Source organism: Plecotus auritus (genome assembly GCF_963455305.1).
Source record: "Plecotus auritus genome assembly, chromosome: 1".
Taxonomy (NCBI): Eukaryota; Metazoa; Chordata; class Mammalia; order Chiroptera; family Vespertilionidae; genus Plecotus; species Plecotus auritus.
Genome location: NC_137770.1, coordinates 203,170,930 through 203,315,108, shown reverse-complemented (window position 1 = coordinate 203,315,108; position 144,179 = coordinate 203,170,930). Strand labels below are relative to the sequence as shown.

The following is a 144,179-nucleotide window of genomic DNA, read 5'->3' as shown; positions in this document are numbered from 1 at the left end:
TTATGTTAGGCATGTGCAGTTCCTCCCTATCAAGAACTTTAGATCCTGGAAAAAATAAATAAGTGACCAATGTAGTGAGATAAGTGTTGAAATAAGAAAAGGCACATGGGGTTGAGAATCCAGAGGTGAGTCACCTAACAAGCATTAGGGATCATGGAAGGTTTATGTGTTTAGGCAGGAAGGAGACATTTTTATATTTAAGCTTTAGAAACATCATTGAAACTGCAGTATGAAAAAGTAAAGTCCAATAGGAGGTTATACCAACAGATGGAGAGAGATAAAGTTGGTGTGAAGTTTATTGAAGGGAATGGAGAAGAGGTTGATTTGCAAATGACTAAAAAGGTAGATTTGATGGAACTTGTATTTAATTGAACATAGGGATTACTGAAAAGTGACAAATCAAAGATGACGCCTTGGCCTAGACCCCTGGTTACTGGTGACATTTATTCTTAAGAATAGTATTATAAAGGCTACAGTTTTGCTAACCCAGCTGATTAAAAAACAAAAACAAAAACACAAAAAGCCCTGCCTTATTTTCTTCCTTAAATTCCCATTTATTTAACAGGCCATATCATGTTATATTGAGATGTAATTCCTCTTATTTAAAATAAGTAACTTAATGTTTGATAGGCTAGGTCCCAGGGCACCTCAAACTCTGTTGTATGTTTTTCAGCAGTTACCTGGGAATTCAGAGGAAGGGGGAGGGGTGCTTTTCATTTATAAGAAGAAGACTCTAGAGAAATTAACAAACCAAATGATTAAAGTATGCTTTTGACCAGTGCAGTTGTGATGGTTCTGAGAAAAAAGAAAAGTTGCTATTGCAAATACAGTCATTATTTGTCATAGCAGTGTTAGCACTGAGGCTGACTATCTGGGTCAAATCCTAGCTCTGCAACTTTCTTTCCTACCATGGACAAATAGTTTAACCTCTCTTATACTCAGGCTTCACGTCTGTGAACTAGAGATAATTTTATAGGATGTTTGTAGAGATTAAAAGGCATAATTTATAAAAAGTGTTTGGAATTTCATTCAATAAACATTCATGATTATTATACCAAACCATTTAATGCTTTTGGGGGGGGGGTGCATGGAAGACAGTGTGAAATAATTATAAAATCTTAGAGATTTTCTTAATAAAATTTCTGATGGAATTTATATATATATGCAAAAGGACAGCCCTCTCCAATCTGGGACCCCTCAAAGGAAGTCCGGCTCCCGGTGGGATCGGGCCTAAATGGGCAGTCGCACATCCCTCTCACAATCCAGGACTGCTTGCTCCAAACCACTCACCTGACTGCCTGCCTGATTGCCCCTAACCACTCCGCTGCCAGCCCAATTGACCCTAACTGCCCTATCCTGCCGGCCTGGTCCCTCCCAACGGCCCTCCCCTGCTGGCCATCTTGTGACGGCCATCTTGTGTCCACATGGGGGCAGCCATCTTTGACCACATGGGGGCAGCCATCTTGTGTGTTGTAGTGATAGTCAATTTGCATATTACCTCTTTATTATATAGGATATGTAAATATATATATATAGGTATAAATAAGTCTAAATTACTTGAATCTAATGCCTAATACTGACAGTATTATAGAGAGATAAGATTTACCTCCTCAACATAACTCCATAAATATATATCTACCTACCTGTGTAGGTAGATATACCGACCAAGTTTCTGTTCTTAATTATACTCTGTTCATCATGCTTTCTTGGTATTCTAACTGGAAATGTATTTCCTATCTCCTATATAGTGGCAATATCTCTTGGAATGTTAATCTTTTTCTACTCTTATTATAGGTAATATTGTGCTTATTTATGTCCATTTCTATACTGTAGTCTAAAGATAAGGCCTATATTTTAAAGTGTCTTTTCATAATCTGTATCATCTAGTATAATATTTTGCACATTCTAGATCAGTGGTTCTCAACCTTTTTAATGCTGCGACCCTTTAATACAGTTCCTCATGTTGTGGTGACCCCCCAACCATAAAATTATTTTTGTTGCTACTTCATAACTGTAATTTTGCTACTGTTATGAATCATAATGTAAATATCTGTGTTTTCCAATGGTGTTAGGCGACCCTGCTAGCGGTTCTCAACCTGTGGGTCACGAACCGCTGCTGCAGAGCCTAAGACCATTGGAAAACACAGATATTTACAGTAGCAAAATTACAGTTATGAAGTTATGAGAACCGCTGCTGTAGAGCCTAAGACCATCGGAAAACACAGATATTTACATTATGATTCATAACAGTAGCAAAATTACAGTTATAAAGTAGCAACGAAAATAATTTTATGGTTGGGGGTCACCACAACATGAGGAACTGTATTAAAGGGTCGCAGCATTAAAAAGGTTGAGAACCACTGTTCTAGATTATTAATACATATTTTTGAATGGATGAGTAAATGACACTTTATTGGTTGGGTTTAGTGCAGCCTCACCTAGGGCCAGGTAGTTAACAGCAAAGGAAATGGAGTAGGTTGAGTGTACATTAAAAGGATCTGGTGGTGTGTGAAATGAAGGTGCAAACCTTGTCTAAAGCACATACTCACAGCTCAGCTCTGCCAATATAGCCTACAGGAGTGTAAGCCCAGTCTTAAGTTATCTGATTTATCAAGAGAAGCTAGAATCCCTGAATTATATAAGAAAATTTTTAAATGTTGGCAACATTTGAATGTCTTGGGTCAAATAAAATATTCAGCTTTGGAATACCAGTTGGCCATCTCAGATACTATAAAGTACACTGAGTAAGCCAGACACTCTAACGTTTAACTTCCCTATTTTTCTTTCTTCTCTTTCTTCTCTAAGACTCTTACTTCTGGTGATTTTTTTCTTATTTATTTAATTTAATTATCTCACTTATTTAATTCCATTCTACTCATATTTTGGGGTTTGGGCCCAAAGCACAAGCAAGCCTATTTAGGAATGTCATCACCATTTATCTATTCATAAAACCAAATACCTGGTATACTAACAGGTGGCCATGGAAGGGGAACTTGACAGTGAATGCTCAGGGATCAAGGAAGATTTTGGATCATTGATTAAAGTGGGAGATAAAACATAGTACAAATTTCATCTGGTTAGTAAAGGGGTAGGGTAGATTTCAATTCCATAAGCCCCATGATGAGATCAGGACAAAAAAATACATTTTTAGATAGAATAACTAAGTTCCAAAGCAAAAACTTGGTGAAACTGATTTCTGATTGAGATTGACAGAAACCTCAATAACTGCTGTTTTTCTGTCAGGCATTTACTGGTTAAGGATGATCTATGGTTGCTAATTACAAATTTCCACCATATTTACCAATTGTATTTGTTTTATGAATATTACAGTTAGATTTTACTTTTAGAATTACACTTTTGAAATGGAAGTGATTGTTTTTCTCATTATCTTAATTCATGTCCAAGTATATATATAAAAGCTTAAGTGACCGTCCGACCGTTTGACCGTCCAGCCGGTAGCTATGATGAGCAATGATCACCAGGGAGCAGACGATCAACACAGAAGCTGCCGAGCTGCGGTGACTTGGCAGCTACGGTTCTTGGGTGACGCACCCGGAACCAGAGAGGCGGGAGCCCAATTCCGGGTTGAGTCATCCAAGAACTGCCCTCTTGCAATCTGGGATCCCTCAGGGGATGTCAGAGAACCAGTTTCATCCCAATTCCCGCAGGCCAGACCGAGGGACTCCATTGGTGCACAAATCTGTGCATAGGGCCTCTAGTATTTATATAAAAGGACATAACATTATTATTAATTTTCTATTATGATAACTCTTTTCATGTGCCTCTATTTCTTTGGCATATGTTAAATCATTAAATATAGTTTCTTTCTTAGCTTAGTTTGGCCTCAAGTCCTGAGAAAGATAAGTATTAATAAAACTTACCAAATTATATTCTTTAATGTAAGAGCTTGTTTAACAATATTAGTGGATTAGTAATAGAATTGAATTCTATTAAGATATGTGATTTGAATAGATAATTTATAGTTCTTTTCTCTCCAATATTTTGAGATTCGAAATGTAAAGAGCACATGTGAAGTATTTACAGTTTTCATTTAGATGAAAATATAGTTAACTTATATTTTAGGTCCAAAGAATAGTTTGTTCTTTTTCATGTAAACATTTAATTTTGGCTGAAGAAAGATACTGACACTAGAGGCTTTGTGTCCCTGAAATATGGCTAGCAAAGAATTTCCTGGTTCCAAGTCTACCTTTAAATAATTGCCAGGGAGTTCAGAACATTTCTAGGAAGTTCATTGTCTTTCTCTTCTAAGTACCTTATCTGTGACATCTTAATTTCCTAATGCATCATTTTAGTTGTTTTTATTATTTCAAATTTATGATGGATTATGTCAAGAACATAAATCATTTCATCATCATTTATTTTTGTTTTAATATTTTTTTTAAAACTCACATAATTTTATAAAAAACTATCCATATACTTAACATGTTTAGAGATCATTAAACAATTAATGTACCCCTGAATTGTGCACATTAAAAAACTAATTTTAATCAATGTAGGTAGCAGAAGTCAGAAAGACTTCTTAAAATAAGATAGCCCCATAAAGTACAGCATATCAGTGTAATGCGTAACCTTTATAGAAAAATCTATTTATTGGTTAAATACTATGAGTCAGGCACTTTTTCTATTTGTTTTGTTCTGTTTTTAAATTTTTATTGTTGAAAGTGTTATATATGTTCCCTTCCCCCTTCCCCCCATGAACCCCTCTTACCTCCTCCCCCTCGTATCAATCTTGGTGATTGCATCACAACTTCATGTTGAATTCTTTTTACTGTATTATTTCCTTCCAAGCACAAACACATGCTTCCTCTGCTCCCCAGCATTTACACAAGGCTGCTGAATTTGTCCAAATTTCCTTGCACTAATGATGTCAGAAGGGGAGCACTGAATAAAAATAAAAAGCACTGAAACCAAATGATTATAAGTGTCCCTAATGTTTATTAGCTAAAACCCAACAGTCAGAAGATCACCTTCTGTCATGTGCTGTAGTTGGTCTCTTTTGAAATCAGATTACTCATACCCCACTGTGCCTAGCAAGATGTAAGGTCTTAGCATCTTTGTCTCAAAGTTCCTAATAGAAACCAAAAATCAACTAGCAAGTTAATATTTTTCTCACCTTTAACAGATATTCTTTCACATCATTTTGAAGCACAGTTCAACACTTCTTTAATCTGAACTTTACTAGTCAAGATTTTGCTAAGATTTTGCAAAACTAAACACATTTTTAGCAGTGATGAAGGAAAGAAGAAATGTTCATATTATATTTTATATTAAGAGTAACTTTACTATCTTGCCTAAATATGAAGCATGATGTAAACTGAGGTTTATTTTATTCCAGATCTCTTTTTTTAAAAATGTTACTTCTCTCACATAAAGGTAAGTATATTCAATAGTTTGGGAAAGAGAACCACAAAGGCAGAGAGGGGAGAAAACTAAGGTAAGTTTGAGAAATAACAGTAGGTGAGTAGAATGAAGTAAAGGTTATGTTAAGGAGAATATTGTGAGAATTAATTGGAAAGATGATTTTGGTCTTATTTCTTATGTGAATAATTAATACTAAGATGTTTGGACGCAATTAACCAGGTGTCATGTAACCAACAAAGTGGAAACTTGGGAAGATAAAAGAACCAAAATGTAAAAGTTTCAGTGCCCAACGTAGAAAATGAATCTGCTTCAATTGTGCCCAGATCACCAACCTAGATCAATTATCTGTTAATCCACAACATCCCATATAACTGTGCATTCAGTCTGTTCCCTCGGTTCCAACTTTTAAATATTCTGTATATTGTCTAGACACTATTGCAATATTCTCTCTTTCAATTAATACCTGTTCTATCTTAGCCCTAGTAGATTGGAGGATTTGGTCTGTCGTTTGCTCTCCAAGATTGCAAGCTACCGTAATTAATTGCCTTGGATAGGAAATTGAATAACAAATACAACAGTATGCTTTAACTTTATTTAAACCAGTGTGCTTACATGTTTACTTATTTTTTTTAAATCTCTGACCACATGCTTTTTTCCCTCCGCCACAGATTTGCAGGAAGGCAGCAAAGATGAGAGCATTTTTGGTTTTTCTGTTACTGCTTTTCAGCAGGGCTTCTAGTTTTCCTCAGAATGGTTCTGTGTGCCCTACTGACTCATTATATAACTTATCCAGTTGCTTTACCTACTTTAACCATAGACTGAACTGGTCTCAGGCACAGGTATGTATTCATGTTTTCACTTATAATTTTAAGTCCTTCACCTCATTGCTTTGGTTCTTTCAGACCACTTACCTTTAACAGCAAATTTTGGAGGTGGAATTGTGCACAATACAAAACATCAGAATTACTTTTTTTTCTTTTCCTTTCCCAGGATATATGCCAACAACATGGGCTTCATCTTATCACCATCCAAAACTTTAATGAGGCCTCTGCCATTGCTGCTTTGGTAAAAAACTACCAACAGAAGGAAAATATCTGGATTAAATTAGAAAAACATAGTCAGGTATTGCTAAATTATTTTTCTAAAAAAGGGACTATATATATATATATATATATATATATATATTGTAAATTAGTTAGTAGGGCCTGCTAGTCAGCATAGACACATATTCTCTTGGTCTCTTCGTTTTCACATTTCCCAATTTCAAGAGATTGAAAAATTATTAACTTCTGTATTAAATTTCCACATTAAAAAAGAATTAATAAACTCACAATTTGTGGAGAGTCTGAATTTCCTAATCATATAAAACTTGGCATCTTAGCAACCCAGGTGCATCTGTTAGGTTATAGAGTTTTTTCTAAGAAAAGTACAATCAATGTACAATGTTTTGTATTGTGTGAGTTTATGGATACTACTTCTGTAAGGAGAATTAGCATCATCTCTATAAAATTTGCCAGAAAACTTGCTTTGTTTTAAAAGTTAAAGAATATTCTATAAAGTGTATTAATAATCTCTATTTCTTTTGCTTATGCAACATAATTTATTGCTATATTATAAAAATATATAATGTAGAATAATACTATTTTAATGATAATATTATATAAAATTGTTGCTATTGTAATACTATAGCCAGAATATTCTTCAGAATACTCAACTTAAGGGATCTAAATATGAGTACTGGGACATTAAATCTTTATAAACAGTCAATTTTATTATAAATATATTTTTGACGTTCTTTTCTGAGGGACTATGATTTCAATGTTTTAACTTTTTTTTAGTCATATGTTCATTCATTAAAAAATAATATAGTAGTTGAATCTATTCACATAGTAATTGACATCTATTAGCAAGTTACTATTTTTTTATTAGCAGAATTATAATTTCTCTCAACTATGAGATAATATAACCTATAGATCACACCATATCCATACCATGACTTACAAATTCTAAAAGCCCTTGCTCTGTGGTCTATACCACATTTGTATTATAACATAGCCAAACAATACTCTATGTTTTGGTAACTCTCAACTTGTTAACTAATACCTTTTTATTTATTTATTTTTTACTGGGGATTCATCATTTTATTTCAGAATAGCCAGTGGAAAGTTATTCACCAATCCGGAAATGGACAACATAATCTACTGAAGGACCAGGAAGTCATTTTAAAACAAAATGTCTGTGTAGAACTTATAGCAACAGAAGGTGAGAGCATGTGATAACCTGAAATTAAAAAAAAAATTCTTCCTAATTATTTGCACAGGTTTTTCTCAAAATTTCCACGGAGATATAATTGATAAGTCAAAAAAAGAAAGGTTCCTTTATCAAATGTGTTTTGGAAATACTATATTTTATAAACTTTCTCTTGGAAATTTGTAAGACAGATTAGTGAATTAAAAGCTCTGAAAGCTATTGTATTAAAATAAAAAGCTTTGAACAACAACAACTGTATTTGGTCTTCAAACAACACCAAATATATTTAATCATAGATTATTTTCACCCTTACTTGGTAACATTTTGCAAAGTAGTATTTGGTTTGCAAAATGCAGATTCAGATTTACCAATTGAGTATTGCAGAGAAAAATATAAATAACTTTCTCAAGATTTTTGGAAAACCACCAATTGTCACACAGTTTTAATCTATTTTATGCAGAATTCTTAAAGTGGAATAACACTGACTGCCAAGAAAGAAAGCCCTTCTTATGTCAAACCTTGTAAGTATCTCATTCAACCTTCTTGGAATTGGGAGAAAACCTCACCTTAAACTATTATTCTCATAGTTATAAGAATAAGAATGCCTTTCTTGGTGAAGGCAGTATATAAATACTCTTTTAGTGATTTGTTTTTATAGATTTGAGAAGTCACATTTTTTTTTCAAATCAAAGCACTTCTGAGCAATGTTTCTTATGAGATTAAAAGCCAGAAAGTCAGAAAAACAAGCATACCTCCAGGCCACTTCAAGTTTCAAGTTAAATAAGCTAAATAGAGTAAAAGTATTCTTATGTAATACAAGAAGTACTCAAAAAACTAAATTCAGAGAACTTACTATTATATTTCTACATATGTAAGGAGATATATTAACTTCTGTATCTGGAACATACAGTTCTAAATATGGTTCTAGGCATTAAGATTAAGACAAAAATTATTCCTGCTCATGTTCTAATGGAGAATCTAGAAAATAAACAAGCAAATAAATATATACTATGATAACCAGATTATAAATAACATGTAAATATGTGTTATCTACCTTAAAACTAGTTACCCCCTTTACCAATAAATCCAATTCCAGTCATAATCTATGGATCCTTGTTTGCTACAATGAATCACATATAAACAAAATATCAGGTTATCAAGCTACTGATTGATTCATCAGCACAGTTAATTGAGAGAATTTGAATCTGTGCTTGAGCAGCGTTTACATTATGTAAGTCCTCAAACTTCCACTTTTAAATAGCTTTCTGAATTCCTTTTGGAAATCTTCCTTTCCTCCATTGTGTGCAGTGTTAGTGTGACAGTATGTGCATATACCTGGTTTTCCACATTGGAAGCTCAAAGAATCAGATCCTTATTCTCAAACCCACTTGACCCAAGTTTAACAATCGAATGCTCACTCCTAGAATCATGAATCATAATAATAAAAGGCCAAGAGGTGTCATGACCAATAAGACCAAACGACTGGTCACCATGAGGTGGCATTGACCACTTCTCGGTCCCTCCCTCTTCCCACCTGTGAGCAGGGGCGGGGCAGGACTGGGAACTGGCAACTGGGGAGTGGGCTGAACTGCTGACCTCTTGGTCCCTGCTCCCCCTCCTCCACGCAGCCTGCAGGCTCCGATGGATCAGCGATGGTGAATGGTGCGAGGACTGGGCTGGCTGTCAGGCCATTGGGATCACCAGCTCATCCCCAGCTGCTTGGGGGTTCAGGCCTGTGGGAAAGCAGGCGCTGGCAACTTCACCTCTATGTGTGTGCACCAGACTGGCCGCTGATGGAATGCACTGCCGGCTCGGGGCTGCTCATGCCGGGAGGGGTAGGTCGCAGGCGTGCCTCGCAGCCTCAAGCCCCAGCAGCAGTGGCAGGGGCAGCGGCAGCTGCGGAGGTGGCGCCCACGTGAGCGGCCCTGAGCAGGCGGCGTGTTCCATCAGCAGCCTGCCCAGCACATGTGCATGGAGGTGAAGTCTCCAGCGCCCACTTTCCCACAGGCCTGAGCTCTGGAGCAGTCGGGGATGAGCTGGTGATCCCAACAGCCTGACAGCCTGGCAGCAGAGGTGGCGTTCGGCCTGGGAACTGGCAAACAGGCGGAAGATGGCCCTGATCGCAGGAGGCTAGGCTTAGGGACCCTACCTGCACGATTTAATCATGCTCTGGGCCACTAGTCTTAACATAAAAGAGAAGACAAATTTTGGTGTTTTTTTTTGGTCCAGCTTCTGTATAGGGTTCAGATTATATCAGTTCAATGTCCTTGCTGTTCTATCTTCTACCCATCAAACCTACCTTGATCACTTAATATTAAATACTACTTTACTTCTGAATGTTCCTCTCCAGTAACCTTTTGCTCAATAGCCAGGGTTGGTTTCAGGGGTATGAAACCGAAAACTCCTTGTGTTTGAAAAGTCTCTGACTCCCTAGTTCTATAACAAAGATAGGGAAATTTATATGGAAAGAGAGAAATGATGACTATGGATCTATAATGAAATAAAATGGTGAAATTTCAAATTAGGCACTAATCTAGTCTTTCTCTGATTGCATTGGTGGTGTTAATTCACCAAGTAATAAACAACCTTATGTTACCCAGGACCTCCCATAAATCCATACAATTCACAAACCCACACAATCCAGCCACTTTCCTCTGATACTAACCTTTTGAAATCTCTTGTTCACCAAATTCTAGGTATTGTATATCTATCTCCAGCATAATCCTAGACTCATCTAGGTAACCTAATCTGAAAAACAAAAGTAAAACATTTATTGAGTTCAGAAAATTAATTTATATTTTGGTAGGAGATTTAAAATTTCCTAGCAAAATTCAAGATTTAAAACAGCTCTGGCTGGTGTGGCTCAGTTGGTTAAGCATCATCCCATACACCAAAAATTCATAGGTTCAATTTCCCATCAGGCCACATGCTTGGGTATGGGCTGGATCTCCAGTAGGGGCTGTGCAGGAGACAGCTGATCAATCTCTCTCTCTCTCTCTCTCTCTCTCCCTCTCTTAAATCAATTAAAAATGTATTTTAAAAAAATTCTTAAAAAAAAAATTTAAAGACTGTGATTTTTGATAAGTCCGTTGTTATATACCACATAAATATAGCTAAATAAGGCTTGTTTATTTATTATATCTCTTTATTTGTATAATAAATTTGAGAGTATTAAATATTTTTAGTAGTACAAATATTTCAATATTTACAGGCCCTATCATTCAGAATTTTTGCTGAACCCGAGTAAAGTCACAAAATTAAGCAAAGTAACTGAAAGTAATGAAAAAAATAAAGACAATAGGTTAACCAGGTATGATGGCGGGGAGAAAGAAAAATACACAAGTAAGGAAGATAAAAAAACAAAGGAAACCCTTTCCACAAATGTAAGTTCATGGTACATTTTATTCATTCCTTTTATTCTCCTTTGTATATTTCTTTCTATCTTTTCTCTAATTGCTCTTTCTAGACTTCATTTTTGGAATTATTCTTTCTTATTTCTCTTAATATTGGTATACAAGATAATCAAACCCAAACAGTTCGTGGTCCCCATAAACTTAACTTGCAACTGATTAAAATGTGGTAAAAATATGAATAAAATTAAAAATCTTGAACCAGTACTCTTTGATAATGTTTTTGAGTAAAGTACTTTCATATTTTAAAATCTCATTACATTGTCATATTCACCATATTAGTTTCTAGATGCCAAGAAATTGACAATTTCTTCAGTCATATTTATTTTTAAAACTCCTTTATGCAAATACATAATTTGATGCTGTGATACCAATAATACTAAAAAACACTTAAGGAATTTATTTCTATGATAATTATCATTCTCCAAGGTAAATTTACTTTAGTCAATAAAAAAGAACTTTGGTATTCTATTCAAATGGTGCCTTCAGCCTAGGGTTTTACTATTTCTCTCATAATTTTCCTTTTGTTTATTTAATTTTTTTCCAGAATCATTCATCACAGAAAAGCTTGACACCATTTCTGATGGGTTTCCTCGTATTCACCTCGTTCCTTATTTCCTTGTTTCCCAAAATCAAGAGCCCAAAACAAGATCTGCAAACTTAGCTTGCTTAAATAAATTCTAAAACCCAGCTTGCTTAGAAAGAATGCCCGAAGCACTCTAAAATGTCTCAGGACCTTAGTTTCAGAAACTTTAAAGAATCTTTGATTTTATCCTACTAGTGAGATAATGAGATAGCCTCCCACAGTCTCATGGATACCAACAGAAGACAGGAGGCTCCTGAACACAAGACAAAGGACTGTTTTACCCACAGCAATCACAGCCCAGTATCAGCGTTTGCACTGGTTCCCCATTCCCAACTTTTACAGGGCTAAGTGAAGAAGGCCGGGGGCCATCTGCATATGCTGGAGGTTGTTTTATAGTGGAGGAACTCCAAATTTAGGGAACTCGATATTTTTATAATGAGCAGTAAGCATACCTGATCTTTACCCTAGAGAAAGCCATAATCTTTATTATAACTGGGCAGTAAACAAGCCTGTCTTTATTCAGAAGGGAGACAGTACTTCTATCTTCCTAGGATATTTGCTATAAAAACACCTTTGAAAATGTAGTACAGAACCAAGACAGCCAGTGCCTCTCTACTCGCAGGACATGCAGAAAAGCAAGAGACCCATAGAAGGACTGTCTCTCAATGGGTGTTCAAATGCTTTTGGAACCATTTCTAAACCAAATATTCTGATTTTTCATTATTTTTAATTAGTCCTTATTTTTAACTTTATATATTTTCTCTGCCAGAATGAAATATGGATTTTAATAGTGGTTAATAAAGATTTTCAGAGATAGTGGTTTGTAAGGCATATAGCACAGTTTCTCGACCTTCTTCTATAGCATGAAGTTTAAAAAGAAGAAAGGCAATATAAAGGAATAGAGATACTTTTGTTTGTTTACTTTTATTTTTTTTAAGAGAAGAGAAATAGGTGCATGAAAAAAATTATTCTTTATAATTGTATTATAGGATTATATTCTACATTACCTTCTCCCCAAATTGTGAACATAACATTAAAATAAACTTTTGTAAGCAAGTACTGTGCTGAAAAGAAATTACTGTTTAGTAAGTTTAAGTAACATATACAGTCACAATTTCAACATAAAATTTCATACATATCTTAAGTTGTATGTAATTGATAATTTAGATAAAAAGTACTCCAAATTACTTGGTTTTTATCAGATTAAATACTGTAATATAGAAATTTTATATTTGTTATTCATTTTCTGAGTTAAAAAACACTATTCTAATTTGTAGCATAAAATAGAAACTATTCAGCTTTTAAATATTAATTATCTCAAAGAACTCTGGGAAACTGTATAATCTTTCTGATTGAGACAAGGGCATTTTTAGGACTGGTATTGAATACACTACAGAAGAGGAATTGTATTACAGATGATGGATGCTTCACTCATCTTGAGTGACTTATCTTAATACTATTCAAGATGATACAACAGCTTTAGGACAAATGAAATGTCCTTGACCCCTGTCTTTATGTTGCCTCAAATAGAGATAATGCTGATTACTTTGACTTCCAGTCTTGTCTTAAAAATTAGTAACTCAGAATTAAATATTAAGAATAAAAAAAAGCAAAATAAATATATATTACAAGCAGAAATTTAAAAAATAAGGAAGCTAGTTGTGAGAACTGGGTGTGAGGCCAAAAGACACTCTATAAAGTTTCTGAGGTTTGGATGCTTAGGATATTTCCCCTGGGATTTTGGAAAAAATAATTTTGCTATAGAAATATGAGTCTTTAAAGCCCATTACAGTAGTCTTCTGTATTACTTTGTATTCACTCAGTTAATAATAAAACATAAAATTATAATAAACATTTATTTTTAAATTTCAGAGACAATAAATCCTGAAAAAAAGAAACACCATACTAAGAAATTTTATGAAGTTTGGTGATCTAAATGTTGAAACCTTCTCAATGGCAGAAGGCAAATGGCATTTTTGAAAACATGCCTATAAAATTAATGAATGACAAAAGAAATATATTTGTGGTAGGCAGACAGATATGAACAGAGTAAGGAGGACCATGGGCCAAGTAGAAAAGGTCACCAGGATGGAAAACCCTCTGTGCCTAGCAATGGGCAATTGTAGGTGGCACATGCCCTTAGGGTAATCTTTCTTTTCCTAGCATATCACTGGCCATGCAGTTTAGACCCCTGACTTTTCCTCCCTAGAGATAATATCTAGGCCTCAGTTGTACGTCAGCTCTAGGTCCAGAAAACCAGCAGAACCAGACAAGACTGCGATGACTGCCTCAGGACCAACTGCACTGAATAATGACCACCTACCCTGGCACCGACCAATCAGTGAAACCATGACCCTAAAAAGACACACCTGGAAAGCTGCTGAATATTCTGTCGAGATCTTCCCCTGGGACTTCCCCTAAAGTCTTTATCCTTAAAACCCTTAGGACAGAGGACCCAGCACACTCTTCCTCCCAGGAGCACACCCTTGCCTTTCCCCTGCCCCTCTCCTTCCCCATTCCCCCAGGTGCATCTCCTTTACCTTCCTAATTTCAAAACTTCACAGGCCCTACCTTTGCCTCTATAACCTGTTCCTAAGCCCATTTTTTCTACGAATTACTTATTTTACCTCTTTGGTTTTCTTTCTCTTTTTTAAAATGTATTTTTATTGATTTCAGAGAGGAAAGGAGAGGAAGAAAGATAGAAATATCAATGAGAGAGAAATAATTGATTGGCTGCCTCCTGCACACCCTTCACTGGGGATTGAGCCTGCAACCCAGGCATATGCCCCTGACCAGAATCGAATCCGTGACCCCCCTAGTCCTCAGGCCAAAGCTCCATCCATTGAGCCAAACCAGCTACGGCATCTCTGTGGTTTTCGAAATAAATGTTCTCTTATAGTTTGAGTTTTGGCTCTGAATTCTTTCCTAACCAGACTCAGGTACCAAAGTTGCTGAACCCAGTCCGGTTTGACCCCACCAGTTTAACACTTGCTGTTGTTCCTGCTGCTACCAACATATTTATGATTAAATAAAAATCTACAAAAATATCAAAGCATTTTCCAAGAAGAAAACAAAGAAATAACTCAAAAGAATAGATATAGCTAATATGTATTTGAAAAATGGCTAACTTTGTTTATAATTGGTGAAATGCAACTCAATGTTAATGAGATACAACTTTTTGCACATCAAATTATGAAATTAACAAAGACATAAAATCAAAAATTAGATGAAAAATATTTGATATAAAACTGCTGGCCAAACAGGAACTATCAAACATTAATTCTGCTGTTATAGATTGGAGAGTTTTTTTGAATGGTATTTGGAAATATGAATCAAAGATCAGAAATGTTTATCCTATTTGCTTCAAGAATTTCCAAGTCCTCTTCTAGGAATGTACACAAAGGACATTGCTAGAGAGTACACAGTAAAATTTATGTACACATGCACATGTTACAGCCATATGTACACTATAATAGCAGAAAACAAATGAATAACAAACAGGAAATAATATGAATGTCCCTTTAAGGGTGTCTAAATAAATTGAAACCTATTAATAAGTGAAAACATTGTGGAGACATTATATGAAACTATATAAAACTGGGTTTTATTTGTTTGTTTGCTTGCTTTTTATTCATGGCCCATAGAGCCTTAACAGAGAGCCAGGGAGTGAAAAAGGGCAATATTCCATAAGGAGGGGAACTATTCCGATCAAAGAAGTAGACATTTATCTATGTTACATTTTGAGCACTGCAGACCAGAGTCAATTCCTTAAAATGTGTTATATATTACTAATTTTTAAAAATGATAGTGAGAAATGATGACATAACAAAAAGTTAAAAAAACGCTGCCTACAAAGTAAATGAAATGTATTATACACAGACACTCATATATATACAAACGTATAAGAGCTAAAGACACATTTTTACTAATGGTTGGTTATCTTTGGGTGATTGATAAATAATTTGTTTTCCTCGTTTATTTTAAAAACTTTGTAAAAATTTAAATAATAACTAAACCCAATCTACAACTGTTCTACAATAGGTGAAAGCGTGTGGCTCAAGCCCGATACCTCACTTTATAAGTTAAATGTAAAAAACTTATAAAACTGATTTCAATGCTTCAATAATGTACTTGATTATAAAAATTTAATAATAAAACACAGAAATATAATAAAGCTATGTTTTGTGCTATTACCTAGGCACAGAAAATCTTTTTGGGTATATTACAAAGAAATAAATCATAGTGCTTAAGTATAGGGTCTGTGGAATAAAATGGTCTGGTCAAATTCCAACTTAGCTTATATGTGTCCTAACCTGGGAAAATTGTTTAATTCTTGTAAGTCTTCGTTTCTTCATTCTTAACCTTGAAATAAAAGTTCATCCTTAACCTTGAAAAAAACAAAAACCTATTTACTTCCTTGGGTTGTCATGTGAAAAATCCTTATAATGAGAAGATCCTTAGAAACTGCTACCATCCTGTCTGAATGCCTGGCATATTAAAAGTGCCCAACAAATGTCAGCTCTCACTACTATTGGAAAAATCTGATTGTCTTAGAGGATTGGCACAACAATAAAGGGTGCATTGAAGTGAAAACCCTTTCCATCTCTTCAGAAGAGTGTATAGAAACAAGGGAACCTAGACGCCAAAAATATAGCAAGTAAATTGTTGGACCAGAAAAGGACCTAACTCCTGTATTCTTCTTAGAGAGCTTCTGGGCACAGGAAGAGGAAGGTCCTGGAGGTATCTGGGCTGAAATAATCCATGACCATCCTGATTTGAAATAAGAGGAAGTCAGGACATTTAGAAAAGAGCTGGGGTGGAGAGCTGGCGCAGGGTGAACAGCTTCGCCTCAAGGCTCAAGGTGAGCATGTCAGCCTTTTAGGCTTCTGCCTTCCTCAAGAATTTCAATTCAGAAGATCAAGTCCAAATTCATTTTTGTACCCCATGGCCTTCTGTGCTCTGCTTGCTACCTTCCTTTCCAACTACATCACTCACCATTCCCGTATTAACACAACGCAGTCACTTCAAACCACTGACATAAGTCACCTCCAAGTCTATTTCCCCTCTCCTCTTCTCACACTTCTTCAGCTCACACTCTTCTACTTAACTTGCAAAATTCCTTTTCTAATCTTTCCATGTTGATAATAACACATCCTCTTCTGTGCCTTCAAAATTCTTGTATTATTCAACAATTATAGCACTTTCAAAATATAAAATTAATGTGTTGACTCATTGCCCAAACAGAATTATTTTGGAGTTTTAATTTTATGCCTCCACATACTTGCCATTAGCCCTTCTCTCAACTGTAAAACTCCTCTCTTTTCTCAAGTTTCTAAATCTTACCCAAATATTAATAGTCACTTCTAATTACTGGAGACCTCTACTCATCATATTGGGTCTTTTGTATTTCTTTTGTTCTTCAGTTATATCAATCACTTAGAAATTAAATCCTGAAATGACTTCTACTTCTTAATTTTTGATGACTTTTCATGTTCCTCTGTGAAATCTTTTCTACTATACTACATCCTTCATTGCTTTCATTTTTTAATTTTTTAAATATTTTTATTGATTTTAGAGAGGAAGGGAGAGGGAGAGAGAAAGAAACATCAATGATAAGAGAGAATCATTGAGCGGCTGCCTCCTGCACACCCCATATTGGGGATCGAGCTAACAACCCGGTCATGTGCCCTGACCAGGAATGGAACCGTGACCTCCTGGTTCATAGATCGATACTCAAGCACTGAGCCACGCTGGCTGGGCAGTCCTTCATTGCTTTAATTCACCAGCCATGTTAAAAAAATTTCCATCCTGCTACATCATCTTCATCATTTAGTTCAGTGATGTCTCTCTACTGAGACACTCCAGCTCCACAGCCTCCTCAGAGTCCCTTTTGCTGTCTATAAACATTCAATGATTCTGGTTGTTTTACTGAGCAGGGTGATTTCTTTCGTGGGTTCTTGCCCAGATGGGTTCAAAGAATGAAGCCACAGACAATAGGTGGTAGCTGAAAAATACAGAAACTTTATTGCAAGCAAACACTACCTCTAAAACCTTAATTCTATATTCTAATCCTAAGACTCTGTCCCTCCTGGACTGACAGAGGGACCCCTAAGAAGGGTGACCATTACTTTCTTTGTCTTCAGACATTAAATAGGCTGGAGACCCTCCTTTTCTACTGTGGGACCTTAGCGCTGAAATCAGCTCCCAGGACCCCCATGTCTGCACTGTTCATCGTTTGGTCATCTTATCTATTTAGGTTGGAGTCCCTTTTGATTTATCTTGTGGTTTTCTCCCAGTTGTGCTGGCAGAGAAAGCCTTATCTTATAGCTCTCCCAGCTTCTCAGGTCAGGGCTACTTTTGGTCTAACTTATGGTCACTTTAATTGCTCTGGCCCCAGATACCCCTGTCTGTCCTTGGTTTATGGCTGTTGTAATTGCTCAGGCCAGAAATGTTTCCATCTGCCTGTGGCATTTCTCCATCCTCTGTACAAATAAGATAAGCACCCTGGTGTCTTCCAGTCTCCATCTTTGTATTCCTCCCCCATGGACCCTCCTCATTCCTAAAACTCCCTAAACCTGCCTATTTTATCCCTAAAACTCCTTTCCCCGGGAACCCCTTTCATCTATCTCCTTACTTCTAAGAGAGTCAGAAATTTAAACCTAATCTCCCATAAAACTAGCCTGGTTTTAACTCTCAGGAATGGGAGGGAGGTGCCCGTTCTCTGTTGCTACCTGGAGGTGAGAAGAAGAAATTGTCATTCTACTTCTAGTTCCACTTCTACTTTCACTCAGGTGCCTCCTTACCTTGAAGGTATTCTAGAATTTGGCCTTCTTCCTTGTCTCACTGATCTCATCTTCTGTCCGTCAGGGTCTCTAATGCAATCATGGCTCAGAGGTTTGTTCTGCATTCTGTTTCCAAACCTGTCCTGATCTGGAGCTATATCAGTGCCCATGCAAATAGTCCAATCAAACTCCTCACTTCTTTTACTTTTAAACCCTCCCCGCCACTGCCACTTGACTAGTTAGCCTCTAATTGCCATTATCAAGAAATTCTTTATCTTAAAAAATGTTAACTCTAAAATTTTTCTCTCTACTTTAATATTTATTTTTAGGCACTTCAATACTTCCATAGGAGTGTCAAGCATTCTTATTAGCTATTAAATATTAATTAATCAAAGAAGAAGCATTTTATTCATCATATTGTTGTAATTATTAAAAGGAAAAAAGATCAGAAGACTGTGGTTGGGTAATGCCAGATTTGTAAAATTGCATATCTGAAAGTCTGCAGACTTTGGCAGAAATATTGTGATGTTGGTCTTTAGCAATGCTGTGATATTTCTTACCCTACTAGTTCCTTTTACTCTCATACTATCCTTTGGTGGCTTAATTCAGTTCATGCTAGACATTCTCCACTTTCTGGGATTTTACTTCCTCCATCATTTTTCAAAAGATACAATACCTTGCATACATTTAGTGCTCTTGTTCAGTGAAATAGTGAGTACATAGTATATTAAAAGAAGCACAGGTTCTGATGGAACATCCCACTCACCATTTATTTGCTAGCTCATACATGACTTTGTATGGAAATTAATTCACTTAACTTATGAAAGGTTTTTTTTTTTCTCCTTATTTGTGTAATAGGAAATAATGTCTGCTTTTCCTACATTATTAGTGGAAACTTTATTAGTGGAAAGATGAAATTTTTTTTGAGGTAACAGGAGAGTAGTGGTATTGGTATTAAATAGACAGATGAACTGTTACTAGTGGGGAATCTTTCCTATGAAGAATTTAGGATTGGATAAGGAAATGCTTTACTTTAGACATTGTTCTGAAGGTAAGGAATTTCATGGATATAGGATTCAGCATTTTTAATATCTCTGTGTTTGCGAAGTATGTTACATGTTTTTACAAATTTTGTGCTTTTAAGTATTCTTAATGGTTTTTTAATATACAGACTTTCATTATTGGCTATGTTTAAAGGGTAAGACTATTTATATTATAAAAGGCCAGTGGCCGTAACACCATAACGATCAAACGACCAGTCACCAGGAGGTGCATTGATGGGTCTTGCTGCACAGGTGGTTCTTGGTTTCGTAGCACGGCGGGCCTGGGTTTCCGCTGGTGCGGTGGGGCTGGGGTCCTGCTGACACGTTGTGTTGGTGTCTCGTGCGATTTCGTGTGCTGGGCCTCTAGTCTATATATATAAAAGTCTACACGACCGTTACGACTAGTTGACCAGTCAACCGGTCACTATGACAAGCACTGACCACCAGGGGGCAGACGCTCAATGCAGGAGCCGCCTCCTGGTGGTCAGTGCACTCCCACAGTGAGAGCGCTGCTCAGCCAGAAGCTGGGATCATGGCTGGCAACCATAGCTGCAGAGGTGGGAGCCTCTCCCACTTCTGCTGTAGCGCTACCAAGTGGCAGTGGCAGGCACAGTGGGGCTCGGATGAATGGGAGCAGTCCAGCACCTGGCCCCAGCTTGGGCTCTTCCCTGGCCACCTGCCATTTCACGCACTGCTACATGCCTCGGGTGATGTCGGACTGCTGGTTTTGGCCCAATCTCAGGATTGGGTGGGGATTGGGCCAAAACTGGCAGTCTAACATCCCCCGAGGGGTCCCAGATTGCAAGAGGGAACAGGCCAGGCTGAGGGACCCCACCAGTGCATGAATCTGTGCACCGGGCCCCTAGTATATTATATTCTCAAATCTCCTAGTTCCTTGCTACTCAAAGTGTGTCCCAGAGATCATCAGCAATGGCATCACCTGGGAACTTGTTAAAAATGCAGGATCTAAGGGCACACCTCAGACCTACTGAATCTAAATCTGAATTTTAACAAGATTCCCTAGTGATTCAAAGTCACATTAAAGTTTGAGAAGCACTGTCTTAGTTCATTATTCTGTGAAAATATCAAATAGCTCAACATCGTACTAATAAAAATTCAATTCGTACTTCAGTTTCATTTCCCACCCCAAACTTTCTTTAATTGTAGTCAATATTAGAAATTTTGTCTTTACCCTCTACACATTTTCTATGCATATCTATATATATAAAGGGCTAAAATGCTGAGTGTCTCTCCGACCATCCGACCGGTCACTATGACGTGCACTGACCACCAGGGTCAGACAATACATGCAGGAGCTGCCGTGACATGCATCGGCCATTTACAAAGAAATGGCACTGCTGACCTGGCACTGGCAAAGCAACATTCGTCTTCCCCTAAGTGGGACACAGGCCCCACCACCACCCCAGAATGAAACCCCACCAAATTGCAGCCAATGGTGCTGAGACCCCATGGCACAAAATGTGGTCCACAGCCCCGCCCAGCCCAGAAACGGTGGCTGTGGGTGATGGCTAATGACGTCTCATAGCAACACCCAGCTTCCTCTCCTTAGCAACTAGCCTCCTTGGAGTTTCTTCAGCCCAGGAACAGGACTTACTTTATAGCCAGGTGCAAACATTTTATACTTTAACCAAATGTTTGTGAAATATTTTCCCATGCCTTATCCCCAGGGGTCCTCAAACTTTTTAAACAGGGGCCAGTTCACTGTCCCTCAGACCGTTGGAGGGCAGGACTATAGTTTTAAAAAAATACTATGAACAAATTCCTATGCGCACTGCGGGCCCGGGACGAGTTGGCTGCTAAGCAGGACAGGCAGCGGCACCCGGCGGGCAGGATAAATGTCCTCAGCGGGCCGCATGTGGCCCGCGGGCCATAGTTTGAGGACGCTTGCCTTATCTGATTTGATCCTTACAGAAGTCCAGGAGTAGGTAGATAGGAGACTTGATAGAATCCTATTTTCTTTTCATTAGCGGGACAATGGAGATTTAGAAAGTTTAGAAACTTGACCTGACTAAAAAGAAGTAAGAAATGGTGGATCTTGAAAATGACTTCAGGCTTTCTCACTGCATGGAATATAGTGAAACCCTAATGCAGTTAAATATTTTACCCATTGTTCTTCCTATGTGATCTACAATAATAATCTGCTTTGTTTTGATATTTACTGCTGTGTTGTTGACAATTACTTGAAAGAAAAGTTGGGGTGCTTCAATGGGCTGGAAAAGTTTGGCTAAATGAGAAAACAGGTCTAATTAAGCAAGTTTATTATATATATACTAATGACCTGGTGCACGAAATTCATGCACATTAAAAGGGGATTAATTAGAGGAAATAATTTAATATTGCTATTTGCCCTTTCTCTATAATAGAAGTGTCAGAGATGAAAGAAAATTAGTAAAATGTATATGAAAACCTTCCTCCTGTCAGAGTCTGGGGCACACCATGGGACCCAGAGTCAAGTCCTTGCCCACCCATGTGCACCTCAAAATTGCGTGAGACCCAGACCTGGCTGCCCCCCGCCCCATTGGCCTAGATCCAGACCCGGCCAGTCCCACCCTTGTCAAGCCCTGACAGGCAGGGGGCATAGCCTCAGGTCCCCTGGCCCGGCACCAGGAATAGGGGGCATGGCCTGAGGTCCCCCAGCCCAGACCAGGGTGGATGGCGTGCTTTGAGGTCCTTCATCAAGCCCTGCCAGGTGGGGGGTGCAGCCTCAGGTCCCCCATCAAGCCCTGCTGGTCAGGGGTGCAGCCTCAGTTCCCCCAACCCAGCACTGGGGGTGCACCTTGAGGTCCCCTGTCAAGCCCTGCTGGGTGGGGGGCACGGCCTGAGGTCCCCTGTCAAGCCCCACCGGGCTGGGGGTGTGGTCTGAGGTCCCCCGGCCTGGTGCCAGGGTTGGGGGCATGGCTTGAAGTCCCCTGTCAAGCCCCACCTGGTGGGGGGCATGGCCTGAGATCCCCTGTCAAGCCCCATGGGGGTGGGGGAGGGCGTAGCCTTAGGTCTCTGCTGATTGCTTGTTAAGGCTCCTTATGCGAACTTGGCCTCAGCTGTGGGTGCAGCCATCTTTGTGATGGAGTGATAGTCAATTAGCATATTCCCTCTTTATTAGATAGGATAAAAGGCCTAGCTGACTCATGCATTTGTGATACAAATAAAGCTCTGGCTGGCACCAATTGCACGTGTGTGTTTTGATCTGTCATTGTCAATCGTGAATTGGGTTGACACTTCTATTATAGAAAAAGGGCAAATAGCGATATTAAAATATTTCTTCTAATTAATTTCCTTTCAATGTGCATGAATCTGTGCGGTGGGCCACTAGTACAAATATAAAAGTATAATTTATAAATTTACAAAATCTTACAAGTCTATGAAGTAGGAAGATAATTTAGGCACAAAATAATTAGTTGAAGGTTTTTTAAAAAAAATTATGTTCTAATAATGGATAATCTCAAATGAGCATTTACTTTGTTTCAAGCATTCCTCTAAGCGTGTAAGCTCATTTTTTTTCCTTTCAATCACATGGGAAATAGATGTTCTTGAACTGATGGGAATATTGAAGCACAGTGATTTACTCAAATAACACAGTGGGTTAATGAAAGCCAGGTTTTAAACTTACAATTTGACTCCAAAGCTTTGAATTGAAATCACTCCATTATGCCACTTTGCTCTGAATATGTTCATTTTAGATCTCTAGAGACCCACCCATGGACAGACCAAATAATTAAAAAGGACATTTAAAAAAAGACAAACAGAAAATTAAGCATAGGTTCTATATTTCCAGTGCTATTGTATATTTATTCTAGACAACAACTTTCTGAAAATAACTCTCTTTTAGTTCTGATGCCCAGGTACATATCTCAGCACAGTTACTAAGCATCCATCATGCATCCTCTCTTAGGTCCAAATGAAGTGTGGGTTTCTAAAGAAAAACAAAAATGTCATTTACATTTCTCAATAAGTTTCCTTTGGAAGGTTAGCTATTACATAATTAAAGGACACTTTCTGAGAAGATTCATCAGCCAAAGTTCCTAGGAGAACTATGACACACTAGCTTTGAATCTTCATATTCTGAATTATTGACTATTTCATACCAATAAAAAAAAATCCTCCAAAGGAGGTTTGAGTTTGGACTAAAATACATAACACCCAATATACATAGCCTTGAATAGTAAAGTTTGCCTCTTAACTCATTTTTGTGCTAATTAGTTTTCTAATAAGTATAAATCCAAGAAAGAAATAATTTTTCTAATATCAAAATGCTACAAAACAAGGAAGTTTTCTACTAGTTTTCACTTATCTGACCTATTTTCACTTTCATTTGTTTAGGGATATTTTTAAAACCAGCTGTGTGATATCACTAGAGTGGCCATGTCTTGGTGTGCCTAAAATAACCCTAGTTTATTATTGCTGTTATTTTATAATTATGACCACCAGACCCTTTAGTTATAATGAATGTTTATTGTTGGGTGATCAATTATATATTCATTCTACATATGACTCCATTACATCAGAAAATTGGTATCAGGTAATAATCCTATTTTTTCATTACTCATAAGGTAAAGACATATCTGACTATAAAAAATCATCTAAATATGTATTTCAAATTTGAGTTTTGTTTTAATATCTGGAATTGAACAACTTTAACTGAAAAAAGCAAATGAAAAATATCAAGGTAAAGCAAGTAAACTTAGGCTAAAATTTTGTACTACTTGACATTGTACAATGAACACATAGAAACATGTTTTTTTCAAATTATAGTGGACAGTTATATTTTACAATGTTAAGAATGATTTATTGTAAAAAATAAGAACCACATAACTATATTCAATAATTAATTCATACAAAGTATAGATTGTGCCTTTTCTAAAGGGGATTATAGAGAGATAAATTTAGATTTAGAGTTTTTGAGAATCCTCACAGTAAATTTGAGTTCATTAAGAGGTGATTTGGCCCTGACCGGTTTGCCTCAGTGGATAGAGCGTCAGCCTGCAGACTGAAGGGTCCCGGGTTCAATTCCAGTCAAGGGCATGTACCTTGGTTGTGGGCACATCCCCAGTAGGGGGTGTGCAGGAGGCAGCTTATCAATGTTTCTCTCTCATCGATGTTTCTAGCTCTCTATCCCTCTCCCTTCCTCTCTGTAAAATATCAATAAAATATATTAAAAAAAAGAGGTGATTTGTCTTTTGATACAAATTAGACACTTTAAAAATGTTGATTTCTCCCCTTTGATGACAAGCCTTATTATCATCAGATATACCTATGAAACCTTGTCTAGTATACCCCTAGTCTCAGTTGTTCATAGGGACACCATAGGCCCTGTTCAAATCTTTATTTTTGGACTATCAAGAATGTCAAAATTAAACATATTAAAGTTATTTGCTTTTTTGTGTGTTAATTACCCACCATGGTACTAGGCCAGAGATTTGGTTTTGCTCTACACATATTTATTTATTTATTGTTCCACCTTTGTATCCACTGTACCTTGTTCAGTTTCTTCACCTCTGTGAATAAATAAATGAATAAAAGAGTGAAAAAACAAATGAGGATACAGTAACTTTTCAAAAATTATGGAAATTTTCATATATAGTGTGATTCTGAGTTAGGAATAAAATAAGACAATTCTCCTGGAAAAGACAAAAGCAAGATATTGTAATGCACTTGAGGTTGTTTGTCCTCAGCCCTTTGAATGAATGAAAGTAAACAGGAAACACTAGTAAGTTGATGAAATTGATATGATGCAGTCAGTAAGAGGAGATACTGCCTAAAGAGAAGTTCAATATGGAAAACTACAATCTCTTCTTGTCCCCAATGTGGACAGCCAGAACCACTCTGGAATTTCTTTTAACCCAGAAAAATGTTCCTGCCATATGAATGTGAATAGGTTGTAAAAAATCATTATAGTTATTTTTTAAATATATAGTACGATTGCTTTTTTTTGTAAAAACACAGTCACAATCGACACCAATCATTAGTAAAACTTTATGTATGAATATTTTTTAAGCATATGCGATGTTTTCTATGACATGTACAATGACATTTAATTCTAGGAGTCAAATTGGGATTGGAAAGAGGGATATTCACTTTTTCCTTTTATTTACTTTAAAAGATGGAAAATTAAAGAAATGCAGTTGATTTTTCCAACATTTAAATTTTGTAATTTTTGAGTAATTATTATTTTTAACTCAACAATCTAATAGCTAAATTAATGAATGCTTTCACAACTAGTATCCCCCCAAAAAAGCAAACAAAAAATTACCTGGTGTAGTTAAAATACCAGCAAAATGTATAGGAAAATAGCACTTCTTTTTTGGTAAAAAGAGATCAGAGCACATACAATAAAGTAAATAATTAAATAATAGAGGACATATTAAGTTTTAAAAGGTGAAATAAGTTATGAATTCTTCTCCTGGTCTAGTATGTTGATAAAAATAAAAAAATACCCCATTTCATACCAAGAATTTTCTTCATAGGCAATGAATTTTTCAAAAGATATAAAGGCAATTCTATTGATATATTAGTCTTTCCAATTGTCCATTAAACATAAAATTATGTTCTCATAATAATCATAAAGCTATAAAATTTTATTTTAATTATGAGTATGCCATTCCATTTCCTGATTAATTTGTATTGTAGCATGAATCACTCTTTTGTTAAAAATTCTCCTCAGAAATTCCTGGGAGAGAATTGAACAGAAAACTAGTTTCCTGTTTGGGAGAATTCTTAGAATTTGAATAAACCTATTGGTTGCACTGAAACCACAACATTAGCATTTTACTAATCACTATGTTTAAATAGCTGTGAGGAAAAAAGACTTGCCATCACCTTGATCTTCAACACAGTTTGCTTCTTCTTCCCAGGTTTGGGTTCAAGGTGTTGTATTTACATAAGACAAAATTATTATGATTTCACATTGTCTAATTTTTTTTCACTCTCTATTAAGATGCATTTGTGTTTCTATGTGTTTTTATATATTGATACCTTTGTATGATATACTGGTAGCTTAAAAAATTATCTTCTAATTTAATACCACCTCACAGCTTTTAAAAAATATATGTTTTTATTGATTTTTAGAGAGGAAGGGAGAGGAATAGAGATATAGAAACATCAATAAGGAACATTGAATGGCTGCCTCCTCCACGCCACCGGGACGTGTGCCCTGAGAGGGAATCCAACCTGAGACCTCTTGGTTCATGGGTCGACGCTCAACCACTGAGCCACACCAGTCGGGCACCACCTCACAGCTTTAAGTGGAAAATTAATATAGTTTTATATAGACCAACTCATGTTTTGATGATTTGGTAACTGAAATCTATCTCATATGTTGAAAAAGTAGATATATAATTTCAATAGAGACTTGTGATAAGGTAATTTGAATTATTTTTGCCCAATTCTATGGAAAGTGGTTATGCAAAATAATTTCCTAATTGCTAAAAGGAACATCATTTCTGGTAGAATATTAAGGCCAGTTTTATTCTGTGTCATTTGGCTAACAAAATTAATTCCATAAAGGGATATACACTTAGATTTGTATGACTGTTTTTGTGAAGATGCTTTAATTTGGATATTTGGAAGGATACAAATATATAAAGGTAGTAAACTCATTTTGGATTTACAAATATGCCTTTTTTAACAAGTGAATTTAGATTCTACAGGTTGCAAATTGAATCAGTATATATGCAATATGTCAGTATTAGTTTATTGACTAAGGTAATTTCTCTGGAAACCAATTTCCTGCATATGTGTCAGTATTTCTAGATTCTTGCAAGTTGATTGAACTCTAAGAATCAAACATGATAAGACATCTGAATATTATGATTTTGTCTAGTTTAATCATCTTTATATAGTCATGTCATGTATATATAAAATGTAGCAAGATATGAATTAAATTAGATTCTTTTAAAAAATAATTAATGGAGGTTAAAAATTTCTACATAGTGCACCAACAGCATTTTCATGAAAACTCTGAAAGAGCAGGATACTTTCAAATAGATTTAAAGGAGAAAGTCATTTTCAAAATAAAATTAAATGACAGTTCTTATTAGATTTTATTTGATTACATACTTAAGCGAATCTGATGATCCAAGAGAAAAAAAATTAATTATACTTGAATATTGATGCTTCTCTATTTCTATTGGCAAAACCACATTAAACCATATTACTACTTCATGGAATAAATGTCTTATTTTAGAGTGTTAGTAAGTAAAAATAGAAGTAAGAAATTGGCATTTCTAAATACTGCAACATTAAGCAAGATAACTAGAATAATAAACATTTATATTGAGTAGCAAAATTAAAAAACAATTTAATAAAAATACTATTTTTCAATTAAAACTATTTTATCATAATATTGCTCTTTTGTTAGAAAATAAAAAAATTGATGATACAACTTTTATTATGAAACCTAACCTTTATTTTGTCCTCTTACATAGGCTTTGACAACCATGAAGCTTCTCATCTTCACCTGCCTCATGGCTGTTGCTCTTGCCAGGCCTGTGAGTACAGTAAGAATTTAAAAGGTGTTAGATTCTTTCTAGAATGACCTGATATCTCATCAAACACAAGCTACTGAGAATATCTTAAAGCAGCAGATGATCTCTAATTGGCTATTGGAGTATTGATATCAAAACTGTGCTAATGTTTCACATTTTAAATATCATTATGTAGTCCACTCAAAGCCATAACTCCAATTAAAATGTCTTACTTGAAAAAATAAGTATATTACAATAAAATTAAAATAAAAAGTAAAAAAAAAAAATGAAAAAAGAAGGTATGATATGTGATAAATAGCATATTATACCAAATAGGCTCTTTCCCCTGGTCCATTATACAATTAGCATATATATAGACATAGAAGAGGTGTCCAATATTTCCTAACTAAATATAACACCAAAGCACATGTTCCATTGTATCCTGCTTTTGGAACCAAAGTCAAATCTATATTATTTTAGATAGCTTGTGTCAACCAATTTTTTCCCCCAAGGTACAGAAAACTGGACTGATTCTGCTGATTCAGAGATCAAGTCATTATCATCACTGTAGACCATGCATGTCAAACTCAAAGGCTAACACGGGCCAAATAAACAAGTTTTAAATTTATGTGGGCCCCCCAAAAACAAAAGCTTCAATTTTCATAGAAATGTAGGTTTATTTGGATAGAGACATGCTGAATACAAAGGGCTGAAATAAATGAGTAATCATTAACATAAAATAATAGAACATTTTAATAAAAATTAATATTTTTTCTTGAACATTAACTTACTAAACACTGAATAACTGCACAAATTAATAAGCGTAATGCAAATAAACCTATTTTTCTTGTTCTCTGAAAGTGAAATATTTCCTGTTGGGCACATCAAACAAGTCAGTCTAAGACTAATGACATGGCAATCAGCTGCTAAAATATTCGTTGCTAGTATTAGTGGAGAGAAATGGTGCACCTGTGCATAAGGCATGTAAGGGAAATGAATGCAACACAATTATAGTAATCAGTCATTAGCGAACATTGTAGTTTGTTATTAATAACTAGAGGCCCGGTGCACAAAATTCATGCATGGGTGTGGTGTCCCTCAGCCCGGCCTGTGCCCTCTCATAATTGGGACCCCTCAAGTAGGGTTCCTAGGCCTGGCTGGCAATCAGGGCCTATTGGGGCTTTCCTTCCCCCAGCTGCCAGCAGCTGGCCTGCCCCCACTACTGCCACTGCTTGTCATCTGTGGGACGCTGTCCCCCTCCCCTGCAACCGGTCACCTCCCTCTGTGGGCGACAGGCATGGGGTACAATCGCTTGGCTAGTCTGGGCCTCCCTCTGCGGGGCAATTGCTGGCCTGCCCCACACACCCATCATAGCATCACTGGCCAGTGGCCTGGGCCTCCCTCTGTGGGGTGATAGATCGTGGGGTATGGTAGGGCGCCCCCAACCAATTGTATTGCATTCGCCTTGGCTGGCCTGGCACCAGTGCGTGTCATAGCGTGGTTGTTCAGAAGGTTGTCTGGACAGTCACTCTGCTGTTTGGTCATTTGGTTGATTTGCATATTATGCTTTTATTATTATAGATTATGTATAACAGGATATTGTGAAAATTAAGTTATGAAATTTTTATTAAAACGTTTCTTACATGCCATTATATTGGCTGGGCCACAAAAATATTCATTGTGGGCCACATGTAGCCTATGGCTGGGAGTTTGACATGCTTGCTGTAGACAATTAAACTAGACAATGTAAATTAAATAAATTTCCCTCTCATCAAACAGACAAACAAACATTGAAACAGTTATGTGAAACAAAAAGTTATCCTGTTCCCTTGTGATGTGTAGTTAGTGAAGGTGAGAGGAATGTGTAAACAGGGATCACTCGACAATAAAATAATTCAGATAAAATAATGATCTGGGAAATTTGGACATTGAAACTACCTCATACAGAAGCAAAGCTTCTGAAATTCTGAGATATTCTATTGTTTGCATTGATGAGACTCTTATTCTCCAGATCCCCTTCTGGATAACATAGAATCACAAATAATTCAACTTCTTACCCAATAGTGTTATGTTTATGATACACCCTAAGAACCAATAGAAGGAAATCTCTGACTTCAAGTTATAAAAATGATCCAAGTTCCTCAGAAATGTGTCATTAGAGCCATTCTTATCTTATCCTTTTTACAAATAAAATGGATAAAGTTTCCCCAGAAAACAGATTCCTCACCCCTATTCCAAAGAAGATATCAGGTGTGTTTTTGTGTTTGTTTATTTAAATGCCATTGTTTAACAAACCTAAGTCTTGTCTCCAAAGTAAAAGTTCAGATTGAGGTACATTTTTATATGATTTAATTGATGATAAAAAATAAAATCCAGACAAACAATATTTAATTAGGAAAGTATACATTGGCTCCAAAAATTTATAATGGTTTAAATCACCATTAGAACTACCATGTAATATAAATAGTTCAGCATACTAAATAACTTCTTTATCATTCTGGATTAATTCAACGTAACTAAACTTCTTTTTATATATTTTCTTAATTCTTTCCCATATTCTAAAAAGAGGACAGATTTAATCTATTTTCCTTTTATATTTGTCAATAAAACAATTATAGTTCTCCCTTTCTCTTTTTAACATTTGCTCCCAAAGAAATTTGGTCTCAAATTTAGATGTTAAGATACAAATCTTTTTCTTAAATAGCAATGTTAAAATTCACAGATTGTATGTGTATTGTGGTATTGTTATTGTATTTTCATAACTTTTTTGTTTTTTTATAACTCTTGCATTTTTTTTATAGACATTTCCTCTAAGATACCCAGAACTCATTCAAGTGAGTATTCTATTTTATGTTCCCAAAACTCGCTCTTTTTGTGGAACTTAAGTGATGATGTATTGGTAACACATAAACTCTAGACCTGTTCAGCCCTTCTCTATAAAATGGTAAGATATGTACACATATAATACCTTAATAAAAAAAAAAATGTTTACTCTGCTCAAAAAAAAAAAAAATAGCCAGTTTTACATTCACTGAGGTATCATATCTCAGTTCAGGTACTGACAAATATTGATTGTTTTCACAAACTTTTTTAGAGAGGAGGGCACATACATTTATATTAACACTAGAGGCCCAATGCACGAAGATTCGTGCAAGAATAGGCCTTCCTTCCCCTGGCTGCTGGCACCAGCTTCCCTCTGGCACCCAGGACCCAGGATGCTTTGATCCTGCCACCACCACCACCCACCGGGGGTGTGCTCCGAGCCATACTGCGGCCACTGAGAGCAGGTCCCCACCCCTGTGTGTGTCCGCTGGGATGGAGGTGTGCTCCAAGCTGCACCGGTTGTGACTGTTAAGGCTTGGAGCCAGTTGTGACTGTAAAGGCATCCTGGAAAAATTTGCATATTACCTCTTTATATATATAGATGGTTAATCAAAACCATATTATTCATGAGAAATAGTTAAACAGAATAAACATAGTTTATTTTAATGCACTCTCTCTTATATTCAAAGATATGATTTATAATTTGGTCTCATTTTGAGACTTAATCTTGAATTAGATATAACTCTACCACATCTTTCTGCAACAGCTATTAGTCCTCCATTCTGCTCACTAATTGAACTAATACCTGCTTTTTGTTATTATTATTACTCTTTGCAGAATGAACCAGACAGTTCAGAGGTAAGGTTTTTTTCTCACCTCTCCCTACCTGCAACCCAAATTACTCTTTCTCTTTCAATTAGGTATGATGAATGCTGAATTTTTTTTTTCATTCCAATTGTTATATACCTTTACTTGGATTACTCTTTCAATTCTCTGTTTGGATTAAATCCCTATTCAATTCCTCCTTTGCCTTGTTTTACTAAATCTCTGGACCTGGTAAGAAAGGAACCAAATAGGGTGCCTTCTTGAGATCTTAAAATTAAATCATAAAGCTAAAATGAATTATATTTTCTACTACCTAAGAAAGTTGAAAACATGCTCATTTGGGGGGGGGGTGTTTTTCATTTTTATAATTCATAATTTAATTTCTACAGGAAGTGCACAAAGGAAGAAAGTCTTTCAAGTTTACTCTAGGAAGTGTTATCCACTTACTCTTCTTAAAAGATAAACACTTTTTTTCTGGGAGATTTAATTAAATTTTACTTTATAAATATGTTTTTTCACTTGATTTGATCAAACCTTTTCTTCCTTTAGTCACCTAAGCACCCATAAAGAATATTGAAACCAGATATGCAAATATTAAAGAGCTGCTTTAAACCTTAATCTGTACTTTTACATTTGCAAAAACAGTTATGCTTTCCTTTGCATAGCTTATATAAAACTTTACAATTACTATGCTAATCACAATGGAATGTTTTATTTCTCTAAATAATAAATACCTGGTATATGTTGTGTTTTCTATAAATTTGTAAATTAGTTGTCAAATAGACCACAAATAGAATTTTTACTTTAAAAACACCATTTAAAATATTTGATTGACAACCCAACTCTGTCTGAATGATTTTTAACATAACTTTTATATTTTTAAATTTATAACCTATACAAAGAGAGTTCAGAAAGGTAAGAAAGTCTCGACAGGATATACTGTAGAATTAACAAAGAGAAGCGAGTGTTGTTCTATCCAGTAAGTGTTGTACTAATTCTTTATTGCCTTTTTATGGAAATAAACACTAGCTTTATTGAACCAGATAGATGATTTCAACAGAACTGTGCTAAAACAAGGCAAAATATAATAATAACAACAAATTTAGTGGAAAAAATTGTAAAATATGTTTAAATGCACATTTATATACTGACAGCTTAGGCAAAGAAAGCTTAGCAAAGAGACATAATATTAGACATGACATAATAAGAAATATTATTACATTTATGAAAAGAATATTTACTTTTTAAAATAATTTGCAGCAGCAAAAGGTGAGGTGTACTTTCTTATACATTTTCATTTATTTATGTCCCTCACCACTTATGTTTTTGCTCTCTTTCCTATTTCTAAGGAACACATCAATGAAATGAATAGGGTAAGGAACAAAGATGATATTTAAATTATTTGAAAAGTTTGTCCTTTTAAAAATGTATTTTATAAATTGTACTTTATTGGTTTCAGCAGAGAGAACTTCTGAGAGAAAAACAAAATGATGAACTTAAGGTATCAAAATTTTTCTTAAAATAGTGTGGCAAAAAAAAGCAAGCATTCTTGCAGTAGAAAAAGTGTTTTAATTTAGAAAAAAAATTTTCCCCATAACATTTATACTTGAACTTTTTTCAGTCAGACATTCAAAATGACTAATAAATTATATTGAAAATTCTAAAGAATAATGACTTTATTGATTTCAATATAAGTAGACAAAGCATTAGGATGGATGGATGGATGGATGAATCAATGCATGAATGTATGCAATTATGGACTGGTCAGTTGTTTGCACTTATCACCAAAGCTGAAGAAATACCAAGAGTATTATATAAATAAAAATATCTGCTCCAAGAATGCTTCACATAGCCACAGTTGGTTATTGACTTTCTTTAAAAATGACTTTTTGGACCTGGGTTGCCTACTATATTTTTAGTAGATTTAAGAAACCATACAGGTACTCAAAATTTATGAGATAAAAATGTATTTCCTTAACTATCCTTGATACCTGAATTATCTTTTTCTTGGAAGGATACTAAGAATGAATAAAATAAAGTAAGAACTTTTGTTTTAAAACTAACAAATCCAACATAAAGAAAAGAAAGAAGTAAAAGCATATTTAAATACCCTATCCAAACTGAACACATAATTCTCTTAACTCAAAACTAAGATAGATTCCTCTAATTCTAAGAAACATTAAGATAAAACTTATCATGTGTTGGACAGAATTAATTGAATAACCAACACTAATGTTTTGAGCTTAAGTTCTATGGATAATGTCACTACTCTCTCTATGCTGTGGTCATGAAAACAGAATACCACACAGATGGAGGAAATCCATTTTGCTTAAGTATTTTTTGCCATTGAATCAATGCTTTGAGCACTTTCATTTACCACATGATTTTAAATCCAATGCTCCTGTTTAACATCTAAAAGCCAGGTTAAGTAAAAACGCCCAGTAGGCATGGCTCAGTGTTTGAGCATGGACCCATGAACCAGGAGGTCATGGTTCGATTCCCAATCAGGACACATGCCCAGGTTGCAGGATCGATCCCCAGTAGGGGGTGTGCAGGAGTCAGCGGATCCATGATTCTCTCTCATCATTGATGTTTCTATCTCTCTCTTCCTCTCCCTTCCTCTCTGAAATGAATTAAAAAAAAAAAGAAGAGTGAAAAGTAGTTAGAGTAGTTAAGGGAAAATGTAAGATTATACTGATTTACCACAACATATAAGAATAAAAATAATTTTTATCAAACTATGAAATGCAGATTAAGGAGGTAAATTCTTTGGTAAACTCGGGTCAAAGGAGTCAAGCCTTTCTGTTTTCCTCATCATTTTGCCTCAGTTTTCTATTTTCTTTGGCATCTATTTTATTTGGTATTCATTATTTTACATTTGAATATTTGTCATGAAAATAAAATAAATTATATTTTCTTTCCCATAGGAACACATCATAAATGACTCCAAAGTAAGACACCTTTATTTTAATAAAATACATTATATTGGCTCTGAATCTTTTCATACCACGTCTACATTTATATGTCATACATAGTATATGCTGTGCTGCATGCTTTATTTTCTCACAGTGAGCATCTATTACACCCAAGAATGTACAATGTTGTGCTAGAACATGTAAAAATTGGAAGAGGGAATTTGCCACTTAAAATGATACCCCATCTAGATATTATTTATTAAAATAAAGAGTAAAAATCAATATGTGCATGAATTTTTAAAATTCCAACGAAATCTAGCTTTTTCCATCCCAGGGTATGCGGTCACTTTCTTCTATGTTCGGGGTAGTCCTTGGGCAGAAAAGAATCTATTGCAGCAATTACTGAGCATCAGTGGGCTATGCTACCTCATCCAGAAGTACGGAAAAACATCCCAAGAAATGAATGCTCTGTTGAATATTACAATCAATCCACAATCAATCTTTTAAAATATGCACTTGGGAACTAAAATTATATTGGTATGTAATTATGAACATGCATGACATAAGAAAAACTAAATATTTCAAAGGGTGCATGTTTTCAAAGTTTACGTAATTTTAATTTCATACTGAAATTGGTTGCTGTGTTTTAACATTTCCAGTTTATTCACATCAAAGTAACCCCAAGTGGTAAGTGAAAATCAACACAATGCAGGATTCTGGGGAGCCCAGTTCAATAGGGCACTTCCTTCAAGGTTCCATTTTTATCACAAAAATCCATATACATTTTGCATTCTACTCAATAATATATTTGGCTTTGTTTTAATAAAAATGTTTTTAAGTGTTTAAGTACATTATTATACTTCTCCCTGTAATATATTTTAAATAAAATTGACACTCCAAGACATGATTTATTATATTGGCTCTGAATCTTTTCAAGCCACTTCTTTCAGTTCTGAAACCAGGAGTTGGCAGACCAGTATGAAAGTGTGGAACTAGTTTTCTTTCAATTCTAAAATCTCAGGGTCATTAACACTTATTTCCACCCCCACCCCCTCTTTTTAGCAAAAGATATCTAGCAGCAGTTCATCGAGTGAGGTAAATGATTTTGATGTTAATTAATATATCAATTAGAAAATGTTTATGAAAGCTTGTTGTGCTACGAAGGCCATATACTCTATAAGGCCCCTTTATACACGGCACAATATTTGTAGTTCTTTGCTAATTTTGACACACACGAATATAGACACAACAGATATAAGGAAGTAACTATTCATCAGAGACAAAAATTACAGATTTTTTCTGGGAACACAATTCTATCTGGTTTCGGGGAACACCATCATACTTGGCCACGTCTGCTATGCCCAAGCCATTTGGTTTTTCCTAATTATTTTGCCTTTCTCAGGTTTTGGTAGAATTTAATCATGTCACTAAAAATTGCAATAATGGCTCTGTTTCTAAAGCAATGATGTAAATATGTTGCATACTGTACAGAAATCAATCATTCCAGGTTGATGAGACTCTGGAATCCTTTGCTCCTTGTAAAAGGGGGGGGGAATAATAGACTTAGAAGGTGATGGGGTCCCTCATTTAACTTTAGGAGCAGACCCTCATCTAGGTTACAAAGTGAATCCATACCGATGGTGTGGAGTTTCTGTGAATTCAGGAGAGGCAAATATTTCACACCCACCTTCAACATTCTAAATAACTTCCCTGGTGAAAGCAGTGAGAAGAGAAAAGACATCCTTGAATATAACACGTACCTCAAATTATTCACCTTGTCTCAGGTATCTAGGAATTTGTTGCTAAGATCACATTACCACAGTTTTTAGCAATAGCATCTGGTGAATTAACATTCTTACCTTAAATGTACATTACTTTCATAAAATCAAAATTGTGTATTTTTAAATTTTTTAAAGGAAGTTCCCACCAGCACTGAGGTGAGATATATTTGGTAAATTTAAAATATATTAATATTATCCAGGATATGTTACAATTTATTTAAACAACTTTAATGTTTATATTTTTCAGCAGAAGCACATTCCAAGAGAAGATGTGATCAACCAACACTATCTGGTAAAATTTCATTAACATATAATCAAAGACAAATGTACCAAGAAAAGAATAAGAATGTGGTATTGATAAATTATTTATTTCTCTCAATATCTGCTAAACTTTAATCCACAGTAAGCAGTCTAACAAATTCTGTTTATTGATTCCCCTCTGAAAATAAAACTATTTTTTTTAATCCCAGGCATTTAATTTATGCTTTCAGTTGAATATTTGTATTTTATAGTCTGCTTTTGGATCTGAGTAGCAAAGCATTTAAATGCCAGTCTATGCATGTGGGCAGACTTGAATTTGACCCTAAGCCCTGCCTCTTCTCAGAATATGATGTTAGACATTTTATTTATCTGCTATAAGTCTATAACTTACATTATAAAATAACAATGATAATGCTAAATATTAAATGATTTAAAATAATTAATTCAATTCATATCATAAAGTAAATGCTCAATAAATGTGGCGAGTAGCAGAACTTCATATTTTTTTGCTAACTTCATCTAGTATTCTGATTTAATTTAACCAAAGTTTTTTCATAGTCAGAAAGCAAAAACTATTTTCAATTTTCTTAATAATTCTGACATAAGATACACTGTAAGTAAAAATACCTGAATGCTCATTTATATCTGCATTGCAATTTAAAGTTAAATATAAGTTAAAGAAAGTTGTTTTTCTAATGTTTTTAAAAGGAATAATTAAACTATTCCAAATTATTTGTGGCAGAAATAACACTAAAGTAGGATTATTAGTTTCTCATTCCTTACTCTTGGGAAAGGACATTGTAGGATTCTAGATTCAACACCTGAAAGTGATGGGGTTGGACTGAATGGCATCCAAGTAATTAAGAATATTTTTCTTTTTTAACAGGAACAGTTGAACAAATACAACCAATTACAGCTGGTAATATTTTATTTATTATTAAACAAAATCATATTCTGAAGAATTAAAAGACATTAACTTTTCATTGGGTCTACTTCTAAATATGTTTTCATTTTTCTCAAGAAATGATATATTCTAGCTTAGACCATTAACAATCATTGAAAAATTATTCATATAATTGCCTATATATTTACTGTCAAATTTATGTCTAAACTAATGTTGTTGTGAAGTAAAAACATAGTTATACTCATTTTCTGGTGTTATTTTGAATACTGAATGAGTAATCTGCTACTCAGCTAGCCTGAAGTCTGGCTTGTTACAAATCCAGTAAAATGTTCATTCCTCCTTTGCTTACCACCACCTACCATCTCTATAAAATTTGCTATATTTAAACTTCTGACAACATTATGAAGGTCTTTCATTAGTATCTGAATATAAACTATTTAAATGCTTTATATGCTGAGAGTATAGATGGATTAAAAACATACCAATCAGCATAACCCTCTTATCACTATTTAGTTTTGTTCAGAGAACAAAACAAAGCAACAACAACAAAAACACTTCTTTTAGTTACAGTGAATAAACTTGAATTAATTAGGATTTTAAGGAAAAGGTCTTGTCCTAATTTAACAAAATTACATTTTCACATTTTCTTCTGTTATCAGTGTAGGAAGAGGAAAGTCAATAATGAATTAAATTTGGACCTCAATTGTTACTCTTGTTTTTGTTTCCAAGTTGCTTGTGCTTAAAGTCCAAATAAATTTAAGTATATCAGTATCCCACTGGAATTCATTATTACTGACCTAGAAATTACCTGACTATTATATAAGGTGGGTGTCCCCAAATGTATACATACTTTTCTGTAGATTCTTTTAAATTTTGAAAAAGAACTGTATATTAATAAACACTGACTTCATAATCATTCAAATTGTGTATACATTTTTTGGGGGACACTATATATTTTATTACTTTAGCTATAATATGTATCTTCCATAAGTGTTAGAACTATATTGGCCTTGCTCATAGTGTTCATAGCTGTGTTCCTAGCATTTAGCATAGACCCTGAATGAATGAAAGTACCTAGTGAATGCTGGTTATTCATAAATGAATAAAATAAATACAGTAAAATAAAATGTTTTCTCTTCCTTAGGAAGCTCTCCAGGTCCAGGTAAGATTATTGATTAAACCTAGAATATTTTATTATTTTCTACATATGCTATGATTTTATAACATGTGCTTCTCTTTTTTTAAAACAGAAATATATTCCAATACAGGAATGGTTGTACTACCCATATCTGGTAATATTTCATTTAAAAGTTATTCCAAGATAAAACTTAAATAATTAATGAATAGTCATGAACAGAAAATATATAGTCCTAGAAAACCGGTAGGTTATTATTTTTCCCCGGAGTATGAACCTTACAATTTCTTCATTTTCTCAAACTATACTAAGCTTAGCCTTTCATTGAATATGTTTTCTAAAGTTAGATAATAAAAAGGGTTGTTGATATTTTTCCATAATATCACATAGAATACAGTTTATCATAAACTTCATGGATGATGATCTACTCCTTGTTGTCTAAACAATTTAGAATGTATTTCCTTTTATACAGGCTTAACTTCCCAAAACCAATGAATACAAAAATCTCAAAATCAGTTATAATTATACTCCCTTAAGTGAAGGAAATTGGAGATTTACGAGCTGACGCTTTTCTTTTGAAGAAACCATCTGGAAAGTTACTAAATGTCTTTGTCAAAACATTCACTGGCTCTCTGTGATCCCCTCATCTGTGAAAATGAGTGTATCAGTACTGCCCTACATTCTATTGATTCCACAGTGTTTCTGAATTTTTTTTAAAGGCAATAGGCAGTTACTATGAAATTTGTGCTGCCAAAGCAATTCTGATTCTTGTGAATAGTGAGGCCAATTCCATACAAGCCACTGAGTCCTCTAACCACTACTTGCCTTTTAGTGGATCTGGTAAAATTGGTTGAGATTGCTCCATATATCTGAGAAGAAATTGTCTCCGGGTAATATAATTGGCAAAATTAGTGCCAGTTCCCAAATCTCTAACATGAAAAGTATTTTAAATAGGTTGCTTCTTCCATCTTTGAAGTTTTAAAAGGTAACTCTGATTCTTTTTTTCCCCCCAGAGAAAGCCTATAGTGAATCAGGTAAATCAGTGTGTGTGAGTGTCTGTGCGAGTGTGTGTGCATGCATGTGAGTGTGTGTAGGTGTGCAAGTGTAGTGCGTATGTGTGTGTGTGTGTGTGTGTGTGTGTGTGTTATAATACTGCTCAAAATACTATCACCAGTCACTATTTTGGGGAGAAACTATTGTACTAGTTGCATCATGAACTAGCGCTGTGCTAATATTTCTTAGCTGTTGCCAGCTATTGGACTCTGCAGTGCTAGTTATAACACTGCTGTGGAAGATCAGATCTAAGTGCCAAAAGAAAATGAATGAATAATTCTATGGCTACCCCTGAGTAAAGATAATTTAAGGCAAACTTTTAAGTCAGGAAAATCCCAACTGTCTACTCATGTTGTCAAAATTTGACCTTTAATTATTCCATAGTACTGTGTAGTGGAAAGAACCTGAGTTTTAAATTTCAGGTCTGACACCTTCTAATCATATGATCTTAAACAATTTTTTGTATTATTTTGAGCTCTGCTTTCTCATTTGTGAAAAATTAATATGTACCTATCAATTTATTCCCTCCACAAACTTCCATATTCTGATTTTTGCAGTTTATTTTTTGTGTGTGTCTTCACTTTTAAAGGCAGTAATTGTGTATTGAATTCAGTGGCTTTTATCCATTGATGGTTCAACTTACATACGACACTAATTGAAATAAAGCATTAAAGAAAGTCATGGAGTTTCTCTGTATGAAATAAAAAAAACCTTTCTTCAAGATCTAAAGCATTGAGGTTATCAATCAATTTTATGATAATGGTTCCTTACTACACAACAGATTTTACCCTCAACTTCTCAAATTCTCTAATTACTCATTGTCCAAAGTAAGAGGAAAATAAAGGCAATTATTCAATTCATTTGAGTTCCAAGAAGTACACTGGCCTCAACTTTCATGTAATTATAAAAAAAGAATGTGATAACAATATACATATTTTTTCTTCATGGCAATATTTGGTAGTAATAATTTACTCTGTCATCATATTCAGGTGGATTTTAGTCACAAAATTATTTTTCCCTTCTCTATTAAAAAACAAGCCTACTTTTACCTTGAGGTAAATTGACTTTCTTGTGCTTATTTTTAAATCTAAATAATTTAATAAATATAAAATCTCTGATAGCACATTTATTTTAATACTTACATAGTCAGGTAACCACAGCACACCTTGAAATGCTTTTAAAAATTTTTAGCAGAAAACACACGTGTTCTACATAAAAATAAAAGAATTATATTAATATATAGAAACAGGGATATGGCATGCTAGATCAACAGAGATAACTATTCCAAAATTTTGGAAAGGAAAGTATTTTAGCCCCACAAGTCTAGTGTTCAGAAGCACTGGGCGAGGAGTTAGATCATTATTTTCTCTGTTTCTGGTGTTTCTGAAAGCCAGCTGTATTGGTTGAGGGGCTCTTCCTTTGAACTTAGCATCTTCCTCAAAAATTAAATTACAAAGCTAAGTGGCAAAAATTATTCTGTCCAGTCCAAATGCCCATGAGTTTACGAATTATGTAATAATTTAATTAAAGTCACGCCACTGCTTTCTTTGGGGCTCTGGTAATTGAACCTGTGTTAGTAATGAAGATTCTTGGAGTTCAGTACTAAAGAGTGACCTTAAAAAGCGCTTTATTCATTGCTCCTCCGGTTCCCTAAAAGAGCCCTATCAGAGAGCTTCGTTACTGCAGTCCATCCCTAGTGAAGTGTTTGAATTCTCCTTTTTCCTCACAGAGTAATCTTGTCTTGTGATGCTAAAACAGCCATGTCAGAAATGAATGAAATGATTCATTTTCAGAGATTTAAAGCAGTTATTGCTCATACACTGTTGCTTTCCAATTGTCTTTTCTTCTAGCCTGTCCAACAGCTCGCTGCCTATCCCTATGCTGCTTGGTATCACCCCCCACAAACCATGCAGTATGTTCTTTTCTCACCATTCTATGGCATCACTCATCCCATCGCTTCTGGGAATGCTGAAAAAACTGTCATGCAGGAGTGGTGGTAAGTTTATTTAAATTACTACATACTGATGTTTTACCAAAAAAAAAAAGAAAAAAAAAAGAATATCACTTACAGAACATACCATAAAAACATATTTAGAATAAACAGAGCAAATCAATGCTTAGTGCCTCATATTAGAGTTTTCTGAAATGGACATTGACAATACTTTCTGGCATCTATGACTAATGTTAATCCATTCCTCTGGAACATGTAGAGCAGTGTTACTTATTCTATAAGTAAAATTTATTCTGATAAGGCTAAGGAAAAAAACTTCTCCCCAAACTAAAAATGTGAAGAGTTCTAATATATAATTCAACTTTATGGTCCTTGCACTTTTACTGGTCTTTAAATGCCTTCCTTTCGGTTATGTGCATGATATCCATAAGAATGCAGTATGGGGAATAGAGCACAGATTTTGTATCTAGACATCATACATTTAAATTCTGGTCTTTTTCTTACTTATAATAATATAATGATGTTTACTTTTTATAACTCTGAAGGTGAGTAAATATAATCGTTTTTGTTAAGTTTAGTGCTGGGAAAATAGAAATAATATGTAGTAGTAATGTTTTTCTTGATCTGGTAAAATTTTATTGCTGACTACTTATATCACATAATTTAAACAATTTTTGTTCCTTCAGAAAAATTAAGTAAATTCTCAGGATCTCCACAATTATGGCTCTTGGTAAGTTTGGAAATTACCTAACCATTGATCCTAATTACTTAATAGTAATAAGGACAAATATGATTGTAGGTTGTACAGTTTTTGTTCTGTTTTGTTGCCTGAAGTCTATCTATGTCTGAACACATTAGCATTTAGATAATAATTAAGTTGGCTCACACATTTGCAAATTTTTGTTTCATAATCTTATTAAATTTAAATAGCAACTTAAAATTGCCTAATTTTAACTAATATAATTTATAATAGGGAGACTACTATATAAGTACAGGAGTGTGGATGTTACTAATTTTCCATGAATATGTGACTTTGAGACTCTGATGAACCCAACAGTGGAGTCCTATTCTTCATAATCACTGCAATGAAATTATGAGCTAGTCACAGTGAAACCAAATGTTTGTCTGTTACAGGCAAATAGCCTGAAATATCTTCAGATTTGTTTTAATTGTCTTCATCCCCTGTATAGGACCTTCTAAGTGTGCATGCGTGCGTTCATGCGCATGTATGTGTGTGTGTGTGTGTGTGTGTGTGTGTGTTTTCCTCTCCAATGGTTAAAACTTCCCTTGGAAGAGATCAAACTCTAAACTATGTAAAAGCTTTTCCTACTAATTGCCTTACTATAAAAACACTTACCTAGCAAGAAAAAATCTCTCTAAAACTGAACAATCAAGAGCTATGGATATTTAACAGCAACGCACATATAACATTGTGAGCTTCATCTTGAGATGAACAGAAAATTACTATTAAATATATCATATAATAGTGTGTCTTCCCCTCAAGAATCTATAATAATAAAAGCATAATATGCTAATTAGACCGGATGTCCTTCTGGATGTCTTTCCTCACAACCGTCTGGACGAAGCCAGGGCTGCGAGGGAAGCCTGGGTCCAGGGTGCTGGAGGGAAGCCAATGCCAGCAGCTGGGGAAAGGAAGGCCTACTCTTGCATGAATTTTGTGCATCGGGCCTCTAGTATGTGCTATAACTAACCACATATTTGTTTTTCTGCTTACAGATGTGACTGAAAATGTTATTCTCTAAATTTCTCCTGTCTACACTGTAAAGCCTCCCTACCCAAAGGCTTTGACTGTTATTTTAGAATAGGACATTCCCAAATCGAGGGTAACTTTTCTTCTTGAGTTCTCTACTGTTTATAAATAGCATGTCCTTATTTTCCTTAAGCTAAATTTTCCTAAGAGTTTATTGTCTAAATTTCAGTTGTATCATGACAGCATGAAGGCCACTGAATCAGAGGTTATTAAAGTCTTTATTAAGTTTCTACTATGGAAATTTTCTTTAAAAAGTCTTTGAATTGCTTCTTCTTTATGGGCCATCATTTTAAATAATTGTATGCAGTGACTGAGATTTTTTTTTCTCTTCAATAAATTACATCTTAAGGCACAGTTCATATTTTCTGTCGTTACTCCATTTAGCAGTATTTATATAATCCTTTTATGAGTCTTTATATATTTAACATTGTTTTTATTAAATTACTTATGACACTTTCAATCCATTTTAATGAAAAAAATATTAAAATGTCACTTTTGCCTGATGCTGGGAAAATGATAAACTGGGTCCAAGATCTTTCATTCTAAGTCAGCTGTTTATATAATGTTTCTGATGAGGAAAAAAATTATTTCCCTGAGAGGAAGAAAGTATGGCAATTGTGGGTGCACTAGAAATTTGAACCACCTGGTATTGCAATTTATCATCTCAGTGCACACACAGTCATCTAGTACCTGTGGTGGACATTGTCCTCCAGAGTCACACAAAGAGCTATATTTCAAATAGTTACTTGCTCTTCTATTCTCAAAGCCCAGATGAAAGTTGTTTTTCAACATAACCTTTCAGGATCCTTTAATAACTATTGTATTTTCCAGGGCATACTACACAAGTGACAAGGCTCTTGTACCATAACCACCTAGTTGGTCATCAGTTGTTCTGCATCCTACCAAATATACATATATATGAATAACACACAAACATGAATTTTTTGTCTTTAAAATGGAAAGCCATTTAGCATTAGGTCTGCTTTCTCTCAGTGTTAATAAGTACAACACAAAACAACTTGCTTTTGCAATCTATGTAAAGAAGGATTGTCAACATATTCAGACTACTAGATCTGCAGCAACTTAATGAAGGATGCAGGGCCCTATGTCTTTATAAACTGTATCTCTTAGCTTCTGTCATGTTATTTTCCAAGGCATCAAGGTTACTTGATACTTCCAGTATCATGAATCCTACAGGAATAAAGTCATCAATTAAACGAATGCATGATGAAATGTAGGATAAGACAGCCATGTTTCCTGCAAACTAAAGTGTGGTGCAAGACTAGAGAAGACTGTTCCTTCAAATAGTCCTGGGTGGTAGAAACCTTTATTTTGTAAAGATGAAAACAAACGGTCAGCCCTAGCTGGTTTGGCTCAGTGGATAGAGCGTCAGCCTGCAGACTGAAGGGTCCCAGGTTCGATTCCGGTCAAGGGCATGTACCTTGGTTGCAGGCACATCCCCAGTGGGGAGTGTGCAGGAGGCAGCTGATCGATGTTTCTCTCTCATCGATGTTTCTAACTCTATATCCCACTCCCTTCCTCTCTGTAAAAAATCAATAAAATATATTTTAAAAAAAGAAAACAAACGGTCAGTGGTATTACTTTCTCCTTTTTTCTTTTTTAGTCTTAAAGTCAGAATGGAGAAATATGCATTTGTCAAGTTATTAGCTGTAAAACAGGTATTAGTAATTTATCTGACACGTACCACATTTAAAATACAACCAGTTATAGGCATTACTGCCTCATTAAAATTTTAGTAATCCATTGTTATTCTCCAAGAAGCAATTGCAAAAGCCAAATTGGGAAATAGTATAGTGATTTAGTTAACTATCCTTGCATCTTTTGGTTTTTAACAGTTACTGAAAATCCCCTAGCTCTGCAAAATTATTACTACAGGAGACACAATTTTCTTGACTATATTTGTCTTGTTTTGCTTTGTTTGTAATTAACCCTTGTGTTGAGGGCTGACTTTCAATAGACTGCAGCGAGGGAACTGCTCTACTATATAGGAAACCCCAACCCAGAAGCAGGTAGTCTAAGAATGATTTAGCATCAGGTTCCCCACCAATGTACCTTGCATGACCGACGGAGAGTCAACCTTTATGGCCGCATCCCATTTCCCAGGTCCAGGGCCTCTCCACAGGGACCCCAGTCTGAACCTGCGGTTTCTCTAGTACTGAGCAGGATTGTCAGTTTTTTTTTTTACCCTTTACTCCATACATCAGGAGGGAATATGGGGATTTGACCAGTTTCTAAGTCCATCTGTTTAAGTATACACTCTGAATTAAGGACTAAGCATGAATGGTTTTAGATTATCAATAGGTTTAAAAGAAGGCAAACTCTAATGGCAGCACCAGTTATTACTTGATTCAAAAAAAATCCCAATATGAACAGCAGGTCATCATGACAATCTCCATTCCAAATAATGACTTGCAAGACAGAAAATGGATCGCAGAGTGTTTAAGAAGAATGGATAGTTTCCTTTCTACAAGTTAATGCCCCAAAACTCATAGGTTGAAGGCAAGGACCAGGATTGGTAATGTGATGCTACCATAGAATCCTTCCAATACAACTTCGACTTTCTCTTCATACAAAGCATCTAGATTCATAAATGGATTTTTATTCAGAAATTGGGGGTGGGGTGGGTCATCACTCTCTCTGACAGTAGCTTGAGCTAGATTTCTGTTCACCAGAATATTCTTATATTTACATATTAAAAATAATCCTGATGAGACTGTCATTAAATTTTTTTCTAGGGTTATAATGATTAGCCTCGCACAGAGATCACTTCTGGTTTGATCATTTCTCATCCAATCATTACTGCCTCCACTAGATCCCTGAAAATTTTAATTATCACCTTGCTTCAGGATTTTACCTGCTATCACTTGGTTTGGTGACACTAGGCTCTTTCCATCTTTCCTGAGGTCAGAAATGAAATTGTAAATACTGTGTGTCTCACACTAGAGTTCTCAATCAAACTATAATTAGGCTTTAAGGGCTGTTTTTCATGAAAAAGATTAAAGGATAGTCATCTACGTTTTGTCTGTAGACATGAGTAAGTAATGTGTCATTAGAATTAAGCATACTTACCTACAGGTATTTAACAGGTTTCCCTTTCCATTATAGTTACCAAACTACCTTCTAGAGCCTGACAGATAAAACAAATCAATGAAAAAAAGGTTGCAAAAAGTGATTCTGATAGTGATCTAAAGAATGTACATCTTCCCTTTCAGCTAGTCCTTCCAAATAATTGTTGCCACACAGAAGTATTTACATCAAGTGTGACCAGATATAAGGAGAAACTAGAAATATGGACTAGTGTATAAAACCTCCTGATTTTTATTTTTTTAAATTAAATGTTTGTTGTTGAAAGTATTACATATGTTCCCTTTTTGCCCCTATTAACCCCTTCTAGTCTGCCCCTGTCCCCCGCCCCAGGCCTTCACTATCCTATTGTCTGAATATGGTCTGTTTTTTTAAAAATAAAGATGCACAGTCACCTTCTCTTTGTTGGCCAGATCTAGCCCCTAAGACATTAGTCTACATATTCTACTTACATTAAGAAATGAATTTTCTAGGGTTTTTTATCCTTACTTCCAGGCTATGTCAAGGCTAAATCCTAGTTATAGTGAAGCAAAGGTAAGCAGTGGGAAATTAAGGCAAACATTAGCTATAATAAACAGAAAATTATGATTTCATCATGAAAAAGACTCAGTGAAAGTTTCAAGATCATTTAGAAGTTGGGGTTCTCTAAATGTTCCATATCTTCTAATATATTTTAATTTTTTCCAATAATTGGGACGCTGCTTTCCTAAATTTCACAGGACCTACCAAATTATGTCATTTTAATTGCTATAGATTGAACGTTTGTCCCCCTCTAAATTCATATGTTAAATGCTTAATCTAAATGGGATGGTATTCAGAAGAGGGGATCTTTGGAGGCAATTAGGTTTTAAGGGTGGAACTTTCATGAGTGGGATTAGTATCTCTCTGCCCAGTGAGGATCTGGCAAGAAGACTGCCATGTTGATATCTGCAAGCCAGAGAGAGATAACCTTTATTAGACATCAGACTCCCAGCCACCAAAACTGTGATGAATAAATGTTTGTCATTTAAGCCTTGGTAGTTTGTTATGGAAGCCTGAACTGACAAAGACATGTAATTGTGTAATTCAACCACTCCATCTTGGATTTTTTTCCCCTTCAAAGAGCATCATAGACATGTACACTTGAAACTTATATGATCTTATTAACCAATATCACCCAAATAAATTTTCTTTGCAAAAAGTGAAGTCTATTAATATAAACAATGAAAGATCCACTAGCACAGACCATGAAATTGATACTATTATATTAGGAATCTCATGGTACCAAGTGACATAAATACATCTTATATAAGGTCTGACAACAAGAAAGGAATTTATTAGTTCATGTAACTAAACATTCCAAGAGTAAAGTACAGTTGGATTTAGGAACTTGAAAGTGGCCAATAACTCTTTTGTTTATCCTTCAATGGAACACTTCTTTGGATTAATTTAATTGGCAGGTTATAGAAAAGATGGCTTGCCCAATCTCAGAACTTTATGGTCATTCAGGTCCTAATCCCAGAGTAAGTAACTACATTGCAGCTTCTTTGAGTGTCCAAGAATCAAGAGACGAATGCTAATTGGCTATAATTGGGTCAAGGACCTCTCACTTTGGATAAGGGATTGTAGTAGCATGATATTCCTGGACTGCAATAAATATTCAATTCTTCATCCAAGAGTCATTAAACTCTTCTTCCTAGATATTAAGATATCCTATCTAATAAAAGAGTAATATGCAAATTGACCGTCACTCCAAGACACAAGATGGCTGCTCCCAGTGGTCAAAGATGGCTGCCCCCATGTGGACACAAGAAGGCCTGCAGGGGAGGGCAGTTGTGGGCAGTTAGGGGTGACGAAGCCAACCTAGGAGGGCAGTTGGGGATGACCAGGCCAGCAGAGAAGGGCAGTTGGGGGAGACCAGGCTAGCAAGGGAGGGCAGTTGGGGGGGACCCAGGCCTGCAGGGGAGGGCATTTGGGGAGTACCAGGCCTGCAGGGGAGGGCAGTTGGGGACCAGGCCAGCAGGGGAGGGCAGTTGTGGGTGATCAGGCAAGCAGGGAGGGCACTTAGGGGTGACTGGGCCAGCAGGGGAGGGCAGTTGGGGGGTCCCAGTCCTGCAGGGGATGGCAGTTGGGGGGGACCAGGACTGCAGGGGAGAGCAGTTGAGGGGGACCAAGCCTGCAGTGGAGAATAGTTGTGGGGGACCCAGGCCTGCAGGGGAGGGCAGTTGGAGGAGACCAGGCCTGCAGGGTAGAACAATTGGGGGGAATCAGGTTTGCAGGGGAGGGCAGTTGTGGGAAATCAGGCCAGCAGGGAGGGCAGTTAGGGGTGACCGGGCCAGCAGAGGAGAGCAGTTAGGGGTGACCAGGGTGGCAGGGGAGGGCAGTTAGGGGCAATCGGGCCATCCGGGGAGCAGTTAGGCATCAACCAGGTTGGCAGGGTAGTGGTTAGGGGGTGATCAGGCTGGCAGGCAGAAGCGGTTAGGGGCAATCAGGCAGAGGCAGGCGAGTGGTTGGAAGCCAGCAGTCCTGGATTGTGCGAGGGCTGTCCAACCGCCCATTTAGGCCTGATCCCAGTGGGACATCCCTCAAGGGGTCCCAGATTTGAGAGGGTGCAGGCTGGGCTGAGGGACACCCCTCCCCCCCCGTGCATGAATTTCATGCACTGAGCCTCTAGTATTAAATAACGTAGAAGTTGAAAATTAAATCTTGTACATCTTCTTCTGATGTTGCTGTATTCTGTTCATTGTCTGCAATAAAGTGGCTCCAACAGTGTAAATGGTTTGAGTCCTCTGAATCCTTTCAGCAATCAAAAATTTAAAGATAATTTTAAAATTAACACAGGCTGCACAGAAAAACTGTACCTCTGAATATAAAGAGAAGAAAATGAAGCAGAATTAAGCTGCAAGTTTTCTCCCATATCTTACTTCTTATTTTTCATATTTCACCCCAACAAGGCTGAAACCATGCATTTCACAATAGCATTATCCAGCCACCCCACAGCTTCTGAGGAAATCAGGTCCTATGTCCTCTGAGTGAATTGCATTCAAGTTCAAAAGTGAAGAGGTGATTCTGCATTGGTGTGGCCCCACAAGGAAGAAGAAGCAGGAAGACTTGACACTGTAGAAAAAGAACACGATTTCAAATGTAATATACATTTAAATTTTTATTTAAAGCAACAAACATGCATTGAGAAAAACTCACATATCAAAATAAATTATTACAAAGTATTCATCATCCAGGTTCATGGCAATAATATCTTATCACTAGCACCTGATAGCACCCCCTCATGTTCCTTATCAAGATCTATCTACCCTCAGAGAAATCCTAAACCTGTCTAACTTATTTCCCCAGAAATTAATATTTGATAAATCCCAATAAGTCTAATTATGGGGTTTTGAACTCTGTTATATTTTGTGTTTGGTTACTGTCATTCAATAATATTTATGTAAAATTAATCCTCATTGGTTTGTGTGGCAGTTGCTCAGTCATGTTTGTGCGGCAGTGTAGTTCTCCACCCCACTACACATTACAATTTATTTATACAAAATACTGTGGATTCACATTAGTGTTGATTTTAGTTTAAAATATTAAGACTAATACAGCTAAGAACATTGGGTACATATATTTACTGCATATACACACACACACACACACACACACACACACATATATATATATATATATAATTTCTATTTATTTGCTATATACCCTAGTGCAGTGGTCGGCAAACTGCGGCTCATGAGCCACATGTGAATCTTTGGCCCCTTGAGTGTGGCTCTTCCACAAAATACCACGTGCGGGCGCGCACGTACAGTGTGATTGAAACTTCGTGGCCCATACGCAGAAGTCGGTTTCGGCTCTCAAAAGAAATTTCAGTCGTTGTACTGTTGATATTTGGTTCTGTTGACTAATGAGTTTGCTGACCACTGCCCTAGTGGAACCACTAGTCATGAAATAGGCAAATGTTTATCTTGGACAAAGGCTGACACTGGTTTTCAAGGTGCTATTGCCCATTGCACTTACATCAGCATTTCTTAATATGCCTTTTGTTTGTTTTTGGAAACACTTGGTCTGGCATTTTTTTTTCATTTTAGTCATTCTGATGATTGTGTCATTAATTTATTCTCTTTTTGTGAAGTGCCCATTCAATTGAATCTATTCCCTATATAATATTGTATCAGTTGTTTTTCCTACAGAAATATTCTCAATTAAATTTAAGCAAGTTGGAGACTGGATCCAGGTGAAGAGTTATGCTTAGCCATACCAGATTTGTTATATTAATTAGATACTCAAGTATGGAGGCCAAGAAGGCAAGTGGAATGTATGAGTTGGGAGATGAGGATAGACATAAGTTTAAAGATATATATATATATATATATATATATAGATGCTCTCAGACTGTGGATGGATTAAAGCCATGGAAGTAAACAATATCAGCCAGACTAAGACTAACTCCTTGGGTACTCCATCCCTAAAAGGTTTGGAAAAGAAAATATCAGAAGGGAGACTGCAAACAAGTGGCTCGTGAGTTAAGAGAGAAACCAAGGGTTTGACAGGTTTAGGATTTCAAATGAAGAGAAGTATATTTCAAAAAAGAAGGGATGATCAAGTCTGCGAAATAGCACTGAGAGAATGGTTAACATGAACACAATTTACAAGATGAACATTGTTGGTGACTTTGGAAAAATAAGTGATTTCAGTCAGATTAAATTTGATGGGAACAGATTGATGAGAGAATAACATATGAGATATTTGAAAAGGCAGTATGGATACTTCTATGATAATGTCATAGAGTAAACTAAAGAACTGGGAGGGGTTCAGAGGTGTACTGTTAAAGGGAGAAAGTGTTTTGATTAAAGATGAAAGATAGGATATCATAAATTTGGTTTGCACTTGATCCTGGAGGTTAGGAAAACATTGAGAATACAGCAAAGAGGGAGTATTTGCTAGAGATGAATAATTGTGTAAACTCAAGCGAAAGGACTTAAGTGTACAATATAGGAGTTGGTAGAGAAATAATTCATCACAATGAAACAATTACTCCACAGTCAGAGATAATGAATATAAGACCTTCTTGCAGGTCTTTTTATTATTATTATTGATTTAGAGGAAGGGAGAGAGGAATAGAAAAAGCCATGAGAGAGAAACATCAAATCTACTGCCTCCTGCTTGCCCCAGCCCCTCTCCCCACCCCTCTGGGATCAAGCCCACAATCTGGGCATATCCCCTGACTGGGAATCAAATAGGCCACCTTCTGGTATATAGGACAATGCTCAACCAACTGAGTCATATCAGCCAGGTAACTTCCTGTAGGTCTTTGATTCTTGGGCATTACTGGCTAAAACCACATAACCTAACTCATTCTGATTGTGGTACTGGCTCTTGCTGCTCTGATATAAGTCAAGTCAGTAATATGGTGCATCAGTGTTTCCTGCTGCAGTGCATTCACATACTGTGCAGTGCACTAATCACATTCAAACTCCAATAAAAAACCCTTTGAATTGGCTCTTATATAGATGTGGAAATTGAAGCTCCAAAAGAGCAAGTAACTTTCAAAGCAAGACTTCGCTGCTATGCTGCAGACCTGTGAATCAGATTTCACATTTGAACCTTTATTTCAGGAGGATGACCATAAAATTTGACATTTGATGCTGGGTACTTTTGAGGTGAAAGGCATAGGTGTAATGGTTTAAACTGAGTCTATGGGTGTAAACTAAGATTTTCTAGAGCAAACACAGGGTATGATTATCTTTTCCTTCACTTTTTGATATCTTTTATATTCAATTCAAAGCATTCCATTTAATTTCAATTCTTCCAAGGCTATTTTTAACAATAATTATCTAAAGTTAACATTAAAGAGGTAATTAGTTTTTAAAAATTATAATAAAGACAGAAACACTTAAATATGCATCAAATATTAATTTATTGAAATGACTGGTTAGGAAATAGTAATAATAAGCACAATTCCAGGAACTATTTTACACATATTTTAGATATAATTATGGTATTTCCAACTGAAAATTAAAATTCTGTGGTACTTTTCAAATTAAAATTTGGAAAATAGAGGTTATGAGTCAAAATCAAATTAAGACAAATGCTAAATAATACATAACATAAAGAAATACATTTTCATTTTACCATGTAGAATCATTAAAAAATTGTTACTTTTTTTGATAGTATAATACAAAGATTGATAAGATGCCACATTTCCAGGCACAGTCAATTCTGTGGAATAGAGAACAAATACAGAATTAGTTATGTTATGTAAATAACTATACATATCTCTCCATTTATAATTTTGCCATAACTAATTCATTAGAAAAATGTTATTACAAATGTACCATGTTGTGCTCTATCTTGCATATAAAATTTCTAAGGACCAAATCACATTTAATTTGCAATTGTTTCAATATCTAGTCTACCATAATCACTAAAAAATTTGTATCTTAAGAAATGTTCCCCTTTTAATCCTCACACTGAGACTCATTAATTTTATTTTGACACATGAGTTAAAAGACAATTATGTACATTTTGAATGTGATAAAACAATTAACATTTATGGAGCCCAAGGTATATAAATGAGAACACAAGTTGATTTTTAAAAAGAGTTCAAACATATTTATAGTAAAGTAGAAGAAACTTTCAGTTGTTTTTCTAAAAATGATGATAAGCATAAGGACATAGGCACTTGAAATTAAACCATTCAAATCAGTCAATAACGCATAATTAAAATTTAAATGAATTAAAATACAAAACATACATAATTTCAGGTGAGTACATAGTAGTCAACTGTTTAGGTGTCCATAACACATTGATAATTAATAAGTAAGTTCATATATTAATGGAATTTCTCACTACCTTTGGCTTATCCAGGACAATGAAATATAAAAATATATTAACTATAAACATAATCAGTCTAATCTCCAAACTCCCAAAGCTTACCAAAAGTGAGGGGTAAACATTAATTTTGAAATCCTCTTAAACCTTAAAAAACAAAACAAGATAAATAAATTATAATTCACTTTTTGGCAAGTACATTCCTTCTAAAAATTCTAAGTAATGAAATAATCATCTCAATTGTTTGCTCTCTCATGTACATGCATAAAAAACAAGATGTGAATAAAAGCATGTAGAGAATAGATGTCCAAAGGAAACTTCAAGACTCTATAAAAGAATAAATCTTCTTTATTCCACACCCAGATTACCAAATTTAATTCTAGCTTTAGTAAGGCTTAACCCTCTTTGCCTCTATTGTCAAGAGATTGATTAAATCATACTCTCTGAAATTATTTCTTGTCAATACTCAGTATCTTCTACATAGAAAATCAGAACAATTATTTCTGAACATCTGCAATTACTCCTACACATTGATATTTAGGGGGAAACATGTTTTCTAGGCTATTTTATTGTGTAACTAGGGTTGAGAATCCCTGATCTAAACTATGTGCATTTTTGGATCCATTGAATAGTCATTTATTCTTTTATTCCGGATCTCTTACAACTTCTACTATCATATACACATCATGAATGAAACAGCAGAGTTAACAAAGTAGGACTTACTTGTTGTAAGTTGTAAACTGGGGCAATAGGCTGAGCCACAGGGTAGAATTCCCAGTTGAGGTCAAGCAGAGGCTCTTGCATAGACATAGCTCTCTGGGGGTAGGTCAGCACTTGCTGGGAAAGAGGCAGGACTTTGGACTGAGGAAGGGAGACCAGGGGCTGAGTAGGAAGCATGGGAGTCTGAAAAACAGGCTGGGGGATCTGGTGCATCAAGGCCTGGAGCAGAGGCAGAGGGAGCTGAGCTTGGAGATCAGTGAGGTTTGGGATCTGGCGCTGAAGAAATGGCACCACTGGAGATTTAGGCAATTGCATCATCACATTGCGCTTAGGAATGATGGTCTCCTTAGTATTGGGGACTTCCATCACTTCAGGCTGAAGGAGAGGCAGCACCATAGCGGGCTGAGCAAGAGGCAGGATGTTTTGTGGAAGGACAGGGTAAGGGATGGGCTCAGCATAAGGATAGAAAAGAGGCTGTGGCTGAACAAAGGGGTGGATTTTGTCCTGGCGTTCATCCTGGAAAAAAAAAAAAAAATCTCTTAAGTCCAAGATTCAGCTATAATTGTCTTTCTTGATGAATTAACCTCCTCTCTCTTGAAGAATCCTGAGTGAAACAGAGAAAGAAAATCTTTTATTTACCCTGATTAAGAAATTATTTGGGGTCATGTGAAGATGAGTTAAATACTCTTTGAGGGATTTCTCATTAACCCACTCCCTTCATAGGTGGACCCAGATCAAACTGCAATAAAATGTTCAGGGATTTCAAGCTTGTTTCTCCCTTCTGAGTTGCCTTCAATACCATGGCTAGCTGTACAGTTTGGTACTCAGCCGGCATGAACTTTTCAACATAATGTGATAATAGTAAACCAAATTGTATTCATACTAGTATAATTAAGGTTAATTTTGAAAAGACTTAGAGGAACATTTCCAAGGTTTTCTTCTATGTGTTTTAATGAAAAGGAAATATTAATTTGTGGTTTAATTGCAAGAGTTACCCAACACTAGCTAACTCCCATACTTCTTTCCTTAGTAGTCATTATTATAAGTATTTAAAGAGGCATCATCTTGTAAATTCATTTTGGTATAAGTTCCAAACAAACCCAAACCATTGATACAACAGAGAAGCTGAAATATTAAAATTACATAAATATGTTACCATATATGTAATTTAATTAAATGAAGAATTTTCTGTAGTCTAAGAAAATCTTATTTTTAAGCAAGCTCTACTACTTAATAATTGTGTGATATTGTCACACAATTGTGTATTCAATTGTTCTGTATCTCACTTATCTCATCTGTGTAATAGAAATTCTTTTATGAAGTGCATGTATTCATCAATGTTCATATAAAACATAAAGTTTTAATGTAAATCATTGAGTACTGTGTGCTTGCTCATCAACCTAAGAGATTATTAATATTCTCAGTTTACAGATGAAGAAATTGAAGTGCAGAAAACTTGGGGCCAAGGTTATACAGCTAATCAATTATCAAAATAGGATTACCATATTTCCTTACCATTTCTTTTATCACCTATCTATATTGAGAATAAGTGAACCTAGTTCCCAGCCTGGAAGTATATCTACTAGTATATATTTATGGAAAACAGGTACTCATCATTAGTAGAGTGAGCAAGTCAATAATTATTCTTAAGTATTTAGTCTATACAAGTGGATTATGAGCTTAAAAATGTACTTATGTTTTAGCAATATATTATCAAATTTTTGTTTCTTATACTGACATTTATTTTATTACAATTCTTTAGACTGAATATGCACACCTGTTATATGTATTATATCTTATAATTTTTGAAAATATTTATTATAAATATTTTATAATAATCTTATTATATTTTATAATGATTTTTACAATATTCTTATCATGAACAACTTACCTCTTTTTGCTGCTGTTTGTGATTTTCTAACTTCTCAGGTTTCTGCTAGAAACAACATGAAAAGAAGTAGTAAAATCTATGAAAATCAAATGTAGAAAATATACACATTTAAATATAATGGTTTACTCTCTCCCCTTTTTGGCATGTAAAACTGAAACCCATTACCAGAGGGAAGAGGGTTGGAGGGTAGTAGACAAATGAGACCAAATATATGGTGAAAGAAGATGATTGGACTTCAGGTGATGGGCAGACAATGCTGTATACAGATCATTTTGTACATTTGAAACCTATATAATCTTACAGTATTAACCAATGTCACTCCAAAAATTTCATATAAATAAATAAATAAATAAATAAATAAATAAATAAATAAATAAAATGTTTTTACCTTGTTGATGTGGGTAATGGACTCCTTCAGGAAAATAAAAGTAAACATATGTTAAGTTTTCATAGAAAATTTTTATTTGCCAATATGAATAAAAAAATGAAGGCATGTAAAAGGTTAATGTGGACTTCTTGCTTGCTAACATCATTAAAAACACAGCAGAATTACTGAAACTTATATGTTGCTCTATTCTGCACAAGCCTGTTTTGTAAACAAGACGGATGAATGCAGTCAAGAAAGAAAAGAAAGTTAGTGAACATAGTACAAGAAGCATTTAATAGACACTAATTTTCCCTCTTACTATGTTTCCTTCCTATGATAACAAATGATCTCTTAAATGCCATCTGATTCTAAAAGAATAAAATCCATTAATAAGAAATTATTATAACTATTAATACATTCTGTTCATTATTCTTAGTTCATTTGTTATGTTTAGGTTTCAAATGAATTATAAGAACTAAATACTTTCCCTATGATAACCTTTGTGAAGAGATAAAATATACCTAGGTACCATTTAGCAGTGACAGACCCCAAAAGTGATGCAAGTGTAAATATATGCCCGACTCTCCCAGGCATATTTAAGACTAAAACTAAGTCTCACTGCATCTTCTTTAGTAAAGTGACTCCTGTGATGACAAAATATGGCCATTTGCATGTCATTATATTGCCATTCTTTCCTATGGGCATCTGCTTTTCAGTTTGTACCATAGCTCCTAGTCGATGTGTGATCCACAGGAGGTGCTCAATGAATGTCAAAAAGTGAATGGGGTCAGTGTGGAGAGAGCTCCAGTCATAAAAAAGGAGTGTAGCATTCACTTAAAGAAGGGGGTGGGGCATAGTGACAAAGGTTCAATGAGCAGCTAGCATAAAAAGTAGCATAGAGAATAAGGAATTCTGTAGACATTTATTTTGTCCTTAAACATATAATGAAAATTTACATCAGAACTTATATATCAGAACTAGCTGCATTGACTTAAGTGCCCTAAAAAAACACAATATAAAGAGTTTCTAGCATTTTACTGTCCAAAATGGAAAATTCCCTCAGAATGAACATTGTCTTACCTCACTGCTAGAAATGCTTTCTATAGTCTGTAAATAAAAATACAAAATCAACAATTGGGTCATCAAAGACTGTTACTTTTTTTTAAAGAAATGCTTTATTGATATTATTATTATTATTATTATTATTATTATTAATCCTCACCCGAGGATATTTTTCCATTGATTTTTAGAAAGAGTAGGAGAGAGAGGGAAAGACAAAGAGAAACATTGATGTGAGAGAAACACATTGTTTGGTTGCCTCCTGGACACGCCCTGACCAGTGCCCAGGCCGGGAGGAGCCTGCAACCAAGGTATGTGCCTTTGACAGGGATCAAACCCAGGACCCTTTGGTCCACAGGTCACTGATCTATCCACTGAACCAAACTGGCCAGGGCTTTTATTGATTTCAGATACAGAGGGAGCGCGAGAGAGAGAGAGGTGGGAGAGAAGCATCTACTGGTTGCCTTTGTCTACTGCCACCAGGAATCACACCTGCAACCTTTTGGTGTATGGGAAGCTGCAACCCACTGAGCCACTCCAGCCAGGGCAGAATATTACTAATGCTGCTTAGAAAAATGTTATCTGAATAAAATATCTTACCTCACTGGATACACTGATTTGTTCCTTCTGTAAGGAAAAAAAAATCACCATTTAGTTTCTAGAGCTATCTTATTTTTCCTACTTACTTTTTACCTTCTTTATACAGAACTATCTCCTTCACAAATTTAAGAAATAAAAAATGTATGTCTTTTGAGAGCCTTAAAAGGTAATTGTGTTTTATGTCTTTTATATTTGATAATTCTAATTGTATATTCTTATTTTACCTAAATGAAGAACAATTTTTGATGGGTAGCAGAATGAGAGTTATTTGAATTTGTATCACTTTTAGTTCTGATTACAAATACATTTATTATTATTATTATTATTATTATTATTATTATTATTGTTATTGCCTTGTTTTCCACCCTCTGGATTTCTTTGGGTAGACACAGGTAGGATTTGGCCCATGCCCTAAATTTCATCATCATTTTCATCACTGTAATAAGATATATTTATCTAGGTTGCACATGCAAGCAAGATAAATTTTGTGCAATATTACTCTTTTTGATTTGGTGTTTGTGTCTTCTTGTTTTGTCTGTGGCTTATTTTTTTGTTTGTTTGTTTTTCTGGTGGGAGAGTGGTGTAGAAAGCATTTAACCCAGATTTGCAGCCCTATGGGACACTATTGAAATAGTGAGGGAATATAGATGATTTTCTTAAAAGTATAGAAAACAACTGTTGAAATTCTGCTTTATTTGTAAATTTAAAATATTGGTGATGTTATCTACACATGAAAAAAGAATTCACTGTATGTTAATCATTCATAGATTTTCTTACCTCCTTTGCAAAAGCAAAGGCCACCAGGCAGGCAAGGATGAGGACCTTCATGGCTCTCAAGTCCTGTGAATGAGAAAATGGTATTATGGTTGTCAATCTAAAATATTTTCTTAATTCAGTAGGGTTACTTTTCTTTTAAGGAAACAAAGATAATTAAATGTCTTCATTTTAGAAAAATAATAATAGAAGCTTATTATATAACCAAAGTCAGTATCTTCTATGGCTTTTTAGTCTTACATATAAATTTTATATTTCAATTCCAGCCATTCAGACTTTTCAGCTATCACCTCTACCCTACCTCAGTCCTTTACTTCTTATTCACAGTACCATATGTTGGGTTTTTTTCTGAAGACAGAAAGAAGTTTTAAATATTTATATAAATTTTATTAATTGATTCACTTATTTAAAAATGATAATATTTATTAAGCACCCTTTATTGCCTGATGCTGCCCAGGGTGTGGGTTTACAGCAGTGAACTAAATATTAAAGTCTCCACACTGATGTATCCTCACACTTATTCAGAACAGACTTGTTAAAGAATGATAGAAGATCATATTTTATTTTACCTTTTTTTACTAAACAGTTTTCATGAATATTTGATCTAATCAGAGTTTCTTATCCTATATAATAAAAGGCTAATATGCAAATCAACCAAAAGGCGGAATGACTGGTAGCTATGATGCACATTGACCAACAGGGGGCAGATGCTCAATGCAGGAGCTTCCCCCTGGTGGGCAGTGTGCTCCCACAGGGGAGCACCACTCAGCCAGAAGCCCTGAGCCAGGCTCACGGCTGGTGATCACAGCGGTGGTGACGGAGCCTCTCCCGCCTCTGCAGCAGCACTAAGGATGTCCAATTGACGGCTTAGGGGAGTGGGCCTAAGACATCAGTCAGACATCCCCCAAGAGCTCCTGGACTGTAAGAGGGTGCAGGCTGGGCTTAGGGACCCCCCTGAGTGCACAAATTTCGTGCACTGGGCCTCTAGTTTCTTATAAGACTGGGACCTTTTTTTTTTTTTTTTTTTTTTTTTTTAACATTTCATTATTTGCCCCACTTAGCCACATTTTTTGACACTGATCCATTTTTTTTCTTCATGTGTACCCACTACCAGCCATGGGCAAACTACGGCCCGCGGGCCGGATCCGGCTGTTCTATCCGGTTCTCTTGCTCTCCCCTCCGCTCCTTTACTTTGAATTTATATTAGTTCACACAAACACTCCATCCATGCTTTTGTTCCGGCCCTCCGGTCCAGTTTAAGAACCCATTGTGGCCCTCGAGTCAAAAAGTTTGCCCACCCCTGCACTACACAGTCTTCATCCCCACACACCTAATGATGCCTCTTCTCTTTTACGCCATATAACGTTAGAGATCATACACTATGCCTCTTCTTTTTTCACTGATCTCTTGATGACTTACCAAAGGATCAGGTTCTCTTGCCTAATCCCCACTGCAGGCTACTTCTTATCATAGCATATCATAAAATATAAGTTAACACTTTTGACTGAAATGTACTAAATGATTGATTTTGTTCCATCTCTATAATTTCTTGTAAAAAAATGTTTGTGCCATCAATATACTTTGACATACAATCTTCAATACTAGATTTATAAACTAAATTTCTGAACTACAAATATTTAATTAAAAACATCCCTAATTCACCCATAAAATATCCTTTGTAATTTTTAAGGCTGAAAATATTTCCCTTTATTAGGCAAAAATATGTTTTCTAGATTTCTTACGGGTACTATTTATTTATTAATTTTACTTTGCTTAAGAGCTCCATGTGTCTCTAATTAATGTTTTATTGTCAGGTCTCAATGTATATTCTACTACATTAGAGATCATTATGAGTAGGGAAGATCCAATTGCCTTTTCTATATTTTATAATTAAAATTTTTAAGCCAGAACTTTACCATTGAATAATAATCTAAGGTACTCTTTTAAAATTACACTTTTGTTTTGTTTTCAAGTTATTTCTAGCACTTCCAGAATTTTTCTTACAAAGTAAACTTTTCTTTTTAGCTGAATTTCTTTTTTACTTAATTTCATGTGTCTATTTTAATATTATTTTGAAATATAATTTGAACAATAAAGTAGGATGTTGCATCTTGTAAACAAGCTTGGTGAATACACTCTTCTAAAAAAATTATTCATAAGCATTTCAAGTAGTACATGTTCCAAAAGAACTCCCACAATATTTTGACTCAATATTCTACATGGTGAGTAAAGCTTTCTCAATAATTATTCATATTCCCTTATAATAATTTAAATATATCTGCTTTTATGACTGTGATATGTTTAATCTAATTGGAAGTCTTATTTAATTTAGGAATCAGATATTTTAATATAGATTGCTAACTAGCCTTCTACTAAAAATATATACATATTAGCAACCATTTCTACATTTTTTGTCCATATAAAGCTTATGTGGTCATTAAAATTTCTACCAAATATGTATAGGCATTTCTACTTTTTATAAACTAAGTGTTGAAAATAATGTCACTACTACTTTAAATACTTTTATTTCAAAGAGTACACTTAAAAAATTATTTTTTTCATATATCTCAATGGAGTTGAAATAAAGCTAAAGAGAAGATACAGCAACTTTTTATCTGAAATTCTTACCTTTTTTTCCAAAGTGGAGGACAAGAAGTGAAAGAGGAGCTATGCGGATGATGGACTATTTTTGTGACTGTTTATATACTGTATTCAATGGCATGTTAATTTTGCGGTTTGAAAAAAATTCAATAGTATGTTTCAATTCCAAGAAGTCTATATGATTAGAAAAAGATTTCTGCCTAATATCTGTCCCCAGAAATGCTGGGGAGCCTTTTAACAAGAGAGCAATTCACTTCTGATAAAGGAAATCTGTCCAGGAAATGCAATTGTTAATAACTAAAGATAATCATCAGAGGACAGTGACCCTCTTGCTCAAAATCCAAGGTATGAGGATACAATGAGGTCTCTAGTATTTGGTGGATCTCAAGATCTCAGTTGTGGGGGAATGCTTTATGAGAACCACAGAAATTCAGGGGGCTTCACAAAGCCACAGTTTCATGCTAAACTGAGCAGTTGTTAATGTTTTATGCTGCAATAGAGAAAAATAAAAAATCCATGATGCTAGCTTATTCATAAGTCAAATTACTTGGCTCCCAGGGTCACTTGATTTGGGAAAAACAAACCATTAACTTAAAACCAATATATTAAAAAATATTCACCTGAAAATATGTTTAATTGATTTTATTTTCTTAGGGAGAGAGAAACCTTGGTAGATCATATACACCCCGACCAGGGATAGAACCTGCAACCTAGGTATGTGCTCTGACAAGAATTGAACTGCTACCTTTTGGTGTGTTTGGGCAATGCTCCAATCAAGTGAGTCACAGTGACCAGGCAAAACCAACATCTTATGTGCAAGAGGAATAATCGTTCTTCTGTAATGAAATATATCAGAAAAGGAATTTGGATGGCTGGTTTAGGTAAAATCCTTTGTAAATTTGTTATAAAGTTTTATAAAATGTCATGGAGACTTATTGACCTGATAAATATTGATTACCTGTCTCTATTCAAGCATGCAAATAATAATAGCTTTCTTTCTTTTTTTTTACTTAGAACCAACCCTATGCCAAGCATTGTGCTCTTTATAGACTTATCTTGTATGATTGTAACAAAAATATCATGAGACTAGAGGCTCAGTGCACAAAATTCGTGCATGGGGGGTGTCCCTCAGCCAAGCCTGCACCCTCTTTAATCTGGGACCCCTTGATGGATGTCCGACTGACCATTTAAACCCTCTCCTGCTGGCCTGATCTCCCCCAACTGCCCTCCCCTGCAGGCCTGGTTGCCCCCAACTTCCCTCCTCTGCCGGCTTGGTCACCCCTAACTGCCCTCCACTGCAGGCTTGATCGCCCACAACTGCCCTCCCGTGCAGGCCTGGTCCCTCTCAACTGCCCTCCCTTGCTGGCCATCTTGTGGTGGCCATCTTGTGTCCACATGGGGGCAGGATCTTTGACCACATGGGGCAGCCATCTTGTGTGTTGGAGTGATGGTCAATCTGCATATTATTCTTTTATTAGATAGGATAGAGGCCTGGTGCATAGGTGGGGGCCAGCTGGTTTGCCCTGAAGGGTGTCACGGATCAGGGTGGGGGTTCCTTTAGGGCGTGAGGCAGCCTGGGCGAGGGGCCTATGGTGGTTTGCAGGCCAGCCACGCCCCCCGGTGACCCAAGCAGAGGCCCTGATATCTGGGGTTTATTTATCTTCTACAATTGAAACTTTGTAGCCTGGAGTGGAGCCAAGCTTTCTGCTTGCTCTGTGGAGGCAGCCATTTTGGGGGGGATTTATGTATCTTCTATAATTGAAACTTTGTAGCCTTAAGCGAGGCCTGGGCTGGCCAGGGTGTGTGGAAAGCTTGGCTTCCTCCATTGCCGGGGGCAACCCTAGCCTCCTGCTCTTTCCAGCTCCGTGGCTGCCGCCATTTCTGTTTGGATTTATGTATCTTCTATCATTGAAACTTTGTAGCCTTGAATGGAGGCCTAGGCTGGCAAGGGCAGGCGGAAAGCATGGCTTCCTCCATTGCCGGGGAAACCCAAGCCTCCCTCCTGCTCTCTGTGGTAGTCGTCATGATTGGGTTAATTTGCATACTTGATCCTGATTGCCTGGTGGGCGTGGCTGGTGGGCGTGGCTTGTGGGTGTAGCAGAGTGATGGTTAATTTGCATATTACTCTTTTATTATATAGGATAACCTTCCTCTCCATATTTTCAATGAAAAAAATTGAGACACCAAAAGGTTAAGTAACTTGCAAAATCCATATTATTTGTTAATTGCAAAGATACCAGTTAAAACCAGATCTGAATACTTGCATTTTTATTTTTATTTGATTACTAGAGGCCCAGTGCATGAAAATTCATGCACTGGAAGTGGAGGGGTCCCTCAGCGAGGCCCCCTCTCACAGCCTGGGAGCCTTCTGGGGCTGGAGGCGACCTGGTGATCAGGGAAGGTGATGCCCCATCATTTTTTAATAAGATTGAGTTCACAATGTATCATTTGGGCTTAAATGTTCATAATTTGAGAAAACTCCATATTGTTTTTCATAATGGCTGCACCATTTGACCCAGTGATCCTACCTCTAGGAATATATCCTAAGAAATCTGAAACACCAATCAGAAAGAATGTATGCACTTCTATGTTCATAGCAGTGCAATTTACAATAGCTAAGATCTGGAAACAGCCCAAGTGCCCATCAATAGATGAGTGGCTAAGAAAGTTGTGGTATATCTACACAATGGAATACTATGCCACAGTAAAAATGAGGGCTCTCTTAACCTTTGAGACAGCATGGAGGGACATGGAGAGTATTATGCTAAGCAAAATAAGCCAGTCAGAGAAAGATGGGTAACACATGATCTTACTCTTATGTGGAATCTAATGAACAAAATAAACTGATGAACAAAAATAGTTCCAAAGACATAGAAACATGAACAGACTGTCAAATCTCAGAAGGAAGTCAGGTGGGTGGGTCGGAAGAGGTCAACCAAAGAACTTGTATGCATATATACATAACCCATGGACACAGACAATAGGGTGGTGAAGGCCTGAGGCAGGAGATGGGGATAGACTAGAAGGGGATAATGGGGTCGGGGGGAGAGGACATATGTAATACTTTCAACAATAAAAATTTTTAAAAAAATAAATGTTCATCATTTGTTATGCCTGGATTGGAGGAATGGGCACTTTTGCTGAATGTGAGCAGGAGCCACTAGTCTTTAAAGAGGTACTATTCTAGTTGAAACTTAAAAAGAATGAGTACAGTTTTGAGACATGGTTAAGTGGGAATAAATTATTTTGGCTGAAGGAAATATTGGTGCTTGAACAGAAATATGCTCCAATCAAAAGTCTGAGACACAGGATACCTGAATGGATAAGAAAACATGATTATATATATATAATTTCTTATCCATTCAGGTATCCTGTGTCTCAGACTTTTATATATATATATATGATGTCTACAAAAGACCAACCTCAGACCAAAAGATTCACACAGACTTAAAGTGAAAAGATGGAAAAAAATTTTCCATGCAAATGGAAATGGAAAAAAAAAAGAAAGCAGAGGTAGCAATACTTGTAACTGACAAAATAGACTTCAAAATGAAGGCCCTGACAAGAGATAATGAAGGCCACTACATAATAGTAAAGGAATTGATACAAGAGAACATAACCCTGGTAAACATATATGCTCCCAATATAAGAGTACTTAAATATATAAAAAGCTTTCAGAGGAGTTTAAGGGAGACATTGACAACAATGCAGTCATAGTAGGGGACTTTAACATCCCACTGACTTCACGGAATAGATCTTCCAGACAAAATATCAACAAGGAAACAGAGACTTTAAAAGAAACAAGAGACCAGATGGATTTAATTGACATTCACAGAACATTCCACCACGAAGTTGCAGAATATACATTCTTCTCAAGTGCACTACCACCAATAAATCAACAAACAACAAGTTCCGGTGAAGATGTGGAGAAAAAGGAACCCTAGTACACTGCTGGTGGGAATGCAGATTGGTACACCACTATGGAAAACAGTATGGAGTTTCCTCAAAAAATTAAAAATAGAAGAGATTAACCAATGAACTTAAATGCACATATATATATATATATATGTATATATATATATATATATATATATATATATATATATATGTGTGTGTGTATATATATATATATATATATATATATATATATATATATATACACACACATATACACACTGAGTGGCCAGATTATTATGATCTCTGAACGCATAATAATCTGGCCACTCACTGTAATTCTCTTGAGCACCTCATTTATTTGATATCAGAGATACTACAAATCATGCACCTGATCAGCCCCTTTGCACTGGCTGATAGAAAGCTCAGGGCAAATAGGTGGTTGATCTCCAGCAAAAGTCTAGAATAATTTTGGTACCCATTTGAGATACAAATACACTGAGTGGCCAGATTATTATGTGTTCTGAGATCATAATAATCTGGCCACTCAGTGTATATAGTATATATATAACCCACGGACAAACAATAGAGTGGGGAAGGCCTGGGGAAGGGAAGGAACTGGAGAGGATGGGGTCACTGGGGGGAAATACTTTCAAAAATAAAGATAAATTTCAGAAATGAATTTCCTCAAGCCTGAGCTCATACCGTGTGTAGGAGAGTAAATGATTATCAGCTAATGTTTATGGAACTACAGCAGATTTTAAAAAAGGAAATTAGAGCTCGGGAGGAGAAGGGTCTTGCCCAAAGTCCACAATAAAGTCTGAAGCAGGCTTCAAAGTACTTAACATGTTTCTATTTACAATCGGAGTCTTTAAGTTTCTCTGTCTCTTTAGTGATTGATGTTCATGTATGTAATTGGCTGATTGTGTCTGAAACTCTTCAATTTTACAATGTTCTTCTCTCTGATCATAGGATGTAATAGATACATTCAGCACTTAAGCATCCCTTCTGAAGTAAGTAAATAAAGCATTGGCATAATTAATCATTTTCCTTCATAGTATAACTTCTATTCATATTTTGCTGGATGTATGAGGGAGGGGAACACTTCTAATTGTCATATATGTTTTATATTGCTTAGAAAAACTAAGTCAATGTCCATAGTCTATTTGAACTATTCAGCTTATATTTATTCTAAGACCATGTTCCTATTGATCTCAGAGAAAGAAATGATGAAATGATCCCAATGTTATAAATCCAATAAGAAAAGACTGTGGCTGCCAAGTTGCCCTATTTGTTAGTTCTCTGTTGCCAAAGCTTAGGGAAAAAAAAAAAAGTGATTTCTAAGAAATGAAGCAAGCACTCAATATTTCCTTTTCATTTTCTCAGCAAATGCTTTCCACATTGTGCAATAAATACAGCATCTCCTTGTTCCTCTCTTTATTTTGAATTACATGAATCGGTATAGTTTTGGACTCAAATGGGCCAGAAAAGCATGCAATACCATGACAAATATCATGATTCTTAAGCTAACAAAAAGGCTTGTCCAAAAAAGAAATAAATTGAAAAGCCAGAGATTAAAGGTAACAGGAGGTGCTAATGGTTAGATATGCATCAGAACACAATGATAAGTAAGAAATAAAGGACCAGGTGAGCAACACAAGATTTCCCAGTGCATAACTTGGGGTGCCGCTTCATACCATAATACATAAATTTCATCCATTGAAACTTTATAAGACAGTCCTGCATCAGGAACAAGATATAATCACAGTGTTATAGGAAAATTCTAGGACAGGAGGAATAGGGAAACCGAGACAGGGAAGTTAAAAGAAGGCCGAGCAGTATGGGCAATGTGCAGCTGGCCATTATCTTCCCCAGTCAAGGAAACTTGAGAGCAAACTGTTCAAAGCCTCCCTAATGAGAGAATGCAGGAAGGGGAGAGAGAGGTGGGGAGGTCTTTCTCACCCATGAAACAAAGAAACCAGCTGTTTTATGGAAGGGGAAAGGAGAAAGGGCAGTGTTTTTTTTTTTAACTCTCTAAGCAGAAAAGCCAGCAGACCCGAGGCTTCACAAGACAAAATTGCCACGTGCTTCTCATGAATTCTGGGAAGGCCACAACAAAGCAAAAAGGAACCTTTAGAATTAATCTGTACCAAAATACTCAGCAGAAGATTTTTTGAAACTTATAGACAGGAAGGTATATAATGCCTTGAACCCCCACCCCATACATTCTTCACGTTAGCTGAGAGACCAGCCTGTCTGCGCTTCATAAGCCAGATGTTTAGATTCGCTTGCCTTATTTCTTTAATAAAGATGCATGCTTTAATTGCTTTAATAAAACTGGCTTTATCACAATGCCGTCTTCTGGAGTTTTCTCATTTAAATTCATTTATGTGAAAAGACAAGAATTGAGGTTGTGGATAGGCCTTTCCCTCTGACTCGGCGTCTGTGAGAAGTGCTGCTACCAAAAGCAAGGTGTTCTAGGACAATGTGCCATAAACAGAACTTGTTCAGCCAAAGCTCTTTTTCATACTGGATAATGGGTCTGAAATGTGTGGGTGAAACACAAAGGGAAGAGCTGAAGCCATATAAAAAATACCTTCAGGAAAAAAAAGAAGATAGAAAAGCAGGATAGAGAGTACAAGAAAGGCTCCAAAATGTTCCAAAAAAAAAGGAACTGTAAGAGACCCTAAATATCCTCCATGTGGTGTGTTCAAGATTATTTAGAGATGAAAACATTGAGGATGTGAGGATGTGCATTATTTTTTGAAGATACTACAACTATTTAGAGATAGAGCTGGTACTAAAAACCTGTTTTTTGAGTAATGTTTGAGGCACTTTTAATAACTTCCAAAACACGAGGAGGGAAAGGAAAGAAAGTAAACTGAACAAATAATGTGGATTTGTATTACTGTGACCTGCGTAGCGGGTTCAGGAGGACCTGCAGGAGGGCTGTTGCACAATGAAGACACTACACAAGAAATCAGTTTGAAGCATGGGGGCCAGGTGGAACTGGAACCTCTTTGGGGAAGAAGAAGAACCACGAGTCTTTGCCTTGCCCGTTTTTATTCAACTTGGTTACCCACTTGCCCTTAGCAAAGCACGTAGGCAGAGCACATAGTAAGCAGATAGTATGAAAGGCCAGTAAAGGTCCGTAAAGCTCAGTAAACATTTACCAAAGACTATAAGGTCAGGAAATTGCTTCAAGACCCCATAATCTCAGCAAGAACAATCTGTACTGGCATCAGCCCTGCTGATGCCCAAGGTCCATGGCCTTCCAAGTTCCTTGTCGCCCTTTCATGCCAATGCTGCTATGCAGTGGTCTCTAGCATTGTATAGTGATCCAGGTTTATGAACAAGATAACATATAATTGATTAACTCTGACAAATTATTAAAGATAGATATAATTGCATTATTTGTATAGATGGAGTATTTTAATTCTTTCCATGATATTATTCAAATGTAAAAAATAACATATATGAACTGTTGCTATTAAAATTAATTTACAAACTTAATCAAGGATCATTGAATAAGAAAAAATGTTCTCTGAGCAGGCAGAGCTCATGGAAGCATAATGTCCAAGGAACTGATTTATGAAACACATACTTAATCCTAATTACTTTTACTTTACATTTATGTTCCACTAAATGAGGAGGATGCATTCTAAAAAAAATGCATAGTTTGGCAATTTGTCATTGTGGAAATGTCATAGAGTATACTTGCAGGAACCTGGGTGGTATAGCCTATTACACACCTGGGCTATATGATATAGCCTATTGCTCCAAGCCTGTACTGCTTATTACTATACAAAACAACATGAGATTAAGTCAAGCACATTATAAAATGATGCAATCAATAGATAAGCCAATAGTATAGTTGTTTATTATCATTATCAAGTATTATATACCATACATAATTATGCCATATAACTCTAAATCTTTCCCTTCAATAAGCCATATAAAAAATAGCATTACTTTCTGAAGCTTCTAATGCATCACACCCATTAGTGAATTATAGAAAACAATTATCTTTTTCTAGAGAAATTTGCCTCCATTTGGCATATCTGCCTTCAAATATCCATCCTCACTCTTCTATAAACAGATTTATGCCTGATTAGATTTCTAACTTTCTCCCTCCAGTTATAAAGATTCAAGTGACACATGAATTCTAAAGATATTTTATCACTGCTTTGGTTTTCATTTCCTGCCTCCTCTTGAGTGATTTTTTCGCCCTAAAATATGTCTTCACTGATTTTTAGAGAGAAAGGAAGGGAGAGGGAGAGAGAGAGATAGAAACATCACTGAGAGAGAAACATCACATGGATTGGCTGCCTCCTGCATGCCCCTTTCAGGGGATTGAGCCTGCAACCCAGGCACTTGTCCTGACCAGGAATCAAACCTGTGACCTCTTGGTGCATGGGTCAATGCCCAACCACTGAGCAACACCAACCAGGCACTGAGTGATTTTTTTTTAAATTACAGTGTTCTTCCTTATGAAGATTATTATGCTGCATATAAAAATAATACTTAATGTTTATATTTGGATAATTTCTATCTGCAATGTGATTTATATATCTTCTCACCTTTATTATATCTATTTCTAGATAAGAAAAAATTATAGTTTAAAGAGCTTAAGCAATCTCCAAATAATTGTAACATTTGTTCATGATAATTAATCTTCCTTCCTGACATTTTATCACCTTGGCTTCCAAAATTCACAAATTGTTTGGAAATTGTCCTCTCTTCAGCTATTTTTTTGTCCTTCTAGGAGATTTTCATGAACTTCTCTATTTTCTCTCTCACATTACTTTTTTATTATCTAAAGGGTTGTATCCTTAGCCAACTTCTCTTCTGACTCTGCACAATTTCTTCTATATGATCTCTTCAATTTTCATTATAGTTAATAAGTATTACTCCTAAACATTCAGCTCCAGTCTGGACCTTTTTCTCCCAAGTTAAAATCACATATTCAACCCTCCCCTGGACTTTTCTCTCTGAAATTGTCTTTAAGTTTGTCTCTTTCACAAATTATAAGATATCTTGGTGAGTTAAGTCTACTATAACAAAATACCATAGACTGAGTGGCTTAAACAATAGACACTTCTTTCTCATAGTTTTGGAGGCTGGGACATTCTGGATCAGGGTTGGATTGTTTGTGCGGGCCTCCTTCCTGGGGAGCTGCCCTTTTCCAGTATCTATCAAGGTAAAATGAGAAAGCTCTAGTGTCACTTTTCCCTATGATGGCACTTAATCTCATAATGAGGATCCAAGCTCATGACCTCAATTAACCTAACACCCAAAGGCCTCACCTCCTAATACAACACATTGGTAGGTAGGCTTCAACATATAAATCGGCAAGGGTGTGGAAGGATGCCAACATCTGGATCATAACATAAGGTAAACCTCTTCAGTGCAGAAATAAGAGATTGTCACTTTGAATTTCCAATGCCCAAGAAGTTTTATGTTATTAATAGGCAGTCATATGTTGTTCTGTATTTGTCAGCACAGTATTTTTCATTTTAGCAATTCTCACAGAAATAAAACACAAACTTTTTTTAGTTAAATAAATGACATCATGGGCTTTGTCGTAGACTATAGGGCATACTTTCATTATAGGAGAAATAAAAGAATGAGGGGAGAAAGTGGAGGAGAAAGGGGAGGAGGAGAAAGAAAAACAAAAGGTCAGGAAGAGAAGAAGAAGGAAATCCAGAATAAATATAATCATAAATACCCATTTAGAGATTGCATCTTTATGCCATCAATTTAATGCCACATTTGTGACATAGCAATCACTCTTTATTGAGTTTTCCCTTGTATGAAAGACACTGGCATTTTCAAACAGTATGGTGTTTAGGTATAGCTGATATGACATCTGATTTACTTAATTATAAAATAACAGGACAAGTTCTGGTCCATTAATATTCTAAAAGGACCTACTGTTCATGGAGGAAGAATCCATAAGTAACACACAAGGCCAGTCCTATGTGTAAATTCCACTGTTCATGTTTCCTTCCATCACACATACTCCCCACACTTCCTATCACCTTGAAGCAGAAAATAATTTGTGGAATAATGCCTACATTTTGGTGTCCCAACCCAAACTATGGGTGAGTTAAGTTAGTAGTTTTTAACTGTGTGTATTAGAATTTGTCAATTTGTATTACCTGGCAGTTGGTTGTTTTTTTTTTCTGATTTTTTAGTTTGGTAGTGTTTCTGGATCACTAGTTCACATTTTGTTCAATAGGCTATGAATATCTATTAGAACAGTCAAAGGCTTAAGAGAAATCACTGAAGAAATAATTGAGGGGAACAAGGAGGTAAGAAGAGAGAGAGAGAGAGAAGAGGAAAGAAGAAAATCATTTGACATTTTTAAATTAATAAAGCAGGATTTTTTTCTTTACTTAATAAGGTATTACATATGTGTCCTTATCCTCCCATTGTCCCCTCTACCTCCCCACTCATGCCCTCAACCCCTGGTGTCTGTGTCCATTGGTTAGGCTTATATGCATGCATACAAGTCCTTTGGTTGATCTCTCCCCACTGCCTTCCTTCATAGATTGGACAGTCTGTTTGATGCCTTTCTGTCTCTGGATCTGTTCTTGTTCATCAGTTTATGTTGTTCATTATATTCCCCAAATGAGTGAGATCATGTGATATTTATCTTTCTCTGACTAGCTTATTTCACTTAGCACAATACTCTCCAGTTCCATCCATGCTGTTGCAAATGGTAAGAATTCCTTCTTTTTTACAGCAGCATAGTATTCCATTGTGGATGTACCACAGTTTTTTAATCCACTCATCTGCTGATGGGCACTTAGGGTGTTTCCAAATCTTAGCTATGGTAAATTATGCTGCCATGAACATAGGGGTGCATATATCCTTTCTGATTGGTGTTTCTAGTTTCTTGGGATATATTCCTGGAAGTGGGATCACTGGGTCAAATGGGAGTTCCATTTTTAGTTTTCTGAGGAAACTCCATACTGTCTTCCACAGTGGCTGCACCAGTCTGCATTCCCACTAGCAGTGCATGAAGGTTCCTTTTTCTCTGCATCCTCCAGGATTTATTTTTTAAAAATCAGGCTTATTTCAATACTTACTGAACCTTGTATAACTTGTTTTCATTGAGAATATACTGGAGATTGGATTTAATGTTGAAAATCAACTATGTGCCATAAGGCATAGAAATAAATAAAAAAATAATAAGGATGATAAGAATAATAAGTTGAATTGGACTTTATTTGACTTAATTAAATTGTTATAATGTTTTGTTTACCACCAAAAGAATAACAATTCCTAATGCAGTTGTTCAAATATAGCAGAGGCGATCCACCTAATAAATATTTCCTTAAAACACCTGATAAAAAATAAAACCTTAAATACTATTTATAGGGTCAGGTCTATAGACACATAAAGCAGTTTGGGTTATTTATGTGGTTCCTCAAACTTTATGGAACACAAAGAGTCACCTGGAGATATTGATAACATGGGATTGCTGCTGCACCTCCTAGGCTCTGATTCAACATGCCTGGAAAGAGGGCCTATGACTTGGCATTTCCATCAAGCTCCCAGGTGATGGTCACATGAACTACATTTTGAGTAACAATGGACTTGGACACCAAATATACCTAAAGCTTAAAAATGACTCTTTGTGTATTCAGTTCCGAGTACATTACATTATCCAACCAGTATCAAAGAGCTGAATTTCTATACAAATTTGCTTCAGGACTTAGTGAAAACTAATTTTCCCTCCTACCTAGTGGAATCATGTGAAAGCATGGCGCCCAGTGAGGAACATGAACATCTAAAGACTCAAAGGAAGTAAGTTCAATATGAAAACATATGCATCCTGTTACTATGTGAGACATAGAGGACTGAGCTTCTGTGATCATAGAACTTTAAAAATAAGAATTGTTTTGTTATCTAATACCCGATGGATTATTGCATTTTGGCAAACATTTGAATATACTTTAAGACAGAATATTTCAAAGTCAGTAGAATAAAGACACATAGTAATAATCTGCAAGAGGCACATGTGAAGAAATGATGGCTCCAATTTTATTATGCCAGTTGTTACCATGTATTAGAGAACCACTTAAATTTTGATAAGATAGTATCATTTTGGGCATGGAGATTTTCCATCTTGGACACTATTTGTTCACATACAGCAGATGGTGTTCTACAGAAAAATTTTACCATTGCAATTCATTCCCACGCTTCTTTTACTGTAGCATACTTTTTTCTGTGTCTTATTCATACACACCTAGACAAACGCTGGCATTAACACATGATGGGTACAATTGTTTCCTGGTCACTCTGCTTCACAATCTTCTATTGCAAAGTTTAAGTCTATTCTTAGTATCTGTGGGGACATATTTTGGGCATTATTTTTGGTTCTATAATATGATCTCATAATTGACATAATTTAGAAAAACAAATGGAGGATTTCAGGTTCTTGAACTCTTGCATGGCATCTTGTATTAAAGGTAATATATTCATGGACAATCTAATCTGATGTCTTATTGTGATTTTTGTTTGCTAGAATAAATTGTAAACCATTTTAAAGTGTATATTATTTATTGATATTCTCTCATAAAAAAACAGTTTAAAGAAATGATGATTCTATGTCAGGACCCATAAGTAAGGACAGGTTGGCATTCCTCTAAGGTGACAGCAAGCATGGAGATTGGGGCCAGCAGCCGCTGCTCACACCCACTGATGGCATCGAGCAATCTGGACCAGCTCTGGGCGCCGGCAGCAGGTGCGAGCTGCACCTTAGACGCCAGCTGTGGGTGCGAGCAGGGCGGCCACCAGCAGCAGGTGCGAGTGCCAGATGGGACCACTGTGTGCAGGAGCAAAGAATTTTCAGTAACCACCAGAGGCTTGCCCTGATGACAGCAACTGGTGCCCCATCTTGGTCTGGTGCCCCTGCTCACCTGCTCCATCATCCCGCTGGAGCTGACACCTGCATGTTCCACCCTCAGCCGCCTGCTGCTAATGCCTGCCATGTTCTGTGTGCACCCCCTGGTGGTCACAAGGACCAGTTGTTCGATTGTTCGTTTGTTCCGCCGTTTCGGTCTATTTACATATTAGGGTTGTATATATATATATATGATCTCTTGAATAGCATAAACTCTATTTTTGCATGTGGGTGTCTTACTTCAAAGATTTAGTTAGCCTTCACCACAGTTATTGTGTTACCATCACTAGTTCATTTTCCATTATCTTCTCATTGTTCTTTTCATCATAAATATGAATTTTGATTTTCAGCAAAGTTAGTACTGTATAACAGGCTCTTTTGTTTTATGAATTCCTTTTATTTAACACATTTTTATTTCATGTGTGATTTGGTTGAAGAAGCAAGTTTTTATACTACATCAAACTTATACGATTGTGTTCTTTGGATAATATTTTTCAAAGATTGTAAATTATCCATCTGGGTATCTATCTGTAGAAGACCAGTTTACATGAATTTCCATTAATCCTCTACTTTTAATAAAATCTGAGGTATGAACAACACTAATGCTGCATCCTTGTTTATATCATAACATGACTGAATATTTGATAAGTAGATTAGGATTAAAAAAAAAACTTCAAGAAATATATGATTTTCTCAGTTTGTCCAATGGCACCTTCCTGAGTTTAAGCCAATGAGACAAAATTAGCAGATAAGAAACAAGGGAAATACCATCAGTCACAAATTGTGCTTCATATGTTAAAAATTTAGAGTTATCAGGCAGAAGAACAGTTTCTCCAATCATTGAATAAAAGGTGCTACTTTATTGTTCTATCAAAACTGAGGGCCAAAAATTATCAGGGGGAAAAAAGCTTTCACTCTCTATTTACTTTATAGTTTGCAATATGTTTTATTGAGAAGTCTATAACTGAGAAATAAATAATCTGCTTTATTTCCTATATAACAGCAACAGAATTGAGTTCACTTGTATATATTAACTTACAAAAATGTATCAAAGAGTGCCAGATTAGGGTAATTTCATTGAATCATATTCTTCAGGGATTAAATCATTTTTACCTATTCTACAAATGCATCTACAAATATTCCCCCTGATACTTTTCTTTATCCATTATCATTAATTTTATTATAGGATGACACCACCTCTCAATTCTCAAGCTAGCAAACCTGACTAATATTCTCTAACTCTATTGTAAAATCTGTCCCTTTTACTTCTAAACATTTCTTTAAACAAACTCTGCCTTAACAATTACCTCATATGCCATTATGTAAGGCATCTATAATATCACAATTTAAATGGCTAGCCCATCTCTGTTTTCATTCTTACTTGGTGGGTTATTTCATTTCCTGTGTGCTATTCTCTCTCTCATTTTTGTTTCTTTGCAGGTTCCCCCAACCTCTCTTTATTTATTCTATACAATCTAACACAAGCTTTACCTTTTCTTTACATTAATCCACCCATTCTCTCATTCTGTTTAAGATGTCCATTTTGTCTGTTTTTATGACAGTTTCTTATTTCTGCACCAATAGCACTTATCTTTACTTATCAATGTCCCCTACTAGTGTCTAAGGTCCATGATGTCAGGCGATGTGCTTTAATTCTCTTTGTAAATCCAGTCTTTTTTCCAAAACTGTGGGTCCTACTTTGATCAATAAGTGATTTGCAAGTGCAAGAATAAGTGTGCTACTGATCTGTCATGTATGCTTTCACAGGACTCAGCCAATCATGAAGATCTTTGTCTTCACCTTTATTGTGGCTCGCATGGTTGCCATGATTGTAAGTATATCAGAACATTTTGAAGAACATGTTCTCAGGAGTTATTCAGAGATTGTCTCTTATTTGTGTTGTGGGCCACAGTTGCATCACGTGAACATGGTTTTGTGTGGACATTTTCCTTGAATTAACCTACATCAGTACATTAAGGACTTAGAATAAATCTCAAATACACACAGACAGACACTAAGCATGCACAGAAGTGCAAGTTCAAAAAAAAATCCTGGAAGAACAGAGAAAACCATAATAATATCACTAGTCTGTACCTGTGTAACCAATATGTAAATATATATAGTTTTTCAATAACTTAGAACATATATGGTCTGGAGCTAATCCATATTTTAAATTTTCATTTTCACTCTCTTGATCCCAATGATTGACTTTCTTCCTTATCATGCAATTTGGACTCAAATGCATTGATATCAGAGTGTAGTAAATTAATTATAGCCCAAGCCTAGTCTTCATTCTGTCATTAATATGAAACAGCTAGCTTAGTGCATCAGTTTCCTAAGATTTGCTTCCATTTTGTTTAATGATAATTGTGGCAGCTAAGTGCATTTTGATATTCAATCTAGAATTATACAATCGAGATGTTCATTCTTTCTTTTTTTTCTTTTTTCAAGAGTGCTGATTCTTCATCTCATGAGGTAAGACACATTCACATACTGAGAAACTTGGTAATTAAACATGGATAACAATTTTAACTTGTTCTTTATTTTAACAGGACCGTCATTACTATAAAAAAGATACAATGTAAGTATTGTCCAGGTAATCCAGTCTAATAAAATACATTTTCTCCTCTGAGTATTTATTCTATTAGAAGAATCAATCTTTATCTCTTAAACATATCCATATAATGAATGCCTAATGCAGATATTGAGTTTATTTATTTATGATAAACTGGTAAAGGATCCAAAGCTTATGTACTGGTAGCATTTACATAGAAATATATAATGCTGCCCTCAAGAATCCAATTAAATTCACAGAATATAGGTATCTTTGTTTGGTAAGTAATTGTCTTCGCCTAAAGAACAGTTGAAATTCAAAATCTATTAAATGTGTAATGGAGCAAAAAGGCTGCTAATGACACGGGAGATGTGGTAAGTTTTCACCTTTTGATTCTTATGGAGGATGATGAAGTCACTAGGTTAAGTTAAATTGTTCTTGTTAAATAAGATAAAAAATCATTTACTTGACATTCTGTAATGAAATGCATTCTTTTTTTAAAAATATATTTTATTGATTTTTCACAGAGAAGAAGAAAGAGGGATAGAGAGTTAGAAACATCGATGAGAGAGAACATCGATCAGCTGCCTCCTGCACACTTCCTACTGGGGATGTGCCCGCAACCAAGGTACATGCCCTTGACCGGAATCAAACCTGGGACCCTTCAGTCTGCAGGCCGACGGTCTATCCACTGAGCCAAACCAGTTTTGGCTGAAATGCATTCTTGGTATCAGATTATTTTCATAGTTCATATCAATATGATAAGGTCTCAAAAATTTTTACTAATATATTAAATAGATGAATTCTAACATGGCACCAAATTAAAAGATGGAGGGATAAAGGATATTGAATTTAACCGGAGTGAATATTAAAGCAAGTAGGAGAGGATCCAAGATGGCGGCGTAGGTAAACACCTAAACTGCTGCCTCACACAACAATTTCAAAACTACAACTAAAAGACAAAATGTCTATCACCCAGAACCAAGGGAAAGCTGGCTGAGTGGAAGTTCTACAACTAGAAGGAAAGAGCAAACAGCATTGAGGGGTGCACAAGCGCTGAAAAGCTGAGGTACGGAGACACGCGAATCAGGAGCACTGCTGTTTTCAACCCAAAGGGAGACAAGCTCCCGATTACTCCAAACTCTAGTTTCTGGGGAGACGCGGGGGACCCAAACTCCTACGGGGAGAAGCTGGACTGTCTGCCGTGGGGTCGGAAAGTGAGGGAGGCTTGCATGCAGGGCTGCGCACAGGAATAATTGTTTATTGTGCTGGGGCGCGGGACGAGGGGACACGGTCGGAGACGCAGAGCCGGCTTACTGGCAGCCATCGCTGTTTGCCACGCCCTAGCCTAGTGACGGCCTGAGACCCCGCCCTGCAAAATCCATGAACCCACCCAAGCTCCAAGCAGCAGCTTTAGCATATTAATGGCCTGCCCTATCACAGCTTAACCTAGCAAACTTGCAGCCCTGGTCAGACAGCTCCAAAACCTCCAAACCCCAAGCAAAGAGGAGAAAACTGTAGTTCTCGCTGTAGCGCCTGCTGGGTGGCCTCAGACAGTAGCTGACCTGCACCCCATTGGAGATCCAGAAGCCAGTGTCTCCAGAGTGAGACACCAGATTTCAACTCCTCACATCCATAAGTGACACATTCAAGAGGCAGACTCAGTGAGCACCAAAGCCCCACAGAAACAAGTCCTGCACCATAAGCATGTCTCCAGTGCAGCAGTTCTTCCATTATAGACACAGCAGGTCCTCACAGCCAATTGGCCTGGAGGTCAATTCCTCCCAGTGTACCAACAGCAATCAAGGCTTAACTACACCAAGACTTTGCACTCAGCCCACAAAGGGGTGTACCAAAGGCGTCCACCTCAGGTGATTGGGGAGGCTGAGCTACTGGCCCCTATAGGTCACCTACCACACAAAGCCACTCCATCAACACAAGGAAGCAGCAAAATGCGGAGACAAAGAAACATGTCACGAATGAGAGAAATGGAGGAAAGCAAACTACTGGACGACATAGAGTTCAGAACCACATTTATAAGGTTACTCAAGAATCTTCTAAAAACCACCGAGAAACTTGATGAGACCTCCAAGGAGCTTAGTGAGACTTTCAAGGACCTTAATGAGAATGCCAAAAAAATGGAAAAGGACCAGTCAGAAATTAAGCATACACTGTCTGAAATAAAGAATATACAGAAACTCAACTGTAGATCAACGTACCCCAAGAATCAAACCAAAGATCTGAAATATGAGAAAACAAAAAACACCCAACCAGAAAAACAAAAAGAAAAAATCCAAAAATATGAAGATAGTGTAAGGAGCCTCTGGGACAACTTTAGTCATACCAACATCCGAATTTTGGGGGTGCCAGAAGAAGAGAGAGAGCAAAATATTGAAAACCTATTAGAAGAAATAATGACAGAAAACTTTCCCTACCTGGTGAAAGAAATAGACTTACAAGTTCAGAAAGCACACAGAACCCCATACAAGAGGAATCCAAAGAGGACCACACCAAGACACATCATAATTAAAATGCCAAGGGCAAAAGACAAAGAGAGAATCTTGAAAGCAGCAAGAGAAAAACGGTTAGTTACCTACAAGGGAGCACCCATACGATTGTCAGCTGATTTCTCAGCAGAAACTATGCAGGCCAGAAGGGAGTGGCAAGAAATATTCAAAGTGATGAACAGCAAGAACCTACAACCAAGATTACTCTACCCAGCAAAGCTATGATTCAGAGTTGAAGGTCAGATAAAGAGCTTCACAGACAAGAAAAAGCTAAAGGAGTTCATCACCACAAATCCAGGATTACATGAAATGCTGAAGGGTGTTCTTTAAGAAGAAGAAGAAGAAGAAAAAGGTAAAGATAAAAATTATGAACAACAAAATGACATCAAATACATACCTACCAACAAGTGAATCTAAAAATCAAGTGAATAAAAAATCTGAAGAACAGAATAGACTGGTGAATATAATAGAATCAGGGACATAGAAAGGGAGTGGACTGACAATTCTCAGCGGGGAGGGGGTGTGAGGGGTGCGGGAAGAGATTGGACAAAAAGCTTACACCTATGGATGAAGACAGTGGTGGGGGGTAAGGGCATGGGGTGGGGTGGGGAATCAGGTGGAGGGGAGCTATGGGGGAAAAAAAGAGGAACACCTGTAATAATCTGAACAATAAAGATTTATTTAAAAAAAAAATAAAGCAAGTAGGAGTTTGAAGAGATAGTAAGGTCATTATAAGTAGAGATTGAGATGTAACAATTCCACCTAACCTGGAATTAGCAAATTCCTTCTAAATTAAAGGATGGGCAATGTAGGAGCTTGGAGGTAATATTTTAAGAATATTTAAAACATCTTTAATGGTTAGCTATAGTCAGTGGCTCCACCTGTATTATAAAACATGATTGTCAACCAAGTGTATAACTGTAAATGTTTTCTTACTTTTCTCTTCTTTTACAAAATTTTAATTCAAAAGGTTAAATCCTATCTAAAATTTTGAAAAATCAAACATGTAAATGATATACAAGTTCCTACCAACTGTAACTCCTCTGTTTCTAATGGAAATAATTGTGACTAAATAAACTGATGAACAAAATAGATCCAGAGACATAGAAGCATGGAACAGCCTGTGGAATCTCAGAGGGAAGCAGAGGGTGGGTGGGTTGGCAGGAAGAGATTAAACAAAGAACTTATATGCATAACCCATAGACATATACAATCGTGTGGTGAGAACCTGGGGTGGGCTGGAGGTTTAGGCTAGAAGGAGTCAATGGGGAAAAAAAGGAGTCATCTGTAATACTTTCAACAACAAAGAATTATAGAAAAAAATTATTGTGAAATATTTGTACTGTTATTGTCTCAACTCTTTGCAATTTTATCTTTTTAGGAAGGATATTACCCATATCCACCCAATTATCCACAGTATCCACCCAATTATTCATATCCAAATCCATATCCAAATGAAGAAAAGTAGTAAGCACAGGACAGATGACAGAGGTAAGTCGCATCTAGTGACATATTTTGCTCTCCAGAAATTTCATTGGTGAGAATTAAAACAAAAATAAATAAAATGTAGCCATCAAACCCCAAACAGACCAGTTTGAGCATTATAGTTAGGTATAGCTTTCCTAAAGTGCATTTATTCCTCCAAGTGTTTCTAAAGGAAAAGTTCTGTGCTGGTGTGGTTTGAGGTGGGCTTTTAGGATGGGAACCCTGGTGATAGTATCCTGGTTGGGACAACTACCAGTTTCATGACCTTGAACTATTTCTAATCTTTTCTATGGAATAACAGGTATTATTGTATGTGCCCTCTTCATAGAATTGGTGAGAGTATTTAAAGACATATTCCATCAATGCCCATGATTAAAGTTGTATGTGATTGTGACTATACCATGCCCTGCATTAAGTCTGTGCTGCATATAGTTTAAAATATGACCTTCAACAATGTAATCTTTGGTGCAGGGGCACAAACATAAGCAGGAACTTGTTAGAAAGTTAGAGTGTGAAGCCCCACCCAAGACCTATTCAATCAGAATCTGTATTTTAATAAGGTTCTTATTTGATTCATAATACAATAAAGTTTGAGAAACTTAACATTGGGATGCTGATGAGCAATTAGGATGGAGCTCTAGTATAGTTAAAATGGGAATATGAGGAACTATTATAAATTTACTCTTAAAAAGTCCATTTTATCTCAAACCACATTAAGTATTACAAATTCCATGGAAGATTAAATAAAGCAGTTCTACAATTTGAAGCTGAAACAATTCCAAGAGATTTCAATTATTTTTGAATACACATGCATAATTTATTCAAGCCAAACTCCAATTACTGGCAGGGCAGAGTCTGAGCTTACTCCCTAGGCTGTAATAGCTGAACATAACTGATTAAAAGGGTCAAGGGTTCAATTCTCGGTCAGAGCACATATCTAAGTGAATATTAAAAAGTTAAAAATATACATATATATATTTTGGAGAGAGAAATATGGATGAATTGTGTTCACTATTCAAGAGAAGGGGCAGGCAAACTGAGATAGGCTGGTGATAGACTTAAAAGAAATAGGAGAAAGAAAACTAAGAAAAAATCAGTAGGTTTCATAATGGATTGAATAAAAAATGAAACCAGGGAAGGGGAAAAGGAGAAATGGATGCAAGTTCCATTTAGCACATAAAAATGTTGAGCAAATATGCCTTTCAGAAAAGAAACAATTTTCTCCTGTTGTCCCTCCCTTGTTTTGGTTTGGTTTTTCAGAGACTTTTGTGCCTATGTTTTGCTTGGCTTATGTAGGGGAGGTTAAAAAAGATCATTTGGCTTTGTTAATTTTGAAAGTGAATAGCGTTCAAATTCAAAAGCCACATGCACTCACATGCAGAACTGAACCTCATGTGAGAAGTGACAAGTGGGGAAAAACAACCATAAAAGCTTACTCAATAATGTTTCATTCTTTGTTCAATGTTTCTTAAAACACTTAAATATGTAAAAGAAAAAAATCATAGCTTGGTGCATATACTGTAATTAGTTTGGCTATGAGATTTAAAGACATGGAAATAAGGAATTCTTTGAAAGACACAACTGGAAATAAATCCTGGTTCTTGTGACACTGTTTTGGGAATTAGGGATGCAGCTGAAATTTGTATGCATTTACTCATCAGATATTTGTGGACCACATGGTGAGCATGCAATGAGATAGCACTGGGAATATAAATACCTTTAAGCCAGAGTCTCTGCAGTGGACAGCTTATTGTCTAGTCATGAAGATGGATATAAAGCCAGCCATCATCAGCCAGAATATCATTTAACAAGGCAGTGATGTGACTGGATGTGTTATTGCGGCCTATTGCACAAGCCACAGTATGGCCAGTAGGGTGAGGGGAGTATTGACAGACCATAAACAAGTTCACTGGGGAACTAGCACAGTAATTTAAGATGGGAAATAAGAGCTACAACTAAGAAAGACATAGCAGAGAGAGCAGTAATTTATTCTAAATTGGAATCTGATGATATAACTACTTCAGAATCATTTTAATAAAGATTTTTTATCAGAATAATTTTAACCAAGGCACTGTTTTGGGTCAAGCAACCTTTGTCGTGTCAAGTAAAAACTTTTCAAAACATAGACAAGGAAATACTTTATTCTAAGCAAAGATCTTTGCTATGAGGAGGTCGTTTGAATCTCAGAAATCTGCAAGTGTCTCAAAATGAAACAGAAAAGGACTTTTTTTCTTTTTCCTACATGGTAGAGAGAAGTAAGCAAAGATTAGCATAAGCTTTAAGGGAAAAGTGAGCTAACATGGGGAAATGACCAGTAGGAAAAAGTGTCCACTGTAGTCAGCAGACCTTCAGGATAAGCTGATAGAGGGGTGTAATTCCTTTTTCAGTGCTTGTTCAAGTTTTGGGACAAGCAGAAGGTTAGAGCAACCTGACTGTCATTTGGTAGGGGTAACAAAAGTTCAACTGTGAGCAAGTAGGGGGTAACAAAAGCACAACTATGAACAGCTGGTTAACACAAAGAAATAGATGTAGATATAATTCAAAAACTGGAAAGCATACTGGAATTAGCAATAAGGTGGTCTGTTGTTTAATAAAAAACATTTTCTCTTTATCTACAGGCTTGGTGAGAAGTCTTCTTTGCTCTCTCCTCATGATGATTCTTCTTTACTCAAAAATCCTTTGGTATATCTAGCAACGTATTATCAGCCTGTTTATAATAAATACATCCAAAGTGCCTCAAAAGGCATATTTTATTGAACAATTTAAAGTGTAGGGTATTATTTGTATTCCACAATGCATTATATTGGAATTTAAAAATAATTTGACCCAAAAGTAATGTTTCTGTCTACAAATTTCAGCTTTAAAAAAAAAAGAAAAAAAAACAAGCAAAAAATATCAGCAACCAAAGGAAAAGTCAATCAAGTAGTAGTGTTACATGAACAACACAAATCTGAGACCAATGATCAATAGTTGTAACACAGTAGTAATGATATTCTCTGGACTGTTGGATTGTTTTCTAATTTGTTCTCTTGTTAAAATACCATAAAATTAAAAAAAAAACTTTGCATGCACAATAAATTGATCTATGAAGCACGTGTCGGATATCCCATTGTATTTATTTCCTAGCTCTGCCAAAACAAAGTACCATAACTGGTGGCTAAGAAGCAACAGCAGAGCCTTGCTCTTTGTGACAGCTCTAGCATATCATTCATCTTTTCCTCTTCCTAGTTTCTGGCATTTATTGGCAATCCTGACATTCCCTGGTTTGTAAACAGCAATCTCTGCCTCTGTTGTCACAAAACTGTCTTCTCCCTCTTTGTCTTTTCCTGTAATGACAACAGTCATATTAAACTCACGACACACACCTTACCCCCCGGAAAACCTTGTCTTAATTAATCACAACTGCAATTACCCATGTTTTCAAATAAGATCAATTTTTGAGGTATGAGGAGTTAAGACTTCAACATATCTTTGGGGAGGGACACAATTGAATATATAGCACCCATATTTGTTTTTATTCTCATTAACATTTTTACAACTATTATATACCAATATTGGCAATATTTTCTAGTCTATCAATATTTTTAACCAAAGAGGATGTTATTTTATAATCTTCTGGGACAATGATCATGGAAGAAAGCAGATCATAATAGAGCTGAAGAGCTATTCCAAGAGCAAGTAAATCACCTAGGCAATGACATTGTAATTGTGAAATGTTCTGTACTAAAAGAAAGTTTAATGCATGCAGTTTACATAAAATCACTAGAGTAATAAGCAAAATGTTGTCTTTAGTCATATTTGTAAGGAAAGCTAATTCACTTTTAGCAGGTAGCTGGAGAGAAAATCTCAGCTATGCAATGGTTGTAAATATTGGCAGCTAAAATCTACAAAGTACAGTCTATTATAACTTTTATGAGATTGAAAGTTTTATCAACAAAATTCATGAAAACATATCTTTACTCTTCTTTTAAAAAGCAGCCAAATTAAAGGCCAATCTCCATTCTGCAGAGGTTTGCACAGAAGAGAGAGAGCAACTTCTGAAACTAAAGACATTGGAAGGGAACAGTGGGACCGTACCAAGGCTCTGATGCTGAGGCAAGAATGTAAGAGTGAAGAGAGGTTGGTAGAATGCAGAGTTACATGTCCTGTGTGCTGTCTCCTGAACTGCCTTATGACCCTCCAGTTTACACACTTTGCATGTAAAAGGCAGTTGAAATTTAACAAATCCAAAATGGAACTCTGTGTTGTACCCTCATCTTGTCTCAGTTAATTTTGCCCTGCATTTCGCAGTTTCAAAACCCAAGAATAATCATTGTCTTTTTACTCCTCTGTCCTTCGATTGGCCCTGCCTCTAATATTAACAATCATATAGTTGATTCAATATATATATAGTTGATTAACTTCTCAACTCACTATTTGTGACCACAGTGAGTTTATTTATAAAGAAGTTCAAGTACAGCATGGTTTCAAAGTATGTATGTTTTTATTTTTTTTAATATATTTTTATTGGTTTTAGAGAGGAAGAGAGAGGGAGTGAGAGATAAAAATATCAATCATGAGAGAGAACCACTGATCAGCTACCTCCTGCATGCCCCCTACTGGAGATTGAGCTCGCAACCTGGGCATGTGCCCTTGACCAGAATCAAACCCAGGACTCTTCAGTCCATAGGCTGATGCTCTATCCACTGAGCAAAACCAGCTAGGGCCAAAATATGTATGTTTTTAAAAGGCAGAGTTCATATAGATGTTAATTAGACATTATTCATGAAATTAGGCCTTGACAAATGACTTTGCTTTGTGGTTTTCTTTTGGAAGAGGCTAGATGCAAATGTTAGCTTTTAAACATCCTGTCAATGCCCCACCACTCAAAGAGCTAGCCTTACATGCATATAAATGTTCAAGTGCTTCAGACGATTCTATCCCTTTGTGGTGACATGATTCTGGCCACGTAACTTAACCTAGGTGATCCCCATTTTACCTTCTGTGGTGATATCTTGCAGGAGTTGCTGGAAGAATTAGTGCAATAACAAATATAAGGCACCTACAGAATCAATACCCAACACAGAGCAAATACTTAAACATGGCAACCAAAATGATGTTCACTTTCTATGCTTAGGGGTTACTTTCCCACAACTAATTATTAAATCTTTGCACAATCTTATTGAATCTGGTCCTATTACATCCAGATAAAGAATGCAATATCAAACATAATTAAGTTGCTTATTCCAAATTATACATCAGTAAACTGTAAGAAAAAAAAATCAATATTTAGCTTATTAGATTCCAAAGCTCGTGATATTATAATAATTTCACATTGCCTGTTTTAGTTACCTATAGATACTATAACAAATTACCAGAAACCTAGTAGCAAAAAATTTTAATAAAAATTTAGAAACATGGTGTTGAGATAAGAATTAGATTAAGTATACCCCAGGAGTCCATCACCACCATAAAGGCCAGAGACATGTCCATCTTTTGCCAAAATTTCCTCCCACTCCCTTGATTATTATTATATTATGTGAATGTATATAATAAGAACATTTATCATAAAATCTACCCTTTTAGAAAATCTTAAGTATGTGATGCAGTATTGTTAGCTATAGGAGCTTTATTGTACAGTAGGTCTCTAGAACTTATTTACCTTACACAAGGTAAGCTTTGTACCTCTGACCATCACCACCCTATTTTCCCTGCACTGTGCCCCCTGGCAACTTCCATTCTACTCTATGCATCTATGACTATGACAATTTTAGATTCTACATATAAATGAGATCATAAAATATTGTTCTTTCTATGTCTGGCTTATTTCAATTAGTATAATATCCTCAGGTCCATCCATGTTGTTCCAGATGGCAGAATTCCTCATGTTTAAAGGTAAATAATATTTTATTTTATGTATATACCACAGATGCAAATGTTCTACCATATCCTGATGCTTATTTTTCAAATTTCAACCCGATAAGGCTAAAACCATGCATTTCACAATTTCATTATCCAGCTATTCCACAGTTCCTGAGGAAACCAGGTCCTATGCCCTATGACTGAATTCCATTCAAGTCAGAAGCTAAAAGATGATCTGCATTGGCGAAGTACCACACACAGTGAAGAAGAAGCAGGTGGGCCAGGCATGGTGTTAAATGTAACATACATTTCAAGTTTATAGAGCAACAAACATGCACTTAGAAAAACTCACATAAAATGAATTATTACAAAGCAAATATATAAACAAGGTTAATAGAAAGAATATCACTAGCACCAGAGAGCACCCCCTTATGTTCCCTATCAAGATCTATCTCCCTCAGATAGATACTAGTCTAATTTACTTCACTAGAAATTAGTATTGTATAGATTCCAATAGAGATTATTTATGATGTGTGAACTCTATTATATTTTGTGTCTGGTTACTGCCGTTCAATAATATTTATATAAAATTCATCCTCATTGGTTTGTGTGGCAGTTGCTCACTCATGTTTGTGTGACAATATAAGATTCCATTCTATTGTATATTACAATTTATTTATACAAAACACTGTGGATTTATATTAGCATTGATTTTAGTTTAAGATTTTAAGAATAATACTGCTAAGAACTTTGGATACATATATTTAGTGCACATATACATTATTTCATTTTTTTAAATATATTTTTATTGATTTCAGAGAGGAAGGGAGAGGAAGAGAGAGATAGAAACATCAATGGGGATGTTTCCCACAACCTGGCATGTGCCCTTGACTGGAATCAAACCTGGGACCCTTCAGTGTGCAGGCTGACCATCCCCTGAGCCAAACCAGCCAGGGCACATTATTTCTATTTGCTATATACCTGAGTGGAACCACTAGTCATGAAATATGCAAAGATTTATCTTAGACACAGACTGACACTGCTTTATAAGGTATTTGTTCCAGTTTACATTTTCATCATCATGGCTTAGCATTCATTTTGTTTGTTTTCTATTATTTATTTGTTTGTTTGTTTATGCCTACTGAGGATTTTTTTTCTATTACTTTTTCAGAGAAAGTGGAAGGGAGAGAGGGGGATAGAGAGAGAGACAGAGTGTGTATGAGAGAGAAATATCTATGTGAGAAAGAGAGATGGACAGGCTGCCTTTTGCACCCCACCCCCAAAAGGTGTGGGGAGCCAATTGAAACTCAGGAACATGCCCTTCACCTGGAATCAAACCTGTAGCCCTTTGGTGCACAGGCCTACCTATATATACTGAGCAACACCTGCCCAGGCTCCTTTAGTTTGTTTTTGCAAACACTTGGTAGGGCCATTTTTGTTGTTGTTCATTTTAGTCTTTCAAATGTGTGTCATGATATTATATAACAGCTTTAATTTGCATGTTTAGTATATTTTCATACATTTATTGGCCAATAAGATATTCTCCTTTTGTGAAGTGTCTATTCAAATGAATCTATTACCCATATCCTATCAGTTATCTTTCTTATTGAAATATGCTCAATTAAATTTAAGCAAGTTAGAGAATGGATCAAAATGAAGAGTTATGCTTGGCCAAGCCAGGTTTGTGATATTAATTAGATATTCAGGTGTGGAGTCCAAGAAGGCCAGTAGAATTTATGAGTTTGGAGATGAGGATAGAAGTAAGTTTGAAGATATACATTTAGATGCTCCCAGATGATGGATGGATTAAAATCATGAAACTAAACAATATCAGCAAGATAAGGCTAACACCTAGGGTATTTTAATGCTAAAAGTTTTGGAAAAGGAAATATCAGAAGGGATACCGCAAAAAAATGGCTAGTTAGTTGAGAGAGAAGCCAAGGGTTTAACAGTTTAGGATGTCAATGAAGAGAAGTCTGATATTTCAAAAAAGTAAGGATGATCAAGTCTACCAAATTGCACTGAGAAGATGGTTAACATGAACACAATTTATCAATAAGAAAGTTGTTGGGGGAGACCCAAGATGGCGGCCGATGGGATGGCAGACTGCAAGATAGTGTGTGAGTGAGAGAGCAAAAGAGAGTGTGTGGATGTGTGGGGAGTGTCTATATTTGTGAGTGAGGGACAGTTATATTCCACAGGACTGTTGGGGACTGGCGGACCAGGTTCCCCTGCCCGGGCAGCCTCCACTACTGCTGAAATTTCTCACAGAGCGGCTGGCTCTATGCAGAGACCTCACCATCTTGAAGGGGAGAGCAGCTGTGATCAGAAGCCCAGCCTTACCTTCAACCAGGAAGACCTCAGATACCCGCCAAGACCCTACAACCACAATGCTCAAGGACCAGCTGCCTCAGCTGCGAACCCACAGACATTGAGACTCCAGCCTCCAGGCACCTAAAAAGTTTGTCCAGGGGAGACAAGGTGGCAGCTGAATACGCAGACTGGTCCTGCGCCTTCTCACAGAGCATATAGAAGGAACAGCTGAATCAAATAACACTCACCCGGAATTGGCTAATTAAACACAGCTGATGAGACAATTTGTGAACAGAAAGGTCAGAGATCGCCTGGAGAGAGGAGAGAAAAAGCTACATACCAGACACCCTGAGAGGAGCGAACATGGGAGAAAAAGAAACAGCTCCCATATGAAAGAAAAGGAGGAATCACCAGAAAAAGAAGTAAATGAAATGAAATGAAGGCAAGCAATTTGTCAGGGAAAGAGGTCAGAGCAATGATCATAAGGATGCTGAAAAGATAGGAAGACAAATTCAACGATATGTGTAAGAATCAAGAGGAAATGAAGAAGAACCAAGAAGAAATGAAGAATGACATCACTGCAATAAAGAACACAATAGAAAGCATCAACAGTAGACTAGAAGAAGCAAAGGACCACATCAGTGAGCTAGAAGGCAAGGTAGGAAAAAATACCCAAGCAGAGCAGAAACTAGAAAAAAAAAACACCTTAAAAAACAGGAGGAGAGCCTAAGGGAACTATAGAACAACACAAAAGGAAACAACTTCTGCATATTAGAGGTGCCAGAAGGAGAGGAAACTGAGCAAGGAATAGAAAACCTGTTTGAAGAAGTAATCACAGAAAACACCAACGACAAAGTAAGAATCTTAAAGGCTGCCAGAGAGAGACAGAAAGTTACCTACAAGGGATCTCCCATCAGACTATCAACTGATTTCTCAACAGAAACACATCAGGCCAGAAGGGAATTGAATGAAATATACAAAATCATGCAAAGCAAGGGTCTGAATCCAAGAATACTGTACCCAACAAGGCTATCAATCGAAGTTGAGGGTGAAATCAGGAGCTTCACATACAAACAAGGATTAAGAGAATTTATTACCACCAAACCAGCAATGCAAGAAATGTTAAAGGGTCTGCGGCAAAAAGAAGATATAGGAAGGGAAGAAGGAACACAGGCATAAAGAATAAAAATGGCAACAAACAAGTTCTTGTCAATAATAACTTTACATGTAAATGGATTAAATATCCCAATCAAAAGACGTGGATAGCTGAATGGATAAGAAATCATGACCCATATATCTGCTGTCTACAAGAAACCTACCTCAGAACAAAGGACTCACACAGACTGATGGTAAAGGGATGGAAAAAGGTTTTTCAGACAAATGGAAATGAAAAAATAAAGCTGCGGTAGCAATACTTATATTTGACAAATTAGACCTCAAAGTGAAGGCCATAACAAGAGATAAGGAAGGTCACTTCATAATACTAAAGGGATCAATTCAACAAAGAGATATAACTCTGGTAATCATATATGCACCCAATACAGGAGCACCCAAATACATAAAAAAAAACAAAAACAACTCCTGGAGGATATCAAGGGAGAGATTGACAGCAATACAGTCATAGCAGGGGACTTTAATACCCCACTAACACTACTGGACAAATCCTCTAAACAAAAAATCAATAAAGAAACATCAATCCTAAATGACTCACTAGATCAGATGGAATTAATTGACATCTTCAGAAGATTTCACCCGAAAGCCACAGATTATACATTCTTCTCAAGTGCACATGGGTCATTTTCAAAGATAGACCACATATTGGGACACAGACAAAGTCTCTTCAAATCCAAGAAGATAGAAATCATATCAAGCATCATCTCAGATCACAATGGCATAAAATTAGAAATCAACTACAATAAACACAATGAAAAAATAAAATTGTTGGAAATCTTGAAAAAATAAGTGGTTTCAGTAGGGACAGATGCTTGATGGGAGCAGGTTAATCAGAGAATACATGTTTGGTTTGCATTTCATCTTGAAGGCTAGGAAAACATTGAGTATGCAGCAAAGAAGGAATAATTGATAGAGATGAATCATTGTGTACACTCAAGTGGACGGACCTGAGTGTGCAATGCAGGAGTTGGTAGAGGAATAATTCATCACAATGAAACAATTACTACACAGTCAGTGACAATGAATATCAGAGCTTTCTGTACATTTTTGGTTCTTGCACATTACTGGTAAAAATCACATAACCCACCTCTTACTGATTGTGGTATTGGTTATTGTTGCTCTGATATAAGTCAAGTCAGCAATATGGAGCAACAAGAAACACTTATCATGTACTGTGCAGTCCACTAATCATGTTCAAACTTCAATAAAATCCTTTGAATTGGCTCTTATGTAGATGTGGAAATTGAAGCTCTAAAAGATCAAGTAACTTTCAAAGCACAACTTAGTTGCTATGTTGCAGAGCTGTGAATCAGATTTCACATTTGAATCTTTTTTTCTAGGGTGACCATAGAATCTGACATCTCATGTTGAGTACTTTGGAGGGTGTAATAGTTAAACTGTGACTACGGGGATAACCAAGTCTTTTTAGAGCAAACCCAGCATATGATTATCTTTTCCCTCTACTTTTTAACATATTTTAATATTTAATTCAAAGCTTTCCATTTAATTTCAATCTTCCATGGCTATTTTTAACAACAGTAATAATCTAAAGTTAACATTAAACCAATTATGTTTAAAAATTTATAATAAAGACAGGAAAACTTAATATGCATAAAGAACTAATTTATTGAAATGACTGTTTAGGAAATAGTAATAATAAGTACAATTCCAGAAACTATTTAAATATATATTATTGATAGGGTTATGGACTTTCCAACACAAAATTGAAATTTGTGGTACTTTCTGAATTAAAATATGGAAAAGAGAAGTTATGAGTCAAATTAAAATGAATGTTATATAATAACAAATACATAAATACATTTTCATGTTTTGCATGTCGAATCATTTAAAAATGTTAATTTTTTGGATAGCAGTATACAAAGGTTGAAAAGATGCCACATTTCCAGTCGCAGTCAATTCTATGGAATAGAGAACAAATATAGAATTAGTTATGTTTTATTATATAACTGTACATGTCTCTCCATTTATAATTTTGGGGTGACTAACTCATTAGAGGAACTTTATTACCAATGCACCATGTTGTGCCCTATCTGGCATATAAAAGCCTTCTAAGACCAAAGAGCATCTCACTTGGAATTGTTTTGGTGAAATATCTAGTTTACCATAATAAGTAAAAATTGGTATCTCAAGAATCTCAAAGTTATAATCTCTCCCTTTTTTAATCTTCACACTAGGACTCAATAATTTTATTTGGCCTATGAATTAAAAGACAATATGTAAATTTTAAATGTGATAAAAACCATTAAATTTTAAGAAGCCTAAGGTAGAAATGAGAATGCAAGTAGATTGTTTTAAAAGTCATACATATTTACATAAAAGTAGAAGAAACCATTTTCAGTGTTACTGTGAAAATTATGTTAATCAAGCATAAGGATATAGGCACTTAAAAACAAACTATTCATATCTGTCAATAATGCAATTATATTTAATGATGCATAATTGCAGGTGAGTATATAATACTCAACTATTTGAATGTACATGACACATTGATAATAAATAATTAATTTTGTATATTGATGGAGTTTATCACTATCTTGGGCTTATTCAGGACAATGTAATGTAAAAATGTGTTAACTATAATCAGTCTAATCACCAACACTAAGAACTTACCAAATATGAGGGGCAAACATTAACTTCGAAATCCTCTTAAAACTTAAAAAAGAGAAAAATAAATAAATATACAATTAACTTCTTGGCTAGAACAATTCTTCTAAAAATTCAATCAATGTGGGAGTGGGTGAAGGTAGAAGAGGGTAAGAGGGGATAAATGGTGATAAAATTATAATTAGAAAAATAAAAATTTGGTGAATAATGAAATAAACATCTCACTCATGTGTCCTCTCATGTACATATATAACAAACAAGATGTGCATTAAAGCATGTAGAGAATAGATGTGCACAAGGAAAACTTCAAAACTGGAGAAAATTATAGAACTTTTCTATTCTACACTCAGATTCCCAAATTCAATTCTGTCTTTGGTACATTTCAATCCTCTTTAGCTATATTCTCTACACATCATTACATCAGAATCTCTGAAATAATTTCTTCTAAATATTCAGTATCTTCTACATAGATAATCAAAACAATTCTTTCCAAACATCTGCGAGTATTCTTAGACATTGGTACTTGGGGGGAAACAAGTTTTCTAGATTATTTTTTTGTGTAACTAGAATTGAGAATCCCTGATGTCAACTATGTGCATTAGGATGTCCATTAAATATTCATTTATTCTTTTATTCTGGATCTCTCATGTCTTCTACTATCATATACACATCACGAATGAAACAACAGAGTTAATAAAGTAGGACTTACTTGTTGTAAGTTGTGAACTGGGGCAATAGGTTGAGTCACAGGGTAGAATGCCTGGGTAGGGTCAAGCAGAAGCTCTTGGTTCAGCACAAGGGCTTGGGCAGGCATAGCTCTCTGGGGGTAGGTCAGCACTTGCTGGGAAAGAGGCAGGACTTTGGACTGAGGAAGGGAGACCAGGGGCTGAGTAGGAAGCATGGGAGTCTGAAAAACAGGCTGGGGGATCTGGGGCATCAAGGCCTGGAGCAGAGGCAAAGGGAGCTGTGCTTTGAGATCAGTGAGGTTTGGGATCTGGCGCTGAAGAAATGGCACTACTGGAGATTTAGGCAACTGCATCATCACATTGCGCTTAGGAATGATGGTCTCCTTAGTACTGGGGACTTCCATCACTTCAGGCTGAAGGAGAGGCAGCACCATAGCGGGCTGAGCAAGAGGCAGGATGTTTTGTGGAAGGACAGGGTAAGGGATGGGCTCAGCATAAGGATAGAAAAGAGGCTGTGGCTGGACAAGAGGGTGGATTTTGTCCTGGCGTTCATTCTGGAAAAAAAGAAAAAGAATCTTTGAGTCCATGATTCAGCTATAATTGTCATTCATGATGAATTAACCTTCTCTATTGAGGAATCCTGAGTGAAAGAGAGAAGGAAAAACTTTTAGCTGTGTTGGTAAATCATGTGAAAATGATTTAAACGCTCATTGCAGGATTTCTTATTAACCCACTCCTTTTGAGGGGGACCCAGATCAAACTGAAATCAATGTTTCAAGATTTCAAGCTTGTTTCTCCTTTCTGAGTTCCCTTCAATAATGTGGGTAGCTGTATAGTTTGGTAGTCAGAGGGCATGAACTTTTCAACATGGTGGAATAATATTAAACCAAATTGTTTTCATATAATGAAAGTTAATTTTAAAAAAGGCTTAGAGGAATGCTTCCAAGGTTTACTTCTGTGTGTTTTAATGAAAAGTAAATCTGAATTTGTGGTTTAATTGAAGGAGTTCCTCAAAACCAGCTAACTTCTAGCACTGCTTTCATTGGCTGATGGTCATTACTGTGAATCTTTAAAGAGGCATCTTTTTGTAAATTCATTTTTAGTTACAGAAATATTTGGTGTATGTTCCAAACTATAGCCATTGATAAAACAAGAAAGCTGAAATATTATAATCTGACAACTATGTTACCACACATGTAATTCAATTAAATAATTCTTTGTTGTCTAAGAAAACCTAATTTTAAGCAAGCTCTGCTACTTAATAACCTTGTGATATTGTCAGACAATTGTGTACTCAGTTGTTCTGTACCTCACTTCTCTCCTCTGTGTAATGCAAAGTCTTTTACAAACTGCATTCATCAATGTTAATATAAAATAGACAATTTTAAAGTAAATCATTGAGTGTTTACTGTGTGCCAGCTCATCAACCTTAGGGGATTATTAATATTCTCAGTTTATAGTTGAAGAAATGGAAGTGCAGAGAAACTTGGGGTCACAGTTATACAGCTGATCAATGATCAGATTCGGATTTGTGCCATATTTTCTACCCATTTCTTTCATCAGCCTATCTATCTTGGGAAAATAAGGTAACCTAGTTCCCAACCTGAACATATATCCAATAGTGTACATTTATGGAAAACAGGTGCACCATTAGTAAAGTGAGAAAAATCAATAATTATTCTTAGGTATTTAGTCTGTATTCTGTAAGTGGATTATGAGCTTAAAAATTCACTTTTGTCTTTAAAAATATTTATAATATTTTATTTCTTATGCTGGCAGCATTTTATTACAATTCTTTAGACTGAATAATGCACACCTTTTTGTATGGATTATATTTTATAATAATTTTTGAAATACACATATCATGAACAAATTACCTTTCTTTGTTGCTGTTTCTCATTTTCAAACTGCTTAGGTTTCTGCTAAAAACAAATAACATGAAAATAAATGGTATGATCTGTAAAAATTAAATGTAGGAAATTTTGAAAATATGTATATTTAAATATAAGTGTTTTACCTCCCCCCCACACACCTTATGTGGGATATACAACTGAAATTCATAGACACAATAGTATGGTGGTTATCAGAAAGAAGAGGGTTGGGAGTAAAGGATAAATGGGGTCAAAAAATGGTGACTGAAGATGATTTGACTTAGGGTGATGGGCACACAATGCTATACTGATCATGTATCATAGAAATGTACATTTGAAACCTATATGATCTTATTAACCAACTAGAGGCCCAGTGCATGAAATTCGTGCATGGGGGTGGGGGGTGTCCCTCAGCCCAGCCTGCACCCTCTCCAATCTGGGACCCCTCGAGGGATGTCCGACTGACCCTTTAGGCCTGATCCCTGGTAGGATCAGGCCTAAAGGGTCAGTCGGACATCCCTCTCACAATCCAGGGCTGCTGGCTCCCAACTGCTTGCCTGCCTACCTTCCTGATTGCCCTTAACCGCTTCTGCCTGCCAGCCTGATCACCCCCTAACCACTCCCCTGCCAGCCTGATTGATGCAGTCGGACATCCCTCTCACAATCCAGGACTGCTGGCTCCCAACTGCTCGCCTGCCTGCCTTCCTGATTGCCCTTAACCGCTTCTGCCTGCCAGCCTGATCACCCCCTAACCACTCCCCTGCCAGCCTGATTGATGCCTAACTGCTCCCCTGCTAGCCTGTTTTCCCCTAACTGCTGTCCCCTGCAGGCCTGGTCACCCCTAACTGCCCTCCCCTGCAGGCCTGGTCCCTCCCAACTGCCCTCCCTTGCTAGCCATCTTGTGGTGGCCATCTTGTGTCCACATGGGGGCAGGATCTTTGACCACATGGGGAAGCCTTCTTGTGTGTTGGAATGATGGTCAATCTACATATTACTCTTTTATTAGATAGGTAGAGGCCTGGTGCATGGGTGGGGGCCAGCTGGTTTGCCCTGAAGGGTGTCCCGGATCAGGGTGGGGTTCCCTTCGGGCATGGGGTGGCCTGGGCGAGGGGCCTGTGGTGGTTTGCAGGCCAGCCATGCCCCCTGGCAACCCAAGCAGAGGCCCTGGTATCTGGGGTTTATTTATCTTCTACAATTGAAACTTTGTAGCCTGGAGCAGAGCCAAGCTTTCTGCTTGCTCCGTGGCGGCAGCCATTTCTATTGGGATTTATGTATCTTCTGTAATTGAAACTTTGTAGCCTTAAGCGGAGGCCTGGGCCGGCCAGGGTGTGCGGAAAACTTGGCTTCCTCCATCTCTGGTGGCAACCCTAGCTTCCTGCTCTTTCCAGCTCCGTGGCTGCCGCCATTTCTGTTTGGATTTATGTACCTTCTATCATTGAAACTTTGTAGCCTTGAGTGGAGGCCTAGGCCGGCAAGGGCAGGCGGAAAGCTTGGCTTCCTCCATTGCCAGGGAAACCCAAGCCTCCCTCCTGCTCTCTGTGGCCGTAGCCATCTTGGTTGGGTTTATTTGCATATTTGCTCCTGATTGGCTTGTGGGCATGGCTTGTGGGTGTAGCGGAGTGATGGTTAACTTGCATATTACTCTTTTATTTGATAGGATGTCACTCCAATAAATTTAAGAAAATAAATAAATAGCTTTACCTTGTTGATGTGGGTAATGGATTCCTTCAGAAAAGTAAAAATAAAAGTAGGTTAAGTTACAATGGAATTTTTTTTTTTGCCAATATGAATAAGAAAATGAAGAAATTCAAGTTTAATGTGGACATCTTGCTAGATAATATTTAAAACACAGCATAATTACTGAAACTTATATGTTTCACTGTTTTGCACAAGCCTATTCTATAAAAAAGACAGATGAAAGCAGACAAGAAAGAAAAGGAAATTAGCAAACATAATACAACAAGCGGCATTTTATAGAAGCTAATTTTCCCTCTCACTATGTTCCCTTCCTATGACAACAAATGACCTCTAAGACACCATCTGATTTTAAAAGAATAAAATTCATTAGTAAGAAATTATAATGTGTTAATACATTCTGTTCATTATTCTTAGTTCATTTGTTATGTTCAGTCTTCAAATGAATTGTAAGAACTAAAATACTTTCCCTAAGGATCTGATAACCTTTAGGAAGAGATAAAGTAATCCAGGTACCATTTATCAGGTGACAGACCCCAAAAGTGGTGCAAGTGTGCATATCTGCCTGACTCTCCCAGACAGACTTAAGACTAAAACTAAGTCTCACTGTTTCTTATTTACTAAAATGACTATTGTAATGACAAAAATGTGTCCATTTGCATGTCTGCCCACCCCTATATTGGCATTCTTTCCTATGGGCAACTGCTTTTCAATTTGTAGCATAGCTCCTACTCAATGTTTAATCCACAGAAGATGCTCAAAAATGTCAAAACAGTGAATGAGGTCAGGGTGGAGAAAGCTCAAGACACACACAAAAAAGGGCTGTAGAGTTCACTTAAAAAAGGGGTGACAATACAAATAGCAGCTAGCATAGAAAGTGCTTGAACAGTGAATTCTGCAGGCATTTTACTTTGTTCTTAAACATATCATGGAAATTTACATTAGAATTCATATGTCAGAACTAGCTGCCATGACTTAAATGTCCTAAAGTAACACAATATAAGCAGGGGTGGGGAAACTTTTTTCTGACAAGGACAATTTGGATATTTACATCATCGTTTGGGGGCCATTTAAAATTATCAACTTAAAAATTAGCTGCTATATTTCGTACAACATTTAAATAACTCACCCCTAATGCCTTGGCAGGGCCAGACCAAATGATTTTCAGGCCTTATACTGCCTGAATTGTTCCTCACGCCTTTAAGAATATCTAGCAATTTACTCTTCCTGAATGGAAAATAGCCACAGAATGAACATTGTCTTACCTCACTGCTGGAAATGCTTTCTACAGCCTGTAAAGAAAAATACAAAATCAACAACTGGATCATCAAAGAATATTAATTTTTAATTTTTTTCTTTTTCAATTTGAGAGAGAAAGGAAGATATATATATATATATATATATATATATATATATATATAGAGAGAGAGAGAGAGAGAGAGAGAGAGAGAGAGAGAGAGAGAAAGAGAGAGAGAGAGACATCGATGTGGGAGAGAAACATGTATAAGTTGCCTCCTGTCCACCAAAACCAAGGGTCGAACCCACAACCTTTTGGTGTATGGGACAACCCTCCAATTAACTGAGCCATAATAGCCAGAGCAGAATGTTACTATTCATAGTTGGTAAATTTTTTCTCTAAATAAAATATCTTACCTCACTGGATACACTGACTTCTTTCTTCTGTAAAGAAGAAAAAAAAAACCATTTAGTTTCCATAGCTAACTCATTTTCTTACTTACTTTTTACCTTCTTTATGCAGAGCTATGTCCTTCACAAACTTAAGAAATAAAAAATGTATGTCTTCTGAAATCCTTTAAGTGCAATCATGTTTTATCTCTTTTATTCTTGATAACTCCACTGGTATAATTTTATTTTACCTGAGTGAAGAACAATTTTTCACGAGTAACAGAAAGGGAGTTATTTGAATTTGTATCAAACACTTCATTATGGTTACAAAATGTTTATGAATATGACTACTGTCTTATGCTTCACTTTCTGGATTTCTTTGAGTAGACCCAGGTAGGATTTGGCCCAGGGTAAGAGGTACATTCATTTCATCACTGATATGTTTATCTAGATTGCACATGCATGCAATTGTATTTGTGTAATATTACTCTTTTTTATTGTTTTCTTCTTTTGGCTGATACTTATTGGTTTGTTTGTTTTTTAGGGACTAGTTTCCCAGTGGTGTAGAAAACATTTAACCAAGCTTTATGGTCCTATAGGACTCTATTGAAATAATGGATGAATGTCAGTGATTTCTTAGAAGTTAACAAAAAAATCTATTTAAATTTAGCTTTATATGTGCATTTAATGTTAATCACTTAGAGTTTTTCTTACCTCCCATGCAAGAGCAAGGGCCACGAGGCAGGCAAGGATGAGGACCTTCATGGCTCTCAAGTCCTGTGAAAGGGAAAATGAGGAAATGGTATTATAGTTGTCAGTCTAACATATTTTCTTGTTTAGGTAGGATTACTTTTTTAAAAAGAAACTAAAAACAAAGTAAGAGTAAAATATTTTCATTTTAGAAAAAATACTAACAGAAGTTTTATCATACACCAAAGGCAAAATCTACAATGGCAACTTGGTCTTACATATCAATTTTATAATTTAATGCCAGCCATTCAGATTTTTTTCAGCTATCAGCTATACCCTACCTCACTCTTTTTTGTCTCCTTTACAATACAGTGTGTTTTTTTGAAAGATAGAAAGAAGCTTTAAATTTTTATATTAAACTTTATTAATTGATTCATTTATTCAAAATGAGTAATATTTATTTTGCATCCTTAAATGCCCGATGCTGTCTGGGGTCTTGATTTAAAGTAATGGAACAAAATATTAAGGTCTCAGCCCTAATAAATCCTCATATCTGTTGGGAAAATACTGATTAAAGAAAGTATATACATAGAAGATCTTTGTTTAATCATATGTCCTTATTTCTAGCAAGACTAAGATCTTTGTTTGAGCATTTCATTATTTGCTCCACTATCCAGATGTTTCTTGAACTGAAAGGTTTCTTTTTTCTCCATGTGTACCCACTACACAGTCTACATCCTCATATTCCTAATGATGTCTCTTCTCCTTTGTGACATATAACTTTATAGATCATATAACATGTCCTTTCTTTTTTCTGTAATCATTTGATGATTTATCCAAGGATCAGATTCTATTGCCCAGTCCCTATTGTAGACAACTCCTTCTTGTAGCATAACATAAACTATTTGTTAACATTTTTGACCAAAATGTATTCAATGCTTGACTTTGTTCCATCTCTATAATTTCTTGTAAAAAAATATTATTTGTCCTACCAATACACCTTGACATATAATCTTCAATTTATAAACAGATTTATAAACTAAACTAGTGGCCTGGTGCACGAAATTCATGCACATTAAAAGGGAATTAATTAGAAGAAATATTTTAATATTGCTATTTGCCCTTTCTCTATAATAGAAGTGTCAGAGATGGAAGAAAATTAGTAAAATGTATATAAAATCTCCCTCCTGTCAGAGTCTGGGGTGCACTGCAGGACCTAGAGTCAAATCCCCGCCCACCACTTGCTCACACTTCGAAATTGCAGGAGACCCAGATCTGGCCGGCCCCACCACCGTTGTGTTAGACCCGACCTGGCCAGCCCCACCCCCACCAAGCCTCTCCAGGCAGGGGGTGCAGCCTCAGATTCCCCCGGCCAGTGTCGGGGCAAGGGGTGCAGCCTGAGGTCCCCTATCAAGCCCTGCCAGGCAGGGGCCATGGCCCCTGTCAAGCCCTGCCAGGCGAGGGGCATGGCCTGAGGTCCCCATCAAGCCCTGCTGGGAGGGGAGGGGATGCGGTGAGGTCCCCCAGCTTGGCGCTGGGGCAGGGGGTGTGGCATGAGGTCTTCCAGCCCAGCACCAGGGCAGATGGTACAGCCTGAGGTCCCCCATCAAGCCCTGCTGGGTGGGGGCCATGGCCTGAAGTCCCCCGTCAAGTCCTGCCAGGAGTGGGGCATGGCCTGAGGTCCCCATCAAGCCCTGCCGGGCGGGGGGTGCAGCCTGAGGTCCCTCGTCAAGACCCACTGGGCAGGAGGTGTGGCCTGAGGTCTTCCATCAAGCCCCACAGGGCGGGGAGCACAGCCTGAGGTCCCCTGTCAAGCCCCATGAGGGGGGGGGGCACAGCCTGAGGTCTCCCGTCAAGCCCAGCCCCTCCTCCCCCCCTGCAGTGTCACGTCAGTGCTGAATAGGGAGGACGCAAGCAGGCAGCATGACATTAGCCCTGGGGGCGGAAGTCCCCACCCACAGACTGGTTGTGACTGGGACACTGTAAAGGACAAATTAGCATATTTCCTCTTTATATGTATAGTTTTATAAACTATAAATATTTCCTGAAAAAAGGTTTCTAATTCATTAGAAAATATTCTTTTCTATCTTTTAATGTTGAAATATTTTTCTTTTGAAACAAAAATATATTTTCTAGCCTTTCCTTAAGGGTGCTATATAATTATTTTTAAAATTAATTTATTGTGGTGACATTGGTTAATAAAATTATATCTTTCAAGTGTACATTTCTATAGTACATCATCGGTGTTTTGCATTGTTTATTTACCAGCTAATGTCAAATCTCTTTCAACCACCATCTATACAATAAAAGGGTAATGTGCTAATTAGACTGGACATCTTCCAGACAAAGCCACTGTGGCGGGGGCTGAGGCAGAGGCAGTTAGGGGTGATCAGGCCTGCAGGGGAGAGCAGTTAGGGGATGATCAGGCTGGCAGGGGAGAGAAGTTAGGGAGCAATTAGGCTGGCAGGCAGGGGAGCAGGGAGGGGGCAATCAGGCCAGCAGGCAGAAGCAGTTAAAGGCAATCAGGCAGTCAGGCAGGTGAGCAGTTAGGAGCCAGCGGTCCCAGATTGTTAGAGAGATGTCCAACTGCCAGTTTAGGACTGGCAGTAGGACATCATTCAAGGATTTCCAGATTGGAGAGGGTGCAGGCCAGGCTGAGGGATCCCCCAGTGCATGAATTTCATGCACCGGGCTTCTAGTATATTATATTTGACTCCCTTTACCCTTAACTACCTCTCCCCATGTCTCTTTTCTTATGGTAACCACCATAGTGTTGTCTGTACCTATAAGGTTTTTTTGTTTGTCCTGTTTGTTTATTTGTTGACTTTAGTTTTATATCCTACATGTGAGTGAAATTACATAATTCTTGAATTTTTCTACCTGACTGATTTTGCTTAGCATAATATTCTCAAGATTCATTCATGTTCTTGCAAATCACTATTAATTTTACTTTGATTAAGACCTGTGTAAGTTTACAAATAATTTTTACTGGCAGACTTCAAAAAAGTGTTAGAGATTATTATGGTTATGAAAATCTCATTACATTTTCCAAATTTTATTATTAGCATTTTATATGCCATTTTTAAAGCCAGATTTCTTTATTAACTAATATATTCTAAGGTATGCTTTATTCAAATCTTTCTTTTGTTTTTGTTTCCAAGCCATTTGTATGTCTTCTAGAATTTCTTAAAAGTAAAACATTGTTTATTTTTAACTAAATTCTGTATTTCATGTCTATTTTTAAATTATTTTGAAATATTATAAATTGAATAAAGTGAGATAGTGCATGTTGTAAACAAATTTGATGAATATACTCTTCTAAAAATTATTCAAAAGCATTTCAAGTAGTACTTGTTCCCAAACAATTCCCATAATATCTTGACTGAATATGCCACTTCTATATCTACTTGGTGAATAAAGTTTTCCCAATAATTATTCCTATTCCCTTACATTAATTTAAACATATTTGCTTTAGTGACTGGGGTATGTTTAATAAAATTGGAAGACTTATTTAATTTAGAAAGGAGATTTTTAAGTTGTGTTTAATTGATTTAAATTTATTTATCTCAGAAAGAGACATTGATATGTTTTTCCATTTATTAATGCATTTATTGGTTTATTTTTGTATGTGCCCTAACCAAGAATAGAACCCTCAACCTTGGTATATTGGGACAACACTCTAACCAACTGATCTACCCAGTCAGAGCCTGAAAATTCATCTGTTAATATAAACTGTTAACTAACCTTGTATTAAAAAAAATTAATCACCATTATTATATTTTCTTCAACTCATTAAGCTTATGTAGTCATTATAATTTTTACCAAATCTTTATAAGCACTTTTACTATTTTCACATAACTTTTTAAAAATAATTTCAGTACTACATGAATACTTTTATTTCAAATACTATATTTAAAAAATTATATACATATACATATACATATATATATATATATATATATATATATATATATATATACTGAGTTTAAAATAAAGCAAAAAGGGGATACATCAAACTTATATCTTAAATTTATATCTTACCTTTCTTCAAAGTGGAGAACAAGAAGTGAAGAAAGAGCTTAGTGAATGATGGTCTATCTGCTTTTGTGGCTACTTATATACTATATTTAATGGCATGCTAATTTTATGGTTTGAAAAAATCAATAGGAGTTTCAATTCCAAGAAATCGGCATGATTAGAAAATGATTTCTGCCTAATATCTGTCCCCAGAAATACCCAGGAGCATTTTAACAAGGGAACAATTCACATCTGTAAAGGAAATCAGTCCAGGAAATGCAATTATCTAATAACTAAAGACAATTCTTAGAGGCAGTGACATTCTGGCTCAGAGCCCAAGTTATGAGACACAGGTTCCTAGCACTTGGTGGGTTGTTAAGATCTCAATTGTGGGGGAATGTTATATGAGAACCAGTGGTACACAGGGGCTTCACAAAGGCCACAATTTCTAACCGGAGCAGTTGTTAGTGCTTTATGCCACATTGGGAAAAAAATGACAAGGTAAGTCCATGATGGTAGCTTCATCATGTAAGTCAAATTACTCACTTCAGGGACACTTAATCTGGGAATAAAAAATCATTTCTTAAAACCATTACCTTGTACACAAGAGGATAAGCCTTTCTCTGTAAAGAAACATCCAAGAAAAGGAATCTGGATGGCTGGTATAAACAAAAAGAGAAGATGAATAAACATAATATATACTTTGAAATATAAGGTAGAAAAATTGAAATTAAATGATCTTATTTTCCCAACTGAGTTGAATGATTGAGTTTTCAACTGACAGTGAGACAAGTGGTGATGAGTTTGTGATATTTAAAAGAGGAAACATTTTTGGTTCCTGTGAAAATAAAAATGAAGATTTCTTTAGCAGTAATGTCTAATGAGAGTAGAAATCAGCTTGTTTTCTTTACCCAAGTTGATTTATGCCAAGATGATTGCATTGCAATATCAAAAGATCAAGGGAATGCTCAGTAAGGACAGGGAATTGAATGTATCTGTACTAAAATTACTAATCAGGAAGTGGTGGAGCTAGGAAAGAGGAGATGGCAGTAGTTGAATAATAAACCAGAACTCTCATATGGGCTTGAAGATAGAAATGGAAAAAAAAAAAAAAAGGAAAAAGCAAGGCCTTATAAGAGTGAGCAATATTAAGAAGTACAGATTACAGTTTTTGACCAGGTGGGAATTTCAGCATCAGAAAGAACAGACTTTCTGGCCCTGACTGGTATGTCTCAGTGGTTAGAGCTTTGGCCCACACACGGTTCAATTCCAGGTCAAAGGTTCATACCCGGGTTGTGGGTTCAATCTCAGGGCCTAGTGGGGGTGAATGCAGCAGGAAACCACGCAATGTGTCTCTCTCACATTCATGTTTCTCTGTTTCTTTTTCTCCTCTTTCCTTCCACAAGAAGAAGAAGAAGAAGGAGAAGAAGAAGAAGAAGGAGAAGAAGAAGAATGCCAGCCAGAAAAAGACTTTCTGGGCGATGACTAGATTCAAAGATATTCAAATATGCAGTATTGAAGATAGGCAAATATGAAGGTTGTTGAAGGTCAATAGTGTATAAATATACTCCATATTAAATATCTATGTTTGCCAGAATTTTGCTAGTTCCCAAGAATATAACAACAATAAAAAGGGCAAAATTCTTGTCCCCAAGGACATCAAACCTTTATAATAAATTAATATGAAGCTGCCTTGTTATGAAATATAACAAACATTTAAAAATATATTTTGTATATTTTTTATTGATTTCAGAGAGGAAGAGAGAGAAAGAAACATCAATGATGAAAGAGAATCATTGATTGGCTGCCTCTTGCATGCCCCCTACTAGTGATCGAGCCAGCAACCCAGGGATATGCCCTTGACTGGAATCTAACCCGGGACCCTTCAGTCTGCAGGCTGATGCTCTATCCACTGAGCCAAACCGGCTAGGGCTGTAACAAACATTTAAATAAAGCTATAATAATGTGCAATAAACACAAGGGAAATGACTAGTTTATGTTAGCTGTTGAATAGGGGAGGCAAAGAGGATCTTCTTGAAGACAGGAGTCATGAGTAGGATCTTGAAGCCAGATAAAGGGTTTGATTTGAGGAGGAGAGAGAATTTTAGGCTAACAAGAAATAAAGGAATAGGGTCTTGGATATCAGAAACCAGTAACTACAACTAAATCAAGTAGTGAATCGGGGTCATAAAATACAAAGAAGGAGTATGGAGATAAGAACAGAGAGTGAAAAAGAGGTCAGATAACGAGCAAAGCATGCTTGTGCTCCTTAGCAAGAATTTTATTCTGAAAAGGAGACATAAGTAATACTATATGTAATACTTTAAACAATAAAGAATTTTTAAAATTTTTTATTCTGTAGATGGTGGGGATTTGCTGATGGGTTTTAGGACAGAGTTACATCTAGAAAATAACTACTTGTAAGAAATAATTGATAATGCTACTTATTTATTAAATTGAGCCTTCTCAGGTTTGAGCTGATATATTTTGCAGTGAGTGAATGCTCATCAGCTAATGTTCATGGAAGGACAGAGGATTAGAAAAAGGAGACATAGCAATACTTTAAACAATGAAGAATTTAAAAAAAAAGAATAAAGGAATCAGAAGCCCAGGGAAGAAAAGGCTCTTGCCAAAGTCCACAATAATGTCTGAAGCAGGCTTCAAAAGTACTTAATATGTGCCTATTTACAAAAGCAGTCTTCTAAGTTTTTGTTCCATTAAGTTTATAAACATCATTGGTTGATTATGATTTACACTGCTCAATTTTACAATGTTCTCTTTTTCTGTTCACTGTGTTTAATAGATAATACATTCAGGACTTAAGCACAGATATATGCCCTTTTAAAGCAAGTAAATAAAGTATTTGCAAAATTAATAATTTTCCTTTGTAATATAGCTTGCATTTATATCATGCTTGATGTTTGAGGGAGGGGAACACTTCTAATTGTCACTATATTGCTTAGAAAACCTAATTCAATGTCTATGTTTCAACTATTCAGCTAATATTTATTCTTGGACCATGTTCATACTGAGCAAGGCAGAAGGCATGAAAATAAATGATGAAACAATCCCGTGTCATAAGTCCCAGCAGAAAGAGCCATGGCCGCTCTGTTGCCTTTGTCACTGGCAAAATTTTGCATGATTTTTAAGAAAAGAAATACAAAAGCATTCATGCCCTACCCATTCAACATTTCCTTTTCATTTTCTCAGGGAAATGATTTACATATTGTACAATATATACAGCATTTCTTTATGACACATTTTTGCCAACTTTGAATTACATTAATCAGTACTTATTGAGTCTGTTGGGCCAGAATGTATGTAAAATTAAGAAAATCACTAACAATACTCTAGAGAAAAATGCTTGTCTAATAAAAAAATTGAAAATCCAGAAATTTAACATCAGTATTAAGCTTCAGAACAAAATGACAAGTATGTAGCAAAGTGCTATATAAGCAACCCAAGATTTCCCAATACATAACTGGAGTTGTCATTTTGTAAGGTAAAATAAGAATTTTATCCATTGAAATTTTATATGACAACCCTTGTTGAGAAGCAAGAAATAATCAAAACAAGATGTTCTAATACTAATACTTCATAAACAGCATGCAATCATCCAAAGCTCTTTCCCATATTGGGTGACAGATCTGAAATGCTCAGGCATGAGATTTGGGTGAAGCACAAAGGTGAAGCCGTATAAATAACAATCTCAAGAAAGAAAGCAGATAGGAAACCAGGATAAAGAGTATACCACAAGGACCAAAAATGTTAAAAAACGAGAACTGTAAGATACACTAAATATTAACCACATGGTGTTTTGAAGATTTTTTAGAGATTGGGAAACTGAAGATGTGAGAATTTGCATTATTTGCTCAGCACACTACAACTGTTTAGAGATAGGGCTGGTACTAAAATCCTCTGTTTCCTGAGTAATATTTGAGGTACTGTTTAATAACTGCCAAAACATTTCAGAGGAGGAAAAAAGTAAAATGAACTAATAGTGTGAATTTGCATAATGATCCAGGTTTTTGTATAGTATAACATACAATTGTTACCTCTGACAAATTATTAGATAAAAATAGATATTTTTGCATTATGTATGTAGAGTATTTTGATTATTTCAATGAGATTATTCAAATATAATAAAAACATCTAATGTCTAAAATACAGCTATTAAACTTTATTAATAAAGTTAGTCAAGAATCAAAGAATAAGAAACCTATATTGTTCCCATTAGCCTGTCAAATTTTCTTTTGTATTAATTTTGTATTTAAAAATTTTATTAAGTATATTGGTTAATAACATTATGTAAGTTTCAAATATACAACTCTATATTGTATATTGTATTGTGTGTTCACCCCAACATCAAGTCTCCTTCTGACACAATTTTTCCCCCATTTACTTTCTTCTACCTACTCCACCCTATTTTTCTGGTAATCACAATACTGCTATCTGTGTTTATGTGTGTGTGTTTTTTTGCTTAATCCCTTCACCTTTTTCACCTAGCTCTCCAACACACTCACCAAGACACCCGACAGTCTTTTCTCTCTATCTATGAGTCTATTTCTATTTTGTTTGCTTATTTATTTGTTGGATTCCATATATATTTTTATTTGTAATTAAATTGCTCTTGTTATTTCTTCTGCTTGGGATTTTGACCTTCCATACTCATCCCCATACTCAATTTACCTTTTCTTTTTCTTTCTTTTTTTTTCAAATTTTTTATTAAGGTATTATATGTGTACATATCTTACCATTGCCCCCCCCACCCCACTCCCATACCTGCCCTCACCCCCCAATTTTTTGCATCCGTTGGTTACTCTTATATGCATGCATACAAGTCCTTCAGTTGATCTCTTATTTCCCCCACCTCTCCCTAACCTTACCGCTGTAATTAGACACTCTGTTTGATGCTTTACTGCCTCTGTAACTATCTTTTGGTTCATCAGAAAACTATGGTACATCTACACAATGGAATACTATGCTGCCATAAAAAAGAAGGAATTACTACCATTTGTAGACACCTGGATGGAATTAGAGAACATTATGCTAAGTGAAATAAGCCAGTCAATGAAAGAAAAATACCACATGATCTCACTCATTTAGGGATAATGAAAAATTTACCTTTTCTTAACTGTCTTCTATCAGAGAAGATATTTTGGACTCTCATATTTAAAATGTCATCTGTGCCCTTGCCTGACAGCCTTTTACTTTTCTAGAGCACTTATCACCACCTGAGATATATGCAGTATTTTTTAATTTCTGGCTTGCTATTCCCAATTATAAAAGCTCCAGGAGAGGGGGTTTTTGTCTCTTTTGTTCTCTGTTATGTCCTCAGCATGCAGAGAAGTGCTTGACAGCCAGACACTCAATAAATACGTCATTCAATAAATATTTGCTGAATGAAAGTCATTGGGGACACAACTAATGGAGGGTCTTAGATCATTTGTGGCTTGTTTTGTTTTGGTTTTGGTTTTTTGTGTGTTTGTTTTTGCTTGCATATTGCTGTGGAGTGAAATTAGGGGTTATCTTCTGGCTTCTATGGACTTATTGAAAATATGAGAATCCTGGAGAAGGTTGAGAATAGGAACTGTGGCTAATGGAACCAGGGAAGAATTAGAGAAATGTTAGAATTGTTCAAAAATATAGGCTATGAAATAGATTAGAATTATTTGACCTCATAGAAACTCTCATATGAAGTTGAATCAGTATTAGCCAAACTGGGAAAAGGAATTGGTTAAAGGAATGATTATGGCATCTTAGTCTATCAATATGAAAAATTGAAATAAACACTATACACAAAAGATTATATTTCAAAGTTATTTCTTTATAATCCAAAATGGTGGTGGAGTAGGTGCAAGCTGCACTCACCTCTTCCCAGGTCCAAATTGAAATTACAACTAAATTATAAAACAATCATCCTGAATAACCGACTGAAGACTAGCTGAAGAGAAGTCCTATAACCAAGGATTTACAGAAATCACATTGAGATGGATAGAAAGAGTTGGCTCCTTTCTCACAGACAGTGGCCAAGGTTCTGGAGGGATATCTTAGCTGAGGGTAGGGGTGAGGAAGAGATTCCCACTGAAAAGCCTGCAGTCTAAAACCCAAGCCAGGATCTCTAGCCAGGAGCACCAAAGCCATGAAGAGGCCCCCACTATAACATCTGCCTGTGAAAGCTGCAGGTTTTCTGTCAGCCAGGGAGAGATGGGGTTTGCAAGAGACACAGGTACCATCTGAAAGGGCCAATGCACACAATTTTGTTTGCAGTCATTCACCCTGGGCTACAGTGGAGGGAGGGCGAAGTGGGCTAGAGTCACTTGAGGAGAGACTGGGATTTGTGGCTGTGGGTAGAGAGCTAAAGGGACAGCTGCCAGAATCTCTGTGCTGAGCCATTCTCCCATACTACAGATGCCAAATGTCTTGGGTTGACCTGTTCATGCCTGGGATTGAAGCAATGATACCTTCTTTACTTTGACCTTAAGAAGCCTCCAGCCCCTCTATCTTTCCACATACATGTATTTTCTCTGCTCACTTCCAATTTTATTTCATTTTTAAAAAATCTAGGATGTCAAATTTATCACTTAGTACATATTTGCAATAACTTAAATGACTTCTGTGAAACTGTGGCTTTAAATAGCCCTACTTGTTAAAATCTGAATCCTAGAAATACCTTAAATTTACTTACACTGTTGTCCTACTAAGGACACTCAAAACTATAGAAAAAAAGGTTCCATTTAGGTTTCCTATACATAGACTACAACATTGCTCACAAAATATTTTTCTTGTTTTTGGCCACATACCTCTAATTCTTTTCCTTGAACAAACTACTCAAAAATAGCATTAATTTTTGAAGCACATAACTCATCACACTCATTAGTCAATTACAGAAAAAAAATCACCTATTTTGTAGAGAAAATTGCATCTATTTGGCATAACTGCCTTCAGATTGCCACCCTCACTCTTCTGTAAATTGACTAATGTATGATCAGATCTTTAATTTTCTCCCTCCAGTCATAAAGTTTCAGGGGAAACATAATTTCTAAATATGTTTTATCACTGTGATTTGGTTTTCATTTCCTGAATAATCCTGAGTGAATTTATTTAAATTAGGTTTTTCTTTCCAATGAAAATTTTGACAATGCATAAATATTATATTTGCCTGGCTGGTGTTGCTCAGTGGTTGATGCTTGACCCAGTAACCACAAGGTCACTGTTTGACTCCCGGTCAGGGCACGCGCCCAGGTTGCAGTGGGGGGCATGCAGAAGGCAGCTGAACAATGATTCTCTCTCATCATTGATGTTTCTATTTCTTTTTCCCTCATCTTTCCTCATTCTGAAATTAATAAAAACGTATTTTTAAAAATTATACTTAATATTTATATTTAAATATATTTATTGATGTCAGAGAGGCAAGGAGAGGTAGAGTGAGAAAGAAACATCAATGACAAGAGAGAATCATTGATTGGCTGCCTCCTGTATGCTCCCCACTGGGGATCGAGCCCACAGCCCAGGGAATTGCCCTTTACTGGAATGGAACCCGAGACCCCCTTTAGCCCACAGGCCAATGCTCTATCAACTGAGCTAAACCACTAGGGCTAATGTTTATATTTAAACAATTTCTATCTGAGATACAATTTATATATTTTCTGCTTTAATACAGATCCCACTTTATTATATCTATTCAATATAAGAAGGTTGTAGTTTATGGAGGTTAAGCACTCTGCAAGGTAATTGCAACATTTGTTCATTATGCTTCCTTCTTGAATTTTCACCTTCTTGGCTTCCACAATTCAAAAATCGCCAGGAAATGATCATCTCTTCTGCTGTTCTTTCCATTCTAGGAAATTTTCATGAACTTCTTAAGTTTTCTCTGACATTTCCTTGTTATTATCAAAGGATTCTGGCCTTTGCCCACTTCTCTTCTGATTCTACAGCAATACAAAACAAACTGGTTTTTTAGTTAAATAAACTTCATGGGGTTTGTCATAGACTGAAGAACATACGTTCATTGCAGGAAAAGTAAAGGAGGGATAGGAGAAAGAGGAGAAAGAGGGGGGGTGTGAGAAAGAAGAAGAAGAAAAAAAAAAGAGGATAAGAAGAATAAAAGGGAAATCCAGCACAAATATGATCATAAATACCCATTTAGAGATTGCATCTTTATGCCACCAACTTTATGCCACACTTGTGACATAGTAGTCACTCTTTATTGTTTTTTCCATTCTATGAAAGACACTGACATTTTCATACATTATGGTGCTTGGTTGTAGTTTATATGATACCTGTTTTATTTAATTATAAAATAACAGGACAAGTTCTGGTCCATCAATATTCTAAAATGGCATACTGTTCATGGAGGATGAATCCATAAGTAACACAAGGCTAGTCCTATGTGTAAATTCCACTGTTCTTATTTCCTTCTGTCATACATAATCCCCACACTTCCTATCACCTTGAAGTAGAAAATGGTGTGTGGAATAATGTGTCCTTGCCTAAAATATGGGTGAGTTAGGTTAACTGTAGGTTTTAACTGTGTGCATGAGCAACTGTCAATTTTTATTACCTAGAGTTTTATTAGTTTTTTTTCCCTCACGTCGTAGTTTGGTAGTGTCTTTGGATCACCAGTTTATACTTTCTTCAGTAGGTTGCGAATATCATAGAACCATTAATATAGTGCCTAGTAGCATGGTTTAAGAGAAATCACTGTTGAAATAAATGAAGAGAAAAAGGATGTGAGGCAAATAAGCAAGAGAGAGGGAGAAAAAAAGAGAAAGGAAAGAAGAAAATCACTTGACAGTCCCCAAACAAATAAAGCAAGATGTATTTTTAAAAGATCATACCTATTTTTATACTTACTGAACCTTGTATAACTTTTATCCATTGAGAATACACTAGACATTGGATTTGTTTTGAACTGAAAATCGACTACTATCTACAAGGAGTAGAGATCAATCAAACAAAGAATACGAATTCTTTAAATTGAATTGGACTTTATTTGCTTTAATAAAACATTAATAATGTTTTGTTTACCACCTAGAAAATAACAATATCTAGTGCTGTTGTTTGAATATAGCATAGAAGATTCACCTAACAAATATTATCTTAAAGCACTTGATAAAAAATGAAATCTTACATTCTATTTATAGGGTCAGACCTACAGAAACATAATGCACTTATGAGTCGATTATGTGGTTTCTCAAAATTTATTGTAAACAAGGAATCACCTGGAGATATTGGTGACATGAGATTGCTACTGTACCTCCTGGATTCCGATTCAACATGCCTGGAAAGAGGGCCTATAAATTGCCATTTGCAACAAGTTCTCAGGTGATGCTGACTGTGATGGTCACATGAACCACATTTTGAGTAACAATGGACTTGGACAGCAAATATAGCTAAAGCTTAAAACTGACTTGCTGTGTATTCAGTTCTGAGTATATTACTTTATGCAACCAGTTGCAAAGAGCTAAATTTTTATAAAAATTTACCTGGGGACTTAATGAAAATTATTTTTTCCTCCTAACTAGGGGGAATCATGCTAAAACATCACTTACAGTAGGAACATGAGCCCCTAGAGACTCAAAGAAAGTAAATTCAATCCCAAAACATATAGATCCAGTAACTGTGTGACAAATAGAGGACTGACCTCTCTGGTCACTGGAATTTAATACTAAGATTTGTTTTAGTATCTTATACTCAACAGGTTACTGCATTTTGACAAACATTTGAATGTACTTTAGGACGTAAAATATTCCAAAGTCAATAGAATAGAGGTACATTGTAATAATTTGTAGGAGACACATTTGAAATAAATAGTGACTCCAATTTTATTATTATAAGAGTTACCACCATATATTAGAAAACCAGTAAAATTTTGATAAGATAGTATCATTTTGGACATGGAGATTTTCCATCTACATGCATTTGTTCAAATAGAGCAGATGGTGTTCCACAAACATCCTTTTACCATTTTAATTCCTTTCCATGCTTACTTCACTGTAGCATACATTTCTCTGAGGCTTGTTCATGTATAACTAGACAAACACTGGGATTAACACATGATGGGCACAATTATTTCCTGGTCACTCTGCTTCACAATCTCCTATTGTAAACTTTAAGTCTATTTTTAGTATTTTGGAGACAGATTTGGGGCATTATTTTTAGTTCAATAATATCATCTCATAATTGACTTGATTTAGGAAAAACAAATGGAAGATTTTAGGGTATATAAATACATTAGTCCTCTAGAAAGGCACACCATCTCTTAAGGCTTCACAATATCAGTTTCTTGAACTCTTGCATCTCATCTTGGGTAAAAGGTAATGTATTCTTAGAAAATCTAATATGATGTCTTATTCTGATTTTTGTTTGGCAGAATAAGTTGTAAACTATTTCTAAAATGTGCATTATTTATTGGTAATTTCCCATAAAGAAATGATTGAAAGAAGTAATGATCCTATGTCAGAGTTTGAAGTTGAGGACAGGTTCACAATGATCCTAAATTTACAGCAAGCATTGTACCAAAGGAATGATGTGGAACAAGGGGGAGATATGCTCATGTTCTCCATAGATGGAATATCCTAGATGTCTTTTTATTTTCTTGACTCAATTTATAACAACCACTATGTTAATATTTAGTTTTACCTTTAACTTAAAGGTTAAGGTTATATTTTATAAGAAAAATGATCTCTTGAGTAGCATAAATTTTATTTTTTCACATGTGTGTATTATTTCAAAGGTTTAATTAACCATCACCAAAGTTACTGCATTACTATCACTAATTCATTTTCCATTATATTTTCATTGTTTTTATATCATAAAAATAGTTTCTGATTTTCTGCCTAATTAGCACTATATATATAATAGACTATTTTGTTTGATTGATTCATTTTATGTAATATATTTTTATTTCATTGTGATTTGGTTGAAATTTATACTATGTCAAATTTTTATCATTGTGTTCTTTGGATAATATTTCTTCAAAAATCTTAAATTACCCATCTGGGTAACTATCTATAATTAGTTTTTTTGAATTTCCCTTAATTCTCTACTTTCAATAAAATTTGAGGTATGTATAATACTAAAAGCTGCATCTTTATTTGTATTATCACATGACTAAATCTCTGGTAAGTAGTAGAGGATAAAAAAACTTCATCAAGAAACATATAATTTTCTTAGTTTTTCCAATGATACAGTCCTGAGTTTAAACCAATGAGGCAAAATCAGCATATAAGGAACAAGAGAAATACCATCAGTCACAAATTGTCCTTCATATGTTAGAGATTTAGAATTATTAGACAGAATAGTTTCTTCTATTATCAGGAAAAAAAATGTTATTCTATTGTTCTATCAAAAGTGAGGGCCAAAAATGATCAGTGGGAAAAAAATGTTTACTCACTATTTACCTTATAGTTTGTAATATGTTTTTATTTAGAAGTCTATAACTGAGAAATAAATAATTGGATTTATTTCCCATACAACAGCAACAGAAATGAGTTCACTTGTTTATATTGGATTATAAAAACCTATCAGAATCCCAGATTAAAGTACTTTTGTTGAATAATATTTTTGGAGATTAAATCATTTTTACCAATCCAATTTCTCAATGTATCTATAATTATTTTCCCTGAAACTCCTTTAATTTGACTTTTCTTTGTCCATTATCATAAATTTTCTAATACTAGGTTAATACCACCTCCACAATTCTAAGCCAGAAACTTGACTGATTTTTTCTACCTTTATAATAAAAACTGTTTCTGTTGCTTGAATTCTAACTTCTAAACATTTCTGTAAACCCTACCTTAATTATCACACCATATGTCATTATATAAGGCCCCTATAATGTCACAACAATCTAAATGATCAGCCTGTTTTCAATTTTGTTCTTCTTACCTGGTGAACTATTCCATTTCTTATGTGCTATCCTCTCATTTTTGTTTCTCCAAATCTCTCTTTGCTTATTCTATATAATCTAACACAAACTTTACCTTTTCTTTACTTTAATACTACCTTCCCACTTTTGGTCTGTTTAAGATGTCCATTTTGTATGTTTTTATGATACTACTAGAGCCCTGGTGCATGCAATTTGTGCACTTGGGGGGATCCCTAGCACAGCCTGCACCCTCTCACAATCCAAGAGCCCTTGGGGGATGTCCAACTGATGGCTTAGGCCTGCTCTCCACGCTGCCACAGAGGCAGGAGAGGCTCCTGTCACCACCACTGCATTCGCCAGCTGTGAGCCCAGCTTCTGGCTGAGTGGTGCTCCCCCTGTGGGAGAACACTGACTACCAAGGGGAAGCTCCTGTGTTGAACATCTGCCCTCTGGTGGTCAGTGCACATCATAGCGACTGGTCATTCTGCCATTCAGTCGATTTGCATATTAGCCTTTTATTATATAGGATATTATTTCTATACTACACTTATCTTTATATATCAATATTCCATATTAGTCTCTAAGTTTCATGATGTCAGGCAATGTGCTTTAATTCTGTTTGTAAATCCAATCTGTCTTCCAAAGCTATGGCTCCTACTATGATCAACAAGTGATTTGCAAGTGCAGGAATGAGTGTGTTACTGATCTGTCATGTATGTTTTCACAGGACTCAGCCAAACATGAAGATCTTTGTCTTCGCCTTTTTCATGGCTCTCATGGTTGCCATGATTGTAAGTATATCAGAACATTTTGAAGAACATGTTCTCAGTAGTTATTCAGAGATTGTCTCTTGTTCCTTGTGTTATGGACCACAGTTGCATCGCCCAAATATGGTTTTGTGTGGGCATTTTCCTTAAATTAGCCTACATCAGTACATTAAGGACTTAGAATAAATGTCAAGTACACATGAGACACTAAGTCCGCACCGAAGTGGAAGTGAAAAAATAAATAAATAAAAATTCAAGAACAACAGAGAAAAACATTATCATAACACCCAACAATCAATATGTAAGTGTACATAGTTTTTCAGCAACTTAGAACATACATTGGTCTTGAGCTAATCCACATTTTAACTTTTCATTTTCATTCTCCTGGTCACAGTGATAGATTTTCTTCCTTATTACAAAAAAGAAATTTAGATCCAAGTGAATTGATATTGGAATGTAGCAAATTAATTATAGCCTAAGCCTAGTTTTCATTCTGTCACTAACATGAAACAGCTAGTTTAGTGCATCAGTTACCTAAAGCTTGCCTCCATTTTGTTTAATCATAACTGTGGAAGCCAAGTGCATTTGACACTCAATCTAGAATTATACAATTGAGATGTTCATTCTTTTCTTTTCTTTTTTCAAGGGTGCTGATTCTTCATCTCATGAGGTAAGACACATTCACGTACTGAGAAACTTGGTAATTAAACATAGATAACAATTTTAACTTGTTCTTTATTTTAACAGAAACATCGTTATTATAAAAAGAAACACCATGTAAGTATTGCCCAGATAATGCGGTATAGTAAAACATATTCCCTTGTCTGACTATTCTATTAGAAGAATCAATCCTTATCTCTGAAACATATCTATATAATGAATGCCTAAAGTGGACATTGAGTTTATTTATTTACTAGAGGCCTGGTGCATGAATTCATGCACCAGTGGGATTCCCACTTGTGCACGATCGGGGCCAGGGAGGGATGTGGGAGGTTGACCAGCTGGGGAGGGACTGCGGGAGGACTCGAGGGTGTGTCTGGCCTATCTCCCTCAATCCTGATTGGCCAGACCCTAGCAGCAAGCTAACCTACTGGTCGGAGTGTCTGTCCCCTGGTGGTCAGTGCACATCATAGCGACTGGTTGACCGGTTGACTGTCTGCCCATCATAGTGAGCAGTTGAGTGGCCTTAGTACATCATTAGCATATTACGCTTTGATTGGTTGAACAGACGACTGTACAACCGGACACAGCATATTAGTATTTTATTATATAAGATGATATACTGGTAAAGGACCAAAGCTTATGTATTGGTAGCACTTAGATAGAAACATATAATGCTACCCTGAAGAAGCCAACTATTTTTGCAGAATGTACCATTGTTTGGTAAGTAACTGCATTGGCCTAGCAGGCATCCTCAAACTACAGCCCACGGGCCACATGAGGCCTGCTGAGGACATTTATCCGGCCCGCCAGGTACCGCTGCCTGTCCTGCTTAGCAGCTGACTCGTCCCAGGCCTGCAGTGCACATAGGAATTTGTTCATAGTGTTTTTTTTTAAACTATAGTCCGGCCCTCCAACTGTCTGAGGGATAGTGAACTGGCCTCTTGTTTAAAAAGTTTGAGGACCTCTCGCCTAAAGAATGGTTGAAAATTGAAATATATTAAATATAATATACGTGTAATGGGGCATAGAGGCTGCTACTGCCACAGGTGATATGGTAAATTTTAACCTTTTGATTCTTGTGGAAGATGATAAAGTTATTAAGTTAAATGGATCTGTTAATAAGATAGAAAAGGACATTTATTCAGGATTTTTAAATGAAATATTCTTGATATCTCAAATTATTTTCATGTCATATAAATATGTCTCAGAAATTCTTATGACTATATTAAATAGATTAATTTTAACATGGCACCAAATTAAAGGATAAAGGAGAGATAAAGAATATTGAATTTAACAGGAGTGAATATTAGAGAAAGTAGAAGTCTGAAGAAACAGTAAGGTCATTATAAGTCAAGAATGAGACAGCGATTCCATCTAACCTGAAATCAGCAAATTCCTTCTCCCTGGAAAACTCAAGAATGGGCAAAGCAGGAATTTGGAAGTAATACTTGAAGGAATATTTAAATTTCTGTGAGTGGTTGGCTCACAGAATTATAAAACAATAAAATTACAACAAACAGTAAAACTGCAAATGTTTTTCTATTTTTCTCTTAAACATTTTTCTTATAAAAAAGTGTAAACCTATCTAAAATTTTGAAAAATCAAACATCTAGGTGATTTACATGTTCCTACCAACTTTAACAAATTAAATTTCTAATGGAAATTATTGTGAAATATATACACTGTCATTGTCTCAATTCTCTGCAATTTTATCTTTTCAGGGAGGGTATTACCGATATCCACAGTATCCACCCAGGTATCCATATGAAGGAAAGTGGTAATCACAGGACAGATGACAGAGGTAAGCCACATCCAGTTACATTTTTTGTTCTCCACCTGAGTTAAAACAAGAATAAATAAAATGAAGCTATCAAACCAAAAGCAGACCAATTTCAGCAGTACAGCTAGGTGAAGCTTTCCTAAAGTGCATTTATTCCTCTAAGTGTTTCTAAAGGAAAAGTTCCGTGCTGGTGTGGTTTGAGGTGGGCTTTTAGGATGGGAACCCGGGTGATAGTATTCTGGTTGGGACAGCTACCAGTTTCATGACCTTGAACTATTTTTAATCTTTTTTAAACCTCAATTTTTTCATGGACAAACCGGTATTATAATATGTACCCACTTCATAGAATTGGTGAGACCATTGAAAGACATATTCCATCAATGCCCATGGTTAAAGTTGTATATGATTGTGACTATACCATGCCCAGCATTAAACCTGTGCTGCATGTTGTTTAAAATGACCTTCCAAAATGTAATCTTTGAAGCAGGTGCACAAATTTCTTTTGGGAACCTGTTGGAAAGTTAGTGTGAAGCCCCACCCAGACCTATTCAATCAGAATCTATGTTTTAATAAGGTCCCTATTTAATACATAACATAATAAAGTTTGAGAAACTTTGCCTTGGGACTCTGATGAGCAATTAGGATAGGGACCAGTGGTCTGATAATACTAATAAGAAGATAAGGACACATTACAAACTTATTTTTAAAAAGTCAATTTTATATGAAATAACATTAAGCATTATAAATTCCATGAAAATAATAAATATTACACTATAAAATGAAGCAGTTCTGTAACTCAGAATTAAAATAATTCCAACGAATGTCAGTTATTTTTAAATGTACATAGATAATTTATGAAAATTAAACTCCAATTATTGACAGGGCAAAGAGCTTGCACTTACTCCCTTAGGCATTGCTAATAGCTGAATATAACTGATCAAGGAAAGACATATTAAAATACTATTTGAAAGAACAAGTATGGATGAAATGCGTTCACTATATTTAAGAGAAGGGGCAGGCAAACTGAGATTGGCTGGTGATAGAGTTAAAATAGGAGAAGAGACCCTAAGGGGGAAAAAATCAATAAATTTCATGATGGGTTGAATGCAAAATGAAGGTAGAGAAGGGTATAAAAAAGAAATGGATGCAAGTTCTCAGTCCCGAATTAGCACATAAAAGTGCTTAGCAAATATGCCTTTCAGAACAGAAACAAGGCTCTCCTCTTGTCTCTCTTGCTTGGGGTGAGAAAGTTAATTTGTTTTGTTTGTTTCAGGGAATTTTGTTTAGTGCCTCTGTTTTGCTTGGTTTTTGTAGAGGAGGTTAAAGAAAATCATTTGGCTACATTAATTTTGAAAGTGAATAGCATTCAAATTCAAAATCCGCTTGCATTCACATGCAGAACTGAACCTCAAGTGAAAAGTGACAAGTGGGGAAAAATAACCATAGAAGCTTTTCAATGATTTTTCATTCTTTGTTCAATGTTTCTTAAAACACTGAAATGCTTAAAAGGAAAAATCATAGCTAGGTGCATATAATTGGCCAGGAAGTTTAAAGACATGGACATAAGGAATTCTTTGGAAGACTTGAAAGAAACAATTGGAAATAAATGCTGTTCCTTATGACACTATTTTAGGAAACAGGGATGCAGCTGAAATTTGTATTCAGTCATCAGGTATTTGTGGACCACAGTGAGCATGCAGTGAGATAGCACTGGGAATATAAATACCTTTAAGTCAGAGTCTCTGCAGTGGACAGCTTATTGTCTGGTCATGAAGATGGGTATAAAGCCAGCCATCATCAGCCAGAATATCATTTGACAAGTCAGTGATGTTACTGAATGTGTTATTGAAGCCTATTGCACAAGCCGCAGTATGGCCAGGAGGATGAGGGGAGTATTAACAGACCATAAACAAGTTCACAGGGAAACTAGCACCGTAATTTAAGTTGTGAAATAAAAGCTAGAACTAAGGAAGAAGTAGTAGATATTACAGAAATTTATTCTAAATTGGAATCTGATGATATAACTACTTCAGAATAATTTTAGTAAAGCTTTTTCACCAATGCATGGTTTTGGGTCAAGCAACCTTTGTCACATCAAATAAAAACTTATCAAAACTTGGACAAGGCCTGGGGAGAATGCTCAAATCTCAGAAATCTGCAAGTTTCACAATGTTGAACAGAAAGGCATTCTCCCCCCCTCCCCCCGACTCCTGCCGCCTCCATAGGGTAGAGAGAGGTAAGCAAAGATTAAGGGGAAGGTGAGCCAGCATGGGGAAAGGACCAGTAGGAAAAAGTGTCCACTGTTGTCAGCCAACTCTCAGGATAAGCAATGGGGCATGTTCCATTTTTTAATGCTTGTTCAAGCTTTAAGACCAGTGGAATTTAGGGGCTTAAAGCAGCCTATCACTTGGTGGAGACTAAGCAGGGAGTAATATAATTGCAATTGTGTACAGTTGATCAGACACAAATGAATAGATCTGCATATAATTCAAAAACAGGAAAGCATAATGGAATTAGCAATGACTTAGTCCATAGTTTAATAAAGAGCCTTTTCTCTTTTATCTACAGGCTTGGTGAAAAGTCTTCTTTGCTCTCTCCTCATGACAATTCTTCTTACTCAAAAATCCTTTGACACATCTAGCAACGTATTATCAACCTGCTTACAATAAATACATCCAAAGTGCTTCAGAAAGCATATTTTATCAAACAATTCATAGAGTATTATTTGTATTCTCTCAGGCATTAGGTTGGAATTTAAAAGCAAGTCAAACTATAAATAATGTGCCTGTATACAACACATACCTGAGATCAACAGTTGTAACACCATAGTAATCGTATAACACAATGATCAATAGTTATAACATAGTAGTAATGATATAATGATATTCTCTGGACTATTTGTTTTCTAATTTGTTCTCTGTGTTAAATATCATAAAATTAAAAAAAAAAACACTTTCCATGCATAATAAATTGATCTATGAAGCACGTGTCGGATATCCCATTGCATTTATTTCCTAGCTCTGCCAAAACAAAGTACCATAACTGGTGGCTAAGAAGCAACAGCAGAGCCTTGCTCTTTGTGACAGCTCTAGGAAATAATTTATCTTTGCCTCTTCCTAGTTCCTGGCATTTATTGGAAATCCTGACATTCCCTGATTTGTAAATGCATCACTGCAATCTCTGCCTCTGTTGACACAAAGCCGTCTTCTCCCTCTTTGTCTCCTCTTATAAAGACTACAGTCATATTAAACTAAGGACACACACCTTACTCCTAGATAACCTTGCCTTAACTAATTATATCTGAAATTACCAATATTTCCAAATAAGATCAATTTCTGAGATATGTTTTTTTGTCTTGTGGTTAATCCGCACCCAAGGATATTTTTCCACTGATTTTTAGAGAGAGTAGAAGGGAGAAGGAGAGACACAGGGAGAGAAACATCAATGTGAGAGAGACATACATCAATTGATTAATTGGTTGCCTCCCACATGGGCCCTGAACATGTCCTGGAATTAAGCCTGCAAACAAGGAATGTGTGCTTGACAGGGAATTAAACCCAGGACTCTTCAGCCCACTGCCCAGGGCTCTATTCACTGAGCCAAACCTGCCAGGGGTGGGGTGGGGTGGGGTGGGGACATGAGGGTGGGTTAGAAGAGGTCAATGAGGGAAAAAAAGAGAACATATGTAGTACTTTCAATAATAAATATATTTTAAAAATTAAAAAAGAAAGTGAAAAAAATAATTCATTGCAGTTTTATGTTCATATATATTTACTTTTTAAGAAATGGTTTGTATTAAAATTGGAAAAAAATTTGAGGAATGGGGAGTTAGGACTTCAATATATCTTTGGGGAGGGACACAACTAGACACTAACACCCATATCTGTTTTTATTCTCATTTTTTACAACAATATTTTTAACTAAAAGCCATTCAGTATTATTTTATAATCTTCTGGGACAATGAGTATGGAAGAAAGCAGGTCATGACATAACTGGATGGCTATTCAAGGGACAAGACAATCATCTAGGCAATCTCATTTTATGTATTTTAAATATATTTTTATTGATTTCAGAGAGGAAGGAAGAGGGCGAGAGAAAGAGAAACATCAATGATGAGAGAGAATCATTGATCATCTGCCTCCTGCATGCCCCACACTGGGGGTCTACCCTGCAACCAGGGCCTATTTCCTGACCAGGAATCGAACCATGACCTCCTGGTTCATACATCAACACTCAACCATTGAACCACGCCAGTCAGGTGGCAATCTCATTTTAATTGTGAAATGTTCTGTACTAAAAGAAAGTCTAATCCATGCAGTTTACCTAAAATCACTAGAGTACTAAGCAAAAAAATTGCCTTTAGTCATATTTGTACGGGAAGCTATTTCACTTTTAGCAGGTAGCTAGGAAGAAAATCTCAACTATACAGAAGGGAGATTGCAAATAAATGACCAGTGAGTTAAGGGAGAAACTAAGGGTTTGTCAGCTTTAGGATTTCAAATGAAGAGAGAAGTATGATATTTCAAAAAAGAAGAGATGATCAAGTCTACCAAATAGCACTGAGAGGATGGGTAATATGATCACAGTTTAGCAAGATGAACGTTGTTGGTGACCTTGGAAAAACAAGTGGTTTCAGAAAGGATAAAATTTGATGGGAACAGGTTGATGACAGAATAACATGTTTCATTTGTACTTTTGATCCTAAAGGTTAGGAAAACGTTGAGAATCCAGCAGAAAGGGAATAATTACTAGAGATGAATCTTTGTGTAAACTCAAATGGATGGACTTGAGTGTACAGTGCAGGAGTTGGTACACAATGAAACAATTACTCCATAGTCAGTGACAATGAATGTCAGAGCTTTCTATAAGTTTTTGGTTCTTGGGCATTACTGGCAAAAGTCACATAACCCAGATCTTACTGCTTGTGGTATTAGTTCTTGCTGCTCTGATATAAGTCAAGTCAGCAATATGGAGCAACGAGGAACACTAATCATATACTGTGAAGTCCACTGAGCACATCCAAACTTCAATAAAACCCTTTGAATTGGCTCCTATAGATGTGGAAATTGAAGCTCCAGAAAAATCAAGTAACTTTCAAAGCACAACTTAGCTGCTATGTTGCGGAGCTGTGAATCTGATTTTACATTTGAATCTTTTTTTTCAAGGGTGACCATAGAATCTGACATCTGATGCTGGGTACTTGGAAGGTGTAAAGCACAGGTGTAATGCTTTAACTGGGATTTTAGATATAAATTAAGTCTTTTTAGATCAAACAACATATGATTATCTTTTCCCTCTACTTTTTGATATCTTTTAATATTCAATTCAAAGCATTCCATTTAATTTTAATCTTTCATGACTATTTTTAATAACAGTAATAATCTAAAGTTAATATTAAAGAGGTCAATTAAGTTTGAAAGATTATAATAAAGACAGGAAAAATTAATATGCATAAAGGATTAATTTATTGAAATGACTGTTTAGGAAATAGTAACAATAAGCATAATTCCAGAAACTATTTGAATACATATTATTGATAGGGTTATGGTATTTCCAACTCAAAATTGAAATTGTTGGTAATTTTTTAATTAAAATAGTGAAAATAGAGGTTATGAGTCCAATTCAAATTAAGATAAATGTTATATAATACATAAAATAAAAAAGCAATACATTTTATTTTTTCCACTTAGAATAATTTACACATTATTAATTATTTTGATTGCATGATACAAAGATTGAAAAGATGCCACATTTCCAGTTGCAGTCAATTCTATGGAATAGAAAACAAACATTAAAAAGAATTAGTTATGTTTTATGATATAACCATACATCTCTCGCCATTTACAATTTTGGGGTGACTAATTCATTAGGGGAACTTTATTACCAATGTACCAGGTTGTGCCCTATCTTGCATATAAAAGTCTCCTAGGACTAAGTAGCATCTCACTTGGAAGTTTTTTAGTGAAATGTCTACTTTAACATAATAAGTAAAAAATTGGTATCTTAAGAATCTCAAAGTTATATTCTCTCCTCTTTTTAAACCTCAGACTGGGACTAAATAAGTTTATTTTGACCCATGAGTTAAAAGATAATATGTAAATTTTAAATGTGAATTTAAAAAATCATTAAATTTTAAGAAGCCTAAGATAGAAATGAGAATGCAAGTTGATTTTTTTTTAAAGTTCATAAATATTTACGTAAAAGTAGAAGAAGCTGTTTTCAGTTTTCTCTAAAATTATGATAATCAAGCATAAGGACATAGGCAACTAAAGACAAACCATTCAAATATGTCATAACACAACTATCATTAATGAAATAAAAGATACACAACTCCAGGAGAGTACATAGTAGTCAACTATGTTGATGTCCATGACCCACTGATAATGAATAAATAATTTTGTATATTAATGGTGTTTGTCACTATCTTGGTCTTATTCACAACAATGTAATGTAAGAATGTATTAACTATAAGAATAATCAATCTAATCTCCATCTCCCCAAGCTTACCAAAAGTGAGATGCAAATATTAACATTGAAATCCTCTTAAACCTTAAAAAAAGAGAGAAATAAATAAGTATGCAATTAAAATTTTGCCAAGAATACTTCTAAAAATTCAATGGTTGTGGGAGTGGGTGGAACTGAAAGAGGGTAAAGGGGGATAAATGCTGATGAAAATTTTAATTAAATTAGATACCAAAATTAACCAATAAATAAAAATTTGGTGAGTAATAAAATCAGCATCTCAATTGTTTGCCCTCACATGTACAAATATCACAAACAGGATGTGCATTAAAGCATGTAGAGAACAGATGTACACAAGAAAATAATTAACCTCATTTCAACATTCAAATTACCATATTTAATTCTGTATTTAGTATGTTTTAATATCCTCTTTATCTATATTCTCTAGATATTAAATCAGAATCTTTTAAATAATTTCTTCTAAATACTCAGTATCTTCTACATAGAAAATCAGGAAATTTGTTTCTAAACCTCAGTGAGTAGACCTAGGCATTGGGATTTGGGGGAAAACAAGTTTTCTAGGTTATTTTATTTCATAACTAGTGTTGATAATATCTGAGGTCAACTATGTGCACTAGGATGTCTATTTAATATTCAAGTATCCTTTTATTCTGGATCTCTCACTTCTTCTACTATTATATACACATCACGAATGAAACAACAGAGTTAATAAAGTAGGACTTACTTGTTGTAAGTTGTGAACTGGGGCAATAGGCTGAGCCACAGGGTAGAATTCCCAGTTGAGGTCAAGCAGAGGCTCTTGCATAGACATAGCTCTCTGGGGATAGGTCAGCACTTGCTGGGAAAGAGGCAGGACTTTGGACTGAGGAAGGGAGACCAGGGGCTGAGTAGGAAGCATGGGAGTCTGAAAAACAGGCTGGGGGATCTGGTGCATCAAGGCCTGGAGCAGAGGCAGAGGGAGCTGTGCTTGGAGATCAGTGAGGTTTGGGATCTGGCGCTGAAGAAATGGCACTGCTGGAGATTTAGGCAACTGCATCACATTGTGCTTAGGAATGATGGTCTCCTTAGTACTGGGGACTCCCATCACTTCAGGCTGAAGGAGAGGCAGCACCATAGCGGGCTGAGCAAGAGGCAGGATGTTTTGTGGAAGGACAGGGTAAGGGATGGGCTCAGCATAAGGATAGAAAAGAGGCTGTGGCTGGACAAGAGGGTGGATTTTGTCCTGGCGTTCATCCTGGAAAAAAAGAAAAAGAATCTTTGAGTCCATGATTCAGCTATAATTGTCATTCATGATGAATTAACCTCCTCTCTATTGAGGACTCCTGAGTGAAAGAGAGAAGGAAAATCATTTACCTATGCTGGTTAAGAAATTATTTGGGGTCATGTGAAGATGAGTTAAATACTCATTGAATTATTTCTCATTAACCCACTCCCTTCATAGGTGGACCCAGATCAAACTGAAGTTAAATGTTTGGGGCTATTAGCTTGTTTCTCCTTTCTGAGTTGCCTTCAATACTGTGGCTGGCTGGAGAGTTTGGTACTCAGAGGGCATGAACTTCTCAACATGGTGTAAAAGTAAACCAGATTGTTTCATATAATGAAGGTTAATCTTAAAAAGACTTAGAGGAATGTTTCCAGTGTTTACTTCTGTGTGTTTTAATGAAAAGTAAATCTGAATTTGTGGTTTAATGGAAGGAGTTACTCAACACCAGCTAACTTCTAGCACTAGATTCTTTAGTAGATAGTCATTATTGTAAGTAAGTCTTTAAAGAGGCATCATTATGTAAATTCATTTTTATTTAGAAAAATATTTCTTCTATGTTCCAAACCCAAGCCATTGACAAAACATGAAGCTGAAATGTTACAAGTAGATGTTACAACACATGTAATTCAATTAAGTAATTCTTTGTTGTCTAAGACCTATATTTTTAAGTAAGCTCTGCTACTTAATAACTGTGTGATATTGTTGCACAATTGTGGACTCAGTTGTTCTGTATCTCACTTCTCTCCTCTGTGTAATGCAAAGTCTTTTATGAAATACACATATTCAGCAATGTTAATATAAAACATAAAAATTTCATGTAAAGCATTGAATATTCACTCTGTGTAAGCTCATCAACCATAGGGGATAATTAATAGCCTCCATTCAGAGTTGAAAAAATGGAAGTACAGAGAAACTTGGGGTCAAGGTTAAATAGCTAGTCAATTATCAGATTCAGATTTATGACATATTTTCTTTCCATTTCTTTTGTCACCTATGTATCTTGAGAATAAGGAAATCTGTTTCTAACCTGAAAATGTATCTACTAGTGTTCATTATGGAAAACATAAATTGAGCAAATCAATAATTATTCTAAAATATTTAGTCTATATTCTGCAAGTGGATTATAAGATTAAAAATGCACTTATATCTTTAAAATATATTGATAATTTTGTATTTCCTATGCTGCCAGTATTTTATTACAATTCTTTAGACTGAATATGCTCATCTTTTGTATGGATTATATTTTATAACAATTTTTAAAAATGTACTCATTATGAACAAATTACCTCTCTTTGTTGCTGTTTCTCATTTTCAAACTGTTCAGGTGTCTGCTAAAAAAAAATAACATGAATAGAAATGGAATAATCTGTGAAAATTAAATGTAGAAAATTTAAAAAATATGTACATTTAATTATGTGTCTCCCCTCTTATGTGTGATGTACAACTGAAATTCACACACACACACACAATAGTAAGGTGGTTACCAGAGAGAAGAGGGTTGGAAGGTAGTAAAGGACAATGGGCCTAAATATATAGTGATGGAAAATTATTGGACTTTGGGTGATGGGCACACAATGCTATAAACAGATCATGGGAAAGTATATTTGAAGTCTATATGATCTTATTAACCAAATAAATAAATAAATAAATAAATAAATAAATAAATAAATAGCTTTACCTCATTGGTGTGGGTAATGGATTCCTTCAGAAAAATAAAAATAAAACAAGGTTAAGTTTTCATTGAAAATTTTTATTTGCCAATATGAATCAGAATATGAAGGCATTTAATAGGTTAATGTTGACACCTTGCTGGATAACATAATTAAAAACACAGCAGAATTACTGAAACTTATATGTTACACTGTTCTGCACAAGTCTGATCTATAAACAAGACAAATGAATGCAGTCAAGAAAGAAAAGAAAGTTAGTGAACATAGTACAACAAGAAGCATTTAATAGACACTAATTTTCCCTCTCACTATGTTCCCTTCCTATGACAACAAATGATCTCTAAGACGCCATCTGATTCTAAAGAATAAAATTCATTAAAAAGAAATTATAACAACTATTGATACATTCTGTTCATTATTCTTAGTTATTTGTTATGTTTAGCCTTCAAATAAATTATAAAAAGTAAAATACTTTCCCTAAGAATCTGATAACCTTTATGGAGAGATAAAATAACCCAAGTATCATTTAGCAGGTGACAGACCCCCAAAAGTGGTGCAAGTGTAAATATATGCCCGACTCTCCCAGGCATATTTAAGACTAAAACTAAGTCTCACTGCATCTTCTTTAGTAAAGTGACTCCTGTGATGACAAAATATGGCCATTTGCATGTCAACCCACCCCTATATTGCCATTCTTTCCTATGGGCATCTGCTTTTCAGTTTGTACCACAGCTCCTAGTCGATGTGTGATCCACAGGAGGTGCTCAATGAATGTCAAACAGTGAATGGGGTCAGTGTGGAGAGAGCCCCAGTCATAAAAAAGGAGTGTAGCATTCACTTAAAGAAGGGGGTGGGCAAGTGACAAAGGTTCAATGAGCAGCTAGCATAAAAAGTAGCATAGAGAATAGGGAATTCTGCAGCCATTTATTTTGTCCTTAAACATATAATGGAAATTTACATCAGAATTTAGGTCAGAACTAGCTGCATTGACTTAAGTACCCTAAAGTAACACAATATAAAGAGTTTCTAGCATTTTACTGTCCAAATGGAACATTGCCTCAGAATGAACATTGTCTTACCTCACTGCTAGAAATGCTTTCTACAGTCTGTAAAGAAAAAAATGCAAAATCAGCAACTGGATCATCAAAGACTGTTACTTTTTTGGATTTTTTTTTTATTATTGATTTGAGAGCGAGAGAAACATTGATGTGGGAGAGAAACATGTATAAGTTGCCTCCCATCCACCATGACCAGGGATCAAACCCAGAACTTTGTGCTGTGTGGGATGAGCCTCCAACCACCTCAAGCAAACCAGCCAGGGCAGAATGTTACTATGCATGGTTGGAAAATGTTCTCTGAATAAGATATCTTACCTCACTGGATACACTGACTTCTTTCTTCTGTAAGGAAAAAAAAGACACCATTTAGTTTCCTTAGCTAACTCATTTTTCCTTCTTTATGCAGAGCTATATCCTTCACAAAATTAAGAAATAAAAAATGTTATATGTCTTTTGAGATCCTTGAAAAGCATTTGTGTTTTATGTCTTGTATATTTGATAACTCTAATGGTGTAATTTTATTTTACCTATTTTATTTTCCTATTTGTCTTAGGAAGAGAACATGGTGAGAGGGAAAATTAGGGTCTAGTAAATGCTGCTTGTTGTATTATTTTCACTAAAATAAATGAAGAACAATTTTTGATGAGTAACAGAAAGGGAGTTATTTGAATTTGTATCAAACAATTTTCATTATGGTTACAAATACGCTTATGATTATGACTATTGCCTTATGCTCCACCCTGTGGATTTCTCTCAGTAGACACAGGTAGGTTTTGGCCCAATGCCCCAGGGTAAGAGGTACATCAGTTTCATCACTGATATGTTTATCCAGATTGCACATGCATGCAATTGTATTTGTGCAATATTACTCTCTTTTTTGTGGTTTTTCTGTGTTTCTTCTCCTTTTGCCTGACCTTATTCATTTTCTTTTTGTTTGTTTTTTTTGTTACTTTTGTTTGTTTTTTTATTTTTTTAAGTTATTTTTGTTTGTTTGTTTGTTTTGTTTGTGTTTTTTTAAAGGACTGGTTTCCCAGAGGTGTAGAAAACATTTAACTAAGATTTATGATCCTACAGGACTTTACTGAAATAATCGGTGAACATAAATGATTTTCTTGGAAGTAAATAAAAAATCTGTTGAAATTCAGCTTTCTATGTGCATTTAAAAAGTTGCTGATGTTGTTCTCTACATGTCGGATAATATTTCACTACACGTTAATCATTTAGAGTTTTTCTTACCTCCCATGCAAGAGCAAGGGCCACAAGGCAGGCAAGGATGAGGACCTTCATGGCTCTCAAGTCCTGTGAAAGGGAAAATGAGGAAATGGTAGTATAGTTGTCAATCTAATCCCTTATTTAGGTAGGATTATTTTTTAAAGAAACCAAAACAATGTAAAAGTAAAATATCTGCATTTTAGAAGAAATTATTAATGGAAGTTTTATCATACACCAAAGACAAAATCTACAATGGCAACTTGGTCTTACAATCAATTTTATAATTCAATACCAGCCATTCATATTTTTTCAGCTATCAGCTGTAACCTACTTCACTCTTTTAAATCTCATTTACAGTACAGTGAGTTTTTTTTAAAATAGAAAGAAGCTTTACATGTTTATATAAAGCTTTATCAATTGCTTATTTATTTCACATCCTTAATTGCCCAATGCTGTCTAGGGTCTTGGTTTAAAGTAATGAACAAAATATTAAGGTCTTAGCCCTGATGAGTCTTCATATCTGTTGGGAAAAGACTGATCAAAGAAAATGTATGCTTAGAAGATCATATTTTCTTTTTACCTTTCCTAAACTAAACAGTTGCCATGAATATTTTGTTTAATCATATGTCCTTATTTCTAGCAAGACTGAGATCTTTGTTTGAGCATTTCATTATTAGCTCCAGTTACCCAGATGTTTTCCTGGACTGAATAGTTTGTTTTTTTCTCCATGTGTACCCACTACACAGTCTTCATCCTCACACACATAATGATGTCTCTTCTCCTTTGTGACATATAACTTTGGAGATCATACACAATGCCTTCTCTTTTTACTCTGATCTCTTGATGATTTACCAAAGGATCGGATTCAATTGCCCAGTACCTACTACAGACCACTCCTTTTTGTAGCATAACATATACTATTTGCTAACATTTTTAATCGAAATGTACTAAACGTTTGATCTTCTTCTATCTCTATAATTTCTTGTAAAACATAATGTTTGTGCTACCAATACACCCTGGGTGATACATAATTATTTTAATTAAATTTATTGGGGTGATACTTGTTAAGAAAATTATTTATGTTTCAAGTGTACAATTCTAAAATACACCATCTGCATATTGCATTGTTTATTTACCAGCCAATGTCAAATCTCCTTCGAACACCATATGATATTTTGGGTCCCCTTCCCCCTTTATTTCTCTCCCATACCCCTTTCCCTGTGGTAACCACCATACTATTGTCTGTGTTTAGAATTTTTGTTTGATTGTCCTGTTTGTTTTCTCTGATGCTTTCAGTTTTACATCCCACACTAGAGGCCCGGTGCATGAAATTCTTGCATGGGGGTGTGTGTCCCTCAGGCCAGCCTGGACCCTCTTCAATCTGGGACCCCTCGAGGGATGTTCGACTGCCCATTTCCACAACCCCAGGCAGGATCGGGCCTAAACGGGCAGTCGGACATCCCTCTCACAATCCAGGACTGCTGGCTCCCAACTGCTCGCCTGCCTGCCTTCCTGATTGCCCCTAACCGCTTCTGCCTGCCAGCCTGATCACCCCCTAACCACTCCCCTGCCAGCCTGATTGATGCCCAACTGCCCCCCTGCCAGCCTGTTTGCCCCTAACTGCCCTCCCCTGCAGGCCTGGTCACCCCTCACTGCCCTCCCCTGCAGGTTTGATCACACCCAACTGCCCTCCCCTGATGGCCTGATCGCCCACAATTGCCCTCCCTTGCAGGCCTGATCCCTCCCAACTGCCCTCCCCTGCTGGCCATTTTGTGGTGGCCATCTTGTGTCCACATGGGGGCAGCCATCTTTGACCACATGGGGGCAGCCATCTGGTCTGTTGGAGTGATGGTCAATTTGCATATTACTCTTTTATTAGATAGGATATGAGTGAAATTACATGGTTCTTGAATTTTCCTGTCTGACTGATGTTACTTAGAATAATGTTCTCAGGCTCTATCCATATTCTCACAAATAGCAATATTAATTTTACTTTGCTGAAGACCTACCTACATAAGTTTCCAAATAAATTTTTATTTTCAAGTTTCAAAAAATATTATACTGTATTAGAGATTATTATGGTTAGGAAAGACCTTATTACATTTTCCAAATTTTATAATTAATATTTTATATACAATTTTTAAGGCAGAATTTCATTATTGACTAATATATTCTAAGGTACTCTTTCTTCCAAATCTCTGTCTTTTGTTTTTGTTTTCAAGTCATTTCTATGACTTCCAGAATTTTCTTACAACGTAAAATTTTATTTCTAACTGAATTCTATATTTCATGTGTCTATTTTAATATTTTGAAATATTATAAATTGAATAATAAAGTGGGATGTTGCATGTTGTAAACAAGTTTGATGAATACACTCACCTAAAAAAATTATTCATATTCAAGTAGTGCATGTTCCCAAAGAGCTCCCATAATATCTTGACTCAAATGCCACCTCTATACCTACCTGGTGAATAAAGCTTTCCCTATAATTATTCCTATTTCCTTACAATAATTTAAATATATTTCCTTTTATAACTGCAGTAATGCTTAATAAAATTAGCAACATTTAATTCAGAAAACATATCTTTTAAAGTTTTCTTTTCAATTTTGTATTGATTGAATTGAGAGAAAGAAAGAGATGTAGAGAGAAACATCAATTTGTTGTTCCATTAATTTATGCATTCATTGCTTGATTCTTGTATGTGCCCTGACCAAGGATTGAACCCTCAATCTTGGAATATTGTGACCACACTCTAACCAACTGAGCTCCCAGCCAAGGTCAGAAAATAGATATTTTAATATAGCCTCATAACTAGCCTTATACAAAAATAATATTAATCATCATTACTACATTTTCTTGAACTCATAAAGCTTATGTGGTCATTATAATTTTTACCAAATCTTTTTAGGCATTTTTATCTTTTAACCTAAGTTTTGAAAATAATGTCAGCACAATTTAAATACTTTTTTCAAATACTATATTTTAAATTTTTTTCTTCATATATTTTAAATAAAATATAAAAAGGGATACATCAAATTTACATCTTAAATTCTTACCTTTTCTCCAAAGTGGAGGTCAAGAAGTGAAGAAAGGGGTAAGTGAATGATGTTCTGCCTGTTTTCATGGCTATTTATACAGTGTATTTAATGGCATGCTAATTTTGTGGTTCGAAAAAAAAATCAATAGTGAGTTTCAATTCTAAGAAATCGACATGATTAGAAAATAATTTCTGCCTAATATCTGTCCCCAGAAATGCCCAGGAGCAATTTAACAAGGGAGCAATTCACATCTGATAAAGGAAATCAGTCCAGGAAATGCAGTTACTAGTATCTAATAACTAAAGACAATCCTTAGAGGACAGTGACCTTCTGGCTCAGGGCCCAAGCTATTGAGGACACAATTAGGTCTTTAGCACTTGCTGAGTCCTCAGGATCTCAACTGTAGGGGAATGTTATATGAGAACCAGAGATACTCAGAAGCTTTGCGAAGGCCACATTATCATGATACCTGGAGCAGTTGTTAGTGCTTTATGCCACAATGGAGAAAAATGACAAGATAACAAATCCATGATGGTAGCTTCATCATGTAATTCAAATTGCTCAGCTCTCAGGGCCACTGGTTTTGGAAACAATAAATAATTTACTGAAAACCAATATCTTGCATAAAAGAGGAATAAGCCTCTCTCTGTAAAGGAGTATCCAAGAAAAGGAATTTGAACGGCTTGTATAGGCAAAAATGTTTGGTAAATGTTCTATAAAATGTCATAGAGACTTATTTACCTGACAAATATTGGCTACCTCTCTCTATTCAAGCATAAGAACTATAATAGCTTTATTTTTTTTTACTTAGTATCAACCCTAAGCCAGGCATTGTTCCATTTACATACTTATCTTGTATGATGGTAACAAAAACATCATGAGATAGCTTTCCCATCCATATTTTGGATGCAGAAATTGAGACACCAAAAGGTTAAGTAACTTATAAAATCCATACTATTTGTTAACTTCAAAGATAACATTTAAAATCAGATCTGTATGAGTACTTGTGTTTCTACTTGATTATATGCAAAGTACATGTATTAACACCCTGAGATTTTAAAATAAGATTTAGCTATTATTGTAGCATTTGGGCTTAATGTGCATTATTTGTTATGCCTGGATTGGAAGAATGGGCATTTTTATTGACTGTGTGCACGGGGAGCAGGTCTTTAAGGAGTTGTTATTACAGTTGGAACTTAAAGAATGAGAACAATTATTTTTAATATATTTTTATTGAGTTCTGAGAGGAAGGGAGAGGGAGAAAAAGATAGAAACATCAATGATGAAAGAGAATCATTGATAGGCTACCTTCTGCATATCCCCTACTGGGGATCAGGCCCACAACCTGGGCATGTGTTCTGGAATCAAACCGCCCATTTTATAGGTTGATGCTCAAGCGCTGAGCCACACAAGCTGGGCAAATAAGTACAATTTTGAGACATCATTAAATAGCAATAAATTATTTTAATTTATTTATTTTTTTAATCCTCACCTGAGGATATTTTCCCATTGATTTTTAGAGAGAGTGAAAGAGAGAGGGAAATATCCATGTGAGAGAAACACATTGATTGCTTGCCTCCTGCATGAGCCCTGACCAGGGCCTAGCTGCGGTGGTACAAAGCCTTGACAGGAATTGAACCCGGGACCTTTCGGTCCACAGGCTGACGCTCTATCCACTGAGCCAAACCAGCTAGGGCAATAAATTATTTTTGCTGAAGAAAACATAGGTGGTTGAACAGTAATAAACCACATTTGATGGATTCTGTATTTTAGGAAACACAGAGGATATTGAGCATAAGTTATTGTTATAGGGGATAGATAGAGTCAAATCAAGAATGCTTTTGAATTTCAGATATGTATTTTTGAATTTCAAATATGTATACATAATTCACTAGAAATAAGAAATATATTAAAAATTTGAAAGAAGCCGAAACCGGTTTGGCTCAGTGGATAGAGCGTCAGCCCGCAGACTGAGGGGTCCCAGGTTCGATTCTGGTCAAGGGCATGTACCTTGGTTGCGGGAACATCCCCAGTGGGAGATGTGCAGGAGGCAGCTGATCGATGTTTCTCTCTCATCGATGTTTCTAGCTCTCTATCCCTCTCCCTTCCTCTCTGTAAAATATCAATAAAATATATTTAAAAGAAAAAAAATTTTGAAAGAAATAGGAATTGCAAACTTTCTTGGACTATAGGCCTTTTTGACAATAGTAGAGGCCCGGTGCACGAAATTCGTGCATGGAGGAGGGAGGTATCCCTCAGTCCAGCCTGCACCCTCTCTAATCTGGGACCCCTCGAGGGATGTCAGACTGCCCGTTTAGGCCCGATCCCAGTGGGATCGGGCCTAAACGGGCAGTCGGACATCCCTCTCACAATTCTGGACTGCTGACTCCCAACTGCTCGCCTGCCTGCCTTTCTGATTGCTCCTTACCGCTTCTGCCTGCCAGCCTGATCACCCCCTAACCACTCCCCTGCCAGCCTGATTGATGCCTAACTGCTCCCCTGCCAGCCAGTTTGCCCCTAACTGCCCTCCCCTGCAGGCCTGGTCCCCCCCAACTGCCCTTCCCTGCAGGCCCGGTCACCCCCAACTTCCCTCCTCTGCTGGCCTGGTCACCCCTAACTACCCTCCCCTGCAGGCCTGGTCCCCCCAAACTGCTCTCCCCTGTAGGCCTGGTCCCCCCAACTGTCCTCCCCTACAGGCCTGGTCACCCCTAACTGCCCTCCCCTAGAGGACTGGTCCCCCTCAACTGCTCTCCCCTGGAGGCCTGGGTCCCTCCCAACTGCCTTTCCCTACAGGCCTGGTCGCCCCCAACTTCCCTCTTCTGTCAGCTTGGTCACCCCTAAATGCCCTCCACTGCAGGCTTGATCGCCCCCAACTGTCCTCCCTTGCAGGCCTGGTCTCTCCCAACTGCCCTCCCCTGCTGGCCTGATAACCCACAACTGCCCTCCCTTGCAGGCCTGGTCCCTCCCAACTGCCCTCCCTTGCTGGCCATCTTGTGGCGGCCACCTTGTGTCCACATGGGGGCAGGATCTTTGACCACAGAGGGGCAGCCATCTTGTGTGTTGGAGTGATGGTCAATCTGCACATTACTCTTTTATTAGATAGGATAGAGTCCTGGTGCATGGGTGGGGGCCAGCTGGTTTGCCCTGAAGGGTGGGGGTTCCCTTGGGGAGTGGGGTGGCCTGGGCGAGGGGCCTGTGGTGGTTTGCAGGCCGGCCACGCCCCCTGGCAACCCAAGCAGAGGCCCTGGTATCTGGAGTTTATTTATCTTCTACAATTGAAACTTTGTAGCCTGGAGCGGAGCCAAGCCTTCTGCTTGCTCCATGGCAGCAGCCATTTCTGTTGGGATTTATGTATCTTCTGTAATTGAAACTTTGTAGCCTTAAGCGGAGGCCTGGGCCAGCCAGGGTATGCAGAAAGCTTGGCTTCCTCCATCAACCGGGGCAACCCTAGCCTCCTGCTCTTTCCAGCTCTGTGGCTGCCGCCATTTCTGTTTGGATTTATGTATCTTCTATCATTGAAACTTCTTGAGTGGAGGCCTAGGCCAGCAAGGGCAGGTGGAAAGCTTGGCTTCCTCCATTGCCGGGGAAACCCAAGCCTCACTCCTGCTCTCTGTGGCCGTAGCCATCTTGGTTGGGTTTATTTGCATATTCGCTCCTGATTGGCTGGTGGGCGTGGTTGGTGGGTGTGGCAGAGTGATGGTTAATTTGCATATTACTCTTTTATTATATAGGATTTCAGGCAACCTAATAAGAGGGATTGTTATAACATGTTATTATAGTAGTTGAGGGTAAACATTATGATGGCCTCAACTATGGAAATGGTGTTGAGTATCTTAGGCAATGGGAAGCAAACTTATCATTAAAATAAGACAAATATGAGAAATCAGATAAATGAATGAACAGAATATGCCAGGGTAGTTGTAAAGTTATCCATTTTATAACCCGAGATAGAAACCAACCTGAAATTAGAAAGAGGGTACTCAGTTAAGTCTTATACATGGGATGATTGAAGGTGTCTAAGATGTACTGTGAATTAAATATGATGCTCAAAGGAGTCATATGTACATCTGTAGAAATGTTTTTTTCTGGCAAAGGAATACATAAACTTCTCTACAGAAAAAGTGGCAAGGGAAAAGAGAACTTGTCTAAGAATAAAACTCAATATTATTGAGTTATTATTCTGAGGCTGGTACAGCAAAGGGAAATAGGAAAAAATACAGAGTATAAAGCAGAAGAGAGAGAGAGAGAAAGGAAGAAAGGAAAGAAGGAAGGAAGGAAGGAAGGAAGGAAGGAAGGAAGGAAGGAAGGAAGGAAGGAAGGAAGGAAGGAACCAGGCCTAATGAGAGCGAGCAATGTCAGGAAGTACAGATTAGAGTTTTTTACCAGATGGAATTTCAGCATCAGAAAAAAGAGACTTTCTGGATGATGTCATGATCCAAAGAGTACTCATACATGCAGTATACAGAAGATAGGTAAACATGAATATTGAAGGTTTATAGTGAAATACATTCTATATTAAATGTCTATGTTTGCCAGGATTTTGCTAGTTGCCAAGAATGCAGCAATAAAAAAAAAAAAGCAAAATTTTTGTCCTCAAGAACATTAAAGCCTTTAGGATAAGCTAATGTGAAGCCTACTTGTTATGAAATGTAACAAATATTTTAATAAAGCTGTAATAAGTTGCAATAAGCACAAGGAAATGCCTCGTTTATTTTAGTGGATGGATATGAGAGGCAAAGGGGATCTTCATGAAGTCATGAGTCCTGAGTAGGATCTTGAAGCCGGATGAAGGGTTTGACCTCAGGAGAGAGAATTTAGGCTAAAAAGAAAAAAAGAATAGAGTCTTGGATATTAGAAACCAGTAACTACAGCTAAATCAAGTAGTGAATTGGAGTCATCAAATATAATGAAGGGAGTAGATGGAGATGTTAACAGAGAAAGAGAAAGTGGCCCAATAATGATGAACAAAGCATGCTGGGCTCCTTAGGAACATTAATTTTATTCTGTAGATGGTGGGGGGTTGCTGATGAGTTTTAGGACAGATAGTAACATCTAGAAAATAACTACTAAAAAAATAAACAGTAAAAAATAATTGATAATGATACAAACTTATTAAAATTAGACTTCGCAGGTTTGAGCTCATATCTTTTGCAGTGAGTGAATTTTTATCAGCAAATATTCATGGGAGGACAGGGGATTAGTAAGAATAAAGGAATCTGAAGCCCAGAGGGGAACCGGGTCTTGCCCAAAGTCCACAATAATGTCTGAAGCAGGCCTCCAAGGTACTCAGTATGTGCCTATTTACAAAAGCAGTCTTGACATTGTTTTGGTTCTCTAGTGACTGATGTTCACAAATGTAATTGATTGATGGTGTTTGACCCTGCTCAATTTTACAATTTTCTTTTTTTCTGTTCACTGCTTGTAACAGATACATTCAGGACTTAAGCATGGGTAAATGCCCCTTTAAAGCAAGTAAATAAAGTATTTGCATAATTAATCATTTTCCTTTATAATATCACTTGCATTGATATCATGCTAGATGTTTGAGGGAGGTGAACACTTCTAATTGTTACTTATGTTTCATATTGCTTAGAAAATACTGCTAAGTCAATGTCTCTAGCCCGTTTCAACTATTCAGCTAATATTTACTCTTGAACCATGTTCATATTGAGCAAGGCAGAAGCCATGGAAACAAATAATGAAATAATCCCAAGTCATAGGTCCAATTAGAAAGGGCTGTGGTTATTCTCAGTTGCCATTGCCACGAATATAACACAAACTGCTTTTCTAGTTAAATAAGTAAACATCATGGAATTTGTCATAGGCTGTATAGCATATGTTCATTGTAGGAGAAGTAAGAAGAGGGAGAGGAGAAAGAGGAGGAGGGGTAGAGGAGAAGGAGGAAGAAAAAAAGAGGAGAGGAAGAGAAGGAGAAGGGAGATCCAGCATAAATATCATCACAAATACCCATTTAGAGATTGCATCTTTATGCCACCAATTAAATGCCACACTTGTGACATAGCAGTCACTCTTTATTGCTTTTTCCCTTGTATGAAAGACACTGACATTTTCAAACTGTATGGTGTTTAGCTGTAGTTTATATACCAGTTTTACTTGATTATAAAAAAAACAGTATAAGTTCTGGTCCATCAATATTCTAAAACGATCTACTGTTCAGGGAGGATGAATCCATAAGTAACACACAAGGCTAGTCCTATGTGTAAAGTCCACTGTCCTTGTTTCTTCCTATCACACATAATCCCCACACTTCCTATTGTGTTGAAACAGAAAATGAGGTGTGAAACAATGCTCATATTTTGGTTACCTACCTAAAGTATAGGAGAGTTAGTTGTAGGTTTTAATTTTGTGTACTAGGATCTGTCAATTTTTATTTCCTGGCATTTTTCCCATGATGTTTATTTCTTTAACTACTGTTGCAATTTGGATCCAATAGTGCCTTTGGATCACTGTTTTACACCTTCTTCAGAAGTAGTGAATATCAGAATAGAATAGTGCCTAGTAACATGGCCCAAGAAAAATCACTGCAGAAATATATCAGGGAAGAAAGGAGGTGAGATAAGTAAGAAAGAGAGAGAGAGAGAGAGAGAGAGAGAAAACAAGAAAAAGGAAAGAAGAAAATCATTTGACATTGCTTAAATAAATAAAACAGGATATATTTTTTAAATCATATTGATTTTTATACTGTTGAAACTTGTATAACTTTTATCCATTGAGAATACACTAGACCTTGCATTCGTTTTGCATTGACAATTGACTATCTACAAGTTGTAGATATCAATAAAAAAGAATAATTATTATTTTAATTGAAATGGACTTTATTTGCCTTAATAAATCATTAATAATATTTTGTTTACCACCTAGAAAATAACAATATCTAATGTGGTTATTCAAATATGGCAGAGAAGATTCACCTAACAAATACTTCCTTAAACCACCTGATAAAAAATGAAACATTAAATTCTATTTATAGGGTCTGGTTTATAGACACATAATGAGTCGATTATGTGGTTTCTTAAAATTTATGTTAAACAAAGAATCACCTGGAGAAACTGATAACATGAGATTGCTACTGCACCTCCTGGATTCTGATTCAACATGCCTGGAAAGAGTCCATCACATCAAGCTCCCAGGTGACGCTAACTATGGTGGTCACATGAACCACATTTTGAGTAACGATAGACTAAACACCAAATATACCTAAAACTAAAAAATGACTTTTTGTGTATTTAATTCTGAGTACATTTCATTATTCAACCAGTGGCAAGGAGCTGAATTTTTATACAAATTTGCCTGGGGACTTAGTGAAAACTACTTTTTCCTCCTATCTAGTGTAATTACGTTAAAACATGGTTCCCAGTGAGGGTCATGAACCCCTAAGGACTGAAAAGAAGAAATTCAATACCCAAACATAAGCATTCATTTACTATGTGAGACATAGAGAACTGAGCTTCTGTGGTCATTGGACTTTAATACTAAGAATTGTCTTGTTATCTAACTAGAGGCCCAGTGCACGAAAATCGTGCATGGGGGTGTGTGTCCCTCAGCCCAGCCTGTGCCCTCTCCAATCTGGGACCCCTCGAGGGATCTCCTACTGCTCGTTTAGGCCCGATCCTGGTGGGCAGTCAGACATTCCTCTCACAATCCAGGACTGCTGGCTCCCAACTGCTCACCTGCCTGCCTGCCTGATTGCTCCTAACTGCTTCTGCCTGACAGCCTGATCACCCCCTAACCACTCCCCTGCCAGCCTGATTGACGCCTAACTGCTCCCCTGCCCACCAATTGCCCCTAACTGCCCTCCCCTGCTGGCCTGGTCACTTTTAACTGCCCTCCCTTGCCAGCCTGGTCACCCCTAACTGCCCTCCCCTGCAGGCCTGATTGCCCCCAACTGCCCTCCCTTGCAGGCCAGGTCCCTCACAACTGCCCTCCCCTGCTAGCCATCTTGTGGTGGCCATCTTGTGTCCACATGGGGGAGGCCATCTTATGTGTTGGAGTGATGGTCAATTTGCATATTACCTCTTTATTATATAGGATACCCACTGAATTAGTGCATTTTGACACACCTTTGAATATACCTTAAGATTTAAAATATTTCAAAGTCCATAGAAAAAGGAACATTGTAATAACTTGTAGGAGATATATTTGAAATAAATGATGGCTCCAATTTTATTATAAGAGTTGCCACCATATATTAGAAAACCAGTAAAATTTTGGTAAGGTAGTATCACTTTAGAATGAGTTTGTCCATCTTGGGCATGTGTTTGTTCAAATAGGACAGATGGTGTTCTGCAGAAATACTTTTCCCATTTCAATTCATTTCCACATGTCCTTTACTGTAGCATACATATCTCTGAGGCTTATTCATGCATACCTAGACAAATACTGAGATTAACACATGATGGGCACAATTGTTTCCTGGTTACTCTGCTACACAGTCTTCTATTGTAAAGTTTAAGTCTATTCTTAGTATCTGTGGGGACAGATTTGGGGCATTATTTTTAGTTCTATAATATGATCTCATAAGGGTATATAAATACATCAGTTCTCTAGAAAGGCACACTGTCTTTCAGGACTTCGCAATTTCAGCTTCTTGAACTTTCATCTTGGGTAAAAGGTAATATATTCATGGAAAATCTAATATGATGTCTTATTCTGATTTTTGTTTATTAGAGTAAATTGTAAACCATTTGTAAAATATACACTATTTATTGGTAATTTCACATAAAGAAACAATTTATAGAAGCAATGATTCTATGTCAGGATTTGAAGTTGAGGACAGAATTGCAACACCCCTAAATTTACAGCAAGCATTGTACCAAAGAAATGTGGAGCAAGGGGGAGATGAGCTCATGTAGAGGGGATATCCTAGATTTCTTTTTATTTTCTTAACTCAATATATAATATCTAGTTTGTTAATCTTTAGTTTTACCTTTAACTTAAAGGTCAAGGTCATCTTTTATAAGAAAATGACCTCTTGATTAGCATAAGCTCTATTTTTGTATGTGTGTGTATTATTTCAAATTTTACCATAGTTACTGTACCACCATCAATAATCCATATCTGTTACATTTTCATTGTTCTTTTTATCATAAAAATAGTTTCTAATTTTCTGCATAATTAGCACTGAATAATGGATTTTTTGTTTTATTAATTCATTTTATGTAACATATTATTAATTCATTAGTGATTTGGTTGAAAAAGCTTTTATGCTATGTCAAACATTTATCACTGTGTTCTTTAGATAATATTCTTTCAAATATCTTAGTTACCTATCTGGGTATCTATCTATCTATAGAAGACCAGTTTCTTTAAATTCCCCTTAATCCACTACTTTCAATAAAGTTTGAGGTATAAACAACACTAGAAGCTGCATCCTTGTTTGACTCATCACATGACTAAATGTTTGGTAAGTAGTAGATGATTTTAAAAACTTCATTTAGAAATACATAATTTTTTGTTTTTCCAATGACACAGTACTGAGTTTAAAACAATGAGACAAAATCAGCAGATAAGGAACAAGGGAAATACCATCAATCAAAATTTGTGCTTCATATGTTAGAGATTCAGAATTATTAGGCAGAATAATAGTTTCTTCTATAATCAGAAAAAAATACTACTCTATTATTCTATCAAAACTGAGGACCAAAATTGATCAGGGGGAAAAACTTTTACTCACTATTTACCTTAAAGTTTGCAATTTGTTTTTATGTAGAAGTCTATAACTAAGAAATAAATAACCTGATTTATTTCTTATACAACAGCAACAGAACTGAGTTCACTTGTGTATGTTGAATTACAAAATCATATATGAAATTCCCAGATTAGGGTAATTTCATTGAATAACACAATTTGGAAATTAAATAATTTTTACCAACCCAATTTCTCAATATGTCTATAATTATTTTCCCTGAAACTTCTTTAATTTGACTTTTTTCTATCTATTATCATTAAATTTTTATTACTAGGGTTACACCACCTCTACTATTCTCAAGCATGAGACCTAACTGATTTTATCTACCTCTATTATAAAACTTGTCTTTGTTGCTTGAATTCTACCTTCTAAACATTTCTTTGAACCATATCTTACTTATTACCCCATATGTCAATATGTAAGGCCCCTATAATGTCACAACAATCTAAATGGTCAGCCAGTCTACATTTTTGTTCTTCTTACCTGGTGAACTATTTCATTTCATATATGCTATCCTTTCTCTCATTTTTGTTTTTTCAAACCTCTCTTTGCATATTCTATATAATCCAACACAAGTTTTACCTTTGCTTTATTTTTATACCACCCTCCGTCTCTTGGTCTGTTTAAGATATTCATTTTGCCTGCTTACACCGAGTGGCCAGATTATTATGATCTCTGAACGCATAATAATCTGGTCACTCAATGTATATCCTATATAATAAAAGGCTAATATGCAAATTGTCCCCTCGACCAGGAGTTCAACCAGCAGGCAGGCTGGCCAACTGCCCATGTCCCCTTCCCCTGGCCAGGCACGAATTCATGCACCGGGCCTCTAATACACACACACACACACACACACACACACACACTCACACACACACACACACACACTGTGTGGCCAGATTATTATGTGTTCAGAGATCATAATAATATGGCCACTCAGTGTATATTATTTCTATACTACAGCATTTATCTTTACTTATCAATGTCCCCTACTAGTGCCTAAGTTCCATGATGTCAGGTGATGTGCTTTATTTCTCTTTGTAAATCCAGTCTGTTTCCTAAAGCTGTGGGTCCTAATTTTATCAATAAGTGATTTGCAAGTGCAGGAATGAGTGTGTTACTGATCTGTCATGTATGCTTTCACAGGACTCAACCAAACATGAAGATCTTTGTCTTCACCTTTATGGTGGCTCTCATGGTTGCCATGATTGTAAGTATATCAGAACATTTTGAAGAACATGTTCTCAGGTGTTATTCAGAGATTGTCTCTTATTTCTTGTGTTGTGGGCCACAGTTGTATCACCTGAAAATGGTTTTGTATGGGCATTTTCCTTAAATTAGCCTACATCAGTACATTAAGGACTTAGAATAAATCTCAAGTACACACAGACAGACACTAAGCATACACAGAAGTGCAAATTCAAGGAAAAATCCAAGAAGAACAGAGAAAACCATAATCATATCACCAATCAATAGGTAAGTT

General features: G+C 36.1%; 1 protein-coding gene across 1 annotated transcript; it reads right to left on the bottom strand.

Annotated features, from left to right (window-relative positions):
• Window positions 1-53,414: 53,414 nt before the first annotated feature.
• Window positions 53,415-130,020, bottom strand: CSN2 (casein beta; the record flags this gene model as incomplete). Its single annotated transcript, XM_080655742.1, has 17 exons — window positions 53,415-53,420; window positions 53,997-54,509; window positions 55,885-55,929; window positions 57,332-57,358; window positions 57,911-57,937; window positions 58,688-58,750; window positions 93,301-93,831; window positions 95,155-95,196; window positions 96,850-96,873; window positions 98,109-98,135; window positions 98,497-98,523; window positions 99,184-99,246; window positions 125,466-125,975; window positions 127,292-127,336; window positions 128,755-128,781; window positions 129,049-129,075; window positions 129,970-130,020. The coding sequence occupies 17 exons, from the start codon at window positions 130,018-130,020 to the stop codon at window positions 53,415-53,417; spliced, it is 2,055 nt and encodes a 684-aa protein (XP_080511868.1).
• Window positions 130,021-144,179: the final 14,159 nt, after the last annotated feature.